The 144,179-nt window shown below is 43.7% G+C and overlaps 3 protein-coding genes across 8 annotated transcripts; all 3 read left to right on the plus strand.

The window, feature by feature from the left end:
* Positions 1-4,965: 4,965 nt before the first annotated feature.
* On the plus strand, positions 4,966-53,200 carry PAIP1 (poly(A) binding protein interacting protein 1). The gene is made up of 11 exons (XM_025179674.2): positions 4,966-5,363; positions 7,134-7,303; positions 11,533-11,721; positions 24,371-24,483; positions 28,961-29,072; positions 30,791-30,916; positions 37,091-37,197; positions 40,941-41,058; positions 41,225-41,279; positions 44,769-44,862; positions 51,257-53,200. Exons 1-11 carry the CDS (start codon positions 5,138-5,140, stop codon positions 51,348-51,350), a joined length of 1,404 nt encoding a protein of 467 aa, XP_025035459.2. The 5' UTR covers positions 4,966-5,137; the 3' UTR covers positions 51,351-53,200.
* A 15,928-nt stretch (positions 53,201-69,128) lies between these two features.
* Positions 69,129-89,030, plus strand: C6H5orf34 (chromosome 6 C5orf34 homolog). Of its 5 annotated transcripts, none has more exons than XM_025179688.2 (14): positions 69,129-69,811; positions 70,203-70,416; positions 71,110-71,199; positions 74,820-75,472; positions 76,310-76,411; positions 78,470-78,593; positions 80,245-80,336; positions 81,313-81,382; positions 81,929-82,099; positions 83,136-83,263; positions 84,880-84,960; positions 86,664-86,752; positions 86,876-86,965; positions 88,329-89,030. In XM_025179688.2, exons 2-14 carry the CDS (start codon positions 70,222-70,224, stop codon positions 88,517-88,519), a joined length of 2,076 nt encoding a protein of 691 aa, XP_025035473.1. In that variant the 5' UTR covers positions 69,129-69,811; positions 70,203-70,221; the 3' UTR covers positions 88,520-89,030. The 5 variants fall into 5 exon arrangements, with proteins under 5 accessions (XP_025035473.1, XP_014437260.1, XP_025035477.1 ...); XM_014581774.3 differs by having other exon boundaries at positions 69,130-69,811; positions 70,189-70,416; XM_014581772.3 differs by lacking the exon at positions 69,129-69,811 and adding an exon at positions 69,829-70,104 and having other exon boundaries at positions 70,189-70,416.
* Positions 89,031-91,993: 2,963 nt separating this feature from the next.
* Positions 91,994-117,927, plus strand: TMEM267 (transmembrane protein 267). Of its 2 annotated transcripts, none has more exons than XM_075932503.1 (4): positions 91,994-92,153; positions 98,047-98,434; positions 108,382-113,022; positions 113,412-117,927. In XM_075932503.1, the coding sequence occupies exons 2-3, from the start codon at positions 98,123-98,125 to the stop codon at positions 108,715-108,717; spliced, it is 648 nt and encodes a 215-aa protein (XP_075788618.1). In that variant the 5' UTR covers positions 91,994-92,153; positions 98,047-98,122; the 3' UTR covers positions 108,718-113,022; positions 113,412-117,927. The 2 variants fall into 2 exon arrangements, with proteins under 2 accessions (XP_075788618.1, XP_075788617.1); XM_075932502.1 differs by having other exon boundaries at positions 108,382-113,017; positions 113,429-117,927.
* Positions 117,928-144,179: the final 26,252 nt, after the last annotated feature.

A 144,179-nucleotide genomic window follows, 5' to 3' on the forward strand; every position in this document is an offset into this window, starting at 1 on the left:
ACCATCACTTATTTGCACCATAGTGTCCAGGAAGTGGATCTCTTGTGTAGACTGGTCGAGGCTGAGGTTGATGGCGGGGTGGAAATTGTTGAAATCGCGGTGGAATTCTTCCAGAGCCTCCTTCTCATGGGTCCAGATGATGAAGATGTCATCAATGTAGCATAAGTAGCGAAGGGGTACTAGTGGACGAGAGCTGAGGAAGCGTTGCTCCAAGTCAGCCATAAAAATGTTGGCATATTGTGGGGCCATTTGGGTGCCCATAACGATGCCACTGGTTTGGAGGTATATCTTGTCACCAAATCTGAAATAGTTGTGTGAAAGGATAAAGTTGCTCAGCCACCAGTTGTTCTGTGGCATCGTCAGGGATACTGTTCCTGACAGCTTGTATTCCATCTATGTGTGGGATGTAGTTGTAGAGAGCCTCTACATCCATGGTGGCTAGGATGGTGTTTTCTGGAAGATCACCAATGCATTGTAGTTTTCTCAGGAAATCAGTGGTGTCTCGAAGGTAGCTGGGAGTGCTGGTGGCATAGGGTCTGAGAAGAGAGTCCACATATCCAGACAGTCCTGCTGTGAGAGTGCCAATGCCCAAGATGATGGGGCATCCAGGATTTCTAGGTTTGTGGATCTTGGGTAGTAGATAGAATAACCCCGGTTGGGTTTCTAAGGGTGTGTTTGTGTAGATTTGTTCCTGTGCTTGTGTATGGAGTGTCTTGAGCAGATGGTGCAGTTTCTTAGTGTATTCCTCAGTGGGATCTGAGGAAAGTGGCCTGTAGAATGTGCTATCAGAGAGTTGTCTGGTAACCTCCTTTTGGTAGTCAGACCTATTCATGGTGACAACAGCACCTCTTTTATCAGCTTCTTTGATTATAATGTTAGAGTTGTTTCTGAGGCTGTGGATGGCATTGCGTTCCACATGGCTGAGATTACAGGGCAAGCGATGCTGTTTTTCCACAATTTCTGCCTGTGCACGTTTGTGGGAGTGGTGGGACAAAAAAGTCCTCAAGATAGGACAGACTCTTCTGCCGGGCTGAGTGTGTAGTTGGATAGATTGATGATATTGCTGGCTGAGTTAAGGGTACCACTATTGTCAGGGCTCACCAAGCGGCAGCGAGCACCGCTTGCCAGCCGCGTGGAAGTGCATGCCGCTCTACGCAAGCACTAACTGCACTGCACAGCCCCTCCAGCTTAAAATCTACTCACCATTTGTCAAGCCCTGACTATTGTGGCCCCTGTGGCAGGTAGGATTTTAGACAGTTTACATTCCTTTTTCCTCTGTAGAGAAGTGTGTAATGTAAATCTCCTGTCTTATTTTAGTAAAGTCCACCCATGTTTAATTTTGTGTGGAAGGTTGTTTTTGTTATGGAAGTCTCCAGATTTGAGAGCTCTTTTATGTTTTCCTGTTTGCTGTACAGGATGCTGATCAGGTGATTCCTCAGTTTCTTTGAGAGTGTATGGCATCATCTCTCAGCATAGTCTGTGCAGTATGTCAATTGTAATGGATTTTTCACCTTCAGTCCACTTGGTATGATGTCCATCTGCTTGCATTTGGAGAGAAAGATAATATCCGCAAATTCAATTCTCCTGCTAATGGACTCAATTGTGATGAAGGCTGGTTGGGGCACTATCTACTTAACTTTCAATAGAGGTGCAAACAGCTCTTTGAGTAGATTCCTATGTCAGGAAGGATACTATCAATTGACTTTGATTTTTATCTGCTTCATTTTAACTACCCTCAAAAAAGATATACTGGCATTAGAAAAGGTTCAGAGAAGGGCAACTAAAATGATTAGGGGTTTTGAACAAGTCCCATATGAGGAGAGATTAAAGAGACTGGGACTTTTCAGCTTGGAAAAGAGGAGACTAAGGGGGGATATGATAGAGGTCTATAAAATCATGCGTGGTGTGAAGAAAGTGAATAAGGAAAAGTTATTTACTTGTTCCCACAATATAAGAACTAGGGGCCACCAAATGAAACTAATGGGCAGCAGGTTAAAAACAAATAAAAGGAAGTTCTTCACACAGCACATAGTCAATCTGTGGAACTCCTTGCCTGAGGAGGTTGTGAAGTCTAGGACTATAACAGGGTTTAAAAGAGAACTAGATAAATTCATGGAGGTTAAGTGCATAAATGGCTATTAGCCAGGATGGGTAAGGAATGGTGTCCCTACCGTCTGTTTGTCAGAGGGTGGAGATGGATGGCAGGAGAGAGATTGCTTGATCATTACCTGCTTGATTCACTCCCTCTGGGACACCTAGCATTGGCCACTGTTGGCAGACAGGCTACTGGGCTAGATGGACCTTTGGTCTGACTCAGTATGGCCATTCTTATATTCTTACCCAATCTTCAGATACTCATTGATTCCCTTAAGACCCCCATTTTCTATACCCTCTGCTCCCTGTCTCCCACCCCCCTCTTTTTTATCCTTCCCTCCCCCTTCTCTATTTATTTTAGGTCTGCACATCCTGAACTCAGAACTCTGGTCATCTGAAGAAGTGGGCTGTGCCCACGAAAGCTCATGATACCATCTGCATGTTTTGTTAGTCTATAAAGTGCTATCAGACCATTTGTTGTCCCTATTAGGTGAGTCAAAGCACTCCTGGTGAAGATGTGCTCCACCAACTTAAGGGGGGTAGTGTGGGCAGGTATCACTCATATTTAAAAGCCAGAGCAACTATCCACTCATTCCCCTCAGAGTGGTATTAAGTTTTTAGTGCAGAGGTACCCTTAAGAGAGCTAAAGTGTAATTCTGCAATCTTAGAAAGTCATCAAACATTATGTTTAGCACAGCAAAAGAAAATTTCTTATATATTGTATAGATAGGGGTTCAATAGATATCACTAGCATTTAATTAAATATGTTCTTTATTAGTCACTACTTATGCTTGTCAGTCTTAAAACAAGGTTAATGAATCACAGCTGGGGTCTCATTTCAGTTCATTCTTATATCACACTGGTTGACTGGTACTGCCAGGGGCAATGAGGACAGTTGCCTCAGGGCCCAGTGATTTAAAAGAGTCTGGGACTTTTGGCTGCAGCTAGAGAAGCCACAGAGGTGGCCAGAGCTTCCGGCCCTTTAAATTGCCACCAGAGCCCCAGGCAGCACATGCTGAAGGGCTGGCTGGGGGATGCTAACCCCCAGCCCTGCCTCTGCTGGGGACCAGAGCCTCACACACACAAACACCAAGCCCAGGGCCCAGTGAAGGCTGGTGGTGATGATGGATGTCACCCTTAGGGTTGCCAGGTGTCCGGTATTGTACCCGACAGTCCAGTATTTGCACTCTCTGTCCAGTAAAAAAATATCAGAAAATACCGGACATGTGCAATGTCTGATATTTTCTGATTTTTCCTGCTGCGCACCGGATGGAAGCCTGGCGGGGGCGGGGAAGCGGCTGGGAGTCCCAGCTGAGAGGTGGGGCCATGATTGCTGCCAGAAGCCCTCAACTGGTTGAGTGAGAGGAGGAGGGGAAGCCTCCTCCTCGCTCATGCGTCGCCGGGAGCCTGCGCGGCACAGGCAGCAAGTGCCCAGGTCAGTCCCGCTCCCCGCCAGCCAATTTGTTCCCCCCCTTCCCAGCCATCCAGTTCTCCCCCATTTCCCCTCCTGATCTCCCCCAGCCAGCCCCCCTGCACTCCCCCAGCTCTGCTTCCCGCTGGCCAGTTCCTCTTCCTTGTCTCACCTGGCCAGCACTGCTGCACCTCTCCCTGCCCCCCCCCCTTTCTCTCAGTCCCCTCCTCCCCCTCCTGCACCTCTCCTGACACCTGTGCTTCCCGCTCCAGCTTCCTCCTGGCTAGCGCCGCTGCACCCCTCTGCTAGCTCTGTTTCCCGTTCCATTCCTCCCAGCCCCCCCCCCCCGCCAGCTGTTTCCCGCTCCCCCTTCCTCCCGGCCACCCTTGTGGCCCCCGATCCCTCCCAGCTGTGCTTGCTGCCCCCCCTTACTCTCGGCCAGCACCGTACCCTTCCAGCTGGTCCCCCCTCCCCTGATATCCCGCGGCCAGCCCTGTTCCACCTGACCCTCCCCCATGACCAGCCCTGCTTCCCGTTGCCCCCCTCATCTCCTCCGGCCAGCCCCGTTGCCGCCCCCCCCCCCCCCGTTAGCTGTTTCCAGGGTCCCCCCTTCTCGGCCAGCACCACTCCCTTCCTGGCTGGTGTGTTCCCCCCTCCCCCCCGCAATTAAGCATTTTTGGAGGTTTTTTTTTAAATGATTACCTGGTAACCGCTAGCAGCGATCCAGGTTCTCGGAGGTTGGGGGGGGGGGGGGGTTTGCTCAACAACTTTGCCCCCCCCCTTTATTTTCCTTCAACAAAATTTTTTCCTGGGCGTTTTTTTTGGGGGGGGGGGTGGTGTTTTGGTATTTTTCTTTCAGCCATCTGGCAACCCTCGTCACCCTGCTCCTTTTACAAGCGCATGGGCATGGTGTTCTAGGACCAGCATCCAACCAGTTCTGAAGCTGTAGCCAATAGCATGGCTTTTACTATAGCGAACCGCTACACCCAAGGGGCCAAATAGCCACATGTGGCTAGTGTGTTGGGCACCACGGTGCTAGGAGGTTCAAGGGAAAATGTGGTTCTCAGACCATCTGGAAGGTTCCCTGGGAATTTTGGCTGGTCGATCATTCCAGGTGAGCGAGCAATGAACCCGCTCCCCTGGATCTAGAAACACACGCGCCCCTTTCCCTTGTGTGGCTCACAAACCAGCCCCCGGAGCCCCAAAGTGGTCGCCTGGGTCACATGCCCCTAAATCCAGCCCTGCTCTTGCACAGGGGCCCAGCGGGCACAGAGCAGGCCCTTCCTCACACGGCGCCCCCCCCACAAACCTGCCCCAAACCATTCGCAGGCGCGAGGCGGGGCGAATCCTGTTCTAGTCACTGCCCTGGGGGGGGCGGGGCGGGGCTCGATCTGCCTCCCCCCGCCCAGCGGAGCACAGAGAGCCTCGGCAGGGCCCGGTTACTATGGCAATGGGGCCTTGGTGGCCTCCCGGCCGCTAGGGGCGCCGTGAGCCGCCGCCGGGCCTGGGGTGAAACTGAAAGTAAAGGGCTGCGGCTGCAGCTGCCGTGAGGGAGGGAAGCGGCCCGCGGGAGCTGTCTTGGGCCCGGCGTCTCGCTCCCTCCCATGAGTGCTTGAGCGACCCGGCTCGAGCATGTCGGACTGTTTCGACCGGGCTCCAGGAGCCGGCCGAGGCCGGGGCCGGGGCGGCGGCGCCCTGCTAAGCGGATCCGGCACCGCGGAGAGCGGGAGCAGCGGGGCCCGTCTCGGGGGCAGCGGCTTCCATAGCCCGGGGGGCGCCGAAGCGCAGCACAAGCCGGCCTTCCTGCCGGAGCCGCTACGGCCGCCCAAGACTGTACCGCCGGGCACCGGAAGCGCAGGTATTGCCCTCCCCGGGCCCGCCACCGCAGCCCCGGGGAGACCCTCCCGCCCCCTTTCTTCGCCCCTCCCCCCGCTACTGGGCACTGGGGAACCCCCTTCCCCAGCCAAGAGAGCCGTCTCGCCAGGTGCTGGGCATGGGAGCCCCCCCAATACCCTTCGCCTCCTGCCTGCTTGCTGGGATGCCCTCCTATCTAATCCCCTGCTCTAGGGGCAGCGTGGGATCAGCCCCGAGACCCATGTCTCGTCCTACTGGTGAGACCTGTGTCTCGCCCCTCGCCCAAGGGCCTTGATAGAGCAGTGACCTAACCCATGCCTATTTTATCCCCCCCCCCCCCCCCCCCCGACTGAAACAAGTGGAGTTAAGCCTGGGCAGGCAGCTGCCCGTTCCCACGAGGACCCTATCACCTTCTCGCTGATGCCTCCAGTCAGGTGGTTAGATGTGATGTTTCCATTATATATCGCCACAGGTTTCCCCTGATCTGTCATCTGCTGTGTTTTCTGCCCATCCACGCGTCTCTTTTATTTGGCACCGATTGTGAGGTTGGGATCTCCACCTTTTGTAAATAGTTACCCCCTCAGCTCTCTTACAACGGAATATTTTTTCTGTGAAAATAATTTAACTGAAGCAGCTAACAAAGACACAGTGCTAGGTATCCACACTTCGACTTCCACAACTCAGGTGGTTAAAGGTAACAAGTAAAGGTATAAAAATACACCTGAACATGCAAATACTTTTTCAAAAAAAGAAATTCAGCTTGATATTTCTCTCAGGCAATAACTTACAAGAGGGTGAATGGGAGAGGGTGTCTATTAAAATATAAATTCAGTAATTTTCATAGTATTTGACAATAAATGAGTCTTACAAGATGTATTTTTTAAAAACTGTTTAGGAATCCAGAAGATTAGCCAAATGTTTCTTCAGACACCTGTGATTTAAAAATTATGATTTCTGTGGTTTCAGATTTCTTAAATGATTGTGCACCTGCAAAATAGAAAAAATAGGCTTTTGCTTCTTTCCAGTGTATAGAAGAGGCCTGGAATGTGTTTTGTTAAAAACAAAATCATGTATGTGTTTCGGGACTGGGTTTTTTTTTAAACCAAAATTCAGAACTTCTCCACTCTAGAAATTTTTGTAATAATTAGAGAACTACTTAAGGGTGTGATTCTGCAAAAACTTATGTATGATTTACTATGAGTAATTTACTACTATTGTAGTAAATTAACCTACTTATAGTAGTAAACATAAGCAGATGCATAAGTGTTTTTATCAAAGCCTAAATTATGACATCATAAACTGAAAATTGAGCAATTGAAAGAAGAGATTTTTAGTCAGCTTGGTATAGAAATATTTTGGTAAAACATCTGAGAGAAAAAAATGTTTGCTACAGATTCAGAGCCTTCTCTCCTGTTTTAGTTAAGATATGAGAAATCATGAAAATCTGACATCCTCACAAGAATTTTTCTACCAAAACCATTGAAAACCACACTTGATATTTCTTAGAAATACTAGATTAAAAAAAAACTCTCAAAAGGTTTTTAGTGTTAGGTCTTCTTACACCTTAATGACTTAATGATCACAATATTGATTTTTAGAAGTTCTCTGCAGGTTGCCTTGTGTGTGACTCCTAAAGTCATCTTGCTTTCTCTTTCATCCACCAAGAATACTAATTCCATTGTATGGTGGTTTTCTTGTGTGAAATTGCAGAAATTTGATACATTATAGGATTGAGGTGTTAATGTAACAATGATGGCTTTTAAAATCTTTACAGAACATATCCCACAGACAAAAGTCAGCCCTATATCACAAGATAAAATTGCACCTCGTGATTGTGGATCAGCAATGGCTAAACCTCAATTGGTTGTGGCACCAGTGGCAACATCAAAATTGTCAGTGAATGCACCTGAGTTTTACCCATCAGGATATAATCCTAGTTTTACCGTAAGTGTTTGATATTCCAATTTTAATATCTAACTCAGTTCAAATTGTCAGATTTTTTTTTCTCATAATTTTTTTGTGAGAGATGTCACAGACTTGTAAGCACTAGATTACTATGTAAACTTCAGCCATGCCAGGAGTCCAGTCTTATGGCAATAAATTGGAAAGTTAAGTGATCTGAATGAATATCACAAACCCATCTTTGTTGTGGTTTGATTTTTCTGCCCTACATATGTGCATTCCTTCCTGATTACACCACACAGTGATTTGACCAGTACCCCAATAAGCAATCTCTTCCTGAGTCTGAAGTGCTGCTTCATGACTGGCTTACAAGTGTAATGCAATGGACATCTCTTCGGACCTATCTGCACTATTGTCTTCAATGATAACTCTGTAATAATTCCATTCTTGAGAAGGCATGTGTGAATTCCTGGAGTCTTGCTTTCCATTTATTCCATAATAATCACTCAGATCATTTAGCATTTAAGTTGCATTCTCTGAACAATCAACTTCAAACTTTATTTCTGTTATTATTTTGTAAATGGTGGAATTCTTTTATACAGAAAAACTGTTTTGAGAAACATAGGTGGAGAAATAAAACAGGGTTTTTTAAATATCCTTTGATATGCATATTTTTAAAATCACTTGTGATATACAAATGCTGATGTGTTGAACTGACTAACAGTAAAAACGTGTGCACTGATGAAACTAAATTCAAGTGACATCTGTGATTGGTATCTTGTATTTCTAAACATTGCCAATTTTAACAACAGCTATATTAAAACATGAGGAAAGAGAACTGATTGGTAACGGATAGAGTTGTCACTTCTAAATCAGTGGCTTGTATTTGGACCAACTTGCTATCAGCTGTTTTATCAACTAATCATCTGTAAATTAGGGATGGAGATTTGAGCTAAACCTTCACTGAAAAAAGTAGTCACTCCAGAGTAGAGGAACGTAAAAGTTGCCTTTTCTGCTCCAACGTGTTGTCATCTGCGATCATTAATGTTAATATTTTTTTATTTGATGTTGTTTAGAATGCTGATACCCATTTGCATGATTTAAGGACCAGGACAGAACTATAAAGGGAAGCAAGAGTGCATTGCTTTTTAAAATTATATTAATTTGTAATGCACAAATCAAAAGATTCAATATTTCAAAGCAGATTGCATAATTGGTGTCGGATAGAAAACTGTATACCCTGTTTAATATATGTGAACTAATGTTAAGATGTTTAGTGATTATTTGATCAGATCTCACAACCAAAGGACTGTAGATTTCAGTTAATTAAAAATCCCTTTCAGGGAATTAGTTTACCAGTTGGTTAAATGATTAAATGGGGACAGGCTGGGCTGGAGTGGTCCTTCAAGTGCTGGCAGGAGCTGCTCCAGAGCCCAGCTGATTCTGACCCCCCACAGGGCTGGGAGTTGGCAGCCCAATGTGGGTTGGAAGCAGCAGCCCCGTGCGGCGTGGCGGCCACTTCTCGCCCAATGCTGTGCTTCCAGCTCTCATTCTGTGGGGGCTTGCTGGGGCTGGAGCAATTACCCCTGGATAATGCTTATTTGGTAACCAGTTACCTGTTAGTATTCCTAATCCCTTTAGCTCTTTTTTGCAAAAATAAGCAGTTGAACTCTGTTGTTCAGGTCCAAATCAAATTGCATAATTACTTTCTGCCTAATACTTTTCCCAATTCATTTGTAATATTCTTTACTTCATAGTCTTGTCTGAAGCATAGTGTTGCTGTTGACCGTTAAATAACTGCTATCATTCAGAGACAACTGAAGTGGTTCTTATAGCTTGTATTTAAACTTGCACAGCTATTTGGAGTCCTTTAGAGTAAGATGCTATTTGGCCATAAAGAAGCTGCTAATGGTATCTGTATTTCAGTTTATCACGTTTCGGAGTTAATTTTAAGACTGTTCTTTTTGTTAATACTTTATTTTTTTAAATTTAGTCATGGGTTTACAGAGATAGAATTAAAAACAGCCTCTCCCACTTGCATCTGGAAAAAGTCTTGGTGGAGTTGGGCGTTTGGGTGGATGAAGGGTTAGGATCCAGATTAATGTGGTTTGAGCAGAGAGCATGAAGAACTTCCTGCATCCTGGAGTGGTTTCTGTGGGTGGGCCTGACCTAGCACCAGCTGTTTCTTGCAGGGAAAGAGCAAGTCCCATATTTCTCTGCCCCTAGTCCAGCTGGGATTAGCAGCTAAGCCTCAAACAAGGTAGGGATCACTCTCTTGGATGTCCCCAACCCTCCCTCTCTGCCGGGGATGATTTACCTCTCCATAGCCTACTCTGAACACTCAAAAAATCAGGAGCCTGTGCTGCTGCAGAGGGGCACTTGATTACTCTTGCAAACTCCCTTGGCTTCCTTATGAGAGAGTCATTTTTTCTGAGGAGAAGCAAAGAAACTTGTGGTAGATATCAAATATGTACATGGCTCAGATTTCTGCAGGAACAGAATGTATGATAATATCATCAGTGTCACCTGAGCAGAAGGCTAGTGTGCTTTCACATCAGTAACTACTGCCACAATTCATTAGCAAAGGGGGTAAGTCCTATAAGATTCATCTGCTACATATATAATCTAAAGGCAGAGGAGTATCTTTTCTGCGAAGTCTAAAGAAATCTACAGATTGGACCTCTCTGGTCTGACACCCTCAAGACCTTTGCGGTCCCAGATGAGGGATTTTGCTGGGCCAGGGGAGGTCATTTTTGGACCCTGGCCTCTCAGCCAGCTCCCCACCTCCCGATAGCCCTGCTGTCCTGCCAATCTTGTGGGCAGCCATCACTGCTTTGCTGCCCTCATCCACCTCCCTATACTACGGCAGAACAAGCTTGTAGCCAAATCTTTTTAACAAATTTTCTTTGATTACTTTTCTTTATAAAGAAATCCTTTGAGATTTACCATTGAAAGGTGTTATATAACAGCATTATTGTTTTATTAGTCGACTGAGGGTTCTTTAAGGTGTAGTGCTAGATTTAAATTGACCCTTTATCAGGTGCTACCAAGTTAGTCCGGTATTGGTAGCATTAACATGTATGATGTATTTTTCCCTCCCATTGGATACACAATGTCCTAAGATATAATGCTTCAAAACTGTACTACACTAGAGCTACATATGATGGATGTGGTAAAGAAGTTATCCTTTAAACTACAGAAGGTTCATATTAACATAGGGATATTTGTAAGCTATTGAAGCTTGAGGTCATCCTCAAAAAATGAATTCATTTTTATCCTCCTCCCAGATGAATTGTCATCTTCCTCCCATCTCCAAGTCCTTCATTTTTCTACCAATAAAGGTGTCCAGTACATCTCAGTAACTGTTGCTTTTATTTTTTGTAGTGTCTGCACAGCCCGCTGGCTATGCAACCAATTTTTGAGGATGTTATTTGAACCTACACCTGTTCTTTTGTACCTGTCTAATCTGAACTGTGGTTGCTATGCAATAACTCAGGCATTATGGGAAATAATTTTATTTTAGAATACTTAATTTTTTCACTTAATAGTTTACTGGAATATCATAAAGACTGATACTACATAATGTAGAAGAATGTTTTGTAAGCTGTATGAGGATTTGTTAATTAAGTATTGCATAAAACAGTGTGTGTAAAATCCATTGCAAAGTTTAGTATTGCTCAGATATTTAAAATTGACAACTATGTTTCAATAATATTTTAACTCATTGTAGAAAGGATTTGTCTTCATATATGGTCTAAAGGAGTCTTTACCAAGCCACAGCTCCCAAAAGTACTCTTGGTTCAATTTGATCCTTTCAGTAGAGTCTGTAACTTATTAACTAGTCATTGGTTTAATTTAGGTAATGCGTGATCCTGTATAATTAACCAGATACATGTTTTTATTTAATTTTAATACAAGGGGGAAATGTGAAATTGTTAAAAAATAAAATGTTTGGAAGTAATTGAGGCCACAAGCTTAGGAAGATTCAGAAAAGGATTAGAAATATATATGTTTAACAAGAATATCCAGAGTTATTTTGGAGAGGCTATTAACCTTCATTCTTCTTGGTTTAAATTAATGTCCACCTATTAGAGATTAGGATGAAATTATTGTGGGGGGTGGTCATCTTACAGCTGCTCACAGCAGGGTTCTTACACTTTCCTTTGAAATATCTGGTATTGACCACTGTTAGAGATAGGATACTGGCACATATTATGTAGATTGCTTTTTAAGTAGCTTTTAACCAAAGGTATACTACTCCATTGCTGTAGGATTCTGCTTTTGAAGATGGATGTGATGGTTATCCAACTCTGACAGAATATGTGCAAGATTTCTTAAATCATCTCACTGAGCAACCAGGCTGTTTTGAAACTGAAATAGAGCATTTTGCAGAGACATTGAATGGTTGGGTCACTACGGATGAAGCATTACAAGAGCTTGTTGAACTCATCTATCGACAGGTAGTTTGTGTTCTGATTTATAGCATTGTTCTATTGTAGATTTTTTGCTACAGAGCATCACTTTATTAAGATACACATCACCAGGAATCCTAGTTTTCCATAATTAACCCCCCCCCCCCCACAAAATTCTCAGGTTAAAAAACAAACATAAAAATCCATGTTATCAACACTTAAAATGAAATATAGCAGCAGAGACCCCACTGCCAAGACTTGACAGCATTAATTTCCCATATCCCTCTTGTGTGCTAGTGATATGGGGTTCTCCTGTGTGTGTGTTTATTTTTTACAAAATGTAAGAAATAAAGATTGTCTGTAAAAACTTCTGTGGATTTTTTGCAGCAAATGGGTATCTAGGATTGTTGCATATCACCATATATCAACTTCCATTTCTGTATACATATAATATTTTAATAATGTATTTTCATTCATATTAGGGATGTGAAAGCTTAACTGGTAAGCATCACCCTTAACGGGTGACGCTTACCGGTTCTGGTGAATTTGTAGGGATGGAGCAGTTCCCTGCCAGCCAGAACAGGGGGTTGCTCCAGCTCTGCATGGGGCCTACCACAGACTGGGGCTGCTGTAGTCATTGAGAGCAGCTCCTGTCTGTGGCAGGCCTGAGCCCATCATGGACAGAACTGACCCGAAACAACCACTGCCTGTGGTGGGGAGGGAATGCGCCATACCAGCCCTTGCTTGTGTCAGGGTGGTGGAGAGCGGCTGCCCCCCGCCCCCCCCCCCCAGCAACCTCCTCTTTAATCAGTTAACCAGTTCAACATAATGTTTATCCAGTTAACCAGTTGAATGGAATTTTACTTTCCTAATTCATATGTAATATTGAAGTTTCTAGGAAAAGCTTTTGCCCTGTACATTGAAAATAGTGACTGGAAGTGGTTTACCGTTTCATTGCTGCAAGGAAAAGAAAAATATCACTTGGTTGGTCACACCTCTATTTCCAGTTGTATTCATTTTTGTATTGCTCTGATAACATCTTGCAACTTGGGCATAAACATTGTCAGTGCTTGAAAAAAAGCAAACACAACAGTGAGCCTCAGAGCTTAGGTCAGTGCACTCGGGTTTGCTCTCTGGAGTTAAAAGTAGTAATATAGATGCTAGGGCTGGAGATGGGGTTCTAAAACCTGGAAAAAAGCATGGAGCTCAGAGCCTGGGTTCTGGCCTGAGCCCAAATGTTTCCACTGCTATTTTTAGATCCATAGTGCAAGCCGGTTGACCTGGGATATGAGACTTGTTGCTGCCTGTCTTTGAATTTTTTTTTTCCTATTTGCCATGTACACATACCCTTACTATGAGATTCACTGTTCTGTGGGATTTGAAAGAGATACTTGTAGTCATACTTCTGAGGTTCAGTTTTAGTGCCTTGCCATTTGAGGGCTGCCAGGGGAATATATTTAAGTTCGTATCATAGAGGTTTATGAAAAGTGACAACAGGTTCCTCTGAATCCTTCTTCTCTAAACATGAACAAGCCAGTTAATTACTTCCTAGAACTATTATTGCAGATTTTCTGTGAACTCAGACTAAGGATGTTAAGTATCGGGTAATTGATTAATTGAAGAGTTGATTCATTTTTGCATTGACTATTTGATGAGTCAGTAGGATGCCTCCACCTTCGAAGTGTAAAGGCGAAAGTGCCAAAGCCCCGGGGTCAGCTGGGGAGTCCCCAGCTGATCCTGGGGTCCACGCAGCACTTCCACTTTGAAATGTTGCTAGGAGCCTAACACTGGGCTCTCCGCAGAATTCAAAGCGGCAGCGCCGCATGGAGTGACTGACCCTGGGCTTCATGTGGCGCTGCTGCTTTGAAGTACCCCCGTCTGATTCCCCTCCCCCTTGCTGCCTCTGTCTGATACAGGCAGCAAGGTGCGGGAAGTGATTAGTCGGCTGTCCTGTCTACTATCCGATAAGAATTTGCTTATTGGATAGTCGGCTAGTCCTTCACATCCCTAACTCAGACAGACATTGCTGCATCATTTAAAATTGTCAGTTTTTGAGGATTTTCTTCTTAACAGAGATTTACTTTAAAAAATAACAGCTGAGACTGTAAAACAATAGAAGGACCTACCAGTGTTGCTTTACATGGCTCAAACTGGGAAACACTTCTCTACTAGGGATGTAAAATCCCATTTAATTGGGGAGGTGGGCAGGGGGACCACTCTGACTAGGCTGTTCCAGGCCCTGCCTCCAGCAGGCCTCGCAGGGTTGGCATAGCCCACAGTGGACAGGGAGCTGCTCCAAGAACTGGTAAATCTTACCCATTAAGGATAAGGCTAGTCAGTTAACCATTGTCTCCATGCTGAAGGTTCTGTGCTCCCATTGGAATGTATCTGTTTTGGAAGGTCATGATTGAAGAAAGCTAATCTCTGGAGTAAAGAGGTTTAATCCCATGGATGGTCATGAATATGAGGCTGGAGATCTTGAATTGAATTATAGGAGAGGCATTGAAAAGAACAGTGTAATAAATGTTATCAGTTGCTTTTCCAGGGCTTTTACTTACATTTATGCAATGTTTGTAATTACCACTTGTTACAGAAAGTGAAAAATAACCAATATTAATTAAAAAAAATTGTATACAGCTTTAAAATAGAACTTTAATTATTCTAAAATATTTCAGGAGGGTGTAAGTTTATGAAGTAGGTTTGGTATCTGATGTGTGAGATGATTGGAAAAATATTGAGCTGAATGAATGGTTGATCAGTCATATAGGAGCCTAGCCTGTACACATTTTCTCAGATTTTTTTCCAAAAAGACTGATTGCAATTAAGCAAACAGTTCTTTCTTGCCCTGATAAAGAAAGTAAGCATGATTGGGCAGCATCACTATTATTTCTCCAATTTTAATTATCCTCGAGCACCATGAATAGAGAACTAATGTGTGCAACTCAAGTTTAATGAGGAGTATAGAAGGAATAGGCAAAATTGTTTTCTCGTATATTAATATGGAAGAAGTAAGGAGGTTTCATTTAGAGTGAAATTGTCTGACAGTTTTAATGGTGTTTAACAATTAGCCAGTTTCTTGCTTTTGCTTGGTTTTTGACTCTGAGTACATCAAATGAGATAGGGAGCCCGGCTGAGGTAGATCACCCAACGTAATACAGTGTATATGGAGCCCCAGTGCACACAATTTTAAACATAAGGTACTTATAATATCGAAACTGAAAAGCTTGCAAGTCTGTAGGTAAAACACAATATAATTGAGTTCCCCATCTACTAATTAGGCATACACAAAAATAATTGTATCATTCTAAATAGCATTATGCTTTTACCAACTTAATTCATTTTTCAGCATCTGATCTATTACCAAAATTTCAAACAAATCAATTCGTGTGTTATAAACACTTGCTCAGTCGATGCTGTCCTAAAAAAACAGAAGTAGTTTTAAAAAAAAAAGTCTGAATTCTGTCTTTCATGATTTGACATGTACAACTTTTTGCCATTTTGATGCAACGGTGTTGTCATACTGTTCTTTGGAAACATAGGATTTGCACTAATACCCAGAATACAGGCAGTCCCCGGGTTACATACAAGATAGGGACTGTAGGTTTGTTCTTAAGTTGAATCTGTATGTAAGTCGGAACTGGTGTCCAGATTCAGCCGCTGCTGAAACTGACCACCAGTTCTGACTTACATACAGATTCAACTTAAGAACCCCAAGCTTCCCCAGGTCAGCTGCTGCTGAAACTGATCAGCGCTGATTCCAGGAAGCCTGGCGCAGAGCAACTCTGCCTCGGGCTTCCTGTAGTCAGCGCTGGTCAGTTTCAGCAGCGGCTGACTTGGGGACGCCTGGGGCAGAGCAGCTGGGGTGCTGCTGGGTTGCTCCAGTAGCACCGCTCCTCGGCGCTACTGGACCAACCCAGCAGCACCCCAGCTGCTCTGCCCCAGGCGTCCTGATTCAGCCACTGCTGAAACTGACCAGCAGCGGCTGAATCAGGACCTGGAGCAGAGCAGCTGGGGTGCTGCCGGGTTGGTCCAGTAGTGCCCAGAGCAGCGCTGCAGGACCAATCGACAGCGCCCCAGCTGCTCTGCTCCAGGGTCCAAAACAAAAGCCTGGTCTGCTGGGGGGGGGGCACACTAGCCACGCCCCGCCCCCCCCAGCAGACCAGGGACACCAGGAGCAGAGCCGCAGCGGCAGCAGACCACAGGCACCGGGACTGGAGCGGCAGCAGCGGGCGGGTTCCCGCGCTTCTGAGGCTTTGCTCTGGCAAAGCCTCAGAAGCGCGGGAACCCGCCCGGTGCCCCTGGTCTGCTGGAGACGGTCTCCAGCAGACCAGGGGCACCAGAGCAGCTTACGAACGGGGCTTTCTCGCCCCGGAGCTCGCAGGTAGCAATCCGCTACCTCGACCTCCGGGGCGAGAGCCCCATTCGTAAGTGCGGATCCGACATAAGTCGGATCCGCGTAAGTCGGGGACTGCCTGTATTCCATTTTTAAATATTAGAGAAGGATAAATTTTTAGCATTACGTTCTATCAGCTACATTTTGGGTGTCAGTAAAGAAATGGCTTTGCTTTTGATTCCACCTCTGACCTTGGTTGGCTCAGTCATGTTGGCAAAATAATGAAAAAGTTCCAGGGAAAATGGATTTTCCGTTTTGTTCATGTGTGAGTCTAGTTCATCACTGAGATCAGATTCCAGTAAAATTGTAACACTTTCATCAACCTATAATCTTTCAAATCTCTTTGAAGCCTCTTTCAGTTATGTTTGTAATTTTAGTACCCTCTTATGTCAAATGTGTGCTATTTTGATGGTCACCTTTTTGCATGGTGCAAATTTATCGCAGTTGAATGCAAATACAGACACATTCTTCCTAAAAGATTCAGAGTGGTTTAGGGAAATTGGGGCACTTTTTTTTTTTTTTTTCAACCAAGCATTAAGACAATTGGTAGGGTTTTGTTTTGTAATATAGTGTTGGTACTTCATCAGTGGGTTTTAAATAGTTTTGAATGTTAGGCATTTTGGATTACCTTATTTTATTTTCATTAAGCAAATGGTAAAGACCTCCATGTCGGTATTTTTCTCATCCTTCTTGAAAGGCATCTTTTGCATCCTGACACACAGCTGTATTATTTTAATTTCAGATGTCTAATTAACAATTAAATAGGAATGTGTTTTTCCTGTATGGAATCTAACCACTATTTGATTCTTTTTCCTGATTGCCAAATTTATATTCTCAGTGTTGACTCTTAATTCTTGTATTTCTCTATTTGCAGTGGAGTCAAAATGTAAACTTGTCTGTAGTATATTGAGGCAAAAGTGCTTTGATTTTCTCTTATTCACTTTGTGCTATACTGAAGCTGATATAACATAAGAGAACTTTGTATCTTTCCTACCAAATTCAACTCTGGAATAATCACAGAATTTTCTATTTTTGGGGTGTCACAGACAAGTTTCTTCTGAAAGAAATTGAAGTTGACAAGTTCCTAGAAGTTCTGATTATGATGCCTGTATTGAAACTCTGTTGCTTGAAGCATCCTCAAATTAATCAATTTTCTGTTATTTCACTTCAATAGACAAAATTTCAGCAACATAATTGATTTTGAAGAATCAAAAGAAATAGCATGACTCTATTATCCATTTTCATAGACATAGTGACATAGAATCACAAAACTGAAAGGAACCTCAAGAAGTCATCCAGTCCTATCCACTGCATTCATGGCTGAACCAAACACCATCTTAGAGCACACCTACTAGGTGCTTGTCTAATCTGCTCCCAAAAAATCTCCAATAATGGAGATTTCACAACATCACTAGGCAATTTATTCCAGTGACTAAGCACCCGGACAGAAAGACTTTCCTAATGTCCAACCTAAACCTCCCTTGCTTCAGTTTAAGCACATTGTTTCTTGTCTTGTCATCAGAGGTTATAGAGAATAATTTTTCTCCTTCCTCCCTGTCACAACCTTTAAGGTACTTGAAAACTGCTATTTGGTCCTGTCTGTCTTCTCTTTTCCAGACTAAACAAACCTAATCTTTCAATCTTCCCTCATAGGTCATGTTTTCTTGACCTTTAATCACTTTTGTTGCTCTTCTCTGGACTTTTTCTAATTTGTACACATCTGTCCTGAAATGTGGTGCTTAGAACTGGACACAGTACTCCAGTGGAGGCTAGGGATGTGAAGGACTGGTCAACTATCTGATAAGCAAATGCTTATCAGATAGTCGACAGGATAGTCAAATAGTTGCTCCCTCTCTTCCCCCCCTCCCCCCCCCCCGTTGCCTCGGTCATAGGCAGAAAGAGGGGGAAGAAGAGGGGATACTTCAAAGTGGCAGTGTCGCTTGAATCCTGGGGCCAGACTCCAGGCGGCACTGCCACTTTGAAACACCACATGTAGCCCAAGGCCAGCTGGGGTGTCCCCAGGCTGCTCGCAGCATTTCAAATCATCAGCACTGTGTAGAGCTCGGGATTCCCCAGCTAATCCCGGGCTCCACTCAGTCCTGCCACTTCGAAACGTTGCAGGGAGCCCGATGCCCAGCTCCTCGCAGCATTTCAAAGTGGCAGCTCTGTGTGGAGCCCGAAATCAGTCCCCAGCTGACCCTGAGCTCTGCAGCGCTTTTGTCTTTGAAGTGTAACAACAGCCCTGGCAAACAGCATCGACAGTTCAATTAGTCAATACCTAACGTCTTTAACGGAGGCCTAATCAGCACAGAATAGAGCGGAAGACTTACTACTTGTTTATTACTTTTCAACACTCCTGCTAATAAATCCCAGAATGATGTTTACTTTTTTTTGCAACAGTGTCACGGTGCTGACTCATTTAGCACGAGGTCCACTATGACCTCTGGACACCTTTCTGCAGTACTCTTTCCTAGACAGTCATTGCTCTTTTTGTATGTGTGCAACTGATTTTTTTTCCTTCTTAAGTGGAATACTTTCCATTTGTCCTTGTTAAACTTTATCCTATTTCCCTGAAACTATTTCTCCAGTTGGTCTAAGCTATTTTGAATTATAATCCTATCCCCCAAAGCACTGGCAAACCTTCCTATCTTGGTATTGTATGCAAACTTTGTAAGTATACTCTCTAGGCCATTATCTAAATTATTCATGAAGATATTGAACAGAATCAGTCCGAAAACTGATCTCTGCAGAACCCCACTCATTATCGCCTTCCAGCATGAATGTGCACCATTGATAAATACTCTGAGAATGAGTAGGTCCATCTACTCATTGTATTTGTATTTCTCTATTTTGTTAATGAGACAGTCATGTGAAATTGTATCAGATGCCTTACGAATGTCTGGATATACAACATCTGCTTCCCCACTTTGCATCAACAAGACTTGTTACCCTGTCAAATAAAGCTATCAGGTTGGTTTGATGAAATTTGTTCTTAACAAATCCATGCTGATTGTTACTTATCTTATTGTCTTCTACATGTTTGCAAATTGATTCCTTAATTATTTACTCCCATTATCTTTTCTGCTGCAAAAATTAATCTGACTAGTCTGTAATTTCCTGGATTATTCTTATTTCCCATTTACAGATGGGCACTATACTTGCTCTTTTCCAGTCTTCTCGAATCTCTTTTGCCTTCCATGACTTTTCAAAGATAATAGAAGATATCTGAGCCATTAGCTCAGTTAGCTCTCTGAATATTGTAGGATGCATTTTATCAGGCCCTGATAACCTGAAGACATCTAACTTGTCTAAGCAATTTTGAATTTGTTCTTTCCCTATTTTAGTTTCTGATCCTACTCCATTTTCACTGGCATTCACTGTTAAGCATCCAATCACCACCAACCTTCTTGATGAAAATGGAAACAAAGAAGTCATTAAATACTTATGCCATTTCCACATTTTCTGTTGTTTTTCCTCCTTAATTGAGAAACAGCCTTACCCTATCCTTGGTCTTCCTCTTGGTTCTAATGTGTTTGTAGAATGTTTTCTTGTTACCATTTATGTCTCTAGCTAGTTTGAGTTTGTTTTATGCGTTGGCCTTTCTAAATTGGTCATTATTTGCTTGTACTGTTTGTTTGTATTCATCCTTTGCAGTTTTACCTAATTTCCATTTTTGTAGGACTCTCTTTTTTCATTTTTAATCATTGAAGATCTCCTGGTTAAGCCAGGATGGTCTCTTGTCATATTTTCTATCTTTTCTACACAGTGGAATAATTTTGTCTTGTGCCCTTGAAGTCTCTTTGAAAAATGCCAACTGTCATGAATTGTTTTTCCTCTTAGACTTGATTCCCATGCGACCTTGCCTACCAACTCCCAAAGTTTGTTAAAGCCTGTCTCTTTATTTTGCTTCTGTCCCTCTCCCCTCAACCATCCCTTTGAATTATGAACTCTATCATTTCATGATCACTTTCACCCAAGCTGCCTTCCACTTTCAAATTCTCAGCTAGTTCTTTCCTATTTGTCACAATGAAATCTAGAACAGCCTATCCCCTAGTAGCTTTTTCACTTTCTGAAATTAAAAATGTCTCCAGTACATTCCAGGAACTTGTTGAATAATCTGTGACTGCTGTGTTATTTTGCAACAAATGTCTGTAGTTGAATTCCGCCATCACCACTAAACCCTGTGCTTTGATATTTTTTGTAGTTCTTTAAATAAAGATTTTAAAGAAGCCTCGTCTCTCTCTTCTTCCTGATATGATTGTCTGTAATAGACCCCTATCATGATATCCTTGTTTTTTACCCCTTTTATTTTTACCCAGAGACTTGCAATAAATCTATTTCTTTTCATTTTAACTTCAGTCCAAGTATATACATTTTTAATATATATAGCAACACCTCCTTTTCCCCCCTGTCTATTCTTCCTGAACAAGCAGTAAACTTCTATCCCAGTATCCCAGTGGTGTATTATCCCACCAAGTCTTTGTGATGCCAGCAATGCTATAATTGTAATTTTACTAGCATTCTGAGTTCTTCCTGCTTACCTCTGTACGTCTCACATTAGCATACAGACATGTAGGATATTGATTTGATTTCCTCCTTGTCCATTTCTGTCTTCTCTCCTTTATCCCTGCTATTACAGCCCATGCTTCCCCCCAATTTCTGACTCTTTTCTCACATCTCCATGTTTGATTTACCTGTGAGCTTTGGTCACCTGTCCCCTTTGAACCTAGTTTACAGCTCTTCTCACTAAGTTATGTAGCCTGTATCCAAATGTGCACTTCCCCTTCATCAGTAGATGGATCCCATCTCTGCTTAGCAGTCCTTCCTGGAACAGCATCCTATGGTCAAGGAAGCTGAAGCCTTCCTGACTACATCATCTTCATAGCCAGGCATTCACCTCCAAGATGCTTCTGTCTCTGTCTGGGCATCTACCTTTGACCAGAAGAGTTGTAGAGAATACCACCTGTGCTCCATACTCCTTCACCCATACTTCCAAAGCCCTGTAGTCACTTCTGGTCTGCTGAGGGTGATACTGCATGGTGTCATCAGTGCCCACATGGATGAGCAGTATGTGGTTATAGTCAGAGAGCTGGATAATTGTTAAAAATCCCTCTGTAATGTCTTGGATATGGGCCCCTAGCAGGCAGCATACCTCCTGGGATGCAGTGTCAAAGTGAGAGATGGTTGTCTCAGAAGAGTGTCCAACCATCACTCCCCTGTGGTTTCTCTTGGTAGTGGTGGCTGGAAACCTTCCAGTCTTGGGGGTAAATGGCTTCTCTTCCACTTTAGGGTGTCATTCTTCATCTCTCGTTGCCAAGGCAGCATAATGGTTTTCCATCTCTGTGGTGGGTGAATTAGGGAGTAGGGGTAGAACATTGCCTGCTGCCAAAAATAACCAGCTGCCGGAGCTCTCTCTTTCACCCTGGTGTTTTGATAGCAGTCCCTTGTAGCTGGATTGCCTCCTCGGCCTTGCATGTATCCCCACCTGCTTCCTGATATATTCTGCCATCCAGCACCTTTCACACTGGATGGTTTCTTCCCTTCCCCCCTCCCCGCCCTTCTAGATTTCTGTGAGTGGGAACTTTAGGCCACAGTCTGCAAATCTATGCTAGGATCGGGGCATTTAGGTTGTCTATCTGGATAGAGGTGCAAGTGGAGGAGATGGAGTAGCATTGGTGCAAGTAATGGGGCCCTTTCTAATCATACTGATTATATTTGTATTCCCTCTCTAATTCCCTTTTGTGATATCCTGGTTGCTTAGCTTCTTGCTTTTAAGGCCTTCTCTCTTTGATCACAAGGTTGATTGAGGCTGCTCAGAGATGATCAAGGGAACAAAGGTTAAAACAGTCCCCAGATACACAATCCCAATTGACTCAGTAACTGAAATACAGGCAGTCCCCGGGTTACGTACAAGATAGGGACTGTAGGTTTGTTCTTAAGTTGAATCTGTATGTAAGTCAGAACTGGCGTCCAGATTCAGCCGCTGCTGAAACTGACCGCCAGTTCTGACTTACATACAGAATCAACTTAAGAACCCCCAAGTGTCCCCAAGTCAGCTGCTGCTGAAACTGATCAGCAGCTGATTCCAGGAAGCCTGGGGCAGAGCAACTCTGCCTCGGGCTTCCTGTAGTCAGCGCTGGTCAGTTTCAGCAGCGGCTAAATCAGGACGCCTGGGGCAGAGCAGCTGGGGTGCTGCTGGGTTGGACCAGTAGCGCCCAGAGCGGCGCTGCGGGACCAACCGGCAGCACCCCAGCTGCTCTGCCACAGGCATCCGGAGAAAAGCCTAGTCTGCTGGGGGCGGCGTACTAGCTGCGCCCCCCCCCCCCCCCCCACCCCAGCAGACCAGGAAGACACGGGCGGCGGACCGAGACGCACTGCGGTCCCGCCGCCTGGGTCCTCTGCGGCTTTGCTCCCCATCTCCCTGGTCTGCTGGAGACCAGCAGACCAGGGAGATGGGGAGCAAAGCCTCTGAGGACGCCGGCAGCGGGACAGCTGCGGGGCGTCTGGGCTGTCCCACTGCCGGCTTCCCTCGCGGCTTTGCAAAGCCTCGGGGAAGCCGGCAGCGGAGCAGCCCGAGCCCCCCCCCACGACTTTGCAAAGCCGCGGGGAAGCCGGCAGCGGAGCAGCCCAGGCGTGCCTGGGTTGCCCCGCTGCCTGAGCCCCTCCACGGCTTTGCTCTGCGTCTTCCTGGCCTGCAGACCAGGGAGACGCAGAGAAAGCCCCAGAGTACACGGGCGGCAGGACCGCGAGGTCCTGCAGTCCGTGTACTCTGGGGCAGCCCCGTTCGTAACTGCGGATCCGACATAAGTCGGAACCGCGTAAGTCGGGGACTGCCTGTAATCAGACACACACATACAATCAAGTAAACTCACCCTAAGATTAATACTCGCTCGCATCTTATTTGTTCAGTGAGAGGATTTCCTTCTTCTCCTCTCTAATGCCCTGTTCCTAATTTAATGTTTGTTTTAATTATTTCAGTCCAGTCAGCCATTTGTTTTGTACCACATTCTTTCTTCAGTTTGAAGCACCTTGAGTCAAATTCATATGCTAATGTTTTTAGTCACTTTATTTCACAGGACAATAGCTTGTGCATTTAGCTTTTCCTTTTACAAGAGAAACCACCATCTATGTGAATTCAGCACTGAAGACTTAAGAATAAAATGAATTAGCTACCTTGGTAAAGAGCAATCTTATCAAATGCCAGTACACCTCCTTTTAGTTTCTAGTAAACCAAACCCTCTTAACATTTCAGTTGCACCAAGTCTCATGTCTTTAGCATCTGACAGTTGATTTTAACTGCTAGCCATGTCCTTCTTTCTAATCACTAATTTTTTTACCCATTGCCCTTGTAGAGGGCTCTCTAAATTTCATGGTGGGTGTGACAAAAGTCTTGATGTCCTTCCACTTTCAGTTTCAAGAATAATTTTTTATTCACAGATCAAAATGTTTCTTCTAATAAAAACACAGACTTGCAAATATTTTGCTGATTTTTATTTTTAGATCACTCTGAAATAAAATTTAGATCTCCCTTTCTCCCAGAATTTAAATATTGTCCTTTCTTTAGGTGAGCAGGGAGAAAATCAAGGTTTTGCAATCTTGACTAACTTTTATAATGGCTTTGATTCTGTTTTTCAGATGTTAAGTGCTTTGCCTGTTGAGTGATGCACAAGCATTTTAGTTGAACTTGTTGCTATTTAATGTTGACAACATTCTTAGATGAAAGTTCAGAAACACCTAAGTATTGATGTTTAGGTAAACAATAAATTATTACTTGAAGGTAACTTTCAAATACACTGGGCATTGGGATGTGAAGGGGAGGAGGAATTAAGGACATGCAGAATCACAGGGTTAGCAGGGATTGCAAGAGTCATCCAACCCCCAGTCAAGAGACAGGTTTTGTTGTATGTAATCCATCCAAGACTATAGGCTCCCAACCTCCTTTTTGAAAACCTCCAGTGAAGGGGCTTCCACAACCTCCCTACAAAGTCTGATCCATTGTCCTACTGTTCTTACAGGACCTTTGTGTTGGTGGATGTTGGCATTTTTACAAAGTCAAAACTGCAAGGTGTGGGAAACCCTGATTGATACTCAATTACCAGTAGACTCTGAGCAGTCCCTTGCTGAAAATAAGCATGTTGCAAATAACAAATATTGAAATTCTCTTTTTGCTCAATCTGTTTGCTCAATGATATAGCCAGCTTTTTAGAAATCGAGAGGTGTTGATCAAGTGCCAATATCTTTGTTTCCTAATGAGTTAATTTTCATTTATTGTGAATAATTTATTTTCTGAATTTATTTTGGAAGGCCACATCTGTCCCCAATTTCTCCTACATGGGAGCACGGCTGTGTAATTATCTATCTCATCATCTAACCATTAATCCACAAAGTGGAAACTTCCGGCAGTTGTTACTTCAGAGGTCAGTATCTATATATATTTTGTATGATGAGGAAAAACTAATGTTTAAAAGTCATTTGTTTTCCTCCTTCTGTATCTACTACTGAACTTAATGCAAAGGAGTCTAACTACACATTAATATAAAGCAATGTTTAGATTGGGATTTTAAATGAAAGCTGTATATTTGAGACCAAACACCTACTATCTGATTAATTACTAATATAGCTGACTGCAAACTAGTTCTTGCAAAAATCAGTGTAATATCCCCCACAATCTTTTTCCAGTTTCACAACTTCTGAAGAATCCTGTACTATCTTTTGTTTAAAAAGAAAGTGTTCTTCCTCAGTGAAACACCTTCCCCTTGAAATTGAAGAGTGCTATATTACTGCAATGTGTCTGTATCATATTGCTTCTGAATTTCTTTTGCATGTAAATATGCTGTGCTGCAGCCATTAACTATTCTTTAAATTTCCTGACTTGTCTGTTTTAAAAGCATTTTTAGGATTTTAATATTTCATTTATTTGTTCTCTGGTGAAAAACCAGAAATGTAGAGAAATACACTTATTGAGACTATGAGGTTAAATGGAGTATAAAAATAAGACTATCTCTTGAGTTCTTTTGACAAGGCACATTATTTTGATTCAGAGTTCTGTTGAGGTAACCCTATTTTGAATGATGGCTATTCTTGGCCTTTAATAAATTGTAGGGGGTACTTTTTATTAGTCTATATGGTAGGGATGTTAAATATCAGTTAATCAAATAGTCAAGAAACCTCATGCATTTTTATCAGTTACTCAACTATTCTGTAGTACCCAGGGTCGGAAGCCACTGCACTCCAGCCCCACTCCCAAGAAGCCTTCCTGCCAGTCCACACTGCTGTCTCTTTATCAAAGGCGGCAGCATGGGATGCCAGGAAGGAGCTGGTCCATCAGGGGAGTCAATTTAAAAACAAGCTCTCCTCGCGGACCAGCTGCCTGTTAATGCATGCTGATCTGTCCGGGATGGCGGTCTGAGCTCCGGACCTGGTTGTGAGCCGGGCTGCCCGCCTGCCTACTTCCTAATACACATTGAATGCAGAACCACAGCGGGTATAGGTCCTGAACCCATCACAAACCAGGACTGTGTCAGGCTGCTAACCAGCGTGCTAAAAAATGTATTGGGCGCAGGGAAGAAATATGTTTAGTTTATAAGCTTTTGTGTATCGGATAATCAACTACACTGTTAAATCCCTACTGCATGGCAAAAGGCTTGACAGATGAGTACACTTGAAGGATATACTTAAATTACCTTTTTTTCTTCATAAGATTTAGTTTTTAAAATGATTATTTTCCCTAGAATCCTTTTGGTCATTGTTAGAGCTGTAAAGTTCTTTTCCTCTTAAATTGTTTACACACTCTTGTAGTCAGTAAATTTGTAGCTGAACATAGATTGAAAAGTATTGAGGCTATCCTGTCAGTGAATCAGAAGAAATCTGCTGATTTCAATAGGAGGCACTAATTCTTTCTGTCACTTTATTGAATCTGAGTTTCTATCTTTTGACCTCCCAGAAAAGATACTAAACATTGAATATATTTTTCTTTTGAATTACTTTTGACTACGATGGATTTCTAGGAACTCTCCAAAGACTACTCCAAAAAACTCTGTTTCATGATTAATAAATGATTTTATTGGAGCAGGGTCCATTAGCTTATTGTTGAATAGTTATTTCCTTCTTTCCCTGTGTGATTTGTGAGCATTTTAATTATAGATGGTTTATATCCAGTTAATAACTGTAGGATTTGTATTTACAAGTTATATGTATTAATATTGTCAGTGATGGCCACCTGACCTTTGGTAAATTCTTCCAATAACTTTTTACCCTCACTTAAAAAAGTATACCTTACATCATGCATCTCATTTTGCTAGTTGTCAGTTAACTTTATTCTAATCAGTATTTTAGTCTTCTGCTGAAAAGGCAAGCTGAACCACAACTCTGAAACTAGGTATAGTACACAAGTGATTTGAGAGAGACAAAGTTCAGTTGCTATTTAGAGCAAGTTATTTTTGTAGAAAACAAATGAGAGGATTGTTCAACCTTCCTTCTAGTTTTGTTTTTATTTTGTAACAACTAAAATTGGAGATAACTCTTACGGGTGTAACAAGTTAATTTAAATGTTGTTATAAGAACTCAAGTTGCCTGGCTTTGTTTGTAGAATCCAGTTTTTTAAAAGTATGGTGTCAGGTTATCTGAAGACGCTGAAATGGGGCAAACTGCTATAAACCAGGGCTTAAACCCCAAGCTAGTTGTGTGTTTGTATGCAGGTTGAATCTCTAGTCTGGCACTCTAGGGACCCTACTTGTGCTGAATGAGAGAATTTGCCGAACCACAGGAGATCAGTATTGTTTAGCAGTATTACCAATACTTCCACTGCTTACTGAGCTCTTAGAAAATAGTTAGGGCTAAATTAAACCTAAATAAGAGCACAGAAGTTGAGAGCCAGGAATGATGGCTGTAAACAAACTTGATGGGACACAGGAAGGTTGGTCATGCCTATGATAAGTAGAAATCTGGCTAGCTAAATCATGCCAGACCATGGATGTTGCCGGACTAGAGAGGGTCAGCCTGTATTAGATTCCACCAATCAAGTAACAAATGTAAACTTGGCAGACATTATAACAATCAGTCCCGTTGGGCCCTCCAATTTACTTTGCCATGCGCTCAAGCTTGCCTTTGTCATAGACAGTCCCTTGCATGAAAAATCCCAGTGATATTATTTTATATTCCAAAGGGCCAATCACTCATCCTAGGTCAATTTTACTGTAGATCTCTCACCAAAGATAATGTTTGTTTGTAGCCAATTGTTAGTCCTGTAAATCTTAGGTTTACAGGATCTTTTGAAAAAGGCTTCTATTTTCGAAAGCACTGCATCTAGACTGTGGTTTCATTTTCGAAATAGCGCTTTTTTGAAAGAGTGCCATGATGTGAATATGCAAATGAAGCGCAGGAAATTCAAATCCTGGCTTCCTTTGCATTTTTGAAGTGTCTAATTTACATCCCTCTGTCGAAAGAGGGATGAAGTCTAGACACACTGTATAGGCACTCTTTTGTTGGGTAGGAGATGATAGCTCTTGTGGTATATTGGTATTGCTTCTCTCCTGACTGCTAAAGGTGAAAATCCCACAAACTTTTTATAGTTTACAGAGCAAACGCATAAATATCACTGGACAATACAAGATTCAGATCATATTTGTAAGATTAATACATGCAGCATCATACAAGCATTTCATAAAGTCTAAACACTAATCACACTTTCTTAACTATAATACTTATTTTAACATTAGCAACACACAGGTGAGTCAGACTGGTTTCCAGCTATGCATTTGTCTGTGTTCAGTGAGGTTTAGGAGCCTTGGCATGAGCTGGTACCTCATCTGTGAAGAAAACTATATGTAGCTTGGGCTTGAAAAAAACAAAAGCAGGGACTTGTCCAAAATTAATTAAAGCAACACCTCTTCGGGAGTATTTGGGAATAAAAGTTTATGGTTCTCAGTCTCAGAATAAATCCGTTAAACCACAATTATGCTCAGCTGTCTAATAGTAGTACACATACATTTAGGAAGATTTGCCTTGTTGGTCCATCCAGAAAACTTAGTTAAGGTTGCTTCATGTGGTTTTCTTATTAGTGTTGACATTAAAAACCAGGAAACAACATTAATATTTATTCCAATGTCAACTTGCATGTTCTTCTATTCAACATAATCCTAAATCAGTCATCCTTCTCAGCTTCTAGCAAAGTCCCTTTCTGTTCCATCAAATTATCACTGGCAATGCTTGAAAAGAATTGACCCATAAGATCTGTTGTTGTGCACTGGAATGCCCATTTCCAAAGACCTTGTTTGGTACGGGTACTTGTAATTCTATCAAAATTGCCTGTTATCCCTTTTAATTTTTTATGTTCTGTATTTCCATTAAACTGTAAGTCCATGATTTCAGTTTGATTTACAGTTAAACTATACATACCTCTTAACTGAGGGGTCAAGCTTAGAGTGGTGATGCATGTGGATAATTGATGTGAAATAGTCTGTGATGTTGCAGGCAAAGACATTAATAGGAGGATATAAAAAAACAACCATTTAAAAAGTATCCTACTCATCATCATCTTAATGTGTTTAAGTTGCTTCTTCTTGGACCCACTTACCATTATGGAGGGGGAGGGGGAGAGAGCATTTCAAAAAGTGTTCTGTTCCATTTTGCTGTCTGCTTCCATTCTTTCAGCTCTAGAAAACACGTGGCCTTTTTGAAATCATACAGTTAAGTTAATGTAAAAAAAAACCCACAACATATTCTTGGTATGAAGTTCTATACATTCCTTCATGATTCAGTGCCTTTTTTATTAAAGTCCTTAAGATACTGTCCAGTTTTGTAGTTCATAGCATGGTAGCATATTAAACAGTTAACTCTTACGAACATAAGAATTTCTAGCAAAACAGTAGTTTGATTGTGAAGATGTTTTTGTAGGTGTCGAACGGAGTATGAAAACAGAGATCAAGCAGCAAAAGGTGATGAGACTACTCGAAAACAGTTTCATGCATTTGTACTGTTCTTAGCTGAACTTTATCTTAACCTTGAGGTAAGAAAAAAGTTCTGCATGGCCTTTTGTTACCCATTTAAAGTTTCTTTAAAAAAAAAAAAAAGAGAGAAACTAGGGGGGCTGAGCCCCCCAATTGCTATGCTCACCAACCTCCCTCCTTGGCCCCTTCTCCTTCCCCCATGTGGCTGTGCCATCCCAGGTCCTTTCTCTTCTTCCCCCCACAGCCTGACCCTTCCCCTCCTTCCCCCTGCCCAGCTGAGGCCGTGCCAGGCCCGGCTCTGCCCCCTGACAGCCAGGGAGGGCCGGGCTGGCAGTGGGTGGTGCTTGGCTGAGGGGGGAGGAGGAGAGGGACAGAGAGGGAAGGGGGCTTTTGTCATTCAAACTATAACCAACTAAGAACTTGAAACCTGATTCAATATAATCAGAGGTTAAATCTAGACTAGGCAGACGATTCGAGAATATAGGCAAATTCCATGGATAGTTGGAATATGGCTTTTTTGGCAATGTAAAAAATGAGGTTTACGTGGCTTTTTGAAAAAGGGGGAGGTGTTTGCTTTCGAATGTGAGATTGGAAGAAGATATGCAAATCCTGTGGAATTTGCATATCTTTTGAATCTTCTACGTAGTCTAGATGAGCCCAGAGTCTTAGAAAACAACACAAGAACAAGCCATTTATAGCATAAAAATGCTTCTAATAGTAGATGTGTCTCTTTGGCCAGGTCTATACTAGCCCAGAAGGTCAGCTTAAGGAATGCAACTCCAGCTACATCAATAACGTAACTGGAATCTATGTACCATTAGCTGAGCTTGGCTCCATCTTCACAGCAGGAGGTTGATGGGAGCAAATGCTTCCATCACTTGCCTTATTCCTCGTGACAGTGGAGATTTTTTTGCCTCATAAAACCACCAGAACGTATATTGCTGTACTCAAATCCAAGAATCAGCTCGTAGGGGAAGCTTCCCCCACCCCCTCAAACTCTTGTCAGTTAGCATTTGCCTTATACCTTGAAGCATGTTGGTTCATTTTACATATCTCTGTAACTTTTAAAATCTTACTGTGATGAATATCACAGGTTGATTGTGTGATATGATTTTGAGTATATATTTCCTTTCATTGTTTTTTAAATTTAATACATTTCAATTTAATTGAATGGTCCAGTAAGTTTAAATATGTACTTTGCTGGTTTGGGGACCTAATCACAAAGGTAAAAATAATGTATTGCATAATTTGTTATAACTAGATCTCAAGAAAGCCGTTTGCTGATGGCAGTTGGACAGTTTCCCCAGGTGACTGCCATCAGCTCTTGCAGACTATAACCTTTTATTTATTTATTTTTTAATCTAGAACTTCTAATTACAAAGAGAACCTTCCAAATGTGAGCAGGAGGGAGATGGGGAACAAGATGGTATGGTAGAAAGGTTTTTATTGTGAAGAGCTGGGGATGACTTTGTCACTCCATGAATAGTGAAGTCACACAAGCATTTATGTAGGTCCTCCCTAAAAATGCTTACATCATCATTATGCAGTATCCTTTAGCATGTATTCTGTATGTTCAATTTTTTTTTTTTTTTAAAAGCTACTTTAGAATTTTTTGGGGGGAGAGTTGTTAAACTTTCTCATGAGCTACCACCAGTCTAGTCCAATTGTTGTATTGTTGCATCAAACTGTTCAGAATTGAAGAGGAGGAAATTTTATAGCAAATATTATAAATTTGAATCTTTTGAAGTATTCAGACATGACTTTTGATCATTTGTAGATTAAGGGAACAAAAGGGCAGGTAACGCGAGCAGAGATTCTGCAGACTGGCCTTCGGGAATTACTGAATGCACTTTTTTCAAATCCCGTGGACAACAATTTGATCTGTGCAGTAAAGTTACTAAAGGTAGGAAGAGTTCAGTTTATACTTTCAAAAGAAAGAAAAAATTGTAACTGCTACTGTTTGCAAACTTTAATGGTTGATGAAATGTTGCAGGTTTTGTCATAATATAACCAGATTGCCCTGCTGTATGAAAGTGAGTACTTGACTAACACTACTTTTTTATATGAAAGTATAAATACTAAGTTCAAATCAATTAGCACCTATTAAATTGCTAATTTATTTTTTGCTTTCATAGTTTCATGTTAAAATAGCTCCTTTAAAGTGATTGCTATATTTTTTGATAGTTGCCTCTGAGATAATGAGAGAGAAAACATTGCCTGCCAGTTATGAAACATGCTGGAAATACAATATAGTGGCTGCTATGGTTTCTGCTGGTAGTCAGCAGATTATGTATAAAGTATATTAAGAATTGAAATAATTAATACAAATGTTTTTACAAAACATTTACAAGCATTAGCTGCTTTGCACACGGAGCTCTTCTTTGGGTCTGGAAAACTTTATTCACAACTGCATCACTTTGTTAATAAACTACTTATCCTTTTCTCCATTCAATGTGGGTGTTCCATCTTCTCGAGAGACAGTGGCTATGTCGATGAGAGAAGCCTTCCTGTAGTGGTGTGAATTGGGGGCTAGGTTGGTATAACTACATTGCTTAGGAGGGTGGATGTTCCTCAGTGACATAGTTATACTGACGTAAGTTCATATTGTAGACCAGAGTTTATCAACCTATAAGTCAGGACTCAAAATTGCATGTCTAGAATATTTCAAAAAGATATGTAGCAGCTTCTGCATCATGGAGGCAAACCGAGCCAGCCCCCTATTCCAGACACTGCAACCTCTAGGGTTCCAGTGCCACTTAGGTTTGACCCAGATGTCATGATAACAGGAGTCCAAGTAGGTCAAATTTGAGTGTGTGGTACTGCAACACCATTAGCCAGGTCACAATTCCGCTCTCACAAATTTGGTCCAGTCATGGACTCAGGGCTAGCATGAACTGCACTGCAATCTGGAACTTGCAGTGCCTGGAGCAGAGCACCAAGCCCAGCCAGCCCTACAGCACAAGCACTGCAAGAGCAGTCACTGTGAGGTGAGTGCAACCAAGATTCAATGGAAGCTACCCCAGAAACTACCTCCAAACTATTTAGTGCAGTGTTGGCCAAACTTTTCAGCATCATGCCCCATTTTTGATTTTTGAGAAACCCTCATGCACCACCACCCACAATAGCAGCAAAACTTGTTGAGCAAAAAAAAAAAGGAACTGACCAGGGCCAAAAAACAAAAATAGCAGCACAACTTGGTGGGGCGGGGCAGGTTGCCTCACGTCCCCCAGTTTGGGAACCCATGATTTAGTGGATCCTGACAAGCCATACCCATTTAGAAATGGGTCCTGAGCCCAAAAAGGCTGAGAACCACTGGTGTAGACAAGCGCTCAGTTTGCCTCCCATCTTAACATAAAGATGAAACAAATTGTTTAGCATAAGTAGTTAATACATTCCAATGGAATATTCCAGATGGAATCACCCATATGACTGGAGGGATGTTAATGGGCCACTTCCCCTTGAATGAGCCTTTTAAAATGTTAATTATTTATGCTAAATAATCTATTCCATCTTGCATTTATCTGTGACAACTGGTCTACACTGCAGAGTTAATTGAATGTAAGGCAGCTTATGTTGACCTAACTCTGTAAACACCTACCCTAAAATAAAGCTCCCATTGATGCAACTTGCCCACTACACTGATTTAATAAATCATACTACCAAAATAAGGAGTGTAGTATGGACATAAAAAGCAATTTATTTACTGTGATGGCTGCATGTGGACAATAACTTAGGTCAACTTCATTTTGTAGTGTAGACTTGCCCTTGAGTACAAATATGAATCCGCACAGCTGCACCAGTGCCCTGCTTGTAGTGAAGACACTCTAAGCCAGTGGTCTCCAACCTTTTTACACCCAAGATCACTTTTTAAATCTCAGAACAGGCAAAGATCTACAGCCCCGTCCCTTCATTGAAGCCCCGCCCTCTATTCTCCTCCTGTCCATCACTTGCTATCCCCAGCCCTTACTTACACACTCTGATAAACAGTTTATTTTTAAATTATGCGATACATACAATTAAAATCACATGTTTATAGTTATGAAATAAATAGTCTGTTTTTTATTCATGCTATTTAAATCTAAAATGAAGCATTTATAATTATACATTTTGTGGGGACAGAGTATTGTGGAGAGGCAACAGGGTGCTGGGAGGGCAGAGGACAGGATTCTGCAGCAGGGGACAGAGTGCCAGTGGGGACAGAGTTCGGGGAGTGGGGACGCGCCTGCCCCGGAGCCAAACCCCCCCGCGCAGGTCAGCTGCGCTTGCGCGCCTGCCCCGGAGCCAAAACCCCCCGCGCAGGTAAGCTGCGCTTGCGCGCCTGCCCCGGAGCCAAACCCCCCGCGCAGGGAAGCCCCGTGCACGCTCACCTGCCCCAGGGCCAACCCCGTACCCCCAGTGCAGGAAAGCCTCGCGCACGCCTGTCCAGGGGACCGACCCCCCACCCCCCCCACCCACGCAGGGAAGCCCTTTGGGCACTTGTCCTGGTGCCAACCCCCTCCCCGCGCCGGGAAGCCCCGGGGCCAAACCCCCGCACGCTGGAAGCCAACACTACCTCCGTCTTTTCTGGAGGTAAGTAGCGGGACTTCTGGGGGGAGGGAGGGAAATGGGGTCGGGGCTTATAGGATGCCTCGCGAGCGACTGGTCGAGGCCTCGAGATCGACCAGTAGCTCGCAAGCGACCGGTTGGTGACCACGGCTCTAAGCAGACAGAGAGCTCTTCCATCAGCTTAATAACTCCAGTCCATAAGAAGTCCTCTTCAGCTGACATAGTATTGGATTTTTCACACCCCTGAGCGACATAGTATATACTGAAATAAATGTGCAGTGTAGGCCTTGCCTAAGCTTCTTACACAGAGCTCTTGGAAAGCTTGTCTCTCTCATCTACGGGAGTTGGTCAAATAAAAGATAATGCCCCACTCACTTTATCTCTCTGATACCTTGAGACTGACCTTACTACAAAACACTGCATAGAACATCTTGAAGTTTTGGCAGATAAGTAAAGGAGCAATTGGTTAGTTGGATTTTTTTTATTTGTTTGGCTGTTTTTTTAAAATGTAACATTTATTTGCATTATTTTGTGGTTGCACATAGCTTATGCAAATCATTGAGGAATCTAAGCAGTTCATCTTTATTGCAATTTAAGAAAAATAAAATTTACCTTTTGACGAAACAATAAATTAACAGAAACATAGAGGCTACGTCTACACTGGCCCCTTTTCCGGAAGGGGCATGTTAATTTCAGCTATCGTAGTAGGGAAATCCGCGGGGGATTTAAATATCCCCCGCGGCATTTAAATAAAAATGTCCGCCGCTTTTTTCCGGCTTTTAGAAAAGCCGGAAAAGAGCGTCTACACTGGCCCCGATCCTCCGGAAAAAGCGCCCTTTTCCGGAGGCTCTTATTCCTACTTCAAAGGAGATTGCCTTGTTCTGAGAAGTGCTTCCGTGATATCATCCGGGTGGTGGAAATAAGCCAAAATCAGCCTTTACTTCAAATAAATACAATTTTGAATTTAGATATTTAAGATTAGGCTTCTGAAACCATATTTAGGCATCTAATTAAATAGCCTGATGTTCATAGGGGCTGAGCCCCCTATGATTTATTAGTGAGCTGACTTCAAGGCTGCAGATGCTCTGTGCTTTGAAAAGTCATGTATTGAGGTTCTCACTCTAGGCTTTTATATTATCATTTAGGTGTCCAAGCTTCGGATTTCTGCAAATATCTACAGAATAGATTAAATATAAATTAGAGCTGTCAATTGATGTGATTAATGCCTGCAGTTAACACAGGGAACAATTAATGTGTTAATTTTCTTTTAATCACAGGTGTTAATGCTGCACTGCCCCTTTGAAGCGCCACTCCAGCACTTGATTGGGGCAGCGCAACACAGAGCTGGGGATCAGTCGGATTGCTCAGCTGATCCAGGCTTCACCTTGTGCTGCCCCTTTGAAGCGCCATGGCAGCACTTCAAAGGGGCAGCACATGGCGCTTCAAAGGGGCAGCGCTGCACGGAGCGTGGGGTCAGCTGAGGACTCCAGCTGAACCTGGGCTTCCACAGCACTGCCCCTTTGAAATGCCACTGCAGCGTTTCAAAGAGGCAGTGCACTTGATTAATCATGATTAAAAAAAGTTAATCATTTAAACACTTGACAGCCCTAATATAAATTAAAAATGTAGACCTCTTTATGAAGGTTTGTTTTATGTCTGTGGCATTAAGGTTTAGGGGAGTTCACCTCATTTTAGAAAAATAAGAGAGGTATAGGGACAAAGACTTTTATTCCTTCTGTAGCTTTTTTATATATCTCACTTTTTTATTCATTACATTTTTCAAACAGCATTTAATCTGTTTTACATAGATTTGTGGTTGAATATTTACTACACGTGATGAAAGATCCTGAGTAGTTCATGAAGTCTGTGTAGAAATATATGTTTGGCCTTTTCCATTAAGGTAATACAAATAACTCTCTGGCTTACCATGACCCATGGATATCTGCTCTCAGTTGCAAATTAAAACTACAAATCAAATTGTAGTTGTTTTATCAAATCTACAATATTTTGTTGTCTTTTTTGTTTTTGAAGTCATTAGGAAACATGCTTTTTAAAATCATTCATCTATGAAAATGTTACCAGCAGAATTGTTCTGTAATGATTTGCTAATTTAAAAGTGTTGCGGTCTTCCCTTAATTGAGTTTTTGGGATTTAGCGTAGCAACAATTCAGTGGAATTTTCTAACTGCAGAAAATATAGCAATGTAACATTCTTTTTAAAGTTTGTTATATAGTAACTATAATCTCAAAGGATCCTGAAACTGTTTAACAATGTCTGGCACCTGTGAAATACAGCAACTCGGAATCAGCTAGTGTATAATACACAATAGAGGAGGCAGGGAAAATTTTGAGAGATCACCCCACAAATCCTGGCTCTTCTGAGAGTGCCAGGATATTGTTAATCCCTGCACAGAGCAGCCAAGAGGGCCTTGACTTTTTTTTTTTTATGATAGCAACATTAAGGTTCATATTATTCATTTTATAGCCTTCAATTTATAGCCTTCAAAGTGAAGAAGGGCCAAATCAGTCTGGCTGTGATTCATGTCTGTTTATTGATATATTACTCAATAGACCAACCTCAGCAATTGTCATAAAATGCATCAATTGTAATTTCATCAGAAGAAAATAGATATATTTCAATTTTAGTAATGAGGGTTGAAATCTGACAGGGACAAAATTTCAAATGAGTCAAGTCTTCAGGTAAGGTCTAATCCTGCTACCTCTCATACCTGTAGCCATATTGGCCTCTTGTGATTCATGGAAGTTGTGTAGGCTTGCATACAAATTGTGATGTTTTTCAGATCTCCTAAAAATACTTGTTTTTTAAAGGTGAAATTAGCAACTTAGTACCAGTTTGTTTAGCTTTTTCTCCTAAATCTAAATATTACATTTATTGCAGGATTTAATTTTGAGATAACAGTGAAGCTTAGCTTTCTCATAGCATTTTGCCTAATTGCAAGCCTTTGAGGTACTTTAGGAAGAGCCTCTCACCTCCCAATGATGTGTGGATTTTTGATCAAACCTAGTGATATTGCCTTTTTATAGGAAATAATTATCATGAAAATAGTAAACTGGAAAAGTCCACATTGCTTGAAAAAATAATTTCAGATTGTGTGCACATGTTTAAAGAGTGAAACTTGTGTGACTGCTTAAAAACCTTATGAAATTATTGAAGTCATTTTTAAGTTGTGGTTAGGGTAAAGTTCTGAAGGTAACATAAATGGCAACAGGGTTGGGCATTCAAATAAGCAGCTTTAAAGAGAGAAGCTTCACTAACCAAACTCACCTTGTTTACAGAAAACAAAGGCCAGCTGTTGATGAACCGCTGACTCAATTTAATAAGAATTCATCAAAGTGTACAGTCTGTAATATTATGAATCTAAAGATACCTAGAAAATCAAGATTAACTTTTCCTTTAGAGAGGTCAAATAATGCATCTAAACTTGTCAGAGAATTCTATGAACCATTGTAACTTAGCTTTTGAAGATTTTCTCTAGTGAACTTACATGCTTTTTTTTTTTTTTATTTTTAAGTTGACTGGGTCAGTTTTGGAAGATGCATGGAAAGAAAAAGGAAAGAGTGATATGGATGAAATGGTTCAGAGAATTGAAAATGTTGTCTTAGATGCAAATTGCAGCAGGTGAGAAGACAAATTAGTTGATCATTAATTCTTTGCTGATTTCCTAGTCCCGTGTGTGAATTTCCTACTGCTTTAGGGCTCCATGTGAATTTGAATATAGTGTAAATATGAAGTCTGTCAATGTGCAGAATGTATTTGAAGAATTATATTAATTTAATGAGGCTTTTTGTTCTTATGGGCCATAAGGTAATATTCTTTATACTATAACTGCTTCATATGTCAAAACCTGTTTCTGAAGATTGACTAGAATATTTGTACATGTATAAATTAGATATTTTAAGCAATTAATATAGATTTTAACTGTAGGTGTTAAAATACCTTTTCAGTGCTATGCTTCTTTAGTTGACATTTTTAGCATTTGTTGAAGTAATTTTGTCAGTTTCATTATTTCTTGATATTTTTGTTCACAATTTACCACCTTGTGATATCTGGTTACAGTAGAATACCATGGATATTGTATGCTTGATTGCAAATATGTCTTCATTATATTTATTATTTTGAACCAGCAACACTTCCCAGATAAACTGCTGTGCAGAAAAGTTAAGGTTCAAGAGAACATGTTGAATGCTATAATAAAAGTAGCAAAACTGTTCCTGCTATGGTATCTTGCATAGAACGTGTTGATTAAAGGCATTGTGAGGGAGATTGCCTTTAATACTATGAGGGTTTATTGATTCAGTGTCATTGATCATCCCCAGTGATCTGTTTGTGCATGTAAAGAAGGTGGATATATTCTATCTCCATAGTACTTTGTCTCTTACGGGTCTGATTAGAGGTTGGAGAAACAATGGAGGAGTGATTGAGTAAATGCCCCACACTGCTACATTCAACTTGTAGACCTCCCATAGAAATCTGATCAGGAGTTCCATTCATTCCATCCTTCTGAGTCTTTCCAAGGCTGCTATTACACAGCCACATAATGGCACCCAGACAATTGTAGCAGGTCTCTTGCCAGAGGGAGGAAGACCAGTGGAGCAGTTGTCCCTGCAGGAGCCTTGTTGCTGCTCAGTAGTACCTGTGATGGGTATTATACTTGCATCTACCTTTGCATAGAAACACATGAATTTTTGTGGAACCTCAAGATCACTGCGAATGGGAGGACCTATAGCCTCCTTGGTAACCAAAGCCTCACACCAGAGGAATAAGTCAAAGGTATATGCAGATAAGTGAATGTTGATTTTTTTTTCACACCCCCGCCCCTCCAAAAAGCTTTCTTATGCAGGCTTTTTGGAGGGAAGGGTAACGAGTCAATTCCATTTTGGTGTAGAAATCACAGATGGAAATGCTGACGTGAAAGAAAATGTTAGACCAGGGCTGGCCAAGATGCATCCTGAGGGCCAACTCCAGCCCACCTAACATTTTGATCCAGCCTACGGACTGCATCTGGCTGCTTTCTATTTACAGGCTGTCCTCACTATAAGTTCAAGATACGTTCCAAAAAACTTGGACTTATAGTGAAACAATTTAAAGTGGGAAATTTTTTTCACCTGGCAGACTTCCATTTGCACAGATGGGGTTGTGTGGGGCTTTTTTTGTGTATGCCTTATAATGCATCTGTTCCTTCAAGTGTCAGCTTTAGTGTGGAACGGGTATATACCAGGGCGAATTATAGTGCAGACACCCTGTTGCTCATGGTGCTACCTTGGCAGAGGCTGAAGCCATGAGCCTTTTCAATAGCTGCAGCAATCCCAGGTGGCTGCTAGGAAATACAGTAGCAGTAGGGCCAGGAGCCACAAGCCCTTTGCTGTGTTAATTCAAAGTCTCCAGCTCAGACAGCTCTGGGGGGAGACTAGTCCCCAGCCTCACCCCTTGCAGAAGGAGGGGCATGTGAAGCCAGCCCATGACGACATAGCAAAAATTCATTGTGTCCCCCTCCTCCTTCCCCCCCCCCCATAAAAATTATTGCCCACCACTGTGTTAGATGGCTTGATTCACTCTTGCTGCAGGTTTGATATTTTACTAGAACTGAACTATTGTCTATTGTATGTCATCATTTTTTATTATTTAGAGAAGTATGAGGGGAAAGCAAATCCCTGAGCTTGTGCATTCTGTAGATCTAGTGGAGAGAAAGGTATAAAACCATCTAGCTGCATCTAGACTCCAGCAGGGAAAAGAGAATTTATCCAAAATAGAGCCTTGAACAAAACACATCTGAAGGGTTTGTTCTCTTCAGGGTCCAATTTCATAAAGAAATCCATATCTTCCTGGTGTGGAAGGGCTACTAGGACAATTACCCGGTACTGTGACTTCCTGAACCATAACTGGGTTGGTGTGGGGTTTTGGGGTTTTTTTTTTTGTTTAGTGCAACAGAACAAAAAACAAAGTTATGTCTGTTAGCAATTTTCCATAAATCAAAAGCCTTTGTCTTATCTTGGGTTTTATTTACTTAAAATTGTGTTAATAATAATTCAGGAGTTGCACTTCTTTTTTTTTTAATCATTCTATATGTTCATAGATAATTTTTTTTAGAACAAGTGAGCTTGGAAATAAGACAATTTTTTTTTGTCACTGTGCACATTTCATGGCCACTGATTAAATGGCCTTCACAAAAATGGGTTAGGGAAAAAATGGACTGTAAGTGGTATTTTCAACTATAAGTCCAAAATGATTATGACGAAATTAAAGTTTAGGAAAAGATTTCTCAAAACTAACAGTCATAGAGTATACATCTGGGAAATTTTCACGTTATCAATAAAAGAACACAAGTGCAGTACAGTCTCTGATTTTATAAATGAGTACTTATTTATGAATGCAATAGGTTTTTGTTTAGTTTGATGTTGCACTTGTTGTAAGCAGATGTTCTAGCTAAATATAGGGAAAGAACGTGACCATTTGTAATTGTACTGTGCAATGCATAAACAAGTAATGATGTAAAACATGATTTTGAATTTATTTATATGATGTATATTGTGTAGTCCTACATAAGTGGAAAATATAATATTGCGAGAGGACTAGTAGTCAACATTTCAATGTGATTCTCTTTGGGTACATCTACACTGCATGCTTATTTCGAAATAAGCTATTCCGGAATAGCTATTCCGAAGCAGCATGTCTGCATTAGAGAAGCCTTCCTCAGATTAATTTTGAGGCTTCCCTGCAGTGTAGACGTGCTATTTCAAAATAAGCTATCTTGATTCAGAGCCCCAGGTAGCACTTGGAAGGAATAATTTAGAATGGCCCTCATAGAGGGCCAATTTTAAAATAGCAGTGGAGCATCTACACACACCTTATTTCAAAATAACTGTTTTGGAATAGGAGTTATTCCTCGTAAAATGGAATAAGCCATCTGTTGTTTTGAAATTATTTCAAAATAATGGAATGGCTATGTAGATGCTCAACTTCCTTGAAATAACGCTAATTTTCTCAAAATAACGGTGCAGTGTAGACACACCCTTACATACTTTCTGTAATTACATTATACAAACAATGACTTCACTGCATCCATACTAAGACTGGCTCACATGTTCATTCAAAATCGCTTGAGGAGGCAAAATAGGTGGATTTCCTAAAACCGTTTTACTGTAGATTGTCTAGTAACTCTTAGGGTTTTGATATCTTACTGGTCTATTACTGTTTATCTTCCCCCTGCCTTTAGCTATAAATGTGTGAAGCATGCTCTTAAAATAATTTGAAGGGACTTTGATTTAAATAGTATATGCTGTTAGAGTATTCGTAAAGAAACTTGATTTATGTTTTACTACAAAGTACGTAAGCAGTCCTTGGTGCTTTTTGTTTATTTGCAGAGATGTAAAACAGATGCTTCTGAAACTAGTAGAACTACGCTCAAGTAACTGGGGTAGAGTTCACGTAACCTCAACATATAGGGAAGCAACACCTGAAAATGACCCCAACTATTTTATGGTATGTATATACTCAAACTTCAGTTGTACAAGTTGATGTATATTCATAAAAAATGCATAGCAATTTTGTTAACCTTGATAGATGGTCTGGGAGTAGTAAAGGCAATGAATAATGATGATGTTTATATTAAGTATGTGTATAATTTACTGTCTCATTTCAATTTTAGAATGAACCAACATTTTACACTTCTGATGGTGTTCCTTTCACTGCAGCAGACCCAGGTATGTTTCCAGTTTAGTACAATCGTTTTCCTTTAAAAAAAAATATCAAAGTTGAGTGAAATCCTGTCTAAATAAGCGGAAAGCATAAATATTTTTTAAGTAATAGAAGCTAATGCAGTTTCAGTGGAAATAGCATTTGTGTTGCTGTGTTGCATGTGAATTAATCTTTCCAGTGTGCCCATAGTTGGAGACCAGAGAGAAAGCAAAACTCTACTTATATCTCTCTTTCTGTACACAATTATAGCTGGAAGATCCTGCTTTGTTTTTTCCTGTATTCTGGCTAATGAAGGAGGAAGAAAGACCTCTTGTTTTCTATTGTATTCCTTATTCCTCTCTCTTAGCAGCAGCTTTCTAATGTGATATGATTTTTTCATTGTTGGGAGAATCTTACCCTGAAAAGAGCTGAATTAGGTCACAAGAGCCCATTATGGCTTGGGCACACATGCATCTGACTCTGGAAGTGGTATGAACCACACCACAGTGGTGGATGGTTGTTAGAAGGTTATAGATTGGAGTATTAAGTCATAAATCCAGTGTCTCTATTTAGTCTGATTTTTAGAGCCTAGCGCTACAGACAAGGACACCAACTCAAAGCAGCACCAGAGCCTGCCTAAACAACAGATAGAAAACCTGCAGACATATCACTGCTGCTACAATGTTCAAGACCCCTTCCCCACCACAACACATCCCTTGATCTATGAGTCCTACACATGCCTATCACAAGCAGTGTATTTCATCCACTGCACTAAGTGCCCAAATAGTGGGTAAAACAAGACAGTCATTCTGGTAAAATACAAAAACACTGTGGGTACATCTAGACTACATGCCTCTGTCGCCAGAGGCACGTAGATTAGACTACCCGGCACAGGAAAATGAAGCGGCGATTTAAATAATTGCCGCTTCATTTAAATTTACATAGCTGCCATGCTGAGCCGATCAGCTGTTTGTCGGCTCAGCGCGGTAGTCTGGACGTCCTGCAGTCGACATCAAAGGCATTTGTTGACCTCCCAGGTATGCCTCTTGGGTATTCTAATCTACATGGCTCTGGCGACAGAGGCATGTAGTCTAGACGTACCCTGTCACTTATTGGGTGAACTCTTTTCACAAAGGGATCACTCTACATCTGATGTGTCAGTCCTCAAAGGAAACCTGTAGAACACTCTCAAACCACAGAAAATGGATCATATATTGATTGCCTATATAAAATCCATGGTAGGCCCACATCTTGAATAAGTTCATGGATGATAGAACTGTTGTACTTCCTGAGACTTCCTGAGAAACAAACCCGGACAAAGGGTAGGCTGAAGCAATATTGCTTTTGGAGTTGTTTGTTGGTACAGAGTCTTAAGATGATTCTCGCACGCACGCTGGCAGTTTGGAGAGGCTGCAGAAAGTGTTACTTTCTCTGGTCTGCTTCCAGGTTTCTGCTGTGATATTACATCCTGTCCAAGAGAGATTGTTCTAGATGCTACTCAGTTAATTTATCTGCTTGCAAGGTCTTTATCTGCCTTAAAAGGTCACGGATCCTAAACTGCCTTTGGTTGGGTATTTCTTATTCAGACCTCACACACATTCCACAGGTTACATACCTAGAAACCATATTGCTTATGAATATGTAAGTAACCAGAAACTTACCATACATTGAATTACTTGACATACTAAAAGGACCTAATTTAAATACTATGGGTTAACATACCAAAGGCATGATAAGTACTTAACATAAATTGTAACTGAGAGGTAGGGTGAAGAGGAAAGCAGAGGAGTATGTCCAGTCAGCTAGACGCCAGTGGAGAGAAGGGTGAGGTTGTGTCCGACTGGTTACAAGAGCCTTCAATGACTATTAACCATGTTGGGCAGGGATGGTGTTCCTAGCCTCTGTTTGCCAGAAGCTGGAACTCTTAATTCCCTCTGGGACACCTGGCATTAGCCACTATTGGAAGACTGGATACTGGGCTACGTTGACTTGTGGTCTAACTCAATGGTTTTCAAACTATGGTTCACAACCCAGTACTGGGTCGAGGCATGTCTGTTGCTGGGTCTTGTTGCTGCAGGGTGATCAGTGGGGGTGCTAAGGCAGGCTTCTTGCCTGTCCTGGCACTGCAGGCTATGCGATACCCCAAAAGCAGCCAGCAGCAGGTACTGCTCCTAAGTGGGGGCAGGGAGCAGAAGAGCGCACAGGGCTCTGTGTGCTGTTCCTGCCCTAAGCACTAGCTTCACATTTCCATTGGCTAGAACCTGCTGCTGGCTGCTTCTGGGTTGCAGCATGGTCTGCAGTGCCAGAAGCTGCAGGAAGCCTGCCTTAGCACCCCCGCTGCACTCCTGACTGGAAGCTACTCAAGGTAAACCCCTCCTGCCCGAGCCCTGACCCGCTTCAGTTTCACCCCCGGAGCCCACACTTTAGTCAGATTACATTGGGTTGCGGGTATCAACAATTTCCTTCAACTGGGTCATGAGGGAAAAAAAGTTTTAAAACCACTGGTCTAACTCAAGTATGGCTATTCTTATGAGCTTTAGAGCTTAAATTCATAACTTTGCTATACATTACAAACCATGAACTGTCCAGGCAAACTGGATTTATGGCTTATTAAACAATCTACAACCTACTAACAGCCTCCAGCTCCTTTCCCCCTTCCTTTCCTCCCCATGATCGAGTGCTAATGGGGCACTAAACCTTGAATGGGGCCTTGAAATGTGTCATAGCTTTGATGTTCTGAGTATATTTCCCAACTCTGAAGAAAAACTCTGTGTAATCTGAGAAATGTATCTCTTACCAACAGAAGTTGGTCCAGTAAAAGATATTACCTCACACGCTGTGGGTGCGTCTAGACTGGCAAGATTTTGCGCCAAAGTGGCTGCTTTTGTGCAAAAACTTGCCAGCTGTCTACACTGGCCGCTTGAATTTGCGCAAGAGCACTGACGTTCTAATGGAAGAATTCAGTGTTTCTTGTGCAAATACTTTGACCCTCCCGCTCAGGGATAAGCCCTCTTGCGCAAGAATACTTGCGCAAGAGGGCGAGTGTAGACAGGCACCTTAATTTTTTGCGCAAGAAAGCCCGATGGCTAAAATGGCTATCGCGTCTATACTGGGCACGGATACTTTTGCGCAAAAGCACTTTTTGCGCAAAAGCGTCCGTGCCAATCTAGATGCTCTTTTGCGGAAATACTTTTAATGGAAAAAAACGGAAAAGTTTTTCCATTAAAAGTATTTCCGCAAAATCATGCCAGTCTAGACATAGCCTGTGTCATTAATACCCTGCACAGATACGGATATGATAATATTGCATGCAACATTGGAAATTAGAAAGGAAAATCCATTTCCTGCAGTATATATGTAATTGTTTATAGAGTCTAATAATTACATGTTCATTCTGTATCATTGGGTGCTGGGTTAATCTTTATTTCAATTCACATTCTGATTTTACAAGATCTCCGAGAAACATTTGTATGTTTAAAAGTAGACTCTTTATGAACTTTTTTTTTCTTTTGTAGATTATCAAGAGAAATACCAGGAATTGCTTGACAGAGAGGATTTCTTTCCAGATTATGAAGAAAATGGAACAGACTTATCAGGAGCTGGAGATCCGTATGTTTTGTTTGAGTCTGACACTTTTGTCCAAAACTTTCTGTTACGTTTCAGGGTTGTTTGTTACTTATTTTTTCATAAAGAAACACAATCAGAAGTTCAAAAAGGTAAATGCCTTATAGCATAGATATGTTTCCAAATATCACTTGCTTCATGGAATCTCCGAAAGAATTATATATTTGGCAATTTGTCAAAGCTGCAAGACCAGACTATATAAATGCAGGCAATACTACATAGACATAACATGTTTTGGTGGCAGCAACAGTAATAAAATAGGAGAAGACATTCATGAATAGGGAGAAAAGAGAAAGAGGTGAGGAAGGTTAAGTAGAATGGAAGTTTGGCATTCTTTGAGCCATTCAAGAACTAATTTTACAAAAATGGAAAAAGTGTTACGCCTACAGTATATCTCTGCAGTTTTTAGAACACAAAATACAGAGCATCTTATTGAGAGTTACAGTGACAAACTAAAAGTGCAGCGTTCTCAACATCAGAGTTAGAAAATTGGTAATTATTTTCACAGTAGGGTCAATTTAGCTGTATTGTGCAAACTATATACAGGCAGTCCCCGAGTTACGCGGATCCGACTTATGTCGGATCCGCAGTTACGAACGGGGCACTTCCTCTCCCTGGTCTCGAGCAGACCAGGGAGAGGAAGCAAAGCGGCGGCGGAACGCGCGGCCAGCTGACAGCCCAGACGCGTCTGGGCTGTCAGCTGGCCGCGCGCTCCGCTCTGCTCTCCCCCCCCACCCCCTGCAGACCAGGGGGAGGGGGAGCAGAGCGGAGCAGAGCAGAGCGGCGGAACGCGCAGCCAGCTGACAGCCCAGACGTGTCAGCTGGCCGCGCGTTCTGCCGCTCTGCTCTGCTCCGCTCCGCTCTGCTCTGCTCCCCCTCCCCCTGATCTGCAGACCAGGGGGAGGGGGAGCAGAGCGGAGCACGCGGCCAGCTGACAGCCCAGACGCGTCTGGGCTGTCAGCTGGCCGCGCGCTCCGCTCTGCTCTCCCCCCCCACCCCCTGCAGACCAGGGGGAGGGGGAGCAGAGCGGAGCAGAGCAGAGCGGCGGAACGCGCAGCCAGCTGACAGCCCAGACGTGTCAGCTGGCCGCGCGTTCTGCCGCTCTGCTCTGCTCCGCTCCGCTCTGCTCTGCTCCCCCTCCCCCTGATCTGCAGACCAGGGGGAGGGGGAGCAGAGCGGAGCACGCGGCCAGCTGACAGCCCAGACGCGTCTGGGCTGTCAGCTGGCCGCGCGTTCCGCCACTCTGCTGTGCTCCGCTCTGCTCCCCCTCCCCCTGATCTGCAGGGGGGGAGGGGGAGAGCAGAGCGGAGCACGCGGCCAGCTGACAGCCCAGATGCGTCTGGGCTGTCAGCTGGCCGCGCGCTCCGCTCTGCTCCCCCCCCGCCCCCCCCCCCCGTCTGCAGACCAGGGGGAGGGGGAGCAGAGCGGAGCAGAGCAGAGCGGCGGAACGCGCAGCCAGCTGACAGCCCAGACGTGTCAGCTGGCCGCGCGTTCTGCCGCTCTGCTCTGCTCCGCTTTGCTTCCCCTCCCCCTGGTCTGCAAACCATGGGGGGGGGGGGGGAAAGCAGAGCGGAGCACGCGGCCAGCTGACAGCCCAGATGCGTCTGGGCTGTCAGCTGGCCGCGCGTTCCGCTGCTCTGCTCTACTCTGCTCCCCCTCCCCCTGGTCTGCAGACCTGGGGGACGGGGAGCAGAGCAGAGCAAAGCCGCGGAGCCCAAGGGCAGCAGGATAGCCACGGCGCGTCTGGGCTGTCCCGCTGCCCGCGTGTTCCGCCGCTTTGCTCCCCGTCCCCCTGGTCTGCAGACCAGGGGGACAGGGAGCAAAGCAGAGCAAAGCCACGGAGCCCGAGGGCAGCAGGATAGCCACGGCGCGTCTGGGCTGTCCCGCTGCCCCCATGCTCCGCGGCTTTGCTCCGGACGCCTGTGGTACAGCAGCTGGGGCGCTGCCGGTTGGTCCCGTAGCGCTGCTCTGGGTGCCACTGGACCAACCCAGCAGCACCCCAGCTGCTCTGCCCCAGGTGTCCCCTAGTCAGCAGCTGCTGAAAATGACCAGTGGCTGACTACAGGAAGCCCCTGCCCCGGGCTTCCTGGAATCAGCCGCTGATCAGTTTCAGCAGCAGCTGACTTGGGGATGTCTGGGGTTCTTAAGTTGAATCTGTATGTAAGTCAGAACTGGCGTCCAGATTCAGCCACTGTTGAAACTGATCAGTTTCAGCAGCGGCTGAATCTGGACGCCAGTTCCGACTTACATACAGATTCAACTTAAGAACAAACCTACAGTCCCTATCTTGTACGTAACCCGGGGACTGCCTGTATAGTTAAAAACAAAAAACTACACAACATTAATGATACAAAGTCAAAGCGACAAGGAGTCCTGTAGCACCTAAGGGTATGTCTACACTACCCCCCTAGTTCGAATTAGGGGGGCAATGTAGTCATTCGGAGTTGCAAATGAAGCCCGGGATTTGAATTTCCCGGGCTTCATTTGCATGATGCCGGCCTGCGCCATTTTTAAATGCCAGCTAGTTCAGATTAGGCTTCCTATTCCGAACTAGCTGTACATACCCTTATAGACTAACAGCTGTATTGGAGCATAAGCTTTCGTGGGCAAAGACCCACTTGATCAGATGCATGCACGAAAGCTTATGCTCCAATACATCTGTTAGTCTATAAGGTGCTACAGGACTCTATCGCTTTTGCAGATCCAGACTAACACGGCTATTTCTCTGATACTTGATACAAAGTAAAGCACTCAAATCAGACTTCAATTCTGGCATTTCCTAACTTTTGAGTGACTGGTCCCGTTTCAGATTGGAATTCTGTAAGTAGCGGCAGAGGGGGAATCTAATTCTTCAAGGCACATTCAAATGCCTTAATAGTGAGAATTACCATCTTTTGTTTTCCTGCAGTCCAGTGTCTGAAGTCACTAGACACCTTTCATCTTCTGTAGTAAATGAAGTGTGGGAGGCTTATAATCAATAACTCTCATCAGTACACAACCTTGATCCATTCACAGAGCACAGTCTATCCTGTGCATTGAATGAGATGGGTCATATGGAAAAAAAGCATGTGATCATGTAACTATTAGTCTATCATAAGCGCACAAACAAGAGAACTGAATTAAGGTTGCGCACTCCTTCATATGCTAGCAAATGGGAGAGCAGTTTGCCCATCTCAAAGTTATGTACATTTTTTTTCTGAATAACGTAGTTGGATAAATATTTAGGCAAATGAGTATCTAAGAGACAATGTCAGTGGATAATGATTAAATGTCTCTTGTACTCTGTTACAAGTTGGGCTACAGTTCTGTAGCACTGCTGACTTCTGTTTCTATAATATTTAGACAGTAAATTCTGTGGTACACTTCAGGTAAATTTAAAAATAGGTTTTATTAAATGTAATGTGGAAAAGAATAATCAGTGCAATAACCCTTGATTTTATTTTAACACTGAATTTTACAATATTGCTACATTTTCAGTGTTCTACATATGTTAATGACAATGCAGAACTACACTTGCTAGAGGTTTTTCAACTCATGAGGTAATAGCTGAGGCTTTTGGAAGGAAAGAAATCTGTGAGAATAGGGTTTGGTTGAGTGCTTCATTTTTTTTTTCTAGAAAGAACTCCTAGCACTTAACGACCAGTCACTCTGCTGCCTTCTATCAGTAACCGCTATCAAATGAAACAATGATAGAAGGTTAGATAGATAGAAGCTAGAAGTTTTTATTAAAGTCAGAAACAGTGAAGTAAATCTTGACTTTGTCATCTGGTTTCAGGGCTTCACTGATTTCAATGAATATCACATATTTCAAATACAGTAAACTTCCGATAATCCGGCACCTTTAGGACCCAGGGGGTGCTGGATTATCAGATATGCCGGACTATCAAAAGGGGGCGCTATGAGGTGTCTGGAGTGGGGTGGGAGGGGATGCCACCCCAGACTCCTCATAGCCCCCCTTACGATAGTCCGGCTCTGCCCCAGGCGTCCCTGATTCAGCAATAGAGCAGCTGGGGTGCTGCCGGGTTGGTCTCGTAGCGCTGCCCCTCGGGGCTGCGGGACCAACCCGGCAGCACCCCAGCTGCTCTTGGGGACGCCTGGGGCAGAGCAGCTGGAGTGCTGCCGGGTTGGTCCCGCAGCGCCAAAGGACGGCGATGCGGGACCAACCCGGCAGGACCCCAGCTGCTCTGTCCCAGGGGTCCCCGATTCAGCCTGCTGGTGAAACTGACGCCGCTGGTCAGTTTCAGCAGCGGCTGAATCCTGATGCCTGGGGCAAAACAGCTGGGGTGCTGCCTGGTTGGTCCCGTAGCGCCGCCCCTCGGCGCTTCGGGACCAACCCGGCAGGACCCCAGCTGCTCTGCCCCAGGGGGCCCCAAGTCAGCTGCTGCTGAAACAGATCAGCAGCTGATTCCAGGAAGCCCGGGGCAGAGCAGCTGTGCCCCGGGCTTCCTGGAATCAGCCACTGATCTGTTTCAGCAGCGGCTGAATCGGGGACCCTTGGGGCAGAGCAGGTGGGGTCCTGCCGGGTTGGTCCCGCATTGCCGTCCTTTGGCGCCGCGGGACCAACCCGGCAGCACTCCAGCTGCTCTGCCCCAGGCGTCCCCAAGAGCAGCCGGGGTGCTGCCGGGTTGGTCCCGCAGCCCTGAGGGGCAGCACTACGAGACCAACCCGGCAGCACCCCAGCTGCTCTGCTCCCGGCTTCCCCGATTCAACTGCTGGTCAGTTTCAGCAGCAGCTGAATGGGGGAAGCCTGTCCGGCTGCCCCAGCACTTCCAGGTTCCTGATGGTGCCGGACCATCAGGAGTCCCGGAGCATTGGATGCCGGACTAATGGAGTTTTACTGTACATTGTTGCAGCCTTTCTGCATGTTTGGGGAGACAACATTGCATCCTTTCCATTAAGTCTGCCTTTGGAAGGTTTTTTCACAACCAAATGATTAGAAATAACAGCTTAAATCCTGATACTGTATTGCAAACTGCAATGGCAAGCTGCTGCTGCTGCCTGCACTGTGCTCCTCCCTCGACTTCAGTGGGGCTCTAACGGTATGTCTACAAAGCAAAGAAAAACCCATGCCTGGCCTATGCAGCCGATTCAGGCTCTCAGGACTTGGAATGCAGACTCTTAAATTGCTGTGTAGGACTCCTGGCTAGGGCTTGAGCTCCAGGACTTATGGAGTGGGAGAGCCCTAGAGCTCAGTATCTACCCAAAGCTCAGAAGTTTACATAGCAATGAAACAGCCCTGTGTCCTGAGCCCTGGAAGCCCATATCTGGCAAAAGCCGGGCCTGGGTTTTTCTTGCTTCATAGACGTATCCTTAATGTATGCATAACTCCGCATGCATGGGCTGCATTGCAGGATCACAGTCTTCAATTATACTCAAATTATGCATAATGTTTAGTTTAAGTAGCAAATTTTGAAGCTGTAGAATCTGAATACACATGACCTAACAATCTACTCCAACTGGAACAAATTTGTCACAATACATAAATAAAAGTTGAATATGATATTTTGAGCTGGAAAGTTGGCAGAATAATCTAGCATTTTGTTACCTATACTTCTAGATCAGCAAGCATGCATTGCTGAATTTGTTCAGGAAAGTTGTTTTGGGTCATAATATTCATTCTGAAATTTAAAAGTTTTTGTTCACTCATTTAAAGTGAGCTCAAAAGAACCCTGTAGACCAAAAATGGCTTAAGTAGTTGTAAAATTAATACTGCTGTTGGAGTTGTGCTGTTTTAAGTACTCAAAGATCATGGAATGGCAAACAAAGTTGTAAGTATAGTATGTGTTCAAGTGAAAACATTGGAGAAAGCAGGCTTCTCCCCCCACGCCCCCCAAGCTTTATGCCAGAGCCGGTAACTTATATGACTTTATAAGATTCAATGGTGACACATCATAAAGTGAAGAATAGTGTGAAACTATGATATCTTAGGGGTAGCCGTGTTCGGCTGGATTTGCAAAAGTGACAAGGAGTCCTGTGGCACCTTATAGACTAACAGATGTCTTGGAGCATAAGCTTTGCCCATGAAAACATATGCTCCAATACATCTGTTAGTCTATAATGTGCCACAGGACTCCTTGTCGCTTATGATATCTTAGGTACCTCAGGATATAGTTTTGGTTATTTAGTAGGTGTCCCTCTTCTACTTAATTACCAAACATTGTCCCAACATAACAGTGTATTTTCTTTGACTTGACTTTTTTTTTTTTAATCCTTGATTAGGGTTGTGGTATATTGATTATTTTTGAAAACACATTTTTGTCTCCAAATAATACCTTGATATTTAATGTTTTATGTTTTTTAGCATATTTATCTGTACAGTTTTCTTTAAGAAAACTAGTTATAGTATAACAGCAGCTCTTTTTTAAAATTGTTTTTGTAGGTACTTTGATGACATTGACGATGAGATGGATCCAGAAATTGAAGAAGCATATGAAAAATTCTGCTTAGAATCGGAACATAAGAGAAAACAGTGAGATGTTAGACACAACGTTAAATTAATAAAGCAGTTTAGGTTTGATTAGTAAACAGGGGAAACCAAGAGAACTTGGCACGCGTATACCAAATTAAGGATGTTGAGTTTCTCTGAGTATTAAAGTTATGCAATTTCCACTTTCTTAAACTTAATCTGCCAAAAATTGTAAACTTATGCCCTGTAACTTAAAATGTTGTGTATATATCATAGTTTATTTTATGTACAGTTAAATGAACAATGTTTTGGCTGCAATAAAATTGTTTTGAAAAAAATCACATGGAAATAAAATTTTACTAACTGGGAACTGTTCCATTAAAATGCTAAATTTCTCTTGGAAAAATGAGAACATTGTGTTTAAAAATAAATTGCTCACTTATTTTAGTCTACATTAGGATTGCCTCCCCCTTTTTATCATACAGGTGTTTTCTGGTATTACGGATTTTTAGGTTTGGAAACATAATTGCAGATGAGTAAATTTTTAAAAAATGTGTATCACGATCATGAAAAAAGCTAGTTAATTCTTTTCCAGCATATGTGGCAGTATTTGGGATTGTTTTCTGGAAAAAATATTTTTAATGTGTGACATCGTTACACAAGCACTGTTTGGAAGCCAGCTGCTTTAAGGATACTTGCCTATTTTCAACATTTACAAGCAGAAGCATCTGCTAAATATTTTGCATTCTTTTACAAGAATACATTAGTCTTACTAAGTTTTAGCCCATCTTCTACTGTGTGCAGCTTTAAATCTATGTATTCTTGAATGTGATTAACATATCTATCCTTCTGAGACCTAGGACCAGTGATGTAGCCAGAATGGGACTGGTATGTGGGCCCCGACTTTGGATGGGTGGGCAGTGACTCGGGGGTAGTAGCCATGGGGCAGCCTCTCCCCTTCCCAAGCTAACTTTGGAAAAGGGGGAGGGATAGATGCTCTGGCCAAGGGCCTCACAAAAATCTGTGCTCTTTATCCCTCCACACCCAGTTTGCTTCCCCTCACTCTCCTGCCAGGCATGGGGGTGTGGAAGGGGCATGCCCCAGTCCAACTGCCCAGTGCTCAAGGAGAGTGGAGTCAGGAGCTTGCCCTGCTCAGTCGACCAGCACTCCCAGCATAGGGAGTAGAGTTGGGACATGGAGTCTTGCAATCCCCCATTGCTGCTTCCTGTCAGGAGTTCCAGGCGATGGAACTACAACTGGCTTCCAACGCTGCTCCCCACTGGAAGTGTGAGGCAGCAGAACAGGGCCTGACCCTACAGGAGCATTGGGAGGAGAGGGGACAGTCCCCTGCATTCCAGTGGGAGCAGAGGCAGGGCTGGGGGTGGGTGCGCCTAGATGTTTGAGTGGGTCAAAGCCCACCCATGCCTGCTCATGGCTGCGCCCCTGCCCAGGACACTTTTTCCTCTAATTTATACACTTTATTCTGTTGATCCTATAGTTTGATTTGTATCCATTTTTAAATTTGAGATGTATTAACAAATTTTGCTGTCTGCTGCTGCTTGTATCCAATCTAATCATTTGTAGTTTTTCTGAAATACCCAAAGACCATTATTATTGCCTATCATTAAGTTCTAGTGATTCATGCTGTTTGGTATTGGATAGATGAAGTAAAACCTATTACCAAACTTAAAATGCATGTTTCCAACTTCCCAAGAAGCAAGTAAAATAGCTTATGTAAAGAAAACACGTTGTAAATATGCATGTAAATAGTTCTGTTAATATTGCACTGTAATACATTTGGTACAATAATTTGTGTGTCAGCTAATCCAGTTAGCATTGACTATGTTTTTTCTCTCTGTTACCTGTTAGCATATTGGTTGAGATTAAGTTTTGAAAAATAAAATTTAACTAGCTTTGTTTCCTTTGGAAGATTTTCATTTTTTCTTTTCTTTTCCTGTCTTGTTTGTTTTTTGTTGTTGTTGTTTTTTTAAGAAGTCTGACTAGAATCTTTTTTGTTTCCCCAGGTTTTTTTAATAGTATATATGTACCAAGTAAATATGGATCAACATAATATCTCCTATTCAAACATTTATCTAATTACACCTGCAAGATGGCAGCAAAATAAAATTTTTGATTACACAACTACATTAAGAAATGATTTGTTATACAGATTTCAAAAGCAAATTTATGAAAGGACAATACATATATAGCGGTATATTAGCATTTTTAAATATCTATACACAATCTGGAATTAGTAGGTAAGAGTAAATTACATTTCCCTTACATTGTGCAGAATAGATATTGCCACTTTCTCAAATACAAGTACCTCACTATACATTGATGCATTGTAAAACTGCATTGTATGTTTGCAGTAAATCATCAGGGATCCTGCCTTACTGCACAAAATTGCCAAAATTTTCTTCACTTGAAAAGTAGATGGCTTATGTATGTCCTACCTACATGCAGAGATACAGTATGTATTAGATGTGGACTCTCTTATGCCATTGGACATGTGTACCTATAGAAACATTTTTAATTGTTTCAATATGGGTTTCGTTAAGTTATGGGATTAATGTCAATGATAGAAATGCCAAGGTTCTGCTTTAGAGTAGAACCTCCAAGTTATGAACACTGCAGTTTACTAGTCCACCACAAGCCTCATTTGGAACCAGAAGTACTCAAGGAGTTACCAACAGAGATTTTTAAAAAGTATATGCAGTACAGTCCTGTGAATATAAACTGCTTTAAAAAATAAAGGGGCAGCAGCATTTTTCTTCTGCATAGTAAAGTTTCAAAGATGTATTAAGCCAATGTTCAGTTACAAACTTTTGAAAACTATACTGTTTTGTTCAAAGTTATGAACATTTTAGACTTACAAACCACCTCCATTCCCCAGGAATTTGTACCTCAAGATTCTACTGTATCTGCTTTTGGGTTTTCTTTAAAACAAAATTATTTGGATACATTCATGCACAATGTTTATAAGAATGTTTATTGTATTAAATTTGAATAAAGGTATTAATGTAAAAAAAATATTTTAATGCTTACAATACAGGCAGTCCCCGACTTATGCGGATCCGACTTATGTCGGATCCGCACTTACGAACGGGGCTCTCGCCCCGGAGGTCGAGGTAGCGGATTGCTACCTGCGAGCTCCGGGGCGAGAGAGCCCCGTTCGTAAGCTGCTCCGGTGCCCCTGGTCTGCTGGAGACCATCTCCAGAGCAAAGCCTCAGAAGCGCGGGATCCGCCGCTGCTGCCGCTTGAGTCCTGAAGCCTGTGGTCTGCTGGGGACGGTCCCCAGCAGACCACAGGCACCGGGACTGAAGCCGCAGCCGTGGGGGGGGGGTCCCGCGCCTCTGAGACTTTGCCAGAGCAAAGCCTCAGAGGCGCGGCACCCCGCTGCCGCTGCTGCTCTGCTCCCCGTGTCCCTGGTCTGCTGGGGGGGGGGGGCGGATAGTGTGCCCCCCCCCCCCCCCCCAGCAGACCAGGCTTTTGTTTTGGACCCTGGAGCAGAGCAGCTGGGGCGCTGCGGATTGGTCCTGCAGCACCCGCTCTGGGCACTACTGGACCAACCCTGCAGCACCCCAGCTGCTCTGCCCCAGGCGTCCTGATTCAGCCGCTGCTGGTCAGTTTCAGCAGTGGCTGAATCAGGATGCCTGGGGCAGAGCAGCTGGGGTGCTGCTGGGTTGGTCCAGTAGCGCCGAGGAGCAGTGCTACTGGAGCAACCCCGCAGCACCCCAGCTGCTCTGCCCCAGGCGTCCCCAAGTCAGCTGCTGCTGAAACTGACCAGCGCTGACTACAGGAAGCCCAGGCAGAGTTGCTCTGCCCCGGGCTTCCTGGAATCAGCGCTGATCAGTTTCAGCAGCAGCTGACTTGGGGAAGCTTGGGGTTCTTAAGTTGAATCTGTATGTAAGTCAGAACTGGCGGTCAGTTTCAGCAGCGGCTGAATCTGGACGCCAGTTCCGACTTACATACAGATTCAACTTAAGAACAAACCTACAGTCCCTATCTTGTACGTAACCCGGGGACTGCCTGTACTGCAGAATTAGGATTAAAAATTAAACATTGGAGTCAGAAAAAGCAGTTACGATTGATCAACCTTTAAAAGCTTGTTTAACACCCCTCTGGTTGTGTGGTTTTGATTTGTTTTTTAAATGAGGCCTTTTTTTATAGTCATTGGAGTAGTATCACCTATATTTCTCCTTACTGATCCAGCAAGAGTTTCCTGTTTCCCTTGCTGTCTCCTCTCTTGGATGGAGTTCTGGGTCTCACTCCCTTCTGAGAGTTCCCTGCCTTCACTGTTTTATTCCCAACTAGACACAGGCTAGCTAACAAGCTTTTCAGTGAAGTCTATTTAACAAAATAATTAGCAGCAGTTAGGTTACCACTAGTACTTCCCGAGCAAGCATTACACAGAAAACACTGAAAGCAGTAAAAGAGTCTACATGCTAATGAGCTTGCCAGAAATCCCACCCCAGCATGAATTCTGGCACAAGTCCTTCAAACCTCCAAAGGGGTCATTTTTGTGATTACAAGTTCATAACTGCCTTAGCTCAGAACCAGTAATTTTTAAAAGTTTTGTTCATTATACAGTTCAAGGGTCTTTGATCTGGAATTTTTCAGGAAAATGTAATCAACAGACAATGGATTTTTCTCAAGGCACAGCTTCAAAGAGAGAGACTCAGAGCAAAGTCATTGCAGTCACCTGAGCCCCAGTGTTTCCTAGAAAATCCATTCCAACATTCCTGATGCTTTCTAGAGATTCCATTAGTTTCCAAGAGACAGCACATACCATTCCTAAAAAAAATACACAATTGGATTTTTAATACAGGGAATCCTGAACTTAATTCAAGTGTTACTTTGTTACATCTGTCACAATAATAAAGCCTCTCATATAGAGGTTTTAAAGTGAATGTTAAACTGATTTTGATGTTTTCTTTTTCCCCCGTCTTTACTTGTGATTGTAAACGGGATGAATTCCAAGTTGAAGATTGAACAGGTAGAAACCAGCAGGCAACTGAACAGTGTTTCAGGTGCTAGCCGAACTCACTAACACAATCAAAATTCCAGTCTACTTTCTGTTGGGGTTTTTTGTTTTTTAGTAAACAAGTTAGTAGCAGAGTTTCATCAATTAGGTTTTAAATTATCCACCAAAATTATCTATTTTCTTCAGGGGTTTGATAGGAATATGCAATAAAGTTGCTTGTAAAAATGTTTCTGTAGGACCACAATGAGTGGTGAAGTAAGGACCTTTATCATGAGTTGCCCATTTCCTATGTAAGTTTTATAGCACATTCTTCACTATGCTGTTTTATCCAGAAACCATGTTGTTTTCTTGCTCCTCGATTGCTTCCCCAATTACGTGTGATTGGACAGTAGGAAAATGTTACTATTACTCCCACCAGTGAGCTGGCTCCAGAAAGCCATCACAATCACTTTCTCTAGAGTTGTAGAAAAAAACAGCAAGCAAATGGTCTGGTAGCACTTTATAGACTAACAAAATATGTAGATGGTATCATGAGCTTTCGAGGGCACAGCCCATTTCTTCAAATGACCGAAGTTATGATTAGAGGATAAGGAAACTCAAAATAAATAGGAGAAGGGGAGAGGGAAGGGGAAAGAAAGATGTTCTGTCGCCCACCCCCCTACCTCTATGCATAAAGTATCAGGAGAAAGGTTGCTAAACCTGAGTAGATAAAGATCAAAGTCAGTGGATGGCTAATAAAGATAGAATAGCATTCAGAAAGTAGTTAGCTCCTTCATTGATAAAGGTTCCACCACCCCATATCTTGATTAAGTCCATAATTAATTGAATTGAATTTGCATATGTATTGTAATTCCTAGCTTTCCCGGTGGATTTGTCTTGAAGAACTGGCCTGTGACAAGACCGCCACCTTCAGATCTGTGAGATTATGGTTAGGTAAACAGAAATGTTCTGCCACTGGCTTCTGAGTATTTTCTTTACGTATATCCAATTTGTGTCCATTGATTCTTTCACGTAGAGAACATGCAGTTTGACCTATATATAAGGGTGTGTCTAGACTACAGAGTTTTGTCGACAAAAGTGGACTTTTGTCGACAAAACTATACCTGTGTCTACACTACCGCTGAGTTCTGTCGACATAACGTCGACAGAACTCAGCAGTTTTGTCGACGCTGGTAAATCTCATTTTATGAGGCATAACGCCTTCTGTCGACAGAGTTCTGTCTACAGAAGCTGTTATTGCATGTAAACTGTCCTTGCGTCTACACTGCCATGTCGACAAAGCAGCTTGCTTTGTCGACAGAACTGAATGTAGTGTACACGCTCTTTGTCGACAGAAGCTTTGTCGACAGTATCTGTCGACAAAACTCTGTAGTCTAGACGTACCCTAGTAGAGGGGCACTGTTGGCATTTGATGGCGTAGATCAAATTACTAAATGAGCAGTCAAATGACCCTTTGATTTTGTGGCTAGTGTTTGCTCCAGTGATGAATTCATCTGTGTAGTTATGTGGGCAGAGTTGGCACCTTTTCTGTTGCAGGGCCAGGTTCCTGGAGGCTTATGATGTGGTTGTGTGGCATGGTTATCAGAAAGAATACATTTCAGGTTAGGGGGTAGTCTGTAGGCAAGAATAGGTCTTTCTCCCAAGGCCTCTTTGAGCATCTGACAGTAGCTCTGTTTTCTGGTGGTATTATCTATATTTGTGGATTAGGGCTGTTAATTGATGCCTGCAATTAATGCAGGACAGGATTAATGCATTAATTGCAGTCATTAATGCTGCCTCTGAAGTACCGCTTCAGCACTTCAAAGGGACAGTGCAAGTGGAGCTGGGGATCAGCTGGAGTCCCCAGCTGACCCTGAGCTCCATGCAGGGCTACTCCATTGAAATGCTGCTATGGTGTTTCAAAGGGGAGTTGCACATGATTAAACGCAAATTTTTTAATCGTGTGATTAATCATGATTAAAACATGTAATCCCTTGACAGCCCTAGTATTTATACTTCTCCCAAGTCATCAGTCCAAGTTTCCACTTCTTATAAGCTTCTTTTTTGTGTTTAAGCTCAGAAAGGATTTCCTTGGTAAGCCAATCTGGTCGCCTTCCACATTTGCTTTTCTTCTTCGAGTGGTTGCTCATGTCCATTCGAAGTAGGTGTGCGCACCGCGTGCACCACGTCTTCCGGAGCGTTTTCCCTAGCGGTACCTGTAGCGCCAGCGGGGCACCCTCTGGAGTGGTGCCGCCTTGGCGGGGCATAAGTACCCCTGCCAGCGCTGCCCCACCTCAGTTCCTTCTTGCCGCCGTGTTGGTCATTGGAGCGTCTCTCTCTCTATAGCTGTTAGGCTTAGATAGTTAATGGTTCCCGTTTCTCACATTGTAAATAGTTGTGTAGTTAGATAGTTAGGTTTTTTGTTTTTTGTTCCTTCCCCCCCTTGGGGGTAAGGAATGCCAGGGCCGCAAGGCTTCAAGGCGTGCGCTGACTGCAGGAAGTTTATGCCCAGAGGGGGCCCACACGACAGCTGCCTTAAGTGTCTGGGTGAGGCTCATTTGGCAATTGTCTGCAAAATCTGCAAGTCTTTCAAGCCTCGTACAAGGAAAGAAAGAGTTTCCCACTTGAAGTTTCTCCTCATGGAGACGGCGCTTCAACTGGCACCACCGGACCAGCCTGCGGTGCACAGCGCCCCGGCCTCCATGCGCGAGGCCGCACACCGACACTGGGCATCGACGTCAAGATCCCGGCACCGGTCTCGCTCTCCACCATCTAAGAAGGTGAAGAAGTCCTGGGGCAGGTCTCCGTCTAAGAAGCCGACGTCGGCTGGACACCGCACCGGCAGTTAACCGGTGTGTGTTTCCCCTCCGGTGCACCGTCGGCACCGAGGGGTCTAGTGAGCCTTGGTCGCCTGCCCTCTCATCTCCCGTCTACGCCGGACACCTTTGAAGTGGTGCAGGACCTAATAAGTCTTACAACCTCCCTTCCGTCGTCGGTCGACTCGGACGGGTCGAGGTCGCCCCCGGTGGAAGCTCGGAGGGCACCGCCGTCGCCCATGCATGGCCAGGTTCGGCATGCTATGGTGGCTTATGCGTCGGGACCAACCCCAATGGGGTCGGTTCCCGCTACTACTATGGCACCCTTCACGACGCCGAATCATCATTCTCAGGGAGCTTCGAGCCCTGGCAGGTCGTTGCTTTCCAAGTTGCCAGAGCTCCGCTTGGCCGTACCGGTGCCATACCCCCATTGCCATGTGGGCTCCCAGGAGTCGGCGTCCGTCTCCGTGCCGGCATCGACCCAGTGGTCTACCCCGGTACCGGGCCTGGGCACCCCGGTACCGTTTCAGTCGGGCACGACTCAGTCGGCATCAAGCCTGAGCAACTCGGTGCCGCACCTGCTCGCCACGTAATCGGCACCGGGCCTGAGCACCCCGGTGCCGCAGCTGCTGGCCGCACTATCGACACCGGGCCTGAGCACCCCGGTGCCGCAGCTGCACGCGACGCACCCGGCACCGGGCTTAGGCACCCCGGTGCCGCAACTCCAGGCATCGCAACCGACACCAAGCCTGAGCACCTCGGTGCCGCAGTTACTGGCGATGCAGCCGGCACCGGGCCTAGGCACCCCGGTGCCACAAATGGTGCAGCCAGCACCGAGCCTGAGCACCTCGGTGCCGCAAATGGCGTCGCAAACGGCACCGGGTTTGGGTACCCCGGTGACGCAGTTTCTGACGGGGCAACCTGCACCGGGCCTGGGCACCCTGGTGCCACAGTTGACTGGTTCAGCGGAGTTCACCGCACCGGGTCTGGGTCCCCCGGTGCTGCAGTTATCAGCGGCCCTTACGGCACCGGACATGGGTCCCCCAGTACCTCAGACGGCACGTCTTCGCTGCGCCCACACGGGCAAGCTGGAGTCAATGGCCAAGTTTGCACCACACTCCTCGTCGGCTCCCCCTTGGCCTGAATCCGATTACTCTTCGGATTCGGACGCGGTGTCGGTGCGGTCAGGGTCTTCGGGAGCTTCCTCAACCCACAGGTCCAGATCCAGGCACCGGAGGGACCACAACCAGCAGATGTGGCCCCCTCATCTGCAGTGGCCCTTTTGGACTCCCTGGGCCTATCATCAGTGGCAGGGACAACCACCACCATCTATGGGGTCAGAGGCTTCAGGGCACCGTTCCCGCCCCTCTGCGTTCCTGTCTAGGGCGGCCCCCTTCCCCCTTCGAGTGCTGCAACAAGATCCTGCGGCACCGCAACCACCGGTACTGGAGACAGGCCCTCCGGAAGCTCAGACCATCCAATCGGCTCCGCAGTTGGTCATGACCGCTCCCCTGTTGATTCAGGAGTTGTCGTCGTCGTCATCCTCCCCCGATGAGGCACTGGCAGACCCAGCGCCCAGGCTACCATCAATGGATGCCAGAGCACATCAGGACCTCCTGCGGCACATGGCTTCCAACCTGGCTGTCCCGGTTGAGCCCATAATTGAGGATACCGATCCAATAGTAGACATCCTCATTGAGGACACCCCTGCGCGTTTCGCTCTACCGCTCAATAAAACTGTTTCAAAAATTACTAATGCCCTGTGGCAAATGCCAGCAACTCTGACTCCTACCCAAAAAGGGGTAGAAAGGCGTTATTTCGTCCCGCAGTCGGGTCACAAATTTCTTTACTCCCAGCCCATCCTGGGATCATTGGTCGTACAGGCCGCAGCCCAAAAAGAAAGGCTTCCCCAGCCCGGGCCTTTGCCGAAGGCAAGGGAACCTAAGAAGCTGGACCTGTTGGGCCGCAAGGTCTACGCTACTGGTGCTCTGCAGCTCCGTATCGCTAACCAACAGGCAATGCTGAGTAGGTATGCTTTCAACACCTGGCAGGCGGTCGAAAAATTTAGAGACCGACTCCCGATGGAGGACCACCAGGAGTTTGCAGCTATGGCTTCCGAGGGTAAAGTCATTACACGAACTGCCCTCCAAGTGGCTTTGGACACCGTGGACTCGGCAGCCCGCACCATGGCGACGGGTGTCGTTATGCGCCGTGGAGCGTGGCTCCACGTCTCAGGGATTCCCTCGGACGTGCAGCATACCATACAGGACTTGCCCTTTGAAGGGAAGGCCTTGTTCTTGGAGCACACAGATTCCAGGCTCCATACCCTAAAGGACACTAGGTCAACTTTGAAGTCCTTAGGCATACATACGCCAGCCACGCAGCGGCGACAAATGCCATATAGGCAGCAGGGTAGAGCACAGCCCCAGGTCCCCCGTGGGGATTTCTGGAGGCGCCGCTCCCGAGCCTCCGGTGGAGGTTCCTGGGCGGCTGCGCACCCTCAAGGGCCTAGGGGTCGACATCGTCGCCCCAGGTCAGATTCCCAGCGGGCAGGTCCCCACGGCCCTTCCAATCAGGGCAAGCCTCAATTTTGACATGGTATTCGAGAGTCCCGTACCAGTCTGCTACCCTGGGCCCGAATAACATCAGATGCCTGGGTCCTGAACATTGTACATACGGGCTATTCTATCCCGTTCCTGGGCCCACCGCCTTCAAAACCCCCTACCCTGTCCCTAATAAGGGACACCCCTCACGAACACATCCTGTTTCAGGAAGTGGGGGCACTCCTCGAAAAAGGAGCAATAGAAAGGGTCCCCCCCTACTCCTGTTATTTTGTCATCCCAAAACCAAAAGGGGGAGTTCGTCCTATCCTGGACCTTCGATACTTAAACAAGGTGGTGGTAAAACACAAGTTCAGAATGGTGACTTTAGCCTCGGTCATCCCCGTGCTACAAATGGGCGACTGGGTACGCGACTCTCCATCTAAAGGACGCCTACTTCCATGTGGCTATCAGGCCCGGTCACAGGAGGTTCCTCCGGTTTATGGTGGGCCGTTACCATTTTCAGTTTACGGTACTCCCCTTTGGGTTATGTACTGCACCAAGGGTATTCACAAAATGTATGGCTGTGGTTGCCGCCTTTCTGCACAATCGAGGGGTACACGTGTTCCCATACCTTGACAATTGGTTAATCCGAGGTCGCTCGTACGAGCAGGTAGAAGCTCACGTATCACTCATAAGAGCTCTCTTCCTAAGATTAGGGCTCATGATAAATGTCGAGAAGTCATCCCTGACCCCCTCCCAGAGCATAGAGTTTGTGGGAGCCCTCCTCGATGCGAAGGTGGCAAGAGCGTTCCTGCCCCACAGCAGGTTCCTCTCCATAGTGGAGCTGATTTCAGAACTAACCCAGTCCCCCATCACGACTCCTCGGGTCTGCTCCAGGCTCCTGGGCCATATGGCAGCATGCACTTACACGGTGCGACATGCCAGGATGAGGATGAGACCTCCTCAGGCGTGGTTGGCGAAGGCCTTCTGCCAGTCCAAGGGTCTATGGGACTCCATAGTATCAGTGCCCCCGGACATTCTGGACTCCCTACTCTGGTGGACCCAGGAATCCATGGTGCACAGTGGGGTTCCCTTCAACGCCCCTCCCCCCTCACTGACGCTAGTCACCGATGCGTCCGACCTGGGATGGGGTGCACACCTCTGGTGCCACAGAACTCAGGGCCTCTGGTCCCCTTCTGAACAGTCCCTGCACATCAACATCCGGGAACTGCGGGTGGTGAGGAGGGCCTGCGAAGCATTCCTGCCGAGGCTCTCCCACCGCTCCATCCTGATACGTATGGACAATACTGCAGCGGTTTTCTACCTCAACAAGCAGCGTGGGGCGCGTTCGCCACCCCTATGCAAGGAGGCTCTGCGTCTATGGCATCTGTGTGTCGCACAATATCACGCCTCAGGCGGAGTACCTCCCCGGGTGCAAAAACCTACTTGCAGACACACTGAGCAGATCCTTTGGAGCCCACGAGTGGTCGCTCAAGGACTCTGTCCTCAGCCAGGTTTTCCGCAGGTGGGGCTATCCCCACCTAGACCTGTTTGCCTTGGCACGCTATGCGAAGTGCAGGAACTACTGTTCCTTGCTGGGGCTCGGGAAATATTCCCTGGGGGATGCCCTGACGACCGTGTGGCCAAAGGGCATTCTCTATGCTTTTCCCCCATTTCCACTAGTTTCCAGGGTTTTGACCAGAGCGAGAACTTTCAGGTCCTCGATCATCCTCAGAGCCCCCAGGTGGCCCCAGACAGTTCTGGTTCCCCATCCTGGTGGACATGCTGACCCAAGACCCTATAGCACTCCCTCCAGTTCGGGATCTGTTAACCCAACCTTGGGACGGGGGGGTAATGGTTCACCCGGATCTCCGGTCTCTTCACCTAATGGCCTGGTTTATCCGTGGTTGAACCAACCAGAAAGGGAATGTTCCCGACAGGTACAGATGGTGCTCCTTAGCAGCAGGAAGCACTCTACTAGACGGTCGTATGCTGCCAAGTGGCGGCGCTTCTTGTCTTGGGCATCCCGGAGAGTAATACAACTGTCCTCGGCCCCTATTCCAACTATTCTCGACTATCTCTTTCAACTCCGTTCTTCTGGCCTGTCCTTTTCTTCTATTAAAGTCCATGTGGCATCTCTCTTCGCCTTCCATGTTGGTACAGCAGGAGCCTCTCTCTTTTCTAACCAGGTGGTTAAAAGGTTTCTTACTGGTTTGGAGAAATTGTACCCCTCGGTGAGGGCTCCATACCCTGACTGGAACCTCAACCTGGTCCTTCACAGGCTTATGTCCCCTCCTTTCGAGCCTTTGGCTACATGCTCACTGAAGCACCTTTCATTGAAGGTTGCTTTCATAGTAGCCATTACATCTGCTAGAAGGGTATCCGAGTTAAGGGCGCTGACTATAGAGCTGCCCTACCTTGTTTTTTCACATGATAACGTAAGGCTACGGCCTCATCCAACCTTCCTTCCGAAGGTGGTTTCTCCTTTTCACCTATCTCAGGAGATTTATCTAGCGGTGTTCTTCCCTAAACCTCACGCATCCCCTAAGGAGCGTGTTCTACACTCCCTGGATGCCAAGCGAGCGCTGGCTTTTTATATTGACTGAACCAAGCCCTTCTGTAAATCCCAACAATTGTTCATTGCATTTGGGGATAAGGGAAAAGGTTCACCTATTTCTACGCAAAGGTTATCAAGATGGGTGGTGCAATGTATAGCAGAGTGTTATCAACTGGCTGGTAAAACCCCACCCAGGGTGAAGGCACACTCTACCAGGGCGCAGGCGTCCTCGGTAGCCTTTGGCGCCCAAGTACCTATCACAGAAATTTGCAGGGCAGCCACCTGGTCTTCCCTCCACACGTTTGCAACACATTATGCGCTACCTCAACAGGCCAGGGAGGGCTCTGCAGTCCTCGAATCTGTGATGTAAATATGTAAATATATAGATCTGGTTGTCTTTGTTCTGGGTTGGAGACTTGTCACTGTTTATTTGTTCAAATAAACTTGTTTATTGTTCACCTTCCTTTATGACTCTGGTGCTATGACTGTTCCGACCCCTCCTCCTTGGAGTTAGCTTGGTAGTCACCTACTTCGAATGGACATGAGCAACCACTCGAAGAAGAAAAGAATGGTTACTTACCTGTAACTGTTGTTCTTTGAGATGTGTTACTCAGGTCCATTCGACTCCCACCCTACCTCCCCTTCGTCGGAGTATCCGACAAGAAGGAACTGAGGTGGGGCAGCACCGGCAGGGGTACTTATGCCCCACCATGGCGGCGCCACTCCAGGGGGCACCCCGCCGGCGCTATGGGTACAGCTAGGGAAAACGCTCCGGAAGACGTGCACGCAGTGCGCACACCTACTTCGAATGGACATGAGCAACACATCTCGAAGAACAGTTACAGGTAAGTAACCGTTCTTTTCTTAGTGCACATCAGAATGGTTTGTTCCTGTACCTTCAATAAGGCTTCTTTAAAATACTGCCAGCTCTCCTGGACTCCTTTCCCCTTCATGTTAGTATCCCAGGGGATCCTGCCCATCATTTCTCTGAGGGAGTCAAAGTCTGCTTTTCTGAAGTCTGCTTTTCTGCTCTCCTTTCTTCCTGTGGTCAGGATCCTGAAATCTACCATCTCACAATCACTACTTCCCAGGTTGCCACCCACATCTACTTCCCCTACTAGTTCCTCCCTGTTTGTAAACAGCAGGTCAAGCTGCACTTGGCCCCTGGTCGGTTCCTTCAGCACTTGTACCAGGAAGTTATCCCCCACATTCTCTAAAAACTTCCTGATTGTCAGTGTACTGCTGTATTGGTCTCCCAACAGATGTCAGGGTGATTATCAGGCAAGGATAGAAGTCCTTTCTTGGCAGGACACTGCCCCATCATCTCTCTCCTGCCTACAGGCTCCTGGCCTGGCCAGTACCTCCCCATGCCTGCTTGTCCCCAGGGCATAGGGATAGCAAGGCTCCCCGCCACACTCCAGGACATCTGTGCCCCTGCAGGAAAGGCTCCAGTGTACAGGCTTTAGATGGCCTTGCTTGAAGAACATCGCCTTTGTCTGACCCATAATGGCTGGGCTTCAGACACAGTATCTCCTGGGATGACTGTCCTTCTCTTCTTCACAGCTGGACCAGCTGCAAGTGGGGTAAGAACCACATCTTCCGCACCAACCTCCCAACCCCACGAGACCCGCAGGCGCCACCAATCCCACAAGGACCTTGAGTGTGAACACACAACCTTAGTTCCCTACAGCGATCTCTAGAAGGTTGGACCTGGAAGAGTGCTGTGCTGACCAGGAGCTTCACCGCACCACCAGGTAGGAGCTGTCCCAGGAGGCCCAGAGCATGTGCGCAGCGATGATTTGGCAGTCCTGCCGCTGTCCCCCTGCACCTACTCCTTCCCAAGTCCCCATCCACAACCTGCTCCTCTGGCTTCTCCCCTAACCTTGTTGTGGCTGCTGAAGGCCCTATACATGAGGAGGTGGAGCCACCTGAGGCAGGCACCAGTCGCAGCCCCATCCCTGAACCCCACCTTCTCCCCCTCCCAGGTTCTTTCCCCAGTGCCTCCCTAGTTCTAGATTTCCCAAATAAACAGACAGTTCATTCTTTCAACAGAAATAGGTCTTGTTTATTTTATGAGCTGAGGTAGAGGAGGGGGGAAGAATGGAGTCAACATTGTCCAGGATGGTGACCCTGCACAGCAGAATGGTGTTGATGGCCCTCACCACCTGTAGAAGGCTACAGAGAAACACAGCCTGTGGGAGGTCCCTGAGCCCAACCTCCTTCCTACATACCAGGACCAGCCTCTACTTACCCCATCCCCTAGGAAGGCTTTGTGAAAGGGGGACTGAAAAACCACCCAGAAAGGGAGCTTCCAATCCCTCCTCTTCCCTATGGAACCCCATTCCAGTACAGAAAGGATATGGATACATTAGAGAGGGTCCAGTGGAGGGTAACCAAAATGATTAAGGGGCTGGAGCACTTGACCTACGAGGACAGGCTAAGAGGATTTGGATTTATTTAATCTTCAGAAGAGAAGAGTGACAGGGCATTTGATAGCAGCCTTCAACTTCTTGAAGGGAGGTTCCAAAGAGGATGGAGAGAGGCTGTTCTCAGTTGTGATGGATGACAGAACAAGGAGCAATGGTCTCAAGTTACAGTGGGGGAGGTCTAGGTTGGATATTAGGAAAAATTATTTCACTAGGAGGGTGGTGAAGTACTGAAAAGGTTATCTAGGGAGATGGTGGCATCTCCATCCCTACAGGTTTTTAAGTCTCAGCCTGACAAAGTCCTGGCTGGGATGATTTAATTGGGGTTTGCCCTGTTTGGGAAGGGGTTTGGACTCGATGACCTCCTGAGGTCTCTTCCAACCCTATGATTCTAGGAGAGGGGGAGGATGTTGAGGGAGCTATGTGTGTGTGTCAGATGCCAAGTGCCAGAGAGGGTGCTACTGGGTCCCCTCCACTTCTTCCCCCTGCCAGCAGTGGGGATGTGAAGGACTAGTCGACTATCCAGGAAGCAAATGCTTATCGGCAGGGCTCACCGAGCCGTGGCGAGCCCTGCTTGCCAGCCGCACTGTCCAGCAGCATTGTATGGTGCCTGGGATCAGCTGGGGACTCCCCCGCTGGCCCCAGGCTCCACATGGCACTGCCACTTTGAAACACTGCGGCGGGCTCCATGTGGTGCTTTTGCTTTTGAAGTGTAGCAACAGCCCTAGGGCTCCATGTGGCACTTTTGCCTTTGAAGTTTAGCAACAGCTGGAGGGCTATTGCTACACTTCAAAGGTGGAGGTGCCCTACTGATTAATCAAATAGTCAATGCAAAATTCATCAATTAGTCAATTACCCAATAATTAACATCCTTACCTCCCAGGTTCCCCTGGCAGGGGCTCAGTGTCCTCTGCCTCACCATGCTTGCCCGGAAGTGGATGCTGCTCCAAGAGTGTGGGCATGACCGTGTGCAGTGTACAGCCCTGTTGTATGTGTGTGTCCATGACCCCAGCCTCCTTAGTGGTGGCTTGTGGTGGGAAAGTGTCCCACAACAGGGTCAGGAGTAAGGCAGGCCTGTGCAGGAACCCTGTGAGCAGAAGCACAAGGCTCCTCTGTGACAGCCTGCTGGGGCTGTCTGGTCCGGACTAGCACTGGCTGCTGTGTGATGAGAAGGCCAAGTGAGGACCATGCAACCCCTCGCTGCCTCTCCCCACGTGTCTAGGGAAAGTAATGGAACTCACCGGATTAGCCTTCCCTAGCTTTGTCCAATCCCTGAGTAGCATCCTGGGAATGGGGTACTGGCTCCAGGGCCAGGGTGTGTTTCTCCTTGTCCACAGCCACACCCTCCAGGAGGCTGATGACAGGCATCTCCAGCCTAGAGTCCACAGGTGTGGGGGGAGGGGCAGACTGACCCACTCACCATGATACAATGGAGCTGATGAAAACAGGGGCAGGAGTGGGATGTTGTCCCTGAGCAGGAGCTGTGCTCCCTGGCCTTGGTGTAGGTCTGCTTGACCTTCCTGCGCACCTGTTCTTGTGTATGCATGTGTCCCTTCTGGCACAGGCTGTTGGCCATCTGAACATAGATGTCGGCATTCCTGTGCCTGGTGCAGAGATTCTGGAAATTTGCCTCCTGTCCCCAGATTTCAGTGAGATTCAGGATCTCTGCACCAGACCAGGATGCTATCCGGGGGTGAAAGAGGAGGGCATGAGTCCCCAGCTGGCTGCAGCTGTTCTGGCAGTCATGTGGGGGCTCATTTGGAGCACTGGGATCTGCCATGGTAGCAGTGAAGCCAGAGCAGGGTGCTGCTGTGTGGCATGATGCGAGCCGGGCTCCTGTCATGCCACAAACTGTTTGCCCTTTGACTGCACCTTTAAGGGCTGCAGGGGAAGGGGAACTATAGAGTTCTGATGAGTGTGGACAAAGTGGTTACCAGGGCACCTGTGAGAATCCCTGGAGGCCACTTCTTTTGTTATACATGCCCTATTTTGAAATAGCTATTTTAAAATAGGTGTTATTCCTCCTGAAATGAGGGTTATAGATTTTGTAATAAGCCCATTATTTCAAAATAATTTTGAAATAATGGGCTTGCTATGTAGACACACCTTGTTATTAATAACGCTGCAGTATAGACATTCTCTACGGTGCCACAGGACCACTAGTTGTTTTTACATGCATGGCAGGAAGAGCTCCTCCAGGAGGTGCTGGAGCCCAGCCACAACCCCACACTGCAAGCATGACAGCTCTGTGCTCTCAAGTCACTCATCTCAGCCCTAAGACAGAACATGCACTGCCTGGGCAAAGGAGCCTTCCCAAAAGAGGGGGGGGGGGGGAAGAGGAGTTACTCACCTCCCCCCAGGCCCTGCCCCCAGCCAATCTGTAAGCCATTAGCTGGAGCAGAGAGCCCGCCCCCACGCACAGCTGGGGCAGGTGAAAACAGCCCCCTGGCAGATGGACAGTTTGTGACTCCCCACAGCTCACATGCTGCTCTGACCAGCAGCCAAGCCACAGGGGCAGCTGTGGGGAGCCAGTGCAGAGTCTTGGACCCTCCACCCGTCCTGGGCCTGGCGAGGAGCCGGAGTGCAGGGGGTGAACGGACCATGGCTGGAGGGGGGAGGAAGAGGGCTGCTCTCATTCCCCCCCCCCCATGAGGGAAGTGGCTCCCTCAACTGCCGGTGGCCAGGCTCCTCCCGCGCTGCGCTCCACCTGGCCTCTGGGAGGAGGGAGGCAGGGCCAAGGCAGACTAGACACGCTTGCCCCCCCCCGCCGCCGCCGCCCTGCTTTGCAGAGGCGCCCCGGAGGGTGCTGGGACAGTTGTACCGCGCGGCGCGCCAAGGCCCTGCCGCACGCGGCAAACCCCGCGCAGCAAGGCAGTGGCGCCCCCCCCAGCCCGGCGCAGGCCCGCTCCCCACAGCCCCGCCCACCCCGCTCCGGATTGGCCCGCCGGCGCCGCTGCTCTAGCGGGAGATTCGAGGAGCTCAGGCGGGCTCCGTGCCATCCAGCTCCGGCCGCTCGGTCTGTCCTGGGGCCAGGGCTGGCCGCGGAGCTGCCGCCCTGGGGACAGTAGCGAAGCGCGCCCGAGCTCTGAGGCTGAAACCCGCGCGTAGGAAAGGGCGGTGGTTCCTGCTCCGCCCCGCGCCCGCACTGCCGAAAGGGCGCCGCCTGGGCTAGCTGCTGCCCCAGGGCGGTGGGCGCTACCTGCTGTTAATAACCCAGTGGTAAGCGTGGGGAAACACAAGCCCGTTCACTTAGCCTGCATTGAGGGCGTCAGCCCTGACCGCCCGCCCAATTGAAGTCTGGATATTTACTTTCCCGTAGTACTGGGGAGGTTTGCCGTGGCACATAGTAAATCTGTAAACGATGCTTTAATAACTGTGTCTATCCATATAACATGGAGCGCATGCCTTTGCCGTTCAGTCTATGCTGCTAAAAAAGTCAAAACTTGCTCCTCCACCCCGTGACGGGATAAATTGTTAGTTGTGGATGTAGGAATTGACAGTAAAGCTCTGGGGTAGGTATTCTTCTGTTTAATTTTTTGTATATGCATATTAAGAGGGTGAATTTTATGGTCTAAGTCTGTTGTCCTCTAATGTAGGCTTTCTTCGACAGTCATCTTCCTTTTACTGCAATGACGCCTGAAAGTCTCATGATCCTTTACGAGGATGACTCTGTAGAGGTGTACTATATGGATGGCTCCAGACTGTTGCTTTCTGCCTGTGGCTCTGAATTTCTTTTTGAAAAGGCACTTCCTGCCTCTGCCCATCCTCTGCAGCCAGCTGAAAGAATTCGCCAAAGGACTCAGTTTGTTATTAGTACCTACAGAGTACGTGAGTTAATTTATTTTTCTATGCTATCTCCAAATACAGCAAAAATAAAGGAGAAGTGCAGGTATGATAAGAAGGTATATTTTTATTTATTCCATTATAGCAGAAAACATATAAAAAGAATGTTCTAAAAAAGGTAGTTGAAATACTGAATGAACTGCCGGCGTTAGTAAATATTTCAGAGGGATAGCTGAGTTAGTTAGTAATAGCAAAAACTTAAAAACAACAAATAGTCTGGTAGCACTTTCAAGACTAACAAAATATGTAGATGATATCATGAGCTTTCGTGGGCACAGCCTGGTCATCTGAAGAAGTGGGCTGTGCCCACAAAAGCTCATGATACAATCTACATGTTTTGTTAAGTCTTGAAAGTGCTACCAGTCTATTTGTTGTTTTTTAGTAAATATTGTCAGCTAATGTGTATTTCTCAAAGCTTATTGTGGATGGACAATATTTCTGGCCTTTACTGTTCCTAAAGGCTGTGTAGCCATCTTAATATTCATTGGTAAGTCAGTGTCTTTCCTTTATAAAGAAATTGTGGTGGTATTGTTGTTTATCAATGTACAAATTAGGCTGGATTCTTAATTACTCTTTTCCGTCCTCAAAAAAAGAGGCGATATAAAGCAACTACTGAAATGTTCCCATTGTGTAGCCAGTTTTGTTTTAATATATGTCTCATACTTTTTCCTCAGGAACAACTACTACGAGCACTAGAGTTCCGGAACCAGTTTTGTACTTGCCTGTATTTACCTTCGAGTATCATACCTCCTGAAAGGAAAAATGTAAGTTTTTGCAAAATAAGCTTCAGTGAGAGTCAGATACTACAAAAATAAAGTAAAAGTTACTGTATGTGGGGATTTTTTTATTTCTGCAAAATGCAATTTGTTTGGTAAATTAGGTTTTAAGTTACACAAGAAAGGCCATACTGGGTCAGACCACTGCTCCATCTAGTCCACGAAGCCCAGTATTATGTCTTTCAACAGTGACCAATGCCAGATGCTTCAGATGAACAGAATGGGTAAAATCAAGTGCTCCATCTCCTTTTACCTGTTCTCAGCTTCTGGCAAACAGAGGTTAGAGACACTTCAGAGCATTGTTTGACATCACTGCCCGTCCTTGTTAACAGCTATGGATAGACCTGTCCTTCATGAACATACCTCGTTCTTTTTGAACCCTATTATTGTCTTGGCCTTCAAAACATCCTCTAACAAAGAGTTCCACAGGATGACTGTACGCTGTATGAAGAAACACTTCCTTTTGTTTACAGGCAGTCCCCGACTTACGTCCGCACTTACGAACGGGGCTTTCTCGCCCCGGAGGTCGAGGTGGCGGATTGCTGCCTGCGAGCTCCGGGGCGAGAGAGCCCCGTTCGTAAGCTGCTCCCGGTGCCCCTGGTCTGCTGGAGACCGTCTCCAGCAGACCAGGGGCACCGGGACTGAAGCCGCAGCAGCGGCGGGTTCCCGTGCTTCTGAGGCTTTGCCAGAGCAAAGCCTCAGAAGCGCGGGAACCCGCCGCTGCTGCGGCTTCAGTCCCGGTGCCCCTGGTCTGCTGGAGACGGTCCTCAGCAGACCAGGGGCACTGGGACTGAAGCCGCAGCTGCGGCGGGGTCCTGCGCCTCTGAGACTTTGCCAGAGCAAAGCCTCAGAGGCACGGCACCCCGCTGCCGCTGCAGCTCTGCTCTCCGTGTCCCTGGTCTGCTGGGGGGGGGGGGGGGGGGGCACAGCTAGTGTGTCGTCCCCCCCCAGCAGACCAGGCTTTTGTTGTGGACCCTGGAGCAGAGCAGCTGGGGCGCTGCCGATTGGTCCTGCAGCGCCGCTCTGGGCACTACTGGACCAACCCAGCAGCACCCCAGCTGCTCTGCCCCAGGTCCTGATTCAGCCCCTGCTGGTCAGTTTCAGCAGTGGCTGAATCAGGACGCCTGGGGCAGAGCAGCTGGGGTGCTGCTGGGTTGGTCCAGTAGCGCCAAGGAGCGGTGCTACTGGAGCAACCCAGCAGCACCCCAGCTGCTCTGCCCCAGGCGTCCCCAAGTCAGCCGCTGCTGAAACTGACCAGCGCTGACTATAGGAAGCCCGAGGCAGAGTTGCTCTGCCCCAGGCTTCCTGGAATCAGTGCTGATCAGTTTCAGCAGCAGCTGACTTGGGGAAGCTTGGGGTTCTTAAGTTGAATCTGTATGTAAGTCAGAACTGGCGGTCAGTTTCAGCAGCAGCTGAATCTGGACGCCAGTTCCGACTTACATACAGATTCAACTTAAGAACAAACCCACAGTCCCTATCTTGTACGTAACCTGGGGACTGCCTGTATTTTAAACCTGTTGCCTATTCATTTCATTGGATGAGTCGTCGTTTTTTGTTACTAGGAGGAAATAACACACCTTTATTTAATTTCTCCACATCAATCATGATTTTATAGATATCTATCATATTCCCACATATAGTGGTCTCTTTTTCCAAGTTGAATTACACTATGAATTTAAATTTGCAAAAGGTTTGAAAACATATTTTAATCAAACTTAGATGAATAGATGGTAGGGATGTAAAAACCTAGTTAGTTGGTTAGTTAACTGGTTTAATTGTTATGTTTAACCAATTAAACAAGTGTGGAAAGGCTGGGCTGGTGTGGCCCCCTTGCCATGGGCGGAAGCTGCTCTGGCTGGGGTGGAGCGCCCCTGCCCACAATGTGCTCCATGGGGCTGGAGCAGCAGCGGAAGGTGCTCCAGCTCCCACCAGTTAACTGTAACCACTAAGCATCACCCAATAAGGGTGATGCTTACCGGTTAACTATTCACATCCCTCAGGATGGTCTCTATTGCTGAATAATAAAGATAATACTTTACGTTTGGGGTGGTTGTTTTTTTTTCAATTTACCAGTATGAGTAAAATCTAAAACTTGAAGTACACATTAGGATGTAAGCAACTAGTCAACTACCCGATAAGCAAATGCTTATCGGGTAGTCGAGTAGGAACTTGACTAGTTGCTTTCCCCATTCCTTGCTGCCTCTATTAGAGAGAGGCAGCAAGGGGGGGGGAACATGAGGCAATGCTGGGGGGGAGGGCAGTTTAAAAGCTAGTGCCACCCCCAGCACTGTCTCCGTGTGGGACAGGAGAGGTAGGGTGCAGTGGGGAAATGGCATGAGCAGGGATTCAAACAGTCCCGCTGGCACCTGCAGCTCTTGTACGTTTCAGAGGAAGAGGCACAGGGGACTGCTTTGCTCCCTTCTGATGTGGTTCCGTCAGCCTCTTTCCCTTTGAAAGTACAAGAGCGGCCACTGCTCTTGTATATATCAAAGGGAGAGGCGCAGTGGGATAGTGAGCTCCCCCTCCTTATTGACTAATCAGGTAGTCAATGGAAATTCCATCGACTACTCGATAAGGTGATTAATCAAAATTTAAGATCCCTAGTACATATTCTATATTCATTTTGACCTGTACTCAGGGTTTGAGGTAGATACAGGATTTGTTTTACCTTTTAAGATGTTGGAAACTTTTTATTGTAATATTGTGTGCTTTTACCAAAATAAACAAATGATGGACACAGTGCGGAAAAGTTATACAAGAATGCAAACTGAAGCCATATCTTTACTTGGACTCAACTAGGTAATTGAATTGGGATTGATCTAAGGTCTGATTGAGAAACCTTTTTTGCAAATAGGTTTAACAGGGACCGTTTCAGGTACTTCTGAAATTTGATATTACAAAAGGTCTGAATTCATTATAATATTTTAAATTTTTCTTCAGGAACATTAAATGCATTTTCAAAAAAGAGATCCACAATACTCACTCACTTATAGGCGCTGCTCTGTCATTAGGCTTGGAAGGATAAGCTATTTTTTGTGTACAGCAAAATTAACATTTACCAACTAAAATAAACATATTTCTGTTGATCATTTAATTGGAATTTATGGCCAGGCAAAGTTTAAACAAGTGCCACTTGAAAACATATTGGAGTTTGATTTTTAAGGATAATTGCTTTGTATATTTTAGCATGTGATGATTAGCTTTAACTTTTTGACTCTCAATATCTACTGTTATTAAATAACTATTATCTGACCTCCCTTCCTGTAATTTTGCAAATAAAAAGGGGTCAAAATAAACTCTATCAATTTAAATTATTTTTTAAAGAATCAAATTCTGTCAAGACTACTCGTTGGCAATCTCAGCAAGCAAGGACAAAGATTAAATGACCACGAGCAAGTAACTAAATTACTCCTTTAGCACTGGGTAGTATCCTGGTAAACCAGGAAGAGGCACACTTGCGAAATGAAGTTAGGTATCTTGTCTTCTGTGCTATCCTATTTTATATATAAACAGAAACTTTCACTCTTCACCACTGTCATCTTTCATAAAAAAAATGTAATTCACTTATAATATATTTTACTAACTTCTGTTCCTTTTCCTCTTTTTAGATTCTTCTCTCTGATATCTCAGAAGTTAGTTGGCCTAGCCCCAATGCCACTGATGCAATAATATGTATGGATAATGGCAGTGTAAAAATTTCATCCTTAGATGGTCATGCCTATCTCTGCATGTCAGAACTGCAGCAGGAGTTTACAGTGGAGTTTTTATGTAAAGTAAGCCACAAGTCTGCAGCGTCTTCACCGTTCTCTGAAAAAAATAGCAATCATCAGTGTGGAAAATCAAGCCAAAATTTTGTCTCAGAAATGTTTGTTAAACAGATGAGAATGGAGAATAAGAAAGAGGAACGTTGCTGTACTAAAAACAAATACGGGGAACTGGATAAAACAAAGGATTATTTAAGCCAAATAAAAGGACAAGATGAGGCTCCACTGTCTCTTACATGCTGTCCATCCGAATATGTGTGGGTTAGGCAGCGCTGGTCTGTTTCCTCATATCCAGAAGAATGGCAATACCCTTTGTCGTTGGCATTAATGTTCTATCAGTTGCACACTTATAATGCATGTAAAACAGGTGTGGAGAATAAATGCACTAGAAAGATAACTGCAGGATCGGATATTTTAAAGGAAAGTGAAAAATCAAAGACAGTTTCTCATTTGCGTGGAGCTTTGCCACTCAGCTGTAGTGCACCACACCTACACAGGTAACTGAGAAAATTTGTTTGCTTTTCTTCAATGTATTTTACAGTTCCCTAACAAATCAGCTAAATCAGATCTTCAGCAATGTACATTTAAAATGTTTTTCTTACAAACTTTATGAAATTTAGTATTCATAAGAGTAATAGTACATAGATCAGTATAACAAATTATAATAGTAACCTGAAGAAAAAATGCTATGCTGAAATATTTGGTATATTATAGAGAGAGAACCTCAACTTGGACAAGTATGCAAGTAAAAATAATGGGGATATTGGAAAAATATAACTTTTGAATTTGGGGAAAGTAATGCTTGGGAATTTTGCCAGTGTCAAGGATGCCTTTTTTTAAACTTTGTGTATTTTCAGAAAAAGGAGGATAAGATGTATGTATTTATATTTGTTTATAAAAGGACACATCCATTCTTGTTGTCAGTTCACCAAAAAAAAATCATATTTGATTTTAAGTAACTTGGTTCTACCTAAAGGGAGCTATATTTTGAAACTCCACTTAAATGGTAATAATTGAGCAGATTGAGTTTCCTTGAAACAGTTTGTAAGGGTGATAAAGTTTGAACACTCTCTCATGCACCAGTTTACTCTGAGACCTTTCATGGACTGAAGAGTAGGGTGGTTCTCAGTTCATCAATGTGCAGTTCCTGAGACTGTGCTGTTCCTGCTTCTTTAACTGAATTGAGTATTTATGTACATATTTTATAAAAAATTAAGCACATTGTATAAATTATACAAAGATTTTCCTGGTTTTATTGAAAAGTGCAAAAATACAAGTAATAATAATGCTAAACTTCAAACTTATCACAGTTTTTCTGTCTATCTTTTTCCCAGGTGGAGTTTCTGTAACTCTTTACTACAGAGGGAGCAAGATAGTGAATATAATTCACACCCTTTACTAATAAAAATTGTATGGTGCCAGGGTATTATTTACAGGTAAGAAACACATAACTTTGGTCACTTCTGGAAGCTTGTGCACTTTTGTGGATATTGGGAATTTGAAAATGTCATTCTATTTTACTTCCTGAGGAGTGAGTTTAAATTCTGGCTATGTTTATGCTGTGTTTTCAGGGTTAATTTACTCTGAAATAAAACTTCATAGACTGTGATTTGGCCATTGTATTAGCTTGGCAGTAACATTTCTCACTGTGTTGAAAAATGTTTTCGCCAGTCTTCTTTGTTTAATTTATCTGAATTTTTAAAAAAAGTGCGTCATAATTTCTTGTGCTTGAAAATTCTGAAATAAGTATATATTCTAGTGATGTAAAAGTCTAACTGGCTAAACAGTAAGCTGTTGCTTATTGGTTACCATTAATGGTTAAACTCTGCATGAGCTGGCAGCTCTGTGGTTAACCGTGTAATTGATAGAATTTTGATCGCTTACACGATTAATATTTTTATTCATTTTTTACATCCCCAATGTATTGCACAGATAAAGTTAGGACTCATAAATAAATAAGAGAACTGATTATATATTAGTATTGAGCACCTGTAGCTCTTATGGTTGTCAGTCAGAATTGAGTACGGCTTGTTTAGGACTAATTTCATGTAACAATGTTAATCTCAGTTTCTAAATTAATCTAGATTTAACAGTCAAAAGTTATATTTTTCCAAACTCTGTTATGGACAAACTATATACATGTATATGCAAATCACTTTAACAGATTATTTAAATGCTGCTTTCACATTTGCATTATAACTGTTCATCTGAAATGTTACTATTTAATACACTGAAATGAAAGACATTTCAACTGTGAAGAATGTAATACTATAGTGGGAAAGCAAATACTTTAAAGCTTCATTCTACTAAAGTCAAGATCATAAAAAATGCATCATGGCCTGTGAAATCTGGTCTCTCTTTCTCCCTCTCCTCCCAGAAATTTTTTGTGTGTTTACCTTATACTATACAGATTTCATATAGAGAACAGCATTTTTCAAGTTGGAGATCCTGACCTGAAAAAGAGTTTGAGGGGGATGGTGAAGTTATTTTAAAGGGAGGGGTGTCACGGTATTGTCACCCTTACTGCTTCACTGCCTTCATAGCTGGGCGGCTGAAGAGTGGTGACGACTGACTAACGGCCTAACTTTGCAGTCAGCAATACCGAAATAAGGGTCGCAATACCATCCATACTTCTGCACTGCTGCTGGTAGTAGCTCTGCCTTCAGCACTGGGCTCTTGGCCAGCAGCCACTGCTCTCCAGCTGCCCAGCTCCTCCTGCAAACCTCCTGCAATAACCTTTTGACATTCACATCCCCTTTGTGCACACAACTCCAATTTGAGTAAGGCCCCTACAATTACAACACATTACATATATGTTACAAGTGAAATTTCAGATTTGAATAGCTGAAATGAAATTTACAATTGTAAAATTCCTGTGACTGTGAAATTGACCAAAATGGACTGTGAATTTGGGCCCTACCAATACTATACCATAGCTGAGTAAAGCCTCCTGAACTTCAGTGGGGTTTTCGATGGGCATAGCGTACTGCCCATTCAAATTAAGTTGCAGGATTGGACTATAGTCATAGTTCACATAATGTTGTGTGATCTTGTAATGAAAAATCCTGTGTCATATCAAAATAACCATGCAAGGAAGAGGTGGCCATATAGCTAAGGTAAAATTGAATCTGAATTTCTTTGCCTTTTGGGGGTTTTAATCAGAACTTCCTCCTAATATGGAAACATACCCCCCACTCCTTCATCATTGTATATTTCACATCCAATGCCATTGGATAAATTATGTTTTTATGGGAGAGCCTTTTTTAAGTTTCTTATATTTAAATACCTATCTCCAATTTGTAAAAACATAATGCTAAGCTTCCCTTTTAAAAGGGAAAGTAAACAATAAGGATATTGTTTGGGGAAACAAGGAAATAACTTTTCATGTGGAGGCTTTAGTGAAAGGATTAGTAAATTACCCTCTTTTTTCCTTTAAATGGCAATACTCATAGTTTTTAACTTCTTTTGTACTTTTTTATCCTCTGATCTCTTAGGCTTAGCCATGATATTGCAAACTTTATAGAAATTTATCCTGGAGATGAATCAGTTTTCAAGTCAGAAGGAGCATTTTTGGGAAACTATTTCACACACCACTCAATTTGCAAAGAAACAAGACAGGTGGGAATCACGCTATTTAAAAATACCAAACTGTTTTATTACCTGATTACTTCTATAATACAAATAAGAGGCAGCATGGTACAGTGGATGTGACCTAGCAGGCCTGTATTCTACTTACTCTGGGACTGAACTACTAAACAAGTCACTTCACCTCTTTGTCTCTGTCCCTCTGACTCTTTCTTTTTTTTCTTATCTAGTTAATGTTCTTTAGGGCAGAGACTGGCTGAAGTGTTTGTACAATGGGCACAAAATGACTTGGGGATATCTCAATTTTAGCTAGTGCTGCCATAAAATAAATGTTTAAAAATATGGTAACAGCTAGGACCATCAAATCTGGTGTGTGGCTCCCTCTGATCATAACTTAAAGCAAAGTCAGGGTTTGGTTGAGGCAGGAAAATGGGATGTGCCTGGAATTTGATTATTTTCCATAATATGGAGAGGACTGATTCGAGGCACACAACACTGAAATCACCCCTGTGAATTCTGGGGACCGCTGTATTGCTGAGTGGCCACTGGGGGCAGCTGCACTAGGAAGGGAGTGGCAGGCTGGAGACAGGGTTCACCATCTTGCTAGCCACCAACTCAGGTAAGTGGCTCCCCTGGCCACAGTGTCTCCCCCATCCCTGCCAGCCACAGCATTGGGCAGTGGGGCTCAGGGGGAAACCCTGCAAACCCCACTGCAGTGGCCTCCAGCCTGCGTAGCACCTCCTCCCCCAGTCTGGGTCCACGGAGTGCCATTGGAAGGTGTCCACAGCCCCCTTGTCCCAGGGAACACGAGCAGGTGGCCTGTACCCCTGCCTGCAACGCCAGGTAAGTCAAAATGGTCACAAAGGAATGTTGCAAAGTGTTACTTGTTTGGGCTGTCGAAACCAGGATCTTAAAATGAGGGACTTGAAGAGCGTATGGATAACATGAACCTTTATGTTTACATCTTAGGAGTTGCTTAGGACCTTGCCCTGGAAATAGTTATGTTTTGGTTCCATCTTCTTCTTGGTCTGATCAGAATATCTTTCAGAATCAGAAAGCAGGAACTTACCATCACAGTTGGGCCATTCAAAATAGGGGCCTCAATCTTCAAAATGTTTCTATTCCATCAAAATGATCCAAATCAAAATAAGTTTCTAGATCCATCAAGGGAATATCACTTTGTTTTAAGGTTTTGGTGCTTTATCATGATGATTTTGTAATCTCGCCAGAACAAGATGTATTAGTTCAGTCTGTATGTATTTTCTTCGATTCTCTTCCCTGCTCCCTCTCAAAATTTTATTTAACATGCTTACAAAGTGAAATGTTTCTCCTACAATCTTTCAACCACTTTAGATATTTTAAGAATTTAAAGCAGGATAAGAGTCAACACAACAGGTCTCAAAACTGGTTCATTATTTGGATTAGCATCACCATGTACATGCGGGCAAAATCTGCCCTCTGATAAAAATATTCAGTTCCTGTTTAGTCTGTGCAAGTTCTGTGACTGTAGAATGTGGCTTAATGAACATGACTGCCCTTTAGCTTTGAAATTATATTCTTATTCATCCTTCAACACAATCATGCTGCTAAAACAGCATGGGTGAAGGGATCACCAAAACTTGATACCTTGCTAGCTCTTAAATACCACACCATCTATAAATAACTCTTCTACTTTATCTTCTAGAGAGAAGAAAAGATGTATTCAGCAAATAGTCTGCCTCCTGATATACCAGAAAGTCCATACTCTGTCTGTTCCATTATTACTCAGGCAATCAGGTGAACTATTTCTTTGTTTGATTTTTCATTTATATTAAGAGAAATCTAGTTGAGGGGCAGCCAGAATATGGCCAGTCAAACATTTGGATGCAGTCTGCCACATTGTTTTGGGCCGCCAATGTCCTGCAGCCCAGTAGGACCATCAGGCAGGCTGCCTTCCATGGCTGCTCATGCCACTCCAAGTGACCAGCTGCTGAGGCTATGTGAATCTGTGTCACTGGGAGAGGGGCTCCGTGTGTGGTCCCCAACCCCAGCACAATCCTTGCAACTCCCATTAGCCGGGTGTGTGGTGAAGCTCTTCCCCCCTCCTCCTAAGGGGTGCATGGCACAGACTGCTCCAGCAGCTGATTGCTTTTTAATGGTGTGTGGGGCCACAGTAAGCAGAGTTACCTGAGAATCCCACTGAACTGCTGGCCAGGAGCCACTTAGTGTGGTAAGTGCCTCCCAGTCAGAGCCGGAACCTGGCACCCTATCCCATCCCTTGCTCCAACTCTCTGCCCCAGGTTACAACCCAAACACTCTGTACTCCTTCCTGCAGCCCCCTTCTGCACCCAAACTCCTTTCCAGACCCCACACCACCTCCTGTACCCCAGTCCCCTACCCAAGTTCCCTTCTACACTCAACCTCCATCCCAGACCCCACATCTCCTCCCTTAATCATAGAAGAATGCAGCCCTCAACTGCTTACCAAAAGCTTGGTGTGGTCCCCCATCAAAAATGATTGCCCCACCCCTGCTTTACCCCTTCGGAAGGGCATTCAGTAACACAGACAACAAGATAAGGATTATTATTTTATTCTAGTTAGACTTCAACTATAACTGTGAGTAAAAAATAAAGTAATTCATATCACTGGTACCAGAAGCATATATAAACCTAATGAAATACAGACCCTTAACAATAACTGTGTGAATGAATCTACATTAAGCATGCAGTGCAGCATGTTTTCTGCATATGAGAGATGTATTTTTTCTTTCCAGAATTCTCCAGTATTGTTACAACACTAAACTTTCATTAACCCATAATTACAATATTTGCTGCTGGAGAATGGTATGTAACTGAAGACTTGTAAGTATGCCAACACTTTTACTATTAGCATGTGCTTAGTAGAGTTGATAGACAACAGCTTCTGGAAAAGGAAAGGTAGTGTTGAAATCACTAATACATTTGAAATTATTAATATTGATATGGGAAACCACCAAACATTCATTTAACCATAAATTCCTTTTATTAAATCCAAAGGCCAAATGGTATTTATACAATTGTTCTAAACATGCATAAAAATCTTCACTAATAAAGAAATTTACAATGTCTAAACAGTAACAACATTTATAAGCATTTTATAAAATCACATTTATAAGCATTTTATAAAATCACATTTATAAGCATTTTATAAAATCAGGGAGCCTGAACTCATTGAATGTCTGGGGATTGTCAGCAAGTCAGAGATAAGAACCAGGCAGAGATGCAGGTTACTGATGTTCAGTAAAAAAGCTGCACTGAGAATCTGGGTACAAGTTAAATACTAGTAACGATATCACTTTATTTTAAATATAGTAACTTTTATTTTTTTCTTGAATACTTGTTTCACATTAGATACCAGGGACAGATGGAAGAGAAATGCTGCCAGTACCGTTGCATGAAAGAGTTATTCCCAATGTAGGAAGACTTGTTGCATATTCAGATAATAAAGTGCACGCTCTATTTTGTGATGGGATGATCTTGAATATGGTTTGGGACTTCAGCTCTTGCTGTGGAAAAACACAGGTGATTCTCAGGAGCAGATAATCAGCTATTTTTATAATCTTTCCATCTGAAGGTGACATAAGTTGAATAAATGTGAAGTCTAGGGAGAGTTTTTATATTCGGTTCTGATATGCGCAAGAATCGTGCAGTTGGGAAACCTCCTATATGTCCTAGGTTTATAAATCACACTGGTTCACTGTCACAAGCTGGTAAATTGATAATTCATATAGTTAAACATCTGACCTCTCTTTGTTTGCCACTGTCGATTATATTGTCAATATTATAACCAGAGGACTCCCAGAAAAGGTTTCTCTTTTAGCCTGTAATGACAACCCTTGTCTCATAATCATAACTAAGGAGAGGAGCGCTGCTACTTATAAGTTTGCTATTATGTGCATTTTGTTGGAACAATTTATCCTTGAAATATATACTAAGTATACTGATAGTATGAGAGAATGTTCACTTTCTTTTTGTGAATTTGGAATGGGTGGTGGTGTCTCAGATGACCATCTCCTTAGATAAAGTGTCAAAGTAAAAGGGTGGCGTATAACTTAATTTATATTTACAAATTATATAGCACTAGAAGATTTACCTGGAGTTGTTCTACCCCAGTGTTTCTCAAAGTAGTCCATGAAATCAGTGTTTGGGAATACTTTGCACTAGGAACTCCCAGTCAGAGTTTATTTTCTCTCTGCTCATGTCACTAGACAATACCTTAAATTAGGGGTCCCAACCCACAGTCTGAGAACCACAAAGTGGGTTGCCACCCCATTTTAATATCGTCTCTGGGGTTGAAGCCTGAGCCCCACTGCCGAGTGCCAAGGGCTTTGGCTTTGCCTCCTGCCCCAGGACAGCAGGGCTTGGTCAGGCTCAGGCTTAAGTCCCCCTTCTTGGGGTCATGTAGTGATTTTTGTTGTCAGAAGAGAGTTGCAGTGCAACGAAGTTTGAGAATCTGTCTTATATCCATAGCCAGATAAAAACATTTGTAGATATTTCTTTTTGAACAAGCATATGTAGTTGTGGTTACTTTAAGAATGCCTCTTTGATTCCATTGCAGAACAATGATGCTCTTTCCTCTGACTCTTCCAAGATAAATCAAGGTGCTATCACAGAATGGTGTAAAGTGCTTTCTCCTGATGGGGAACAGCAGCTAATTAAGATAAGCCATCCTGGACTGTATGAAAGGTATAACTGATGCATGGAATGAATTGATCAAATTAATAAATTCAGTATGAATCTTTTTTGTCAAGAAATGTAAATAGTTGAATGTATTTCTGTAAAATTAGACTATGGAAAAAGTTGTACCTCAGTAGCTAGCAAAGATTCAGACTACATAGCTCAGAGGTATAGCCAATTAGTTTGATAGGATTTTCACATATTAATTTAATCCCTTTCCTATCATTTTGAATAATAGCCAGGGCTCGACAAATCCACTTATCTACTCCCCTGTGGCGAGTAGATTTCAGCTGGTCACCCTGTTCACCGGCGGTTCGGCATGCGCAGTGCGGGTCTCGCGCATGCGCAGTGTGGGGCTGGCGAGTGATTTTTGCTGCAGTTTGTCGAGCCCTGATAGCTATTAGAAGGTGAAGCAAAGTCTGTCACCTGAGGGAAGCACTCGAGGGACTGTCAGGGATCTAAAGCTCAGTTTATCCTATAACTGAAACAGTATTTTTAGTGCTTTTTTGGCACAAATAATTTATCATAGGCCAAAGCGCTAGGGAGAGCATTTTTTCCTTTATTTGTATACCTAATAGTCTCTACTACCTATAGGAAGCAAAGAGGTTGCTTAACTTAAATTATCTACAAGTTATTTTTACAAATATTAACACAAAATTGACTAGGTAGCAATTTTGAAATTATTTTAATGTTAATTTTCTGTATCCCTTTCATACATTTCTTAAGGCCAAATGCTACTTGGCATGATTATACAAATAGTTAAATTGTAATTAGTGCAACTGCTGCTGTGAATATGTAAACAAGACAAGCAGCACTTCAGCCCTTAGTTTGCTCATTATCAGGAAGTTGTGTTAATGATGCAGTTAACAGTTTACTTTCTAAAATAAAACCCATGTCCTTATTCATTGCTTGTAAGGCACCTACTTAAGCCGGGGGTTCTCATAACAAACTTTTCGGTTTGTCTGCTAGTATACCAACTTTAGAAAAAGCAAATAAATATGCACGTATATGTGTCCAAATCTTATTAATTTATTTATGATGGGATTTTTTGTAGATTCAGTCATAAAAATAATGTGTAGTTGTGTCTCTTTTTTTTTTTTTTCCTGGACCTAAACAGAATAGAAACACAAATAAGGTGCTTTGCATGTAGTTTGGTATACTTTTTTGGTTGCTGGTTGTTGTTTTTCAAACTTACTGGCTACTAAGTCTGTTTCTGTGAAAAGTAATATTTGTACATTGGTTAGTATCACCTTTCACAGCAATAGATCTGTTGGGAGGGGGTTTTGTGGAAAAGATGGAATGGGGGCAGAAAGGGGCAGAGCGGGAGTAGAAAGAGGTGGGACAGGGTTTTGCAGGGATAGGGCTTGGGGAAAGAGGTGGAGTGGAGACAGGAAGAGGCAGAGATAGTCCTGGAGCTGAGGGGGGGATGGACCTGATGAAGGGTTACTTGTTTTGCTCCTTTATTGAATTCACATAAGAATATCTTGGAGATTAGCTTTATTCTGTTCTACCCTGACTCTAGATTTACTCTTTAAAGCTGTCAACTTTCTGGTTGATTTAACTAAGGTATATTTGTCTGATCTAAATGATTGTTGTCTTTTTTATGAATTATCTTATTAATACAGGTACATCAGAACAGTTATAGCATGGTGCAGAAGTTTGAATGATGATGAGGGAGATACTCTATCTGAAACCGAGAGAAACTGGTACTCATCATATATAACTTGCTATTAAGAATATAGAAAGAAACCAGCAATGTTTTAAACCTTAAATATGACACACCATACTACTTAAATTTAAACCCACTTATTTTGTGTGACCCCCCCCACATCATTTTATCTTACAGACTAGGGATGTAAGCGAGTAGTCGACTATCTGATAAGTAAATGCTTATTGAATAGTCGACTAGTCACTTGCCTGTGCCCCAGCTGCCTCAAAGAGGAAGCAAGGGCAGAGGGGGAGCAGGATCCCATGCTGGGTGGAGCCAGCTTAAAAGCCAGTCCCCCCTCCAGCATTGCCTCCATGGGGAGAAGGGGTAGGGGTGCAGCAGGGAACTGGCGGTGCTTCCGCCTTTAAAATGTAACAAGAACAGGGTTCTTGCTACATTTCAAAGGCGGAGGTACCCTTATCAACTAATCAAATAGTTGATGCCAATTACATCAACTATTTGATTAGTTGATTAATCTACATTTAACATCCTTATTTTAGACCATTCAGGAAGCTTGTGTTTAAACAGAGGCTTGTTTCCTCATAACTATTTTCTGTTTCTGCACTGAAGCTATAATGCTGAAGCTTTTGCCAATGCAGAAAAAAATATTAAATAGTGATTTGATTTTGTTTCAAAAAGAGAAAGTGGGCTTTGAGAGAATCATCCTTATTAAAAAAAAAAATACTTCCATAACTGCATAAGGAATCCAGAAAATTGTAGTCCATCTATACTCTTTCCCCTCCTCCCCCTAAATATATGCTTGCTTATGACAATCTACTTCTATAAAGATCTTACAGTCAGAACAGCAAAGTCTTTCACATTTTAAATTCTGTGTACTCCCCATTTTTGGAAGTACTCAGCATAATAAGCACTAAGAATACTGATTGTTTAGTTTGAAGCATGGATGACAGTTTTGTACCCTTCCTGCTGCTAAAATGTTTAATAGCTCCTGTTCTAACACAAGAGCACATCTTGTGCTCCTACAGAATCTGTAACAGTAAAGGGTTTACTTAATCACAATTCTGTCTGATGTATTTTTATAAACTGCTATTACAAATAACTTCTAAAATTCTCAGATATTTAAAATCTTTTGTTGTGTACTTTCTGCATGTCACAGAATTTTATATAAACCATGTATATACAGTTTTCCCAGTATGTATGATTTTTAAACAGTGATAAGAAGAGACAAATATAATTTTTAAAAAAATAGGGAAATATGATCACAACCCCACAGTAATTGGCAAGGATTTTAGGGACAGCTGCAGTACTTTGAAAGTTCTTCCAACTTAAATTAACTAGAGTTAAATTATCTAAATTTCTGTGTCTTTTAAAATTTATTTTGTGTGTGTGTATACACATACACACACTATTCCTTAGCACTCTTCAAGCATAATTTAAGAATATAGGTACACAAACATAATTTGATCGAAAAAACTCAATAAAATTGGTCGAGGGAGAATATTCTCAAAGTAGAACCCTCATCCTTCAAACAATTGTATATTCAACCTTTTAAGATCAGCATTTCCATTGACCTTAAAAATAAGAAGTGGGGGAAGAGGCAAGAGCAAATCATTATTTTATTTGTACAAGTCATTAGTAAAATTGCAAAAGGAAATAAAATAAGGGCAAAAATACAATTGACAAACTTTTCATTATCTATCTGCTCCCACTAAAATAAGTACATTTTTAATCTTCTTACAGGTCTGTTGTTGCTGAACTTGAGAAAATACAAAGATTTAACTGTATCCTTTCAACAAATATTTCTTTAACATATTTTGAATATATATATGGTAATATATTGGATAATGTTTAATGACCCTGTGTCCCTTTATTCCTTTTATTAGATAAGTCTCTCCTTTCAACAGTTACTATTTAAAAAAAAAAAAAAAGTTTCTTCCTGTTATTTATTCTAGGAATGCTTTCCATGCACACCACTGAAAACTCCAGAAAACTACACACAAATCCTCAGAAGAAAATAGCTCTATTGTTCAATCTTCTTTATTGTATCTTTTCATTAAGTGCCCCGGGTGTGTCTAATACAGCACCTTAAACTCGAAATAAAATATGCAACTTACGTAGCTCAAATTGACACTCTTATTTTGATTCTATTTTGAAATACCTTATTTTGAAATTTGGCACAGCTATACAGTAAGGATGTTAAATAGTGACTAATTGATTCAATTAGTTGATAGGGCGATTCCACCTTTGAAGTGTAGTAACAGCCTTAAAGGGCTGTTGCTGCACTTCAAAGGTGAAAGTGCTGCATGGAGCCCAGGATAAGTTGGGGACTCCAGCTGATTCTGAGCTTCACGTAGCGCTGCCACTTTAAAACGCTGAGTGCAGCCTGATGCTGGGCTCCTCGTGGCATTTCAAAGTAGCAGTGCCACATGGAGTCCGGGATCAGCAGGGAAGTCCCCAGCTGATCCTGGGCTCCATGCAGCGCTGACACTTTGAAACGCCATGTGCAGCCTGGGGACATCTCAGCTGGCCCCAGGCTGCACATGGCGTTTCAAAGTGGAAGCGCCGTATGGAGCCTGGTGTCTGGCCGCAGTCTCAAGCGGCGCTGCCTCTTTAAAGTGCCCCTTCTCTTCTCCCATCTTGCTGCCTCTTACTGATACAGGCACCAAGGATTGGGGAGGGAGTGACTAGTCAACTATCCGATAAGCATTTGCTTATCAAATAGTTGACTAGTCCTTCACATCCCTACTACACAGCACCAAATTTTGAAATAATGTCCTATTTCGAGACACCCTCATTCCACGAGGGTTAAGGGATAACAGGGATGCCGAAATAGTGCACCCGTTATTTTGGAAAATATTTCAAAATAACAGGTGGCTTGTTAAAATGCAGGGCAGCTATTTCAGGATACTTCCAGTATCCCAAAATAGCCACGCAGTGTAGACATACACTGTCAAAAGAGGTGATGAATGTGTCTTTTGGGCATATATTTGGGATAGATAATGAAGTTATCAAGTGTCTCAGCTTTGCTCCAGTGTTTAGCCTCCTGCAAAACAACTGTTATTACATATACTCAGAATAATATATAATTGTCCCTAAATCTACTTCAAAAGCTTGTTAATAGGCAATATCAATTTCTTTACACTGCACAATCTGGCATCTCCCATGGTGGCTTCTCTTCTAAATACAGTTTCTGATGTATAAAGAAAAATTCATTTAACATAAAGATTTGATTGAAATAAGATGTAGAAATTTTAAAGAGCTTTCATTTATTTGATTCCATAGCTGTATTTATTAGTTAAAGTATGCAATGGATAAAACAATGGTTAAAATATTTTAAAAGCATTTCTTTCATTGTTAGAAGGGAGACAAAACAGTTTGAAGCTTCCTTAACCAACCAACTGCTAGTTTTACTGGAGAACAGCAATGTTCCAAACAAGACACCGGCTATGAAAAATAATCTGTCTCATATTACCGATAGACAGCCAGAAAACAGTTTGTCAGAGGATATGAGTAAAAGGAGTATATCAGAGGCTTTAGAAAAAACTTCAAAAGTTATCCAAGATATTGAATCTCTCCTGGCCTCCTCTGGGAAGTGACACTTGAACAAGTACTTGAAAGCCAGGCATTATTTAAAATATTTATGGGCTCTATTCTGTAGTCTTGTGTATCAGTGGGATTTGTGGGTGAGCAAGGAACTAAAGAGTTGGATGCTGATACTTTTTGCTCCAAATAAATGACTTTGACCTACTGTAACAAGAGAATGCTAACATGCCACCGAGATATAGGCCAGAACAGAAATTATATATATTTATCTAGTCTTGTTCTATTTACAGGTAGAGATTGAGTAACAGTGCCTTCTTTAATAGAAATTTAAAATGGTAGTGCATGTTTGTAAATTCCAGTGTATGTGACTTTTATACGGAACTGTTTTAACCAATTGTTACTAGTAAATAACTGACAAAGATCATATGGTTAAGCAATTTTTAAATTTGAAAATGTTTGTTTTATTTAACAGATCAAAGGACTATTCAATATGAACCCTGAATTATTTTTGCTCTGATATTTTTTATTGTAAAATAGATTAAAAAAACACTTTATTCTCTAAAAGTTTTACTAACCCTTATTTTTCAGTTAATTACTGTTCCCTTGTAGTGTCTTCCCCAAACTCCACAGCTGCCTGCCATAGTCTGGTGAAAATGAGTGTGGGTGTGAGTATGAGGGGGGGATGGTGTGGGTAAGGGTTGGGGCCAGATCATGGGGAATGGTGCTTTGGTTTTCTGCGACTAAGGCAGCCTATACAAATCCATTGACAGCTGTGGCTTATTTTTATGGATGCAGAAATGAAGTTTCTATCTAAAATCCTGCAAATTTGTGGATATCCACATCTTCAGATGTGGATATCTACAAATCATTTTTGCAGGTGCGGATACCAGTTTTGAGTCCGCACAGGGTTCTACCTGTGCAGAACAGTGTAGCAACACAACCTTGAACTTCTGGTAGAATAGTGATTGAAATGTAGCCGTGTTAGTCTGCTGTAACAAACAAAAAACAGGACTATGTAGCACTTTAAAGACTAACAAGATGGTTTATTAGGTGGGCCAGACCCACTTCCTCAGATCAAATAGTGGAAGAAAATTGTCACTACCATATATACCAAAGGATACAATTAAAAAAAATGAAACATATGAAAAGGACAAATCAAATTTCAGAACAGAAAGGGGGTGGGGGGAGAGGTAACCATCTTGTTAGTCTTTAAAGTGCTGCATAGTCCTGTTTTTTGTTTGAACTTCTGGCTGCAAGCTGGCTGGGGCAGCTGGCAGAGTGGTTTACAGCCTCTTCCCTAGTTGGTGCTTATTTATCTAGGGAAAGTTTTACAAGTGACCGCTGCTTATGGGGCTGGCTGCAGGTATCACTTGGACGGCTGCTCAGGCCACAGGCTGGTGGTATGTAGAAATTCACTACCTTGTAGGAATGTGCTACTGCTAGCACTTTCTCATTTGTACTATCATAAGGAAATAGTCCTGTAAGAAACTGCTACCAGAAGTAGCACAATCTTACAGGGAACAGTTCCATACATTTCTGTGTATAGAACTGCTCCGTGTAGAAATGTGCTACTTGTGGCAGTTTCTGATCCTCAGTAGTAAGGAACTACTCCTGTAAGGAACTGCTACTGGAAGTATACCACAGTAAAAATAAAAGGTAGCATGTACTATAAGAGAGTTACAGAAAGAATTGCTATTACCGTATATACTCGAGTATAAGCCGACCCGAATATAAGCCGAGGCACCTAATTTTACCGCAAAGAACTGGGAAAAAATATTGACTCGAGTATAAGCCTAGGGTAGGAAATGAGGCAGCTACTGGTAAATGTAAAAAATGAAGATAGATACCAATAAAATTACATGAATATTTATTTCAAAGAAAAACAATAACCTAGCTCTGTAAGTGGAAAAGGGGGTCAACAAAAACAATATGGTATCAAAAATACCGTAACTTTAAAAGTACAACAACCTTAGCTCAATCAGCAACCAAGCTCAATCAGCTTCCCATAGCTCTTTTCCTCAGGTGTCCCGGCTTCCTAGCTGTTTTTGTGTTTTTAGCTGAGGGAAACTTGCAGATGGCAACTCCCTCTCCACATATACCATTCCCCCGACACAGAGGATAAAATATTTCCACAATCCCTGGGCAGATCCTGCTTTCCATAAGGATTTTATCCTTTCCATTCAGGCCCCTTACCTTATCTCTTCTCTTCAGCCTGCGCCGAGCCGCGCTTCTGCCTCCGGACCCGCCCCCTGCCCACAGCACAGTGACAAGCCAATCACTGGCAGTCACTGTGCAGCCAACAAGCCTATGTATGTGCACTGTTCATCGCACATACATAGAGCTTTCAGACCTCAGAAATTGACACGAGATACTTTGATGATGAATTTACAGCACAGTCCATAACAATAACACCTCCTGACAGATACGACAACCTGGATGCCTTAGAACCTGACCAGCGTACTCACTTTCCTCAGTTCTCGAGACGCTGACTCGAGTATAAGCCGAGGGGGGGCATTTTTCAGCACAAAAAATGTGCTGAAAAACTCGGCTTATACTCGAGTATATACGGTAAGTGTTTTTGAGCATTAACTATTAAAACAATAACAAATAGTATGTGACATGCATTACACAGAGTAATAGAAATAACATTTGCAAAGGAGCAAAATTACAATTAAAATGGGTTACGGCAGTGTTTCCCAATTTTATTTGGCCACAGGACCCTTTTAAACTTGAAAGAATTTTGCAGAGTTGAAAAAGTAGACCACAAATAAGTACGGAAAATAATTAAGAAATGTTAAACAAAGTGATGAGATCAATAACGTTTAGTTCAATTGCACATGTTTAAAAACAAAAATCACATCGTTTTTAAATCATAAAATGTTATGGTCATGGAATTTTCTCACTGAATCCTTATTTTCACTTCCCAGAACCCTGCAGAACACCATTTGGGAATCATTGGGTGACAGTGATGGGAGTGAAATTCAGTGATTCACGGGCAGCAGACAAGACAAATGTGTGAAATGTTCTGAGACACCATGTTCTGTCTTTAGCCCCTTTTCTCATTTTAATCCCCTTTAAAATGTACTAAGCAAAAACTTCTACATAGGAAGGGAAGGGAGAGGGGGCAGGGCAGTCTGCAGCCCTATTGAGCATGCTCAGTGCGTCCCATTTGAAAAAAATATATAAAAAAGCAGGTTTAAGCAAATTTTAAAAGCCCCTCGGCCACTCTTTAACTTGTGCCTCATTCCCACTGGGGTGACTTTTTACCCCTTCTGCCCTGCCTGTGCTGGGGATTTGTCCTCAGCTGAATTTACCAGCTGCTCCTCCCCCCACCAGCCCTTAGTTTTGCTCGAGTACCGACTCTAACCCTGCCTGCAGCGCGCACACCCCGGCGCCACCGCCCCGTTAATTTTCATCCCCCCGCCTCTGCGTAGCCCCTTTTAAAAAGAAGTCAGCAAAAACTTATGGAGTGGGCAGGGCGAAGGGCAGTGGCTTCCACCGCGCTACTGCGCATGCTCAGTGCGTCTGCGCGTGGCCGCGGCCGCAGCGCCTCCCCGCGGGCGGAGCCGCGCTGGCTCTTGCCGCGGGGCACCGCACTGTGCCAGGCCGTCAGTCGGAGCGTGCGCGGGAGCAGCCGGCCGGCGGGGGGGCAAGAGGCGTACAGGCAGCGAGGCCGGGACAAGAGAGGTCGGTGCTGGGGCTGGGTCGCGGCGGTCGAGGGAGGGGAACGCGGGGCTGGGGCGCGGAGGGAGCAGCCTCTTCCCCGCCTCCCCCCGCGCTTGGCTGCGTCGCTCAGGGCTGCTGCTGCGGATTCCTGTGCTGCCGTCGTTAGGCTCCTGTGTCACCCCCCCCCCCCCCGCGGGACTCGCCCTCACGCGGCCCTGGGCTGCGGTTTAACGCGCGCTGAGCCGAGCTGCTGCCTTGGCCGGGCTAGGGACTAGAGCTGGTCACTCGCCCTGGTGGGGGGCGGCCGCGCCTCCGCCAGGCTGCTCAACTCGTGCGCGCGGAGGCTTCCTCTCCTCCCCCGCGCCCATCCCAGCCCTCTCCTGCTTGCCCCCTCTGCTGCCTGCGGCCAGGTGCCTAGAGAAGCATAGGAGCCACGCTGCGGCCCCGAAAGCCGAGTTAGGCGCCGCTGTCTCTCTGTAGGGTGGAGGGGGAGAGACGCAGTTACCAGCAAAATAAACCACAAAACCAGGATCCGTGTAGGCGCTGGAGTTGGGGCTGCTGCGGCCCCTCCTGGCTTGAAGTGGTTTCCATTATATTCAGGGTGTACCCTGGGGAGAACCACGCAGCAGAGCAGGAAGGACCATGTGCCCCCCTCAGGCCATGGGGGAGAGCTGTTCTATCAGGGCCTTCTCTATGGGGGCTGTGTCTACACTGGGCCACTTATTCCGGAAAATCAGCTGCTTTTCCAGAATAAGCTGCGAGCTGTCTACACTGGCCCTTGAATTTCCGGAAAAGCAACGATGCTCTACTGTACAAAATCAGCCGCTATTCCGGAAAAACTATTCTGCTCCCGCTCGGGCATAAGTCCTTATTCCGGAACACTGTTCCGAAAAGGGCCAGTGTAGACAGCCCAGTAGTCTTTTCCGGAAAAAAAGCCCTGATCATGAAAATGGCGATCGGGGCTCTTTTCCGGAAAAGCAGCCTGCCAATGTAGACGCTCCTTTTCCGGAAAAACTGAAAACGGAATAGTATTCCGTTTGAAGCATTTCCGGAAATTCATGCCAGTGTAGACACAGCCTGGCAGTGTAAAGCCTGGCGCAGTTTTTCCCTACCCCCGAGCAAAACCTCCACCACAGGTACCCCCACCCCATCCCTTTCCCATGACCCAACCCTGCTTTGCTTCTGCTCTGCTCCCTCCTGCACTCTTCTCCCTCCGAGTAATGTGAGTGGGAGGATTACTGGGGACACATGCCCTCTGCCCTCACTGTGGTGGCAGGAGCCTGCTCTGCTCCCCTTCCACTTACCACAGCCTGAAAGATAGACAGTAGGATGGACTCTAGCAGGCTGCTGGGTCACCACAGCCCCTGCCAGCACAGTGAGTGGAGAGGGCTGATTCCTGTTGCCACCCCATCCTCATGTCATATCCCCTGGTAATCCCTTGGGCTGGCCCTGTGAGTTCCATCCAAAAATCAGATGAGGCTGCCAACCTGTACTACCCAATGTATGGGGTTACTCTGTGTCCCATCCATTGGGTGGTTTGAGGCAACTGCCCTGTGCTATGAGGGTCCACTAGGGCCTAGCACAGTCTGGTGGATTAGTAGGGCCTGTCAGACCTGCTCCCATGCTCACTGGTGGCAAAGCGCTGGGCTCCAGCACATTCTACTACCTTAGCTCCTTGCCACAGCACTCCAAAGAGGATTTGTGGGTAGGAGTGGAACCTCTCCTTACACTCACTGGCAGTGGAAAGCAGAGCAACACAGCTGGAAGCCAGGGGAGCAGGGCAGACCCCATCACCATGGGGAGAGGGAGCCAGACCACTGCTGCTGGTGCTAGGTGCCCCCATAGTCTCCTGGGATGCATCACTCAGGGGAGGGCCCTTGGGGGAAGAGGTGGAAGGAGTATATCCTGGGCCCCACACCCTCTTCAGGACAGCCCTCCCTTGGACTAGAGATGGTGTGGGGAGGAGTCATAAGGTGGGAAGTCATGAGGCCAGTGCCCCCTTGTATCTCTCCCCAGCAGTCGCTTATGAGGTGTACAGTTTGGTTCAATGGTTCTCAGCATAACCACTGTACAAATTGTTACAGCACCCATGCTAAGTGTGGTTGCCTAAACTAGCCAATCAGAGATGCCAACAATTGGGATGTGTCTTTTTTCCTGTCCCTCCTTCTGAGGTAGACACCTAAATCAAGGCTACGAGGAGACACTTAACAAAACAAGCTGCTGTTGGGAGTCAGGCATCTTAGGCACATAAGTTATTTCGTGTGTGAATGGGTTAGGTGCTTGCCTTACACCTCACAAAACAGGAGGTGATGATGCTCACCATTTGACTTTTCACAGTGTTTAGAGCAGTCTAGGGATGTCATCGTGTAGACGACTACACGATTAACCAATAAATCTGATAATCTTGTTGACTACATGCATTTTCCCCCCCTCCAGCCCCAACTTGCAGTCTCTGTATCAAAGGCTGCAAGTGGCAGGGAGCAGAAGCAGGTATCTTGACTATAGTGAGCTAGCCAGACTAAGGATGTTAAGTATGAGGTAACTGACTAATTGAATAGCCTATGCATTTTTGCATTGACTATTCAATTAGTCGATAGGGTGCCTCAACCTTTGAAGTATAACAACCCTAGGGCTGTTGCCCGGGGTCAGCTAGGTACTCCCCAGCTAATCCTGGGCTCCAAGTGGCACTGCTGCTTTGAAATGCTGGGAGGAGCCAGATACCAGGCTCCCCGCCACATTTCAAAGCAGCAGCAGCACCACACTGAGCCTGGGGTCAGCTAGGGACTCCCTAGGTGATTCTGAGCTCTAAGCAGCACTTCCGCTTTGAAATGCTGTGAGGAACCTGACACCAGGGAGGGGTTGCAAGTGCTTTGGAGGATAGAGTCAAAATTCAAAATGATCTGGACAAGCTAGAGAAATGGTCTTAGGCAAACAGGATGATATTTAATAAGGACAAATACAAAGTACAGGCAGTCCCCGACTTACGCGGATCCGACTTATGTCGGATCCGCAGTTACGAACGGGGATGCCCCGGAGGACACGGACTGCGGGACCTCGCGGTCCCGCCGCCCGTGTACTCCGGGCGAGAAAAGCTGCTCCGCGTCTCCCTGGTCTCCCCTCCCCCCCCCCCCCCCCCCCCCCCCCGGTTTCCCCAGGGGGAAACTCTGTCAGGGTGGTTTAACACTGGAATACATTGCCTAGAGGGGTTGTGTAATCGCTATCACTGGAAATTTTTGAGAACAGGTTAGACACACAACTATCAAGGATGATCTAGACCGTGCTTGGTCCTGCCCCCATCCCAGCGGCTCCCTCACCATGCTATCTGTCAGCCCTGCCTGTCGGAGCAGCTGCCTGCCGCATGAGTGCTGCTGCCCAACTCTCCAAAGGAGATGGGAGATGGAAGATTTTTTTTGTGCGCAGGCGGAAACCTTAGAGGAAACCATGGTTGTCTGTAGTCAAGTTGATGTCATTTTTCATTTGGTCTTAATATTTGTTTAGGAACTTATCAGGTAAAAATCTGGTGACTGGGGATGTTGGATTTCTTCCATATTTTGATTTTTTTTCCTGTACTTGTATATATTTTATAAGTAATTTGTAAAGTTATTTTGTAAAGGTGCTTTCTATTACTTGGCTTACTTTGTTCAAAGATAGGACAAGCAGTCTGTATTGACAAAGGTTTCACTGTGTATGTATTACTTTACCTCTGTAGTCAGAAGTAAGAAGTGTGAAGATCACAAAATGATTTGAATACAACAAGCAGCTGCAGATGTTACAATCTGCAGGCAGTAAGCCAAATTGGCTATTTGAGTAAGCTGATGCAACAGTAATGAATTAAATAGTGATATGTCCACTTCAGCTGTGCATGTGTACATATGTATGTACGTTTACATAGACAACTTTCACTGTCTTCTCTTTCAAAATAGGAATCCTATATAGGGTGTATTGCATGAACGCTGACATGTAAATCAAGTAGACATGGTCGTTTTTTAAACTATATTTCTCCATTTTTCCAGTTCTCTTCCTCTCCCCTCCCTCCCCCTGCACTGTGCCAAACACTTGTTTAATAAGCACTGCTACTTGGCTGGCTAGGAAACGGTTTGTGAGATGCTGGGGACACGTTTCTTAAACTAAAAAAAACGTGATTTCTTCAAAATGATATTTTAAATTGTGGATAATCTTAGGAAAAGCATTAAAGACAGTTGCTGAAGAAAATGGTGCATGTTATATGATTACTTGGAAGGGGTACAGCGATGGTTAAACCTGACCTACTTTTTCTAATCTTTATGCAATGTTCATGTATTATTCATTCTATTTTCTTTTTCAAATAAACGCTTCAAGCAGTGAACTTTTTTCTTTAAAAATGAATATCAGCTGTCCAACATATGAAGCAGTTTTGGACACTCCTACAGTACACCTTCATGTTTTTATGATGAAAGAAATATTTGTTAAGAAAATATATTTCAATTTAAAATTTCTTATGATTTATAATAGAGAACTTGGTTACAATCATGAAAAAATTGCATAATGGTGACTTCCAAAAATAACTTTTCAGGGCATCACTTAACAGGAGTGTGAAAATAAATTGTTCTATTTAATTAAAAAAAATTATGTATAAAAAAATAATGTAAAAGAAAGGACTTTGTGCTAATCAGAGCTTTACTGCATTGTACAGAGATAGCAACCATCATGTAAAGAGTACATTTTAAATAGAAAATATGCTTTGAAATGTAATTTGTTTGCCCAGTTTTTTGAATAATGCAAATGATTATAACTATCAGATGTTTAGAACTTAGATGCAGTTTTTCAGTTTTGAATCTAACACTTTCCAAGCTAAGGAATAGAACAGGTTTCACCAGCTACATAAGGTAGAGAGTTTTCTTCATATTGCTATTTGTTTAATGTTATATCCCATAACAGGATCTATATGGTTTTAAGAAGACATTATTAGGGGGATTTAGTTGTTCCTAAGATGCAGTGCCCTTGCAGCAGAGAGTTTTGTAACAATTGCAAAGTGTAACTTATTTGATAAATAATTTTTCCAAGTGATATATTATTAGTGTTAATTGCTTTCTAATGTCTTTTTTTAAGCATTTTTGTTCTCATAGTTTAATGTGAAAATAAAAATTACTTGGGTTAGCCCAGCATTCTAAAGAACTGTGAAGTGCTAATTAGAGCAGCATATTTAGATTTCCTCTGAAGGAGTAAAATTCTCCTCAGTTCTTAAACTGAACTATATTGGCTTCATGATGCTATCTGTCCTGATTATGGCAGAAAATTCCTCTTTTATTGAACAGTTGTTTGTTTTGCGTACTTATCTCTGCTTTTGGATCCAGTGCTTAGTGAGGTATACATGTAATTGTGTATGTTAATAAACTGCAGGGGGAAAGAACAGTGGTGTGGGTGTGTGTTATAAACATATTTCTAGAGGAGAAAAAGGCTGAATAAAAAGGTAGTAAAAGGTTGCAAGTAAATATGTGAAATTTAAAGCATAAAAAGCTCTGAGGTTTTGTGGATCTCATCAATCCCAGAATCAAAACAACATGGGTATAAAATAGAGGCATTAATGTGGTAAAAATTCTAGGGAAGGGGGAATATTGGAATAAGTCTGGGATATGATTGGATATAATCTCAGATTTTGTTTTGTTAAATAAGAAATGTCAAAAGATAGTCAAGGCATGATGTGTACTAAAGTGTTTATTCTCATTAAATCACCACATACATTTTGATTCTGAACCATATTGTTCTGATTAATGAATTAAGTTTATTGTATTTAATATTTTTGTGAAATCTTAGATTTGAAACAGTGAATTTACTATTTAAATATGTTTTATTACACTGCAGCTATAGTTGGGTTTAACAAGTATTTAGTGCTAGATGATACTTCATTGAGACTTTTCTCTCTGATAATTTACAGAATGACTGAAGATTAAAAGGACAATGGGCTGCATGTATCCCGATGGCATCTTGTGTACAGTGACACATCACTTGCTATGGCATCTGAAGCTGAAAAGACTCATGCTCTTCTCCAAACTTTCACCACAGCTTCAGTTATTTCCAGTCTAGGATTGGGTCTATTCTGCTTCATAGCAGACCGACTTCTACAGTTCTCTTTCATTCAACAGCATGACTGGCTCCGAGCTCTCTCTGATAATGCAGTGCACTGTGTGGTGGGAATATGGTCCTGGGTGATAGTCATTGGGCTCAGGAAGAAGAGTGACTTCGGTGAAGTCATTTTAGCTGGTTTCCTCTCTTCTGTCATTGATGTGGACCATTTTTTTCTAGCTCGCTCCCTTTCATTAAAGGTAAGCAAAGTTGATCAAAGTTCTCTTTGTTTTCTTGATTATTTTTGCATTTCTGCTACTTCTAAGCACTATATCACCTGTTGGAGCCTAATTTTTGAAGTCAGAGATCTCGTTGACTTGATGTGTTTAATTTACTGTATGTTTGAGAACATTTGTCTGTATCTGTCTGTATCTGTCTGTCTGTCCTCCAGCTGTGTCTGCTGCAGCTGCAACAGCCATGGACATGTGCTTTTTACCTTGGCCCCAACCTGCTGTGATGAGAGAGGGCTGGGGTTGGCCCCAGGGCAGCCTGTATACTGAACCTCTCATACCCTGGCCCAACCAAACTCCCACTCCCTAGGTAGACTTTAGAGAGGGCAGGGCTGAAGTCCTGCCCCTTCTCCCCAACTCGTATGGGGACCTGCATGATCCAAATAATGCAAGGTAGATCATCTAGTTGCTTACATAATGTTTTTAATAAAACATACATAAAAAGCTATAAAAAACAATGAATGGTCCTATAGTACCTTAGAAATTAACAACAAATTATAGATAATATCACGAGGTTTCATGGGTACAACCCACTTCTTCATTCGTTGTTTTTTATGTTTTTGTAGTTACAGGCAGTCCCCGAGTTACGAGGATCCGACTTATGTCGGATCCGCAGTTACGAACGGAGTTTGCTCCGCGTCTCCCTGGTCTCCTGGAGACCAGCAGACCAGGGAGACGGGGAGCAAAGCCTCTGAGGACGCCGGCAGCGGGAGACCAGCAGACCAGGGAGACGGGGAGCATGCGGGCAGCAGACAGCCCAGACGCTCCACAGCTGTCCCGCTGCCGGCGTCCTCAGAGGCTTTGCTCCCCGTCTCCCTGGTCTGCTGGTCTCCAGCAGACCAGAGAGATGCGGAGCAGAGCTGCGGAGGACCCGGGCAGCGGGACTGCAGTGCGTCTCGGTCCACCGCCCGCGTCTCCCTGGTCTGCTGGGGGGGGGGGGGCGCAGCTAGTACGCCCACCCGCCTCCCCCAGCAGACCAGGCTTTTCTCCGGACGCCTTTGGTAGAGCAGCTGGGGCGCTGCCGGTTGGTCCCGCAGCGCCGCTCTGGGCGCTACTGGACCAACCCGGCAGCACCCCAGCTGCTCTGCCCCAGGCGTCCTGATTCAGCCGCTGCTGGTCAGTTTCAGCAGCGGCTGAATCAGGACGCCTGGGGCAGAGCAGCTGGGGTGCTGCTGGGTTGGTCCAGTAGCGCCGAGGAGCGGCGCTACTGGAGCAACCCAGCAGCACCCCAGCTGCTCTGCCCCAGGCGTCCCCAAGTCAGCCGCTGCTGAAACTGACCGGCGGTGACTACAGGAATCCCGAGGCAGAGTTGCTCTGCCTCGGGCTTCCTGGAATCAGCCGCTGATCAGTTTCAGCAGCAGCTGACTTGGGGACGCCTGGGGTCCTTAAGTTGAATCTGTATGGAACTGGCGTCCAGATTCAGCCTGTTGAAACTGATCAGCGGCTGATTCCAGGAAGCCCGGGGCAGATCAACTCTGCCTCCGGCTTCCTGTAGTCAGCGGCTGGTCAGTTTCAGCAGCGGCTGAATCTGGACGCCAGTTCCGACTTACATACAGATTCAACTTAAGAACAAACCGACAGTCCCTATCTTGTACGTAACCCGGGGACTGCCTGTACAGTCTAATTCAGCTGCCTCTCTGAGATATAAAAATCTATATTTTATGTAGAATTAATTTACATCTCTGCAATTTTTTTAAGTATGAAGGCCCAAAGGAGCATTTTTTCTGTCTTTAAAATCAGATGTAGTTATTTAAGTTCTGGAAACTCTATGCATATATCTCCTAACATTTGTGTATCACTCACTCTGTTCGCCGAGTCACATTTTTATGTGTAGTTACAAACAGTGTGTGTCTACTTAAATAATTTTTTTCTTTTAAAATAAATAGTAAAAGCAGCCAGATGACAATACACCCAACCATTGCTTAGTTTAAATAAAACTAACTATGAAATATGAATAGGTATGAAGGCAAATTGAATTCTAAGCCTAATTAGGGATGTTTTGCACACTCAGAAAGGGGGAGGAAATAATTAGAGCTTTAATTTTAGGATCATGACTATTTGTAGGGGCCATTTAAAATCACTTGTATGTTGTAATTATTTGTGCTTGCAAATTGTGGAGGAAAAATGGGGACCAGCATTTGAAAAAAATCTCATCTTTAATCACCAATGTGATGTTCATCGCCAGCTACCATTAGGAGGTACTCGAGAATGAATATAACACTAGTTGATTTTCTTTGGATTAATAAGAGCAGGAAATATGACACTGATATTAAGAAAAGTGTATGTACCAAAGATGGTGATTTTTTTGCAGGGCTTTTTGTTTCAGAACAAAGTTCTTCTGCTAGCCTTGTTGGAGAGAACCAGATTTAAGTGTTCTGTGTAACACATTAGTTAAATTGAATAGAAATTAAAGAACAGTATAAAAATGTTTCAACTTCGGGGAAAAAATTCTAAATTAAATTTTTAAGGAACTTTTTTTGTGAAAAAGGCACTATTATTTGTAATAGATATTTTAAAATCATATTTCTGCTTGAAAATGTTGCGTCTCCTGTTATGAGATATACCTACAATAGCTGTAAATGAAAGCTCAGGGAGGGAATGGTCTTGTTTTTTTCAGTTTGTTTTCTTTCTGCATTTGATTGCACTCTTTTGGTAGTTTCCCCTTTGTTTGCGTGGGTCTTTCATATAACAGAAAATAGGGACATTTTTAAAACAGAAAAATATTAAGTCATAAAATTGTCAGAGGACACTTAACTCATTATTTGAAACCAACTAAAGTCATTCCTTAATTATTTCCAGTAGATGGCAAATTCACCAATATGTGTCAGTGTAGAAAGGATAATATTTGCAAGTACAATACTATAGCTTGTACTGTCATGCCTGTTTACAAATACAGTAGTCTGTTTGAACCTACTTTTGTGAATGATTATAGTTCGTTTTTTTAATGCGCTTTTTTGAAATTTTGCATTAAACGTAGAACATTAATGTACTTGTTGTTATAGTTTGTGGTATAGTATAATACAGTGTTTCTCAACCTTTTTTTTATAAAGTACCCCTTTAAAAACATTATAAGTACGCCCAGTAACTACAGTTTTCAGCATATTTTTTTTCAAATTCCAACTCTGATTGTCATATTATGCAAATTCAACCACCAAAATTACAATAGTTAATGAAAAACAGTGTGCTTAAATTACTGTGACAAGAATAGTACTTTCATGAGCTACAATCTAGAGCAGTGGTGGGCAACCTGCGGCCCATCAGAGTAATCTGATTGCAGGCCACAAGACATTTTGCTGGCATTGATCATCCACAAGCACTTCTCCCCTCAGTTTCCAGTAACCATGGTTCTCTGTTCCTGGTCAATGGGAACTGTGGGAAGCAGTAGCCAGCACATCCATGCATCCCCTTTGACTGCAGGTGCTGCTTCCCACAGTTCCCATTGTCCCAAAACAGAGGACTGTGGCCCCTGGAAGCTGTGGGGTGTGGTGACCGCAAATGGCCAATGCCAGTGAAATGTCTTGTGGCCCACAATCAGATTACCCTGATGAGCTGAAAGTTGCCCATCACTGCTCTAGAGGTACTATATTGAGACTTTTCACCTCTAGATTTGAGTAATGAAAAAGTACTTCCACTAATAAAGAAAGCATAACATCCTCTGACACCTGTCAGATGTCATCTTGTTTATTTTTCTTCAACATAAATCTGTAGACTCTCTAATCCTACACTTGAAATCAATGGTCACTTTATCATTAATTTCAGTAATAACATTATAATGTATTTTCTTCACTATTAGAAGTGGACACTCCTGAAGTACCTAAAAGTATCTAAGAAAACTTCTTACTTATTCTTGTTACAAAATTATGTTTTAAGAAGCACATGTCATTCTCTAGGGGTATGTCTACACTACAGCACTAATTCGAATTAACTTAGTTTGAATTAGTTAATTCGAACTAAGCTAATTCGAATTAGCTCATCTAGACTTAAATACTAGCTCTAATTAGCATTTTGCTAATTTGAACTAGCATGTCCACATTAAGTGGACCCTGAACTGGGCTTAAGGATGGCCGGAAGCAGTGCCGGCAGGGCATCAGAGGAGGACTTAGAGCGTGGAGATGCTGTCTCAGGCTAGCCGAGGGCAGTGCTTAAAAGGTCCCGACCCCCACCCCGGACAGACAGTTCTCAGGGGTGCCCTGCTTGCAAAGCAGTCCTGGCTTGGATTGCCCGGAGTACCCACACCGGGCACATCACACCACTTGGCCATCAGCCCGGCTGCACTTGCCGCAGGCTGCCATCTGGGGAGAGGGGGCAATTGGGGGGCTGCAGGAGAGCTTCCACCCCCAGAAGCCCGCAGAGCCAGCCCAGTCCTCCCCATCGGGGGCTCGTACCCCATTCCTCCCTCACCTCCTTCCACTTACCCATCCCTAGCCCCTTTTCTTGATGTACAAAATAAAGGACAATTGTGTTCAAAAAACGGGACCAACCGGCAGCGCCCCAGCTGCTGTACCACAGGCGTCCGGAGCAAAGCCGCGGAGCACGGGGGGAGCTGGACAGCCCAGACGCGCCGCGGCTGTCCTGCTGCCCACGTGCTCTGCGGCTTTGCTCCCCGTCTCCCTGGTGTGCTGGTCTCCAGCAGACCAGGGAGACGGGGAGCAAAGCGGAGCAAAGCCGCGGAGCACGCCGGCAGCGGGACAGCCGCGGCGCGTCTGGGCTGTCCGCTGCCCGTGTGCTCCCCGGCTTTGCTCCCCGTCTCCCTGGTCTGGGGAGACGGGGAGCAAAGCCGCGAAGCACGCGGGCAGCGGACAGCCCAGACGCGCCGCGGCTGTCCCGCTGCCGGCGTCCTCAGAGGCTTTGCTTCCCGTCTCCTGGTCTCCAGCAGACCTGGGAGACGGGCAGCAAACCCCGTTCGTAACTGTGGATCCGACATAAGTCGGATCCGCGTAACTCGGGGACTGCCTGTATAGTAACTGTAGATAAATGGATTAGTCACAAAGAATTCTGCTCATTAGGTTTATCATTTACACCTATTAAAATGTACCATGGATAGATGTGATGTCCAGGTTGCCTAGTGATGGATAGCTGCTCAGCTTAACAACTTATATGAAGGATAGGAATTCTTACATTGGAATACCTTTTACTTTTAATACTGTGATATTAGTACTTGTAATGATCCCACACTCAGGTACAATCTCCTTTTTACACTAAAGATTTGGATTAGGAATGCTAAAAGTCTTGTAATAGGGTAACTGTTGAAAATCTCAGCGGTTACATGGTTACCCGTGTTGGAGGCTTTGCAGCATAAAGCTTAATTTACACTGCATAGCCTGCAGCGAAGCCTCCCTATGAGCGGGACCACCAGCGCTTGCTTGCCCAGCTCTCAGGGAGGCGACTTTGCTCAGAGTAACCGACATCTACCTGCTGAGAGAGACTCACTGCTCTGTCTTCAGCAGGGAACAGCTGCTGTCTCTGAGGGAGAAGTGCCTGTCCCCAGCTAGGCAGCTCCATGCGCAGAGCACTGTGCTCCTGGCTGGAAGAGGTTAATTAAGTAGCTGCTGGGCCATAGTACTGCACAGCTTAGAGCAGTGGTCTCCAACCTTTTTACACCCAAGATCACTTTTTAAGTCTCAGAACAGGCAAAGATCTACTGCCCCGCCCCGCCCCTTCTTTGAAGCCCCGCCCTCTCTATTCTCCTGTCCATCACTTGCTATCCCCAGCCCTTATCCACTCTGTTAAACAGTTTATTTTTAAATTATGCAATATATAAAATTAAAATCACATGTTTATAGTTATGAAATAAATGCTCTGTTTTTAATTCATGCTATTTAAATGTCAAATGAAGGATTTACAATTATACATTTTGTTCTCTGCCATTTTGTAAATCTAAAATCAAGTATTGATAATTATATATTTTTTCTTCCAATAACAAAGTCTCAGTGTGACACCTGTGACTGAACAATATCTGCCTGTGTCTTGAAGTCTGGGTTGTAGTCTGAGATTGCTAGTCATATACAGTCCATCAGATGGGCATCTGTGGTCCTGTGCTCAGCCTGGGAAGCTTGATCCAGCACAGCTGGAGCTAGACGCAGCCTCCCTGGGCTGAGCGCAGGGCAGCCGGACTGGAGGGAAGAGAAGTGGCTGCCTGGACAGCTGGCCATGGCGCTCAGCTAGGGTGCACCAAGCTCCATGTGGGCAGGCGCAGAGGAGAAGCTGCCGATCAGCTGGAGCGCGGGGCAGCCTCTTTCAGCTGAAAGCCACAGTTAGCTTGCTGGGGTGTTTCAGCCCTCCCAGCTCCCACCATTCCTCGCAGCTACTCACCAGTGTTGTTGCTCGGTGAGTAGCTGCTCCTCAAATGAGGAAATCAAATGTAAATGTACTGCGCAGGCACGCAGTTCAGAGAGGGCTCAAGAGCTACTCTTAGAGCCCCTGAGATCTACCAGTAGCTCGCGATCTACTGGTTGGTGACCACGGGCTTAGAGGGAATCTTGGCTGTAATTATCAGAGGGGTAGCCGTGTTAGTCTGAATCTGCAAAAGCGACGAGGAGTCCTGTGGCACCTTATAGACTAACTGAAGTGTAGGAGCATAAGCTTTCGTGGGCAAAGACCCACTTCGTTCGCTACATGCATCTGACGAAGTGGGTCTTTGCCCACGAAAGCTTATGCTCCTACACTTCAGTTAGTCTATAAGGTGCCACAGGACTCCTCGTTGCTTTGGCTGTAATTGATATCAGTATATTTTAAAAAGTTTAAAAATATCCACAAATATTTAACAATTTCAATTAGCATTTTGTTCAACCATGTGATTAAAACTGTAATTAATTGCATTAGTTAACTGCAATTAATCAACAACCCTATTTTTTTGTTATTTCTAGAGCCCTGTGTAGATACAGTATCTGCTGATCAGCAGGGCTCTAATCCTGAAAGACACTGCCGCCAATAGAGAGGAGCGCGGTCCTGTCACTCATGGAAGCCAACACCCCGTTCCAGCAACTCCTCCCAGCCAAGCAGCTTAGGACCCCAGACTGGAGACGCTGTGGCTAGAGGCAATACAGCCACATGGCTGGGAGGAGCTGCTGGCATGGGGCGCTGGCTCCCAAGAGTGATGGGACTATGCTCCTCTCCATTGTCTGAAGTGTCTCTCTGGAGTAGAACCCTGCCGATCAGCAGATACCAGTGTCTATCTGCGGATATCCATGTCTGCAGGTAGACATTTGTATACACGCAGAGCTCTAATTATTTCCAATGTGTAATCATTTATAGATTAGATCAATATGAATCCCGCTTCTGCAGCTTTGTTCACCATAACTGCCAAAACTTACACTTTATCTTCAGCTTTATAGGAAATAAACCCCCTCACCCTGAAAAGCCTAATATGCTTGCCATCCCTGTGTGTCTGTTTCCTAAAGATGTATACTAGTATTTTCTTTAATGTTTCTGGTTTCATGGGAACAAAATCAGCAGTAATAAGGGGACTATGCTCAGCAATGTCCCCTGCTGTTTCCTTCCTCATCCTCTCTTCCTGCCCTATATGCTCTTCTGTTATCACCTGCATATGCAAGCTTCTTCTGTAGGAAGCTGATGGTGTTGATGAGATCACAAAGTATAGGTTGGACCTCTGTGGTTCAGTACCCTCGGGACCTGACCAGTTCCGAACAAGGGAATTTGCCAGACTAGAGGAGGTCCCCTGATATCCACTCCCCAGACCACCTTTCCTTTCTACTGCCAGCCCTAGCCACACACTCCCCCCACTGAGCTGCCATGCTGCTGGGGCCCCAGCAGCCCAGACTGCCCTGACCCCAGCCCCGCTATCAGGGCTGCCGCGTCTCCAGCCCCAGCTCCATTATTGGGGCTACCGTGGCTGCTGCATCTCGAACCCTGGCCCTGCTCTGCAGCAGCAGCAACTGCCATGTCCCTGGCCCTGCTACTAGGGCTGCCACAGCCCCTGCTGTGCTCCTGGGGCTCCGGTGCCAGCCCCAGTCCCACCAGGCTCTGAGCCGCCAGCCCTCTTACCACTGGGGCTCCCAGCCAGAACTCCCTAGTCCAGGAACATCTGTGGTCTTGGCGGACCACGGATATTGCTGGATGAGGGAATCCCACTTTTGGGACGTCCAGCCTGAACTGCCTAATCTTTTCTTGACCTCCACAAAGCACTAAATAACTTGTTAGCTGCTCAGCTTTTGCTAGTGGTTTGTATCCATGTTATGAAGGAATTTGGCTTTAATCCTGACCAATGAGAAATCTTGATAAGTGATCATAACCAGTGTCGCCATCCTCTCTATCTATGTATCGACGTCCCTGACAGAATTAGATTCCTACAGCATGAAGAGTAAAGAGCCCATAGGAAGCAAATTTCCAATCAAGATATATATATTTGCAATAATTGTCAAAGATCATGAAAAACTTGGATTGGGCTATTCAGTCACATGAGACATTGCAAACCATCAACATCGTAGGCTGCAATTCCCAAGTCTCTCATTGATAAAAGAATGCCAACAAAAAATGTTTCCATGTGGATGGAGGGGACCAGTTGTCTGGAATCTTGCCACTACCGTTTATTATATAGAAAAAGAAAATTGTTGCTATTGAAGTTCAGGCAAGACAAAGTTTCTATTTTTTTAACTTGCTCTGGGTTCTACAATAGTATTATGTTTTTAATTTGTACTTAAAGCTGTTGAGTGCTGGTCTAGAACTTGTCTGTGCAGTTACCGTCTAGAAAAATATTTCTCAAAATTATTAGATTTTTTTCAGAGCACCATAAATCAAAGTATTCTTCTGCAGTGAAGAGTACATATGTGTTTAGCTTTATTGATTATGTTTAAACTACATGACACAAAGCAATTATTAACTCCTGAAGCCCGTCCCATCATATAGTGATCTCTGTGTAAAACCTGGGAAGGATTCTTTGTGGATAGTTTCTTCTTTAGTTGCTGCAAAATCCTCTTCAGCAAACTGAAACGCTTATATTTCCGTTAGAGTGAATGCATCCTGCCTTGTTAACAAACTCTACTTGAATTCATGTTGCAGACATTCAGTGAGGATACAAATCCTTGCTTTCCGATTACCTGGGAAATCAGTAGTTCTTTTGAACTATTTTTCTTTACCTTTTAGAATATTAGTTGGAAAAAATTGTCATGCTAAAGAAATGTATGGCTGCATACCTAATGGAGACAGTTTTAGATATTTCTAATAGGCTCATTTGCATGTTTTCCTCCTACATACATATATGGTAAACATTTATTGATCCTCTTGTGACAAACAGTCCATTTGATCTCATCTTAAGCAAAATCTTACGCTTTTATTCTATCTTGACAAATATGTCAATAGAAGCTGATATCTTCTTGGTTTTGAATTAATATTAAGCAAGTTCAGTGTAATGGTTGTTAACCAACATTTGGTTTTAAAAATGTAATGTTGACCTTAACTATACATATAAACAATTATTTAGCATTTGGAAATGTTCTTTGTGCATAAACAAGGAATACTGACCAAGAAGATGGCCGAAATTAGTGTGGGGTCATTTTTAATTGGATTTTTTTTTCACTTAGCTTTGTTGGAAATTACCTCTATCATTAAATAAATTATATCTAATATTGACAAATATAATATATTTCAGTGCAATAAATTTAATGTAATACAAGATGCCTTTAGTTTTTTATGAAAATAATAGTATATTATACAGTTGTGTATTTCCTATTAATTGTCTTATATGTGGTATATTGAATTTCACCACAGCAGCATAGTAGATAAGAACAGTTTGCTCAATTCCTGAGGGAAATAAAGATAATAGAAAAAACAGTTTTTATTTACACTTCTGTGGGAAACAGATGGTTTCCGTTCACTTGATATTCCATCTGTAAACATCCAAGAAGAATTTTTACGTTGTTGATGGTATTAGTCGCCAACTGTATTTTTCCTTTCCACAGGCTGCTCTGACTCTTCCACAAAGACCACTTCTTCATTGTTCTACTGTGATTCCTGTTGTGGCTGTGACATTAAAGTTTATTATGCACCTTTTCAGGCTTAAGGACTCATGGTGCTTTCTTCCCTGGATGTTGTGTATATCCTGGACTTCTCACCATGTCCGTGATGGAATTCGTCATGGCCTCTGGATCTGTCCATTTGGAAAAACTGCTCCTTTGCCGTACTGGCTTTATGTGGCAATCACAGCATCTTTACCTCATCTGTGTTCATTTGTTATGTATTTAACAGGTACTGGAGAACTAATGTCTATAAAGCATGGAATTCGCATTGATGTCTAAGGATGATGTCCTTGGAAGTCACTTGTTTTGAAAATTACAGTGATTTTGATCCCTGTGCATTCCACATGATTTCTAAGTTAGACAACCTGAATTCAGGCTATGGAGCCCTTTGATTCCAAATTTGATTATTTATGGCTACAGAAATCTGTTATATGAATGGTGGTAATGTAATTTCTAGGCACTCTCTTCATGAAATCTGTAGTCTTACATGTCAGTTCTATAATAGCAAATTCTATTTGCTATATATAAAATTCAGTCATTCCTAAATATTTACATTTCCTCCTGCTGTTATCTCTGCTATAATAGTGCCATTCCTCTGGGTACCTTCCACATTTGGAAATATATCCACTCTTTGAGTAATCACATTCTTTCTATAATTAACATTTGTACAGCACCTCAAAGATGTAAAACATTATAAATGTGCCAAGTGTTAGTAAGAATTCAGTGCTGCATATCACTTCTGAGTAATATTCAACAGCTGGTTTTTGTAACTTGTTAGTTTACCCCATTTGAGTCTAACCTCTTATATTCAACTGGCTGGTTTATCTAGGACAGTGACTGCTATTTAGTAAAATGTATACCAAGCACTGCTCTTGCATAGTTGCCTGATACTCATTTTCCAAACAATTCTTACCCAGGCTTTTTGGTTGGAAAAGAAAAAATAATTAGTTTAGGAGTGTTGTGTCTGTGAAATTACAGAAAGTTTGCATTATTTAATACTAATAATTATTAATTGTATGTGATATTTAAACAAATGAATTTATCATATTAAAGGCTTATTTCCTGCAGGAAAATGAGCTTTAAAGACATTTCAGTAAAGTCCTAAGGAAATTGAAATGACTGCAGAAATATACCTAATAAGAGTGTACTACTGTATCTATTACCTTTTACTGTGAAGCTTTTTTAGCTACAGCAGCTTCTACTAAATATAATATTGTTCTTCAACTAAAAAACAAAATCACCTCACTATACTAAAATGTAATTATTTTAGGTTAATACAATGCAACTTTGTGTGTATGGCAAATTAATGAAAATGGCAGAAATGTGCACCAGGAGCTTATTCAAAGTAACCTTTCATTCTGTAGAAATCTCTCAGAACGTCCCCAGAACAGAGCTGTGTGTATTAGGCTTTAGTTGATAGCATTATAAGTTAAGAAATATCTGCATCAACCTCTTCCTTAAAAACTTAGCCTGAGATGGTGTTTTTATGGAAGAGAAATTGTAGATTAGATTTGTTTAAAGCAGCAGTAGCTAGCAGTCAAGTGAAATGTCTGTATTTTGTGTATTTTAGAACTCTCTAAATTTACCTCTGCTACTGCTGACTTATGGGAGCTGCATAGACCTTTTGTGTTATACAGTTGTGCAAACTGCACCCCATTTTGAAGAGATACTTCCCGCCAGTCTTGTCTCAGAAGCAGAAAACTCAGCACCACTTGAGTATTATATGTTAATTAGGCTTGGAAGAAAGTTGATTCAGTTAGTCTGCTTAGCATGAAACATAAAAGTCTTAAAAATAAATATTCTGCCTGGAAAGAAAAATTGAGAGCAGTAGAGCATGAAAGAGGAAACAACTTTAAGGGTGCTTCGCATAGTATGTGACTCTTTCTCTTTTATATCCAACAAATGTTGCCCGGGCAACATGGTATAAAAGGCAAGAGGAAAGTTGAGCCTCCCCAAATGGCCTTGTCTGGCATGGCCCATGCTCTGTTCTCAGACACCCTCCTGCTTCCTAGTGCTATGCAGCAGGGGGTTCTTCCCCATATCCAAGAACCCAGGCTGAGGCTAATGGGGCCAGCCTGCATCCAGGGACTTCGTCCAATGCTCCTGCACTGAGCTTAATGGGAGGCACTGCCATCCCAGTGCTTTGGAGATGGGGGAGAGGAGGTGATGCTACCTACCTGCCTAGCTCTGGGAGAGGATAATGCACCACCCATCCATCTACCTGATGGTGGGTGCTTCCAGGGGGAAGGGCGGGGGAGTCCTCTGGAAGCAAAAGTTGCAGGCCAGGCTGTGGGCTAGACCAGTGTTTCTCACTCAGTGGTATGAGTACCCTTATGGGTTCTAGAAAGAAGTCGGGGGGTGGGAGGGGTACGTCAATACAACTGAAATTTGGAGAAAACCGAATTTTTGTTTTAAGTTTGACAGCGCTTTATTATTTTTATACTTTTTACACCCAAACATTTCATCGCTCACCCAGCTACAATTAAGTTGTTTAAACAAATGTATTGCAATGGTAGAGAAAGATTTGTTTGTGTCTGAGAACTGTAGGTACTGGGGGTACTTGTTTTTTTTAAAGGGAGTACTTTATAAAAAACAAATTGAGAAACATTGGGCTAGACTATGTAACCCTAGAGTTCACCCACCATCCAGGACTGCAGCCTAGAATGCAGCACTACAAGCATTTTCTATTGTATAGAGCCCTTTTGTGGATTTGGATGTCTGTTCATTTAAATGAAAACAATAAACAAATGAAAACCCAACTCCATTTGGAGAATCACAGTCTGTTTTCTGCTCTTAAAGTTTATTTAAAAATTATAGGCTATGACATGTTTAGTACAGGCAGTCCCCGAGTTACGCCTGAGCAAAGCTGCCCGCTGCCCGTGTGTTCCGCCGCTTTGCTCCCCGTCCCCCTGGTCAGCAGACCAGGGGGACGGGGAGCAAAGCAGAGCTGATCAGTTTCAGCAGCAGCTGATTTGGGGATGCCTGGGGTTCTTAAGTTGAATCTGTATGTAAGTCAGAACTGGCGTCCAGATTCAGCCACTGTTGAAACTGATCAGCCACTGTTGAAACTGTTGAAACAAACCTACAGTCCCTATCTTGTACGTAACCCGGAGACTGCCTGTAATTAAAACCCATTCATCAAGAAAATCTATATTGGAAGATTTCTTCTGCTTGTGTTTCATAGTACAATATTATCTGTATGATTTACTTTTATTCAAAGACTTATATAAAAATGAAAATGAAACTCACAAATTGATGGGGGAGAGGGACTAAAAATTCTTAAAGATAATTACATTTTCAGGTTATATTCACAGCATTTTTGTGCCAAATACATTTCTGCCAATTTTCCATAAGATTAATAATATAAAAAAGTTTGGTGGTTTTTCTAGTAGTTTCCCTATGAATGCTCTATTCTTGGTGCACATGTTCCTAATGCATCCTTGATTGGAGAGTTCTATTAGCAGTCTCCATTTGGCCTGTGTATACGCTGTTAGTATCTTGTGCCCTGCACTGAGGCTTTATCAGGGTGTGAGGTTGAATCACCCCCTCTGTTCCTTCTCAACTGCCTCAGTTTGAGGCGGAGCTAGTGTGTTCCTTTCTCGCCTACTTCAGTTATGGAGCTTAGTTAATTGGTTTGTTAGTTGTAGTTACTTTAGTGTTTAAAACAAATAAAAAATCTCTCCCTGTTTGCTTATAAAGACTTGTTCTGTTTCTGTTCTGTTCCTGTCCTCTGTGAGGCAGAGGACTGGTTCACCAGAGTTTAAAAACTGTCTCTTGTGTAAAAATGCCATCCCAGTGGGTGACAGAAGTTCAAGTGCATTTGCTGCCTGGGTGAGTCAGACATGCTGCAGAGTGCAACTTCCATCTAGTTCTGAAATCTAGGGTTTGGAAATAATTAAAGTCAAATGTCAGCTCCTCACAATAGAGCATATCTTCTGCCCTCTTTTGGAACCAGGCCAGGACCCCACTGAATATCGGTCTTCACGAGTTTCTAGTGCTCCTTCTGCCTTGGTGCAACATTTTCCTAGCAAGAAATAGTGCTCAGAGCTCTCCTCCCAAATGAATTCAGAAGAGGAAATCTAGTTCCCCTCTCAGGGATTTTCCCTCAAAAAAACTTCTGTCTCCATCCTGATATACAGCCTCAAAGAGGTCTTCCTCAAGACTTGGCACCATAAATGGGAAAGGCCCTGCTGGGGGAAACATTAGAAAACACAGTTTTAGGAAGCTGGGCTCTAGGAAGATTCTGGTACCTTGGCTGGGGACAGCATCTAACAAGATCTATACTGTCAAGTCTGACTCCTCTCTTGATGCCCTTATGAAATGTCACAATGTGATATACCCTCCAACCTCATCAATGCCAGCTTCAAAGCACCTTAAGCTGCAGGTTTTATTGGACAAGGACAAACAATGCCATTCAATACTATAGCACTTTATCTACTAGAGAGACTTGGCAGTGACTTCTCAACCAGAGTCTCCAAGTCTCCATTGCTGGCAGGTAGTCAACAGCTTTTGCTGCCAAGAACCTCTCTGTCTCTAGATCCTTTTGCATTCCTGATACCATGTCCCCCTTTTCTCTAAGGCTACGTCTACACTGGCCCCTTTTCCGGAAGGGGCATGTAAATTTCACCAGTCGTCGTAGGGAAATCCGCGGGGGATTTAAATATCCCCTGCGGCATTTAAATAAAAATGTCCGCCGCTTTTTTCCGGCTTTTAAAAAAGCCAGAAAAGAGCGTCTACACTGGCCCCGATCCTCCGGAAAAAGTGCCCTTTTCCGGAGGGTCTTATTCCTACTTCAAAGGGCACTTTTTCCGGAGGATCGGGGCCAGTGTAGACGCTCTTTTCCGGCTTTTTTAAAAGCCGGAAAAAAGCGGCGGACATTTTTATTTAAATGCCGCGGGGGATATTTAAATCCCCCGCGGATTTCCCTACTACGATAGGTGAAATTAACATGCCCCTTCCGGAAAAGGGGCCAGTGTAGACGAGCCCTAAGAGTATCCACCATTAGAAGAAGGATGTTGATAATGGCCTATCCTTTGCTGCTTCCATTCTTCAGTACACCCTCACACTAATCCCTTCTCCTGAAGGGGCAGGGAAAATGCTCTAGGATCTCCTCATTCCTGCCGGGAGCAATCCTGCATTCCATCCCCTTCTCTGTGGGCCATCTTGGGACCCTTATCATCAGCTTTCCAGGGGCCTGGCCTTATCCCATTGGGATGATAGGGAGATCTAAGCTTTTCCCTCATCCTACCCCAGGACAGGAGAAAATATTCTGAGGTGCAAGAGGCCAATGTGGATACGTCTCAAACCACCATCTTGTCCTCTTTGCTAGATGTGGCCCTGATGCCTCCCCTTCTTTCCATAGCCAGTTCAGGAGCTTGCTAATCAAGTGCCAAACTCTGCAGATACTCCTTGTGAAGGCTGGAGAACTGCAGCACAAGCTGTTGGGCATTCTATGCTCCAACACCATCTAGAGTTTCCCCTTCTGTTAATGAGACTCTACTGGACCTGTTCGGATCATCTGGCAAACCCTGGCTTCGTAATACCCACTTGTAAGAGGTACCACATGAAATATGTTCCCACAAAAAATCTGAATTCCTTTTCTTCGCTCACCTCCCAATTCTCTGGTCGTTGATGCAGTGGATGAATGGAGCAAATTGCTATTATAAATTCACCCTATTAACAGACCAAAAACTCCTGGATCTCCTGGGAAGGAAGGTGTACTCATTGGCTATGCTGCATTTACTCATTACAAATTACTAATCGTTGATGGCCAAGTACAACTTTACCAGCTATATGAAATATGGATCACACAAAGGGGCTGTGAAATCCCATCCTGTACAATTCTCCAGATTACAGAGATCCACAGAACCACAGGAAGAAAGGCAGGTTCCAGAAAGACAGTCTAATCTATCCGACATGGATTCATAACAGGTGTCATCATCATAGCAGTAGTTTTGATGGGACAGGCATAAGTTCAAATTTCCTCCTTCATTAGCTTACTAGCTTCATAGTTTTGCTTATCTTCTCCTATTTCTAGAATGCCTGGGATTGTATATCTTTAGACAGATGGGTGCTGGAAGTAATATTACTAGGTTACACCATCCATATCACTTTATTTTCTTCCTCGCTCCTCATTCCCATTCCCTGACCCTTCAGAGACCCCTTTCACAAGCCCCTACTAAGGAAGGAAATGAACACTTCTATTAGATGCACTAGAACTGGTACCCGCCTGACAAAAGGGAAAGGGATTTTCTTTTGAACTATATCCTTGTATTACAGAGGAATGGAGAGTGGAGACCAATTCTAGATATCTGTCCAAATTCATGAGACCCCCAAAAGTTCAGGATGATTATCCTGGTGGCTATAATTCCTTCTCTAGATACGGGGAATTGTTACTTGGCTCTCGACCTCCAGGACACGCACTTACATGTAACAAAGCATTCCTTTCACAAGGGATTCTTCTGATTAGTGAAGGCCGGAATCATTTTCAGTATTGAATGCTCCCATCAGCCTGTGCTCAATTCTGAGGTTCTCGAAGGTTCTATCAGTAGCAGCTGCTTATCTGTCACCAAGCTGTCGTGAATAGGCTACTCAAGACTTGATCTTACCAAAAGGTGGTGTCCATATTCCACCAGGAGAGGGTGTCCTTGCTGCATAAGTGAGATTCAGTAGCTCAGTGAGAATGAAGAGTGGTTCCCGATGCAGCCAGATATAGCCTCAGTGCAGGGCAAAAAGATACCAAGGATGCATGCATGTGCTGAGTGGACACTACTGATGAAAATTTCCTATGAAGGTCATGTAGGTTGCCCATGCACCAAGGGTGGAACAACCATAGGGGGACAGCTATTAATGAACCACACAGCATGAGATGAGTGACCTGTTCTTCTGTGTTAAACATTGCTAGAAAGAAAAATCACTTAATAGTGTCATTTTAGTTTAACTGTGACCATCTTAAATGTTTCAAAAATGGTGAACTTGTTTTCACTGATGCACTTCTAACAGCTTAAATTACTATAGCTATTTACTGTATGTTTTAAAATTTTTAGTCTCTTTTGTTCTATCCAGGTTTTATACCACCCTTATCATCACAATGTATGAGTTCCTTTCAAAAGTGCATTAAGCAACATAACTATCATCTGTCACAAGTGGCTTTCTCTAATTTCCCTGTTTCCAGGAATTTTTAAACAGTTAAAATGTGGTATGTACACAGCCCTATCTCATTATTTAGCAAAGGTCAAATCAGAAAAGCACTCCTTGCACTTGGAAATGGAAAGTGATAGGGATTATGATTGTTCTTAGACCCTGCAAGAGTTTGTTTCAGTCTTGGACCAATTTCCAAAAAATCTGTCTTCTGCACAAAGCTTTTCTCTTGTAGTAAGTAACTCAGTGTATTTGAATGCAGTGCTGTAGCTTTGTCAGTCCCAGGATATTAGAGACACAAGATGAGTGAAAGAATTAATATATTTGAGGTTTACTGCTCTCTTTACAGTAAAAGTATAAATATGTAAAGTGTGCCAGTCTTAAATACATTGAAAATATGATAGTAAATGCAGGATCATAGCTTAATTTAAAATGTGAGATACTCACCAATGAGGTTTTCCCAGGTGTTAGTCTAACAGTTACTTCAGTGTACAAAGATTGCTAACATTCCTAGTTTTATTTTCAAAGTGCAACTATATATATTTTTCTCCCAAATAAACTGTTTTGGTGGTATATGCTGTTCCTCTATTCTGGTAACTTGGTCTTCTTTTTTAAATACGTATTTAATTTAACAGCTGCTATTTAAAAATGCAGCAAACCTGTATAAATAGGATGTAACAATTATTTTATTTATCCAAAGGCCTTATTAGAAAATAAGACATACATCCTCATAAAAATCACATGGCTACTCTATTTTAAAGTGAAGTTGGTATTTTTTATGGGTACTGATGCAGTTTTTCTTTAAAAAACTTTAATACTGATTGTGCCTTAAATTAATCTGTAACAAATTAGGGATGTTAAATTGTGAGTAATTGACTAATTGAATAGTCGATACATTTTGCATCAACTATTCGATTAGTCGATAAGGTGCCTCCGCCTTTGGAGTGTAGCAACAGCTCCATGTGGCGCTACTACTTTGAAACACTGTGGGGAGCCCGGTGTCCGGCTCCTTGTGACATTTCAAAGTGGCAGCACCACATGGAGCCTGGGAATAGCAGGGGAGCCTGGGCTCAGCCCAGCGCTGCTGCTTTGAAATGCCACATGCAGCCTGGGGACACCCCAGCTGGCCCTAGGCTGCACGCACCCTTTCAAAGTGACAGTGCTGCATGGAGCCCACGGTCTGGCCCCGGGCTCCACGTGATGCTGTCGCTTTGAAGTACCCTGCCTCTTCCTCTTCTTCCCCGCGCTGCCTCTTTCTGATAGAGGCAGCAAAGGGGGGGGAAGCGACTAGTCGACTATCCAATAAGCATTTGCTTATCAGATAGACAACTAGTCCTTCTCAAACCTATAACAAATTATAACCATTAACTGATCATTGCCTTGCCCAAAGCTATAACTTCATGTACTGAGTTAAATTGAATTAAGTATATTGTTAAATATCCATGCTCAGGTATTCACTTGTTATTGGAATAACAGTCCCCTTGACTGTGGAAAAAGCTACTTTATGTTTCTATTTTGAAAGCAATTGAGGAAAGGGGAACCATGTGTTAATATATTAAGAGCACTTAACTGTGTTGAAAATGTCAAGCTTGGAGCTTGTAAATGTGCATTTGCATTGTAATCATTCACTCCAATAAAAATGAAATTTATGAGCTACATAAATAAACCACAACAAACATATAAATAAACCAGAGAGTCTTTAGTTAACAGAAGAGAATTAAATCAACCTACAATTCTCCTTTTATGTAAATTATACTCATCATAGGCTGAATTTTATTGTTAGTATTACATTACTTAAATTTTGCATCTGTGTAATGGAGTGTAGAATCTGGTCTTAGGGACACGATCTTTCTCCCGTCAGGTAAATCTTGCACTGAAGACCGTCAGTGAGAGTTTCAAAGAGAGAGATTAGGTGAGGTAATATCTTTTATTGGGCAAACTTATGTTGATATGATAGACGCTTTTGAGCTACACAGAGCTCTTCTTAAGATATTCCCAGCACCACAGCAAAATGCAAAATAGAACAGATTGTTTAGCATAAGAAGTTAGCATATATTGTAAGAGACCATTGAAGGCAGAGTTTTGTCAGGTTAAAATGTGCTGAATCCCTTAAATGTATTGCTATCTTTTCCCATTTGCATTATCACCATCATTAATGGCACTTATAAAATCCTGCTGTTTACATTCTTTAAGTGGAGTGATCTGAAATTATAGGATTTTTGTTCAGATGTTAACTCATCAAATTTGGTTGTTCGTCTAAATTGATCATAAGAGTGAATACTGTGCTGTAAGACTGTTTTGTTTTACTTGTAACACTTTATGGAACAATAAAGTCGCTTGACAAAGTAATGATGATTGTGCTTGCTTATTACACTCAGCCCTCTTCCATTTCTTGCAGCCTTGATGCTTAATTATCATTTTCCATCTTGTTTCTTTGAGTGTAGTTTTTGTAACGATTCATGGGAGGAGTGGTAATTAAACAGGAGAACCTCACTGGGCTTACAGTTACATTTTGAAACAATAGTTACATCAACATAAGGCTAAAGAAAATTTCACTATGATGAGATTCCTTAATTAAAATGGTGTTTTGTACCTTTGAGAAGTTTAAAGCCATCTCTTAATTTATAAAATGATTTGTTTTAGCAAAGCCAGTTTTATAAAAAATGATAGTGCCTACAAAGCTTCATTTTTTGTGAAAATGACTTTTTGCCAAAGGAGACCACAACATACTAAAACTTTTAAAAGTGTAATTCCTTCTTAGGCTAATTATATACAATGTTTCCACAGAGAAGAAATAATCTGCAATTATAAATGCCTTTCTAAATTCTTATGTGTACTGTGATTCAATATTTCTACAACAGTGTGACCCTAACAGTTTTTCTTTCCAGATGCATCTGAATAGGAGCTAAGGTGTTGTATCGGGATAATGAAAAGAAGCCATTCTGTACTAAGCATAATTGTTTGAGGTTTATATTACCTGTTTAATTAGAACATAAGAACGGCAGTACTGGGTCAGACCAAAGGTCCATCTAGCCCAGTATCCTGTCTACCGACAGTGGCCAGCACCAGTTGCCCCAGAGAGGGTGGACCAAAGACAATGATCAAGTGATTTGTCTCCTGCCATCCCTCTCCAGCCTCTGACAAACAGAGGCCAAGGACACCATTTTATCCCCTGGCTAATATCCTTTTATGGACCTAACCTCCATGAAATTATCTAGCTTTTCTTTAAACTCTATTATAGTCTTAGCCTTCATAGCATCCTCTGGCAAGGAGTTCCACAGGTTGACTACACACTGTGTAGTCTCTTGGAAAGCTTAAATATAGAACATCATTAAATTAGTATCAATTTAACAGAATACTTGCAGCAATGATCTCTGACAGAACTGTTGATATTTTTACTTCGTGTAACTTGATCCTACTTCTATTTCAAAGGTTTATCTGCGACTGTTTTTGAGCCAAAGTCTTGTGCAGTAACAACATTAAAAGAAATGTTTGCTTAAGTGTTAGTGGAGTGCAAGGAGATGATCAACAAAATAATACTTATATACAAATATAAACTCACACACAATTTCCAGATATTAACATCATCTGTTTAAGTGAATATAAAGAAAACAAGCATTGTGAAAGGAATGGAGAGTGGTAGAAAAGAAATTGCTGTGTCTCAGTAAGAAAAGGTAGTTATGGGATAGTATAGTAGTCAACAATTATAGTTTAAATACACATGGTCTATTTGAATTAGCACAAGTAAGCTAAAATTGTCTGAAACAGATCTTTATAGGCATGATATTAGTGGCTCCTTGGTGACATCACAAACTATATATTGACTTGCTAGAAAGTGAAAAACTATGATGACTGAGCATCTATGCACCATGATCAGAGTGAAAAATCAGATATAAAAGCACACAATTTTATACTAAATAAATAAGAGAGTCAGAAAAATACTGCTCTTGCAAGGGTCTTTGGTGAGGAAATAGAGAATGGAGAATGAGATTAAAAGCAGAATTTATGTGTGGGCAAGATTTGAAAGGCGAAGGCACAAAATGAGCTCAATCTAGTTAGAGACATAAAGGGTAATAAGAAGACATTGTACACATATATTAGAAGCAAGAGGAAAACCAAGGACAGGGTAGGCCCATTGCTCAGTGAAGAGGGGAAAAGCAATAACAGAAAACTTGGAAATGGCAGAGGTGCTTAACTTCTTTGTTTTGATTTTCACTAAAGATTGATGGTGACTGGATGCCTAACATAGTGAATGCTAGTGGAAATGGGGTAGGTTTAGATGTTAAAATAGGAAAAGAACAAGTTAAAATTTACTTAGAGAAGTTAGGCGTCTTCAAGTCACCAGGGCCTGATGAAATGCGTCTAGAATACTCAAAGAGCTGATAGAGGAGGTTTTTGAGCCTTTAGCTATATCATCTTTGAAAAATCATGGAAGTCGGGAGAGATTCCAGAAGATTGGAAAAGGGCAAATATAGTACCCATTTATGAAAAAGGAAATAAGAACAACCCAGGAAACTGTAGACCAGTCCGTTTAACTTCAAGATGATTGTCCCTGAGGGTGCTCCACCACCAGCACTTCCTCCCTCTGCTTCAGACTTGCTGGTTTTTCCTTCTGGAGCAGAGAAGGAACTGAAGGGATTGTTGGCTGTGCTTGCATAACAGCCATACTGCGCATGCCATCTGCTTTATATGTGCAGCCTACTAGAGGTCACTACTTGCTACCAAATATCTCCAACTAGGCGTGCAGCGGCACCCAAACATCTAAGGTGGAGTAACCCTCTCTTCTGTCCAAGAAAGATAAGGGAGCAAATAATTAAGGAATTAGTCTGCAAACATCTGGAAGATAATACAGTGATAGGTAACGACCAGCATGGATTTGTAAAGAACAAATCATGTCAAACCAATCTGATAGCTTTCTTTGACAGCATATCAAGCCTTGTGAGAAGCAGTGGATGTGGTGTACCTAGTCTTTAGTAAAGCATTAGATATGGTCTTGCATGACCTTATCGATAAACTAAAGAAATACAACTTAAATGGGGCTACTATAAGGTAGGTGCATAACTGTCTGGATAACCATTCTCAGGGAGTAGTTATTAACGGTTCACAATCATGTTGGAAGGACATAAAAAGTGGGGTTCTGCAGGAGTCTGTTTTGGGACCAGTTCTGTTCAATATCTTATTCAATGATTGCAGAGGATACCAAGCTGAGAGGGGTTCCAAGGGCTTTGGCGGATAAGGTCATAAATTCAAAATGATTTGGACAAACTAGAGAAGTGATCTGAAGTAAACAGGATGAAGCTTAACAAGGACATACAAAGTACTCCACTTAAGACGGAACAATCCGTTTCACGCATGCAGAATGGTAAGTGACTGTCTAGGAAGGAGTACTGCAGAAAGGAATCTAGGGGTCATAGAGGATCACAAGCTAAATAAGAGTCAACAGTGTGATACTGTTGCAAAAAAAAAAAAAAACCATGATTCTGGGATGCATTAACAGGAGTGTTGTGAGCAAGACATGAGAAGTCATTCTTCTGCTCTACTGTGCACAGATTAGGCACAACAAGGCACAATACTTAACTGGAGTACAGACGGTCCCCGGGTTATGTACAAGATAGGGACTGTAGGTTTGTTCTTAAGTTGAATTTGTATGTAAGTTGGAACTGGTACATATTGTAGGGGAAACTCTAGCCAAACATTTCTCCAGAGCTCAGTTTTATTCTCCCACACCTCACTTCCCTCAGTCCTTTATTCTCAAGCTGAGGTGTCTGCTGAGAAAAGCCTCTCCACGTCTCCCTGGTCTGCTGTGGGGGGCGCTAGCTTCGTGTCTCCCTGGTCTGCTGGGGGGAAGCAGCTAGTGCGGGGTTGCCTCACCCCGTTTGTAAGTAGGGATCCGATGTAAGTCGGATCCATGTAACCCGGGGACTGCCTGTATTGTGTCCAGTTCTGGGCACCACATTTCAAGAAAGATGTGGAGAAATTGGAGAAGGTCCAGAGAAGAGCAACACAAATGATTAAAGGTCTTGAAAACATGAGCTATGAGGGAAGACTGAAAGAATTGGGCTTGTTTAGTTTAGAAAAAGAAGTCTGAGGGGACATGATAGCAGTTCTCAACCACCTAAAAGTAAGTTACAAGGAGGAGGGAGAAAAATTGTTCTCCTTGACCTCTGATGATAGGACAAGAAGCAATGGGCTTAAATTGCAGCAAGGGAGGTACAAGTTGGACATTAGGAAAAACATCCTAACTGTCAGGGTGGTTAAAAACTGGAATAAATTGCGTAGGGAGGTTGTGGAATCTCAATCAGTGGAGATATTTAAGAGCAGGTTAAATATCCAGGTTAAATACTGTATAGACATCTATCCGGGATGATATAGATGGTGCTTGGACCTGCCATGAGGGCAGGGGGCTGGATTTGATGATCTGTCGAGGTCCCTTTCAGTTGTACTATTCTCTAGTTCTAAAATTTCTTAAAATGGTGCATGTAAAGACTACATCAGGAGTTCTCAGACTTCATTGCATCATGACCCCCTTCAGCAACAAAATGACTACATGACCATAGAGTAGAAGAGGCTGGAGCCAGAGCCCAAACCTCATGTCCTAGCCAATTTAATGCTGACTCTGACATTTAAATGAAATCGTGACCCTCTTTGGGGTCCTGACCCAGTTTGAAAATCACTGGGTAAGATATTAACTACAGCTTTTATTGCAACTTGAAGAGTTGCTCATAATTAAAAGAAAATTCCAGGTTGTGGGGAATCTGGCATCAGTTACTATAGTAGGAATTTTTACAGTGTATGCAGAGCAGTTAGTTAGTTAGTTGTGTTAATTAAAACATTTTTAAAACACATTCCACCTACCCTAGTATAAAAACTGCCAGTGTTCTCATTAATAGCAAATCTTAATAGAGCAAATATTCAATAAGATGCACAACCGATTCAACAAAGTTAAATAATCAACCAAATACTAAGAAAAAATCATAGAAATATAGGGCAGGATGAGACCTTGAGTGGTCATCTAGTCGAGCCTCATGCACTGAAACAAGACAAGGTATATTTAGATATCCCTGACAGATGTTTGTCTATTCATGGGCATTCCACAACTTCCCTTGGGAGTCTTTTTCAGTACTTTACTATCCTTGTAGATTAGATATTAGAAAGTTTCTTCTAAGTATCCTTTGCTGCAGAGTAAGTCCATTACTTCAGTGGACATGGAGAACTGTGAGATCACCATGGTCTTTATTCAATATTAAACATGCTAAGTAATTTTAACCTTTCCTCATTGGTCAGATTTTTAAAAACTCTTAGGGTATGTCTACACTGCCACCCTAGTCCGAACTAGCGTGGCTAATGTAGGCATTCGAAGTTGCAAATGAAGCCCAGGATTTAAATATCCCGGGCTTCATTTGCATCTTGCCGGGCGCCGCCATTTTTAAATCCCCCTTAGTGCGGACTCCGTGCCCACGGCTACACGCGGCACGGAGTAGGTAGTTCGAATTAGGATCTCTAATTCAAACTACCGTTACTCCTCGTGGAGAGCCTAATTCAAACTACCTACTTGTGCCACGTGTAGCCGCGGGCACGAAGTCCGCACTAAGGGGGATTTAAAAATGACGGCGCCCGGAAAGATGCAAATGAAACCCGGGATATTTAAATCCCGGGCTTCATTTGCAACTTCGAATGCCTACATTAGGCACCCTAGTTCGAACTAGGGTGGCAGTGTAGACATACCATTACTGGTTTTGTTGCTCTCCTATGGACTGTCCAATTTTTCCCACTCTATTCCACACTGGTGAGGACTCAGCTGAAGTACTATGTCCAGTTCTGGGCACATTAAAAAAGATGTGGACAATCATCTCGTATATTTTATATATTATACTTTTGTTAATATATCCCAGAATGTTAGTCTCTTTGGAAACTGGATCTCATTGTTGGCTTATATTCAATTTGTGGTCTACCATAACCCCATACTTTCAGCAGTACAAATGCCTACCTAAGTCATTCCCCATTTTGTTGTGCATTTCATTTTTTTCTCCCTAAGTGTAGTATGTTGTATTTGTCTTTATTTAATTTAATCATGCTGCCTTCAGTCCAATTCTCCAATTTGTTCTCCAATGTATTATGGTTGTTTAGAATTCGGACCTTATTCTCTGAAGTGTTTCCAACTCCTTCCAGCTTGATGACATCTGTACATTTTATAAGCCTGTTCTTCACCCCACTATCTAAGCCATGTATGGAAATATAACTAGTACTTTCTCCCAGTTTGGCAATGAACCATTGAAAATTGCTCTTTGAGAATGATCTTCCAAGAAGATATGCACCACTTTACAGTAATTTAATGTAGACCACATTTTCCTACCTTATGAAAATGTTCTGTGGGACTATGTCAAAAGCCTTACAATATCAAAATCATGTCAGTTTCCCTCCTATTCATTAGGTCAGTAGCCCTGTCAAAAATATATATATTCTCAGAAAAACTTGTTCCACCCAGTTTCTGGAGGGTTGTCAATAGAAGCACATTCCACATATAGGGAATTTCTTGGCCCAACCATGAAGAGATAGGTTAAAACCATGGGCAGCCATTGCAAATCTGTATTAGACAGCCACATTCATATAATCCTGTCCATCCACAGATGAGCATTTCAGACCGTCTCTGCCTCCTGACTTTTCTGGACCAATGAAAGATGTAACAGGACTCCCAGCCTGTGAGCCATATTGGCAAAAGGTAAGTGTATGTCTTCAATAATCAGGACAGATTATTTTTTATCAAACTTTCAGGTTTGAGTTTGTCATTTCTCAGCAAGAGGCCATAATCAGGTTTTCTTTTAATTGGCTGCCCTTAACTAATTATGTATATGTAGTATACATATAAACCCATGTATCATAGACCAGCTATGAGGCCTGAGGCCTATACAGCAATGATCAAAACTTTGCCAATATAAAGCAAAGTGAAGTTGTGAGCAAGACACAGGCCCTGCTTTCTGAAATTGGCAAAAACAAGACTGAAATTTCAGAAACACTCCTATCTAAGCGATATGAGGCACAGGCTGTAAATACATTCCAGAGGTGTCATAACAGAACACCTTGTTAGGAAACATCTTGGTACCAACTGCCTTCCCACAAATAACATACATACCAACCCAGGTTTGGAACCAGGTATAACTGATGGCATGAAGGGTAGTAATGGAAACCCCCCTTCTGTGTGGTAAGGGGTGATAACTAGCTAACAGAGGGTGGCAACCTGATATGTCAAGAGTGATGTGTAATTTGACTGTACCCCCAAAGGGTGGTTGTCAGCTGACCACGGGGGGATGCTAGAATCCAGAGCATTTAGTTGGGTGCTAGTTCACTGTCATGGCGTACATATGTTTAGTGGCACAGTGGAGAGTCTGTGACAACTACTGCTGACAACTACTGCTGTACTTCACTTGGTGTTGGGAATAAGTTTTGAACACACTGGGTTCAGGTGAAAACAAGCAGAGGATTTATTGGTTCACACAGCTGGTGGAGTACTCATCAGGGGTTAACCCGGTGAGCACTAACTTAACCAAAACATACATTAGATATAGGTAGCAGATGGACGGAGGAGAAGTAATTTGATAGGTCTAGCAGCGGAAGTGAGATATGCACATAAACCAATAGTCTATAGCAGTTACACAGCATCTCCGCCCATTACCAATTTAACATGTTATCACTAATACAAATAGTTATTCCTAACAAGCTAAATAAGCCAACATAAACAAAGGCATGTTGATGGTCACTTTGTCGGCCAGAAATATGCGTCTCCTGCGGGGGTGGTATTGCCTTGGCATGATCTTTGGGATCCAAACTTATTTTCTAGGAACAAAGCAGACAATGAAAAACAATTCCGCGCGGTTGTTTGGTTGTTTGGTACCGGCCTTATCAAAGTGAGGCCATTTTGGAATGTGGTTGTCAGGGGAATCAGGGTCACAGTAACTGTTGAACTGTTTTACTTCCCAAGCTGGCCTGATACTTTCAGGTTTCAGTTTGTCAGTTCTCAGCAAGATACCATGCACTGCCTCAATTTACCCTACAGTTGGCAATAAACCAAGCCGGGTGCTTTGGATCTTTATCCGATTTGTGGTCTCTGAGGGCTCTCTGAGTCTGTCGTGATGACTAATTGTGCATGGTTAACACATTAGACTGGGGAGTGCACACGCACAACCGAAAGTTTATCATCATTGCCGGAGTAGAGCTGTCAGGAACCTATTGGGATGCTTGACTGACGATAGCCTCAACTAATTATGTATATCATTTGCAAACAACTAAAATTCATCAATATATATAAATACTTAGATGCAGAGGGCAACAGAAAAAAATTTGAAGAACAAACTTTTCCATAAGATACATAACCACTGAAATGTACTGCTAGGGTGATAAATATTCATGTAGCAATCTGAAGCTGTTAAAAATGCTAATTCTCAAAATACTCTAAATGGTTGTATTAGATATTACTTTACAATAATTGATTAATGGCTTGTAAGTGAAGCCATTTGTACTTCAGGGGAGTTTGTGTGTCTGACCTCCATGGCTGGTGTCTAGTTCCACTGTTTGATTTTTTTCAAAAGTGACTCCCAAAATCACTAGTCACAACTTTGTTGCATCCAAATTGAGAATCCCTATAGGAACTAGATTTTTAGAAAGTGCTGAATGCTTATCCACTGAAAATCAGATTATTTCAAAGTGTCTATCTTGAGTACCCAAAACCCAAGAAGCTTTAAATTACCAATCATTTTAAAAAAATTTGTGATAAATTAAGCAGTGGTTCTGATGGACACACTACACCCACCTTTCCTGAATATAATGTGTTCAAGTAACAAGGTGAAGGACATAGTACAAAAACTAAATAGAAAGGAATACTGGGGTTCTGTGCCTTTTTTTTAGTTTGTAATGTATATGCTTCCACAAAAAGAATGATTGGAAGTAAAGGATATGAAACACAGAAAGAAGGGTGATGGCTGACAGTGTAAATTTATTGTAGGATTCTAGTACAATACCCATATAACAGTTCATACAAAGGTTTCACAATATATTTTTCCAGCTGATTATATTTGTATTTTGATTGTACAAAATGTGTAGACCAAAACAAATCAGTTGTACAAGATGGAATTCCATTACCTCCACTCTTATCTTTCCTGTGAAACTGAAAAATATGACTGGATTTCTTGATGGCTTTGATTAGGGCTGGATTATGAAAGAGGAGCCACTAAAGTCCCTTTGTGCGGAATTCCTATCTGGCTCTGGCTGGCAGGGAAGAGGGGAGGAGGCAGGAGTGGTGCCTGCAAGTACAGGGTGACATGGAACACCCTGTTCCCCCTGCCAATGGAATTATGCCACATAAGTGCCCCAGTCTCATGTCCCCTTCCTCCTTCCCAGACTCCCCACCCTCACCCCGTTCTTGAACCCTACCACCTGCCCAGACTCCTCAGCTCCAGCCTCCTCCTGCACTATACCTCCCACCCAACCCTCCCAGCTGACTGCTGTGCCCTACCTCCCACCCAGACCCCACCCCCTGTCCTCTCATCCCAAGTCTGCTCCTGCACCTACCACCCACATAGACTCTGCACCCCAGCCTGCTACCTGGCAGGCTCCTCCCACATACTGAACCTCTCATTTTGGTCCCATCCTGGAACCTAGGAGGGCCCCACAAAATTTACTAGCCTCAGGCTCCCAGAAGAGTTTATCTGGCCCTTGCGTTGATATAGGATGCTGCTGTTAGCCACAATTTTCAGCTGTAGTCACTGGAGAGAGAGACATAGGGTATGTCTACACTGCCACCCTCGTTCGAACTGGGGTGGCTAATGTAGGCATTCGAAGTTGCAAATGAAGCCCGTGATTTAAATATCCTGGGCTTCATTTGCATCTTGTCAGGCGCCACCATTTTTAAATCCCCCTTAGTGCGGACTCCGTGCCCGCGGCTACACGCGGCATGGAGTAGGTAGTTCAAATTAGGCTCTCTAATTCGAACTACCGTTACTCCTCTTGGAACGAGGTGTACCGGTAGTCCGGTAGTTCGAATTAGAGAGCCTAATTCGAACTACCTACTCCGTGCTGCGTGTAGCCACGGGCACGGAGTCCGCACTAAGGGGGATTTAAAAATGGTGACGCCCAGCAAGATGCAAATGAAGCCCGGGATATTTAAATCTCGGGCTTCATTTGCAACTTCAAATGCCTACATTAGCCACCCAGTTCAAACTAGGGTGGCAGTGTAGACATACCCATAGTTCCTAAAAGGAACAGGCTTCCATATTAAATGGACATTTTTGAGATAATGTTTGATTCCTAATTTGTAAAAGCCTAGCAGTGAATTTCTTATTTACTCTGTAGTTGATGGCCAAATTTGAAACCAGCAAAGCAAAGGGGTTTAGAAAAGTTAGTCATGAATTTCTTTATATAGTTTTAGCTATACTTACATTTTATTCCTATTCCTATGAGTGATTTTAAATGAACTAAAATACCATTGCTGTACTAGACACTTACAAATGTTGATCAAGTAGCACTGTAATAAAGTGCATGCATATATTTCATTTTAATTGACTATGTGTACAACCATCAACTATGCTGCATGTACTTTCACGGTGTGCATTAACTTGTTGGATAGGGGCTCACCTGATATGATGTTTTCTCCTCACAGGGCTGAGGCACCATGTGACACTCCTCTGCAAATTATCCTTTATTCGTTTCCTTTCTACAGTGCTTAATAGAAAATACCACTGGATCTTAAGGAGGGTTTCCCCTATCAACTGGCATTTAAATAAAAAGTCTTCTGCATTAGAATTGGTAATGTTAAACTGTCTGGGTTTTGTGACTCTGGCATACCACATGCCATCTCGTGCCAAGGCCACTGGGCTTCACTGAACATAGCTGGAAACCAGTTTGGCTCACCTGTTAGAACTGTTAAAATAGAAGATTCATTTATAAGAACATGGTTAGTGTTTATGAAATGATTGTAGAACACTGCATGTAGCAATCTCAATTTACATCATCTGTATCCTATAGTACAAAGGTATATTGAGTGTTTGCATTTTAAACTACTGTAATTGTGTAATTCACCAAACTGGAAAGAAGGGCCGGTCTTGTGCACAAAAAGGTCCCATTGATATTTCATAATGGCTAATTTGCTTTCAAAGTACAAAGACTTTTGACTTACACACACACCCATCTAAACTAATCAGGAGAGACCTGCAGAGGGACACTTTCCCATCATTTTGAACTGTGGGGGAAGGGTATAAAAATGAATGCTTGAGAAGTTCACGCTTGCTACTTGTTTGGTGAAATCTAAGTACAGAATGCACGATCAATTTGGGGTTGTGGCTTCTCAACAATCCACCCTGAGGTTGACACTCATGTTTGTCAGCCAGTCCACACAGCTTGACAAATTCATTAGTCCAAAATGTTCGATACAGCTTTTCTGAATATGAAGTTGTATCAATACGAGGCAGCTCTTAACCAGCCTCAGGGCCATCCTTCTCCAATTCAGGGTGGCCAGGGATCTGATGTCCCTACTGCTGCCGCCCACACTGTGAGACCTTCCTTTGACTTCAGAGTCAGTGAAGGTGCTGCCTCCAAGGGGAACGTCCCGGTGTGCCCACTGCAGTGATCTCTCACCTGCTGCCGGCGCCCAGCATCTTGGTACTTCTCTCCAACACCATGACTCTGGTCTACAGCTCCACATTCCTAGTCGCCAGTTCCATGATGCATAGCACCAGCATTGTTATAGCCTCATGACATCCATCTCTGTCTATTTGGCACCAGTTAGTGTCATCTCAGCACCGGTCATTGACTCCTTGACACTGGTCACCAACTCCTCAATCCTTGACCCCTCAACATTCTCCGCTGTCCCAGCACCGCTCCCAGCCTCTATTGATCCTTTGAGCCATGTTGTCAGTCCCCTTTCCCCCATCATAGCTGGGAGAAAGAGGCACTTTCTTGGTCTCTGTGGGAAGAGTCCTCTTTGGAGTTGGAGGGGGAGTTCATTTCCCAAAAGCACCAGTGTATGACTGCACCAGATGTAGGTGCTGGCCCCTTTGGTGGGATCCTGGCCACCAGGGCAATGACCAGCACACTAGCAATATTGGAACCCATGGGGGTTCCCACAATGCCAGAGCCTTACTCTCATCAGTTATTTATATCCACATCAGAGAAGCGGACCATGGCACCTACCTCTATGGTGCAAGTGCCTCATTTGAACTCTGATGCCAGACCTAAGCCCAGGAAGAAATTACCCATGTTCCAGAGGGGGTTCCAGTCCCTCCACCAGCATTATTATTATCCTCCACCAGCATTATTATTATCCCAGACGAGGTTGTTGGACCCACTCCCACCAGGGGCTCCTTAAAAGTGTTACCTCAAATTCAGGATTAGAGGAGGAACTGAAGAGCTGACACTTAGGATCTTCAACATACTGGCGTGGGCAACCCCTTCTAAGATTGCTGGTCTCTGAATGGATGCTGAAGTTGGTCAGAATCCTCTGGCAGATCCCATTGGTTCTCCTCCAACATTGAAAAAGGCAGAAAAGAAGTATTATGTCCCGGCAAAAGGTATGAGTGCTTGTACTCTCATCCATCCACTAGGTCTCTGTTTGTGCTTGCCATGGAATGAGCAGGACAGGCAGAGTCAAACACCATGCCTAAAAATAAAGACTCAAGCTGGATTTGTTTGGGAGAAAAAAAATTATTCTATAGCCAGTTTCTGACTTGTAATATCTGGGACACTGTGACCAAATTTAAGGATTCCTTGCCTCAGCATTTGAGGCAAGAATTTCTGGACAGTAGCCAGAGCATTCATCTACCTGGCAATGTATGTAGCTTATTTGGCAGCCAGGTCAGTGGCCTGACTTGTGTCCATGTGGCATTGTTCATGGTCCTTGCAATTATCTCATGAGGAGCGGCAGCCTATTCAGGACCTCCCCTTCAACTGTAATGTTCCTTGACTTCTCAGTTGGGCTCCATATGATACTCAGGTGACCTGTGGCAGGCATTGGAGGATGTGCCCTAGGACATTGTATCAGACTTGCCTCAGGATCCATCTCCCCCATTTATTTCTGAACCGTTAATCTTCTTTCTTCACTGCATGGGCTGTGGTTACCTCAGATCGTTGGGTGCTCAACATCATAATAGCTGGTTACACTTTGCAGTTTGCCTGCATCCTTTACTCCCATCTCATTCCTCAGTGCTCTTCAGGAACCTCTATCATTAGCAACACTTCGTCGAGGAAGTGGAAAGCCTCCTAAAGGTAGGAGCCATACAGGATGTTTCTCAAAAACTAAGAGGAAAAGGTTTTTATTCCTGATATTTCCAAAGACCAAAGGGGGCATCACACAGATCCATTCTAGATCTGCATCACCTCAACTAATAGCTCCAGAAATTGAAATTCTGCATGGTCTCTCTGGTTTCTATCATTCTGTCTGTGGATCCAGCACCTTCGACTTAAAGGTCTCCTGTTTCCATATTTCTGTTTTACATGGGCACAGGAGATTCCTTCAATTCATGGCAGGCCATGCCCATTACCAATACACAGCACTGAATTTGGCTTATCATCTGCTCTGAAGATCTTCAGAAAGTGCATGGCAGTGGTTACTGCTTACGTGAAATGTTGAGGCATGCAGATGTATCCATACTTCAACAACTGGCTTGTTAGAGGTAGATCACAAGCTCACATTCAGCACAGACTCACCTTAATATGAGCAATCTGTTGAGAGCTGGGCCTGCCTGTAAATGAACAGAAATGAGCTCTGATCCCAGCTCAGAGAATAGTTTTGGGACCAGAGCTTGATCTTACCCAGAGCCTATCTACCAGATTCCAAGCGTTATCAGATCTCATCCATGGCTCATGTCAGAGCCCATCTACTCAGGACCCCCCGGGTATGCTCTACGAAGCCACATGGCTGCATGTACTTACGTGGTTCAGCAGGTATGCCTGCACCTCAACCCCTGCAGATGTGGCTGGCATCAGTCTTTGCCTCATGCAGACAGAATTTGGACTTAGTGGTCATAGTCCCATCAAATAGTCATCTTTGACTTGCTGAGTGGGCCCATGATCAGTGTTGAAAGGGGTTATCTTTGTAGCCCCATCCCCATGGTGTTCTTGGTCTCAGACACTTCACATCTGTGGCGGGCAGCCTACCTCTGCAACCTCTAGGTAGGCAAGGTCTCTGATCCCAGGACAGTTGCTCCCTCCATATAAATGTAAGGGACCTTAGGGTGACATGCTTGGCCTGTCAGGTGTTTCTTTCCTACCCGACAGGCAGAGTAGTGCAGCTCTTGATGGTCAATTCCACTGCGATGTTCTACATCAAAAAGCAAAGAGCTTGCACATTAGCCCAGTATCAAGAGCAACCTAGTTATGGGACTTCTGTGTGCAACATGCCATTTGTCTCATGATGTTGCATCTCCTAGCCGAAAGGGAACCAGCCTAGAGCAGGTCCTTTTCTTCTTACCACAAGTAGTCACTTCATCCAGAGATTGTTAGCATGATCTTTCAGAGTTGGGGGACTCCCCAGGTGGATCTATTTGCATACAGTCACAAAAAATGCATTTTTGCTCAATCCACAGGCTCACCAGAGGTTGTCTGTCCAACACCTTCCTGCTATCAATGTTGGGAACATTGCTATATGCCTTCCCACCAATACCCCTGATTCACAAAGACTTCATGAAGGTCAAGTAGGAAAAGGTGAAAGGAATTCTGATAGCTCTAGTGTGGCTGTACCAACACTGGGTCTGCATGTTATTGGAACTTTTGAAAGTTCCCTGATTAGAGCTCCTGTTCCAACCATACTTGTTCTTACAGAATCAAGGCTGTCTGCTTCACTCAAACCCCGTGTCCCTGTACCTGACTGTGTGGCTTCTGCGTGGCCGAATGTGAAGAAATGGGCCTGCCTGGCATAAGACTAAGTCATCCAGCTGAGTAGCAGGAAATCCTCCACAAGAGTGACCTACCTAGCCAAGTGCAAATGCTTGATCTGTTCAGCCTTGACCAGAGTCTTTGTCCCTCGCAGTCCTTGTTACAATCCATTTTAGGTTACCTGCTTCACCTCAGGTTCCAGGGCCTGGCCCTTTTGTCAGTCAAGGTCCATTTGGGAACCATCTTGATCTTCTACTCTCAGGTCTAAGATAGATGGGTCTGCCCTCAAAACATGACGACCAAATTCATGAAAAGTCTAAAAAGGCTATGCCTGCAAGTTCATGTCTATATCCCTTTTTGGGATCTAAACTTGGTTCTTTCAAGGCTCACAGTTCCCCTTATCATAGGATCATAGAATCATAGAACCATAGAGCTGGAAGAGACCTCAGAAGGTTATCAAGTCCAGCCCCCTGCTCTAGGCAGGACCAATCCCAACTAAATCAACCCGGCCAGGGCTTTGTCAAGCCGAGACTTAAACACCTCTAGGGATGGAGACTCCACTACTTCCATAGGCAACCAATTCCAGTGCTTCACTACCCTCCTAGTGAAATAGTTTTTCCAAATATCCAACCTGGACCTCTCCCACCACAACTTGAGACCATTGCTCCTTGTTCTGCCATCTGTCACTACTGAGAGCAGCCTCTCTCCATCCTCTTTGGAACCTCCCTTCAGGAAGTTGAAGGTTGCTCACTCTTTCCTCCTTCACTCTTCGCTTCTGCAGACTAAACAGACCCAACTCCCTCAGCCTCTCCTTATAGGTCATATGATCCAGCCCCCTAATCATTTTGGTTGCCCTCCACTGGACCCTCTCCAATGCATCCACATCCTTTTTGTAGTGGGGGGCCCAGAACTGGACACAATACTCCAGAAGTGGCCTCACCAGAGCTGAATAAAGGGGAATAATGACATCTCTGGATCTGCTGGCAATGCTCCTCTTAATGCAACCTAATATACCATTAGCCTTCTTGGCTACAAGGGCACACTGTTGACTCATATCCAGCTTCTCATCCACTGTAACCCCCAGGTCCTTTTCTGCAGAACTACTACTTAGCCGGTTGGTCCCCAGCCTGTAACAATATTTGGGATTCTTCTCTCCCAAGTTCAGGACTCTGCATTTGTCCTTGTTGAACCTCATCAGATTTCTTGTGGCCCAATCCTCCAATTTGTCTAAGTCACTCTGGACCCTATCTCTTCCCTCAAGCGTATCTATCTCTCCCCCTAGCTTAGTGTCATCCTCAAACTTGTTGAGGGTGCAATCCATCCCCTCATCCAGATCATTAATAAAGATATTGAACAAAACTGATCCTAGAACCAAACCCTGGGGCACTCCGTTAGAAACCGACTGCCATCCTGACATCGAGCCGTTGATCACGACCCGCTGGGCCCAGCCTTCTAGCCATCTTTTTATCCATCTTACTGTCTATTTATCCAATCCACATTCCCTTAACTTGCTGGCAAGAATATTGTGGGAGACCGTATCAAAAGCCTTGCTAAAGTCAAGGTATAGCACATCCACTGACTTTCCCACATCCACAGAGCCAGTTACCTCATCATAGAAGCTAATCAGATTGGTCAGGCACGACTTGTCCTTTGTGAATCCATGCTGACTATTCCTAATCACTTTCCTCTCTTCCAAGTGCCTCAAAATGGATTCCTTAAGGATCCCTTCCATGATTTTTCCAGGAACCGAGGTAAGACTGACCAGCCTATAGTTCCCTGAATAGTCATTCTTCCCTTTTTTGAAGATGGGCACTACATTTGCCTTTTTCCAATCATCCGGGATTTCTCCCGATCTCCACGACTTTTCAAAGATAATGGCCAAAGGCTCTTCAATGACATTTGCCAACTCCCTCAGTACCCTCGGATGCATTAAGTCCAGACCCATGGATTTGTGTACGTTTAGCGTTTCGAAATAGTTCCTAACCTGTTCTTTACCCACCGAGGGCTGTCCATCTTCATCCCATCTTGCGTCACTTAGCGCATTAGTCCAGGAGCCCACCTTGTCCGTGAATACAGAGGCAAAGAAAGCATTGAGTACTTCAGCTTTCCCCACATCATCTGTCACTAGGTTACCTCCTTTATCCAGTAGGGGCCGTACACCCTCTCTGATCACCTTCTTCTTGTTAACATGCTTGTAGAAACTTTTCTTGTTATCCTTCACATCCTTATGAGCTGCTGTATTCTTGTTCTCCACTGCTCCTCTTGTGGAAGGTCCCCTTCTGGGTGGCAATCACTTCAGCCTGATGTCTGAATCCCCCTATACATTGTTTTACAGGGACAAGTTTCAACTGTACCCCAGCCCAACTTTCTTACTTTTGGTGGTGTCACAGTTCCACAATAATTATCTTCCTACTAGTATTTTTTTCAAAACCTCACAATACTAATAAGGAGTGATGGTTACATTCTCTAGATGTTAGGCTTGCCTTACTCTTCCACATCAAGAGGATCAAGTAATTCCATAAATTAACCTAGTTCCTCATTGCAGTGGCGGATGGGATGAAAGGTCTGCCAGTGGCTTCTCAGAGAATTTCCTTGTGGATAACTGCCTGCAGTAAGTTCTGCTATAAACAAGCAAGGGGGTTACCACTGGCTGTTGTGGCTGTCCATTTCACCAGAGCACAAGCTTCATCAGTAGCCATCCTCACACAAAAACCAATCCAGAACATATGCAGAGCCACCACTTGATCTTCAGTCCATACCTTTGCACCCCACTACACTATCATCCAGCAAATGTGGGATGATGCCAGCTTCAGCACAGAAGTATTGCAAACATCACATCTTTACACTCTGAGCCCACTGCTTGTGAGTCACCTAACATGGAATCAATACAAGCAAGCACTCGAAGAAGAAAAAACACATACCTTCCATTTGTAACTGTTGTTCTTCAAGGTATGTTGCTCATATATGTGTCGTGACCTGCCCTCCTTCCCCACTGTTGGAGTAGATGGCAAGAAGGAACTGAGAGGGCATGGAGACACTAGCAACTCATATACTGGTACATGAGCACAAGCTCCAGGGGGATCTAGAGCTGGCCCTAAGGATACCACTAAGGGAAAAATCTCAAGTAGCCATGAACGTGAGGTGCACACACCTAACCTGGGGTGGACACGAGTAACACATTCTGAAGAACAGTTACAGAAGGTAGGCAACTGTTGTTTTTTTCTAATTGTTAAAAAGGGTGATTGACCTTGGGCCCAGCTGTCCTCCCCAGCTCTGCACGTTTTCCAAGTCTAATGTATCTTTTTTTTAGTTGGAGTGACCAGAATTTGACGTAGTATTTAAGATGTGAGCATACCATTGATTTAAACAGTGGTAGTATGATTCTTACTGTCTTATTATGTAACACTTTCTTAGTGGTTCCTAACATTGTTGGCTTTTTTGACTGCCACTGCACACTGAGCAGATGTTTTCAGAGAACTAGCCACAATGACTAGTCAGGATCTATTTCTTGAATGCTAACAGCTAAATTAGGCCCCATAATTCTATATATAGAGATGGGGTTATGTTTTCTAATATGTGTTACTTTCCCATTTAGCCCACCAGTCATCCATTTTTGTGATTTCAGTGTTATCTTCTGGTCTTTAACCTATGAACATAAGAAAGGTCTTTGTAGTTTTAAAAGCTGCTGTTATCGACAATAAATCCTGTGACAAAGATGTTAATCCAAAGGTGAGTGGGTTTTTTTTCCTGTGACTTCTGCCAACTGAAACAATGCCTGAACAGATTGCAATGAGTGGTCAATTATTATAAAAGACTGATCTCAGTGGGCTCGTCTACACTGGCCCCTTTTCCGGAAGGGGCATGTTAATTTCACCTATCGTAGTAGGGAAATCCGCGGGGGATTTAAATATCCCCCGCGGCATTTAAATAAAAATGTCCGCCGCTTTTTTCCGGCTTTTAAAAAAGCCGGAAAAGAGCGTCTACACTGGCCCCGATCCTCCGGAAAAAGCGCCCTTTTCCGGAGGCTCTTATCCCAAAGTAGGAATAAGAGCCTCCGGAAAAGGGCGCTTTTCCCGGAGGATCGGGGCCAGTGTAGACGCTCTTTTCCGGCTTTTTTAAAAGCCGGAAAAAAGCGGCGGACATTTTTATTTAAATGCCGCGGGGGATATTTAAATCCCCCGCGGATTTCCCTACTACGATAGGTGAAATTAACATGCCCCTTCCGGAAAAGGGGCCAGTGTAGACGTAGCCAGTATGTATAAAGCAATCCTGCTGTTGCTGTATTCAGAGGAAGCAGGTTCTACCTGTTTATGTCTCAAACGTATTCCAATAAATGCTGCAGGCTTATTTTTTCTTTTAATCACTTCTTGGCTTGGTTTCATCTGTGTCATAAACTGAGACTCCTCACTCATCAAGATTGACTCCTATGCATGCATTTTCCCTGAGTTTTTGCATAGTCAGCAGTTGTTGTTTATGTCATACTGTGGCTATGCTGAAAGCATTAGGAGCACTCTTTTGCACAGAAGAAAACATTATTATGCATTCTTGAAACCAGTCTCACAATAAGGTAATACAATTATTATTTAAATACCATACCAAGAAGATACTGGGCAGCACATCAGTATTTGTTTAAAAAGCATACATAGCATGCAATAGGTATATCTTTTCTAAGAAAGAGCAAAAGATACTATAAAGAAGGGTTTCATCCAGTCAGGTACTAAGGGCAGAGATTCATCTATCTTTTAATTTCTCTTTGTCCATTTGTCCTACATCCCCAACTTGCTGAAGGGTTTTTAAATACTTTGTCTACACTGTCAATGTCATTCATAGATGCTTAACCCCCCCCTCCCACCCGCCCTAAAGATAAGTATCGCCACAGTAAGTGGTAATGTGAACTGCTCATTGTCAGCAGGAGCATTCTCCTGTCGACAACATGAACCGTGCTCATAGGGGGTAGAAGTATTTTGTTGTCAAAAGTGCCGACAAACAGCATTTACACTGGCTGACTTTTAGGGACATGTCCATGTTGACACAGCCATACAGTTAAAAGCTGTATAGTATACATAAAGCTTTAGTTAGATTGCTTGCCTTACCATGGACTGCAAATTGCTTATACCAAAGATCAAAGGTTTCTGATGGTCAAGTGCAAAAGCACAGAAAAGTTACAAAATAAATCCCTATGTTCAAGTTCTTTTAAGGAACTGCAGGCTGGCACTTGATACCTACTGCTTCAAGGTAAACAAGGAAGTCTCTCAAAAGGGGGCACTATTTTTTGCATTGAAGGGAAAGAGTAGGTTATTTCCCTAGCTCTGATAACATTTCCTCATAATGGAGAGCTCTGAAATTAACCTGCTAAGAAGAATTACTTTATTGATGTCACTGAAGATACCAGTGTTAGGCAAGAATTCAAATACTCCCTGTTGCTTGTTGGTCTGCAATCTGCCTACTGATCTAAAGCCCAGAGACGTTAATGGGACATATTATTTTCATTTTAATGAGTTTTAGATCAGAATTCAATGTTCCCTGTAATCTTTTCCATCCATGTGTGGATTTTTCCTTCCATGTGCAGAATAATTTTTTATGTACATTGAGACGTGTGGATGTGCACCACCAGTAGAAACAAAAAAACCTAACAGTGGGCACCTTGTTAATCCATTTGAAATCTCTCCTGGGTGGCTGCACAAGCACACAGCTTACAAGGAACACTGGAATCCACCCCCTTTAACAAGTTGCCATAGTTGTAGTTCTGGTCTCTTTCCAATTAATGATGTACAGAATATCTGAGTAATTGCTGATATAAACCAATGTGGACTGTAATTTATGTTAATATTCTACCAAAGTGTGAACCCTAGAGCTACTGAGGCATTATTGGCATGTTTATTGATCAATTTTGCCATCTTCCCCACCATCACTTAACAGAAGACACATTCTTTCATATGTGGAGCTGAGGTATTTACGATGCGGTTTACTTTTGTTTCCCTGGAAATAGCAATAAAACCAATTTGCATAAAGCCTATCAACTTTCGTACACATTTACATTCAATGAATTTTGCATTTCACCTCTTGCCTGCAATTCTTTCCTGAAGATTGTGAAACACCAAATAAACTGGTAGTTGTGTAAAATTTCACAGCTGGGAAATTTCTTATCATACTGAACATAGATAATTTGCAATTAATTATCAATACATTTTCTACAGTGAGATAGTAAAATTCATTCCTGTTCCAAAGTCCCTCTCAAAGCCACTTAATCTTCAAAGAGGAAAAAATAGGTGTTTACATAGTTTAAGTAACATTTTTAAAGTTGATAACTGTATCTAGGTATATGTAATTTTAATGGTAATATAATTAGTTGGCCTTGGGCTATGTACCTGTCTAAATAGCAAGTGTACTGAATATTTATCTGAAGACATAAAAGCAATGCTGGGTTTTGTTTAGCTTGAGTAAATTGCTAGCAAATGTTATGCGCTTTTGCATCTATTCATTCTCCCACTGTATCCTAAATAGAAGTTCCTGTCTTCTCATCAGCTGATACGATTGGTTTGGATAAAAGTATGAAGTAAAGAGTTGTTGAGAGATAATAGTACAGGGCTACTCAACTTTGGAAGCCTCAGGTGTCACAGTGATACTTATAGCACATGCCAAGGGCTGCAACTTAAGTGTGGTTGTATATACATGCAAATATATATGCAAGTATATGCAAATACCTTCTTTCACACCGATGGGCATGAATATAAAGATTAAGCCTTAAGCTGCGTCATCGGACCCAAACAGGGCCAGTGTGAGCCAATCAGCACCTTTTAGGCTCCGCCCACAAGGCTAAGCAGCCAACACTTCCCACAATGCCCCAGTGCTCCTGGTGCTTTCTCCCTGGGGGGCTAGAAATACCCTGTACCCATCGGTTCCAGCCAGCCTGTCCGCTTGAGTCTTTCAGTGCTCACCCCGCCTGGGAGACACCTCGCCATTGTGCAGCATGTTCCCAGTGGAGGCCCTGTTCAAAGGATCCCACCCGCAGGCCACGTGTTAAGCCCTGTGTAAACCCAAACTGCACCATGGGCAGCAGACAAATGGCCACAGGCTGCATGTGGCTCACAGGCTGCATGTTGAATAACCATGCAGTAGTAAGTTCATATCCCAAATTGTTGTGGTATAAATTTGCAACACTTCTGAGAGAAATTGGAAAGAAAGTAATACAAAGAAGTATGCATGTATTCCAAAACTTTGAGAGGTAGAAGAAATAATTGTGAAAAAAAACCCCAGTCCACTGTACCACATCAATAAGGTAAGGCCAATGAGAGAAACATCACATTATAATGAAATAGGAATGCAGTCATAGAGCTGACTTCTATCTCTGTTGAAGAAAATTAAATTGGCAACAAGCTAATAGGAAAGCATGGACCAGTGATCTGAGGTATAGCACCGGGAGCCAGGAACTGCTGAATTCTAATCCCAGCTCTCATATTGACTCTCTGGATGGTTATAGCCAAGTCATCTGATGTTTCTGCTTCAGCTTCTCATTATAAAATGTGAGTAATATCACTTACTCACTTACAATGGAACTGTGAGAAATAATGTATTAATACTTGTAAAATGCAATCTACACACACAAAAATCCTAGTTTAAAAAGCATTATTAAGATGGTAACATCAAGCACTGAAATGGTAGAAAGTGCCAGAATTAAAGATGGCTGTGAAAACTTAATTTAACTCTTGTGCATATACATTATGATGATCTTTCATTGCATTATCACGGATTCTTTCTACAGTTCCCTTGCTTCATTCACTGCACAGAATGGACCTGCTTTGAAGATGAATCAAGGTTTGTGATGTAAAGTAGTCTGTCGTCTGTTGGCCCCCTCTTCCTTTGTTGCAGAAGTTGGAAGGTGCAGCATGAAAGAGGCAGGTGATGACAAAAGAGAAAGATGGTCTCATGACTAAAGCAATTGAATGCTGCCTAGGAGAACTGGATGCTATCCCAGCTTCTGTCACACAGTTCCTATATGATGCTGGGTAAATCACTTAAGCCACACTTTTCACAGCCAATCTACTGGTTATCTGTTCTTCATTTTCTGGGTGCCCAACATCGGCTATGTCTACACTGCCCTCTCTTGCACAAGAAAATATGCAAATGAGGCAAAGCGGTGAATATCGCTGTGCCTCATTGGCATACTTAATGAGATGCCATTTTTGCGCAAGGGGCTTTTGCGCAAAAAAGAGCCGTCTACACTGAAAAGTCCTGCTGCTGGGAAACCTGCATAATATGTAGTTTTGTGGGGTTCATTAGAAGATGACTCTTTCTAATTTCATGGAGAACATAAAGGAGGACATTAACTACTATAATGTATATCTTACTTTATAGATCTGAGGGTATGTCTACACTAGGCCCCTAGTTCGAACTAGGGAGGCTAATGTAGGCATTCGAAGTTGCAAATGAAGCCTGGGATTTAAATATCCCGGGCTTTATTTGCATGTTCCCGGCCGGTCGCCATTTTTAAATTCCACTAGTCCGAAGTAACTGCCCGCGGCTACACGTGGCAGAAAACAGTAATTCGAACTAAGTCCATGAGGAGTAACAGTTAATTCGAACTAAGGACTTAGTTCGAATTACCATTTCACTGCCACGTGTAGCCGCGGGCAGTTACTTCGGACTAGTGGAATTTAAAAATGGCAACCAGATGGGAACATGCAAATAAAGCCTGGGATATTTAAATCCCGGGCTTCATTTGCAACTTCGAATGCCTACATTAGCCTCCCTAGTTCGAACTAGGGGACTAGTGTAGACATTCCCTGAGAAACCCTCAATTTCCTCTCAATAGCCAAGAGAAACTAAAGCAGAGATTTCTTCTTACCTAATCAGATCAAGGATTAATGTCCTGTCCTTTCCAGCAGCTACTGAAGAGAGCCAGAGAAAGACAAAAAGGACCATCCAGACTACTTTCTAATGTAGCCAGAACAAAGTGAAAAGACATATAGTACAGCAGAACCTCAGAGTTACAAACACTTTGGGAACAGAAGTTATTCATAACTCTGAAATATTCTTAATGCTGAACAAAACATTATGGAGGGTCCTTCAAAATTTACAATTGAACATTGACAATACAGTTTTGCAACTTTATTGCTTTCTCTTTTTTTTAGTAGTTTACATTTAAAACAGTACTCTATTGTATTTGTTTGCTGTTTATGTATTTATTTGGTTCCTGTTGCTGTTTGATTGTGCTCTTTCGATTCCAAATGAGGTGTGTGGTTCATTGGTCAGTTCATAACTTTAGCATTCATAACTCTGAGGTTCCGCTGTATGTTCCACTGTAGTCCCTAAAATCCCTGCTCAGGTGCTGCCTAAATCTGTAAGGCTATGTCTAGACTACGGGGTTTTTAGTCTGGACATAAAACTAGACGTAGTCCCGCCATGTCCAAGGAATGTGTTTGCTCTTTCGCTTTTTTTTTTTGTGTGAAAGAGCAAACATGCTCTTTCAGGGGAGCCCTGTATACCTTGTTCCATGAAGCATAAGGGCTCCACCAAAAGAGAAGGCTTTTCTGCCATTTGGCCCTGTCTAGACTGGGCCAAATGGAGGAAAAGCCTCTTCCGCAAAAGCAATCGGAAAAGGCTGAACAAATTGCAGAGTGCAATTTGCGTAGCTTTTTCTGAAGGTATGTCTACACAGCTAAGTTATTTTGCAATAACAGCTGTTATTTCGAAATAACTTTACTAGCGTCTATGCAAACCAACCGCTATTTCGAAATTAATTTGAAATAGTGGAGGGCTTATTTTGAAATTGGTAAACCTCATTCCATGAGGAATTGCACCAATTTTGAAATTGCTATTTCAAAATAAGCACTGTGTAAACACTTATTTTGAAATAGGGGGCCTCCAGCCCTTCCCAGGGTGCCCTGCTGACCACTCTGGCCCCAACCAGGAAAACTCCTCTCCTCCCTGCCTCCCCGGAGCCCTTAAAGTGGTAGACTCTGGCCACAGTCTTTGTGCCAGCTCCAGGCCTGCCAACCCAGAGACAGTCTTTGCTGCCTCTAAGTCAGTGGCCCCAATATGAGCCAGCAAGCCTCTGGCAGTCAACCCTCCACCGCTCCCTGGGCCCAGTCCCCAAGCTCCCAGGAGCCTGCCAGGATCTGGAAAAGGTGGGCGCCTTCCTGGTCCATTGCAGAGATCATGGACCTCATTGAGGTTTGGAGGGAATCTTCCAATGTCCATGATCTCCACACTAGACAGAGGAATGCGGCCATCTACATGCTGGATAGCGGCCATCTACATGCTGGATAGCGGCCAGCCTGGCCACGTCCGAACCCAGAAGCAGGTTCGGATGAAAATCAAGGAGCTGCGGCAGGCGTATGCCAGGGCCACAGGGGGCAGCTCCCAAACAGGGGCAGACCCAGACACCTGCTCCTATTTTGATGCCCTGGACCGCATCCTAGGGGGAGAGATGGTCTGTGCCCCCCTGGTGGCCATCAACCTTGGTGCATAGGGCCCTGATCAGGGCACAGAGGAGGTGGAAGAGGAGATCCAGGAGCCGCAGGAGCCTGGAGGGAGCGTGCCGCGAACCCAAGACCCCCAGCCATCCCAGCGGGCCTGTCGCCATTGTCGTCCGATGCCGGGGAGGCAACAACATGTGAGTGCCATCACTGTCCCCTTACGCGGAGAGTGGGGGAGAGGGAGACCAGGGACTGTTCACATGGGCCTTGCTGATCACGGATCATGCGGCAACCTGTGCACGTGCGAGTACATACCGTGCCACCCCTGGGCATGTGGCCCTAGCTGGCTGCCACACCGGGGCCTTGGCCTGTTACCCCCATGCATGTGTGAAGACACAAGACATGCTCCTGACTCCAGGGTGGGACACAGCAGGACGCCCTCCCTTCACAAGCCCCCTCTATACAGAGGCAGGGCACATCTTCCCCCCCGCCGACAGCCACACTATACACAGCACGGGCACGGGTGCAGTCCCAGGCCAGCTCCCACTCCTTGCAGAGAGGGGCTGGGCTTCACCTGCTGTGTCCCTAGGGTTAACTGTCCCCGGGCAGGTGGAGGGTGGGAAGGATGTGGAGGAAGAGGAGGGAGGGGGAGAAGAAGTGGGAAGAAGAGCGGTAGCTGGGGAAGCAGCAGGGGCTGGAGTGGCAGGAGGCAGCACTCTCTGCACCAGGGTCTGCAGCTGGTCGCAGATGGCACGGCCCTGGGCAAGCAGCTCCTCTTGTTTCTCCACAGCACAGCAGCTGCGAGTGTAGGGCGCACCACCCCTCTTGGGACATCTTCCTGCACCCGGGCACTCAGCAGGCTGAGCCGTAACCAGGAGGAGTACCAGCAGCAGCACCTGGGGGCACTGTGACCCCTGCACCGCACCCTGGACTACTGGGTGCATGAAGTCCTGCAGCTCCGGTGGGAGAGCTGGCAGGAGCTGCTTGCCCAGGGCTGTGCCATCTGTGACCACCTGCAGACCCTGGTGCAGAGAGTGCTACCTTCTGCTGCTGCAGCCCCTGCTGCTTCCCCAACTACCGCTGTTCCTCCCGCTCCTTCTTCCCCTCCCGCCTCTTCCTCCACACCCTTCCCACCCTCCACCCACCCAGGGACGCTGAGGACCAAGACAGTTGGCCCTGCGAGACTCCCAACCCTGAGCTTCTCCCTCCCCTTGCCTCCCCCTTCCAGCTCTCTCCTCCCAGGTTTCCCCCTCCCCTCTCCCACCCTGTTGCCTCTCCTTTCCCACCTTGTTTCCCCAGTCTCATCTGAGTTTCATTCCCCTCCCC

The sequence above is a fragment of the Pelodiscus sinensis genome, chromosome 6, assembly GCF_049634645.1.
Source record: "Pelodiscus sinensis isolate JC-2024 chromosome 6, ASM4963464v1, whole genome shotgun sequence".
NCBI lineage: Eukaryota > Metazoa > Chordata > Testudines > Trionychidae > Pelodiscus > Pelodiscus sinensis.

Bases quoted from the DNA above. Each gene is read 5' to 3' on its own strand.
- PAIP1 (XM_025179674.2), top strand. From the start codon at position 5,138: ATGTCGGACTGTTTCGACCGGGCTCCAGGAGCCGGCCGAGGCCGGGGC. The intron at 7,304-11,532 runs GTAAGTGTTTGA...CCATTGCTGTAG, and splicing joins GATATAATCCTAGTTTTACC to GATTCTGCTTTTGAAGATGG. The intron at 44,863-51,256 runs GTATGTTTTGTT...TTGTTTTTGTAG, and splicing joins TTATCAGGAGCTGGAGATCC to GTACTTTGATGACATTGACG.
- C6H5orf34 (XM_025179688.2), top strand. From the start codon at position 70,222: ATGACGCCTGAAAGTCTCATGATCCTTTACGAGGATGACTCTGTAGAG. The intron at 80,337-81,312 runs GTGAACTATTTC...TTTTCTTTCCAG, and splicing joins ATTATTACTCAGGCAATCAG to AATTCTCCAGTATTGTTACA. The intron at 82,100-83,135 runs GTGATTCTCAGG...ATTCCATTGCAG, and splicing joins CTTGCTGTGGAAAAACACAG to AACAATGATGCTCTTTCCTC.
- TMEM267 (XM_075932503.1), top strand. From the start codon at position 98,123: ATGGCATCTGAAGCTGAAAAGACTCATGCTCTTCTCCAAACTTTCACC. The intron at 98,435-108,381 runs GTAAGCAAAGTT...TCCTTTCCACAG, and splicing joins CTCGCTCCCTTTCATTAAAG to GCTGCTCTGACTCTTCCACA.